Below are 144,179 nucleotides of genomic sequence, written 5' to 3'. Positions count from 1 at the left end.
AATGCTAATGGTCTCTGGGTGTCTACATTCTAGGGCACACACCCACACATACACATAACTAACAATGAAAAACCACTAAAAATGTATATTAAACAGAATTCAATAGAGTACATTAGGGTTTCTTGTCAATCCTGTTGACTTTTGCATTTGTGAAACAAGTTGGTGGCACGGAACATCTTACCAATGCTGGCTTTACCTTTCCTTTGCATTTTGCAGATGTCAAAGGCACATTCTGGAAGTTTGGAGCTAGTTTGTCTCCTGATTCTCAGGACTGGGTCTATGTCATAACCAAAGAGCAACAACTTTGTCTGTCCTAATGGGTAGGGAAGGACACTTCAGTGTCACAATCATATAATCATGATGCTGTTGCTGGGATATATAGCTCAGTGGTAGGGTACTGCCTGGCATGCTCATGGCCCTGGGATTGACCCCCCTACCCAGACATTTAAGCAAAAGCAAACCAGTGATAATGAAATCTTTCCCCACCGTGGGAAACCTTTAATGGGTTTTCCTCATTCAGTCTTTATAGCAACCCTGTAGGGTTGTTATTTTCACTTATAAATGAATTAAAACAAGCTGTTAGTTGAGTAATTCAATACTTTACATAAGGGTAATTGTGACTAAATGCTGGCACCATGGACTTGAACCCAGGGAGTCTAATTCTTAAACATAGATTCTTGTTTTCATCTTACTTCATGTGCGTGAGTATTTTGCCTGCACGCGTGTCTGTGGACTGTGTGTGTGTGCCTGGTGCCTGCAATGGTCAGACAGGAACACTGGATCCCCTGGAGCTAGAGTTACAGGTGGTTGTGAGCTGCCATATGATTTCTGGGAATTGAACTGTGTCCTAGATCCTCTGGAGGAGCAGCCAGTGCATCCCTGCCCCCCACTAACCATCTCTCCAGCTCTCTTTGTGGTTGTTTGGTTTGGAGTGACAAACACTTGCTGTGTAGCTCAGGCCAGTCTGCATTTGCGATTTTCTTCAGGCTGCCCGGGCAGGGATGACAGGTGCACACTGCTCGAGGCTTCAGACTGCAGCTGTAGCGTGGAGGGGGTGCGGGGAGGGCGCCAACTCCCGCGAAGAGCTAACTTGCTCCTCCCCAACCAATGCATTTTCCCTCCATCCACTTTATCTTTTACTGTGACCTTAAAGTCAGAGTCTTAATCCAAGGACACACACCTCGTGGCGTTTTGCTGAAAATTAAGCTTCATGGAGACTATGTTGCACATGTACAGAAATCCACATGCTTATTTGCATGCAGATTTATACCTATTTAATCCTTAATCTGGTTTCCCCCAAATAGTCACAAAACCCTGAACAACTATAAAGTAAGACTTAAATTATTTGGCCAATTAAAGTTTCCAAATGCAGACACATAGATTGTCTTAACACGGTCTTTTCACGAATATTTATTTAAAGATAAAACATGTGTGCATGTGTGTGTGTGTGTGGGGGGTCGCACGGGTGCCAGGGCGTGAGCCTTCCGTGTTGGGCACGTGGAGGTCAGAGGTCCTGAGCGGTTCGTCCTGCTCTTCCACGTAGTGGGTCACAGGATTGGACAAGTCGTCCGAGGTGGAAGCAAGCACTTTACCTGCTGACCCATCTCTCTGGCCCTTAAACGTTCCTTTCTTTGTTTAAATTGTATTGTACATATATGGATGTCCTGCCTGAAACACGTGTCTATACCCTGTGTGAGTTCTCGGAGCGGTGAGAAGATGGCATCGGATCCCTTGGGACGCCCACTGCCGTGTGGGCGGTGGGAGTCAAACCCGGGTCCTCTAGAAGAGCAGTCGACGTTGTTAACCAAGTCGGTCCTAGCCCTATGAACATTCCCCTAAGTGCCGTGAAATCATCACAGTGTACCTAACGCAACACCGGTTCTCCGCTTTTCCATTTCTTTCTCTCCACCTATGCTAGACTATCTTCCTTTTCGGTGCCTAGCCTGAGTGACTTTATCTCACGGAGACTCAGGCACGTCCAGCTCATGTCCTCATTCCATCTATCTAAGAGCAGTCTCCATCACTGATACCTTCTCAGTCTGGACGGAATTTAGTCCGCCCCTCATTTCCATCTTATTACTAGAAATTATCTATGGATCTGTAAGTGTGAGCCCAAATGTCATCTTTTTAGCACCTTTTAGAAGGGAACAGAACGAAGTCCTTTATCTAGACCTATTCATTAGTCATTCCAAACATCCCCAGCTCAGAAGCTCCAATAAACACAGATAAGATCTCTAATGCACTGATGTATTCGGGCAGGGGTAAAGATGCTAAAAGAGACAGAGGGTAAAATTTCTCCGCTGTGGCAGTGTTGCTGCAGAGGGTAAGGTAACGCCTTGTGCTGGGTAAGGTTGTCCTGTGCACCCCAGAACCCCTAACAGCGATTCCTGCCCCATACCATGAGATGCCATCGGTAACTCACTCTTGCCTCGATCGTCACATCTAAAATATCTCCAGGTATTGCCAAACTGGAAGGACAAAATTTCCTTGGTTGACAATCATTGACAATCATGCAGTGGCAAAAAAGCCCATGCCAGGAGTGGAGAGTCAGACTGAAGGAGAAACTCCTGTGGTGCGAGCGAGCGAGCTGGCTCCTCTTTCCTTGGCAGCCACCCGAGTTGATGATTGACAGGTGGGCTGGAGGAGCCTGCTTAACACACAAGAGCTAGGAGGTTGCTAGAAAAGCCAGAGACAGCAAGGACAGAAAAGCCTGAGTGCCTCTGAGGTGTCCAGACGTGCTGTTTTCTAGCTTAAGAGGATGGGTGAGTGATTCTAGGAACTTTTGTTAAGTAGAGGGTGGTGGCACACTCCCGTAATGCCAGCACGCAGGATATTGCCCATAGTTTGAGGCCAGCCTGGGCCATGAAATGTGTACCACAGCAGCAGAGAATGACAGTGGCTTGTGTGTGTGTGTGTGTGTGTGTGTGTGTGTGTGTGTGTGTGTGTGTGTGTATATGTGTGTGTGTGTGTGTGTGTATCGCAAATGCTCAAATATTTGAAGGCTTGGTTCCCAGTTAGTGGAACCATTTGTGGGGGTTATGAAACCCTTGGGAGGTGGACCCTTGCTGGAGGAAGTGTGTTGGTGGAGGTGCAGTTGGAGAGTCTGCAGCCTGACCATTCTCAGCTCGCTTTGTGCATTGTGTTTGTGGTTGCAAACATCATCTCTCAGCTTCCAGCCCTGACTTCCAGGTGCTGTATCTCTGACATGATGGGCTCCCCATCTGGAACTGTAAGGATGGACGGACAATGAACCCTTTCCAGGTTGCTTTTGTCATGGTGTTTTATCACAGCAAGGAAATAACTGAGATCTTATTTCACAACAAACAAGTGTATATGCCAGATTTTACAGATTTTTGTTTTGTTTTGCTGATATCCCAGGATGGTCTTATACCCACTGCGTAACCCGAGGATGTCCTTGAATATAAGATCCCCTCATATCTGTCTTCTGAGTGTTGGGGTACAGGCATGCCTCACCACACCTGCTTTCCGTGGTGCTAGGGATCAAACCCAGGGCTCTGTAAATGCTAGGAAAGGGCTCTGCCAGCTGAGCTGCTCCCAGCCCTTTAAATATTTATGTTAAATTCTCATGTGAAGGCATGTGAAGACAACTGTGTTTTAGGTGTCAGTGATTTGTGTAAACATTCTGCTATGTTAAGGTTCCTAACTAGAAAACACAGTGTATAGTTGAGTCCTATTCTGACTTCATCCCAAAAGACAATGCCATGAGTGACACCCCTTGGAATTTGGTATATTGTCTGTTAATCTTTCCTTAAATTCTTCTTACAGTCTTTCTTTGCATTTCCAAGGTTATTTAAATGACAGGGAGATGACTAGAAGGGGGTGGTGTTTCTTATTTTCTCTGGCATGAAGATGCTCAGGCCTTATTGTATGGTTACAATGTTTCAAGATGCCTTATCCTTATAGGTAACTTTGTGTACATCCTTAACTGTCTTCTAAGTTGCTTTCAATGTCACTTTCAAGTTCATATCTCTGGAGGAAACATTTTTGCCATTTGAGACACCTATAAAAAGAACATTTAGACAATTTCATTTTCTGAGATAGGCCATGGTATTTTAACTTCCAGCACTAAAGGAAAATAATTGACAATATTTTTGCAGTGAGAACACTCCATATTTGTTTCACTGTATGAGAAATATAATTCAGTTTCCCAAGAAGGACCACTTGGCACTTGGTTTGCTTTGGTTTTGCTGTTTAGATACAGCCCTGGGAAATGCATTCTGTATAACAAGGATCTAAACTCTCCCATGACCCTCACTTCTTATAGGGTTTGATTATTTTTTATCTTCTCTTCTCGGCCTGTCTCTACTTAGTCTGTCCCTGCTTCCCATCTTCCAATTTTTCTTCCTTCTCTTTCTGCTCCTCTTCGGTCCCTAATCTTCATTTTCGTAGCCTGATTTTTCTCCTTCCCCTTGGCTGCTGAGTTCTTTTTCTTTCCCCTCTGTTTATCACCTTCTGGTGATTTTCCCCCCAATTGTTTAAGCCCCCAGTAATTTACTAAATTTCTTCCTTGTGTAGGGAATTGCTGCAATTAAAAAAAAAAATCCTACCCACTACAACATTTTTACTCTTTTCATCATTTCTCTTTATGGACCTGTATGGAAAGAGTTAATCCCATGCACAATTAAGTGCTCTCTGGCTAGAATGCTGATAGCTCTCCCCATATAGTAACAGAGCTGTGCTGAGGAGGTCTAATCCTTGGGATGATTGGGGGAGAGGATCTAAGAAGATTAGGTTTTAGTTTTGCATATGGTGAAATTGAAACTTTCTTAGCTGTAGTTCTGAGGTGTGAACTATTCATAGCATTGAATTAGCATTGCCACAGTTGAAGTGCAGAACAGTCTTACAGTCCAGAATGACTTTCCATGATTCCTTCTTGTCACCATTCCCTGCATAATCGCACTGCCTGGCGCCACGGAGCCAAGTGATGCCTGTGTGAGTGAGTCTGCCTTTCCCACCACGGGATGTAGTGGAATTGTACAGCAGCAGCCTGTTGCGGGCATGGCTCTTTCTATTCACTGTCATGCACTTTGAGATTTGTTCTTGTATCGATGGCTGTTTTCTTCTTTAAATTGTTGACTCATGTCCCTTTTTATAAAAGCTCCACCCTTTGTCATTTGACGATGAAAGGAGAGCTGGGTAATTTCCACATTTGGCGATTATGTATTAGGCTGCTGCCAATGTCTGTGTACAGGCTTCCTTGTGTGAGTGGCATTTTTATTTCTTTTGCATAAATAACCAACAACTGCTGAGTCATCTGTAGGAAAGGCCACTCCCCCTTCCCCGGTGGCTGTCTTCCTACCGGTGATGGATAGGCGCTCTCTCTGTTCTCTGTGCTCATGACAATTTGGTTTTATCAACCGCGTTTAACTTAGTCGTTAAGATTTTGCTAATTACTTAATTAAGAAGCTACCCTGATAGGCATTTCGTGATGGCTCGCCGCTGTTTGTGAATAACCTCCGAATAAATCACGGTGAGATCCAGCCATCCCTGTGGTACTTCTCTTTGTGTATCTATAGTTCGTGAAAATGTGAATCAAAATCTCTTCCCACTTTTTTAATATTTTGTTTTGATTTTTAGTCTCTTGGCTTTTAGACGTAGAGCGTCACTTAGTTGAGGCTGGTCTTGAATCCTGCCCCTGCTCCTGCCTCAGAAGTGCTGGGGTTATAGGTGCTCACCATCACTCCCTTGTCCTTGGTGACTTGGGGTTTTGAAGGGACTGGAGGGACCTAAGAAACCAAACAGCAGGTAAAACTCGCTCTGTGACCAGGCTGGCCTCAAACTCACAGAGATCCTCCTGCCTCTGCTTCCTGAGTGCTGGGATTAAAGGCGCGCGCCACCCACACCCGGCAGCCATTAAAACTCAGTCAGACACTGTGGTTCTGAGTTAGTTTTCTCACACCAGACAAAACTAAAGATGTGGACACTCGTGGGCACATTACTTATTTTTGGTTTATTCTCTGTGTGTGAGTGCTTCGTTTGCATGTATGGTTGGTGCCCATGGGATCCCCTGAAACTGGAGTTATGGGTGATTATAAGCCACCATGTGAACGCTGAGAACTTAACCAGGGTCTTCTGCAAAAACACTAAGTGTTCTTAAACGCCAAGCCATCTCTCTAGCCTGAGAGGCAAACTTTACCTAGAGAAATCCAGGAAAAGTGAAAGAAAACACCCAACAGTGGGGGTGGGAGGTTCTCAAGAGAAAAAGAATCCATCCAATTCCTTTGATCATTGCTACAGGACTCAGCAGAAAGCGGGCACACAGGTCATTTTATTAGTCAGCCAGTTAAAGACCTCCACACCCTGTAGGCTTCCCTGGCCCTGCATTTGCAGATGCACACCCAATTCTGGGTGCATTGGATAGTTTTGTGTCAACTTGACTCCAGCCAGGGCTGGGCATCTGTGAAGAGGGAACCTTGATGGAGAAAATGTGTGCATCAGATTGGGCTCTAAGCAAGTCTGTGGGGCACCACCATGATTAGTGATTGATGGATGTGGGAGGGCCCAGCTCACCATGAGCCAACCCCGGGCAGGTGGGTCTAGAGTGTGTAGGAAGCAGGCCAGGCCAGCCATGGAGAGCAAGCTATTAAGTTGTGTTCCTGCACAGCTTCTGATCCTGTTCCTGCTTTTAGGGTACTGGCATGGGTTTTCTCTCCTGACTTCCCTCAAGGGGATGGAAACCAAGATATGTAAGCAACAAATACATGTTCATGTAACATGCATGACTCAATTAAAAAATCCAGAGACTTATATTGGGGTTCAAGCTGAATATCATAAAAGCAAAGCGGCCGGCCACTAGCTCTATCTTCCAGCTCAGGCTGAAAGGGCAGATCCAGGCAGGAGCTCATTGCCAAGTCTCAGACTGCTGCCTCTCCTCAGTGTGGCTGGAGAATGAATGCCTCTCTGAGACCTATCTCCTGTCTTACATACGTCCCTAAAGTTGGGATTAAAGGTGTGAGCTGTAATTACTTTTTAGACTGATTCACTCTCGTGGATCCTTGGGTGGCCTTTAACTCAGAGAGATCCATCTCCCTCTTAATCCTGAGTCCCAGGATTAAAGGTGTGTACCACCACCTCCTAGCTTCTGGCTGCTAGGATTAGGCGTGTGCCTGGCTTCTATGGCTTATGGCTGACTTTGCTTTCTGAACCCTCAGGCAAGCTTTAATAAATCATAAATAATATATCGCCGCCCCTTGGAGTAGGAAGGACAGTGGTAAAGACTTCAGCCTCAGGCTTTAGTGTCTAGAAATAAAGCCTCCAAAGTCACCTGTGTGTTAGGCCACTCTGTTTGGGGCTACCACCTTCTGTGAGGCCTTCAGAGTCAGTCACGGTGTCGGGTACCATATGTGTCATTTACTTGTCTTGTTGATGTAACAGAACACCAGACAGAGACACAGACAGACAGAAGGGGGTGTTTCCTTTGGCTCACAGTTCCAGAGTACAGTCCCTCATGATGGGAGGGCAGGGTGGCAGAAGCTTGAGGTGTTGGGTCACACCCCTTCCACAGCCAGGTAGGAGCGGTGATGCTAATGTCCAGCTTTCTTCTTCATTCCAGGGTGTATCAGCAACTGCTTTCTTGGTCTATCGGGTTTCTCCCATGACCGCCACAATGGGGGCCTTCGCAGATTGATTTGGGCCACACTAAATGAGTTAGTCTATGTCAATCACTCACTAATTTTCCCCTTATGACAGACAGCATGGCTGTGAAATAATCTGTTGGGAATTAGCTCACATACACTGTATTTCTGGTTTTAATTATAATTTTTATTATCTTTAAAAACATTTTATTATCTATATTGGAGGCTTATAACATGATATCACGGGATACACGTAGACAGTAAATGAGTCATATAACGAAGCAAAGTAACACACCATCCTGTGTAGCTGCTTTCTTTGGTGGCTTGAGCTGCTAAAATCAAGTTATTTCATAATAATCGCTAATACAATACAATTCTATTAATTATAGTCCTCATGCTGTAGACTTAGTCATCCTTTGGCCTAAAAAAACATCTCCCTATGTTTCTTTCTTACTCATCTCTTGTCCCAGATCACCGTAGTTTTCTCCTCTGGTTATTTTGTCTAAAGATTCCTCACCTAAAGGCTGGGGAGATGCCCCAGAGGGTAAAATGCTTGCTGTGCAACCATGATGATCCCAGTCCAGATCCTTACGGTGCACAGAATGGTGGTTATGATGGCACATATGTCTAATCCCAGAGTTCCCATGGCAAGATGGGAGGTGCAGACAGGGGGATCCTGGAAGTGCAAAGGTCTACTAGCCAGTGGCAGACAGGAGTCTGGCCCAGATGAGGTGGAAAGGGAGGGCTCACATCTCAGGTGGTTGGACCTGAAAGGCCAGGTTATGGTCTGATATTTACCCTGCAGCAGCTAATACAGCCCTTTGATTTTGGTATCTAATAAAACCCTGTCACTCCAGGCTGTACCCCAGTGGGCATGTGGCCTGTCATCTTCTACCCACTTAACAAGTGAGTGAATTAGCACCAGCTAACACACACACACACACACACACACACACACACACACACACACACACACGCACGCTACCCCCAACCCAATCCACCAGCAGCTGGTGAAAGGCTCCTACATGGAGATCATTTCCCCATCGCAGATCCTAGTGGTGCACAGCCTGGCAAGGGGCTGGCTGTCGTGTTCCTTTTACTTTTCCGTGTTAGACATGTGCTTTGATCGCTTAAAGGAGCGAGCCCCTCTCATGTTTGGCGGCACAAATGACAGTGAAGGTCATTATCTTGAAACAAGCCAGGCTTGGTGTGCAATGGCAGTGCAGGGAAGACGGAGACATACGGGTCTCTTGGGATCACTGGCCAGCCTTCCTAGCCTGTGTCAAGTTCTAGGCCTGCGACAGCCGTTGTACCCCTAAAACACGATGAATGGTGGTGCCTGAGGAATGACCACGGTGGCACCTCTACACACATGTATGAACACATACACATAAACCTGTGTGTACAACAAAACAAAGCAAACAACTAAAGGTCCGGAGGCGCTGGTAAAGTGGTGGCCATGCTTGATTGCAGGTTTTCATTCAGTCATGTACACTCATGATAAAATGGTTCATCTTCATTGTCAAGTTGATGGCATCAAGGAATGCCCAGGGCATCAGTGAAGTGCTTTTTGTGTTTTCTATGATGACATTTCCAGACTATTAGATCACAAGGGCTCTAACCTAATTAGTGGTCTATTTTTTTTCTCTCTCTCTCACGAATTCACATTATTGAGAGGAAGTGAAAGCCAGGAAGTGGGATGTGCTTAGAGGAAGTAGGTCTCTGGGAGCAGCCACCATGATGTTCCACTCTGACTGTCCGGAGAACAGTAGAGCCAGCCCTGGGAGACAAAGCTCTGTGATTCCGAGCAGGCATCAGTCATTCTTCTTCTTCTGAGTCGCTTGAACTGGGTGTTTTGTTACCTTGTAACCATCACAGAGTGATGAACTAAGTATCGTTTTAGGGATAAGCCGAACAGCTCTGTGTTTAGATGAATAGATTAACACATGTAACTAATAAGTAACAGATGGGATTTGAGCTAGGCTAACCTGACACTGGGACTAGGGCTCAGTGTAGGAAAAACTTTTTATAGAGTTTAAAATGCCTGTTAGCCCCTGAGCAAGTCCTGCCACTGTGCCTTATACACTCAGACTAGACTCCAACAGACTCCTAAAGCCCTTGCTGAAAGCAAAGTAAATAAAGTGCCTGGATGGAAGGTAAGGCATTTAATTTAAAACACTAAGATGCAGGAGTTTACTCTTTACCTTAAATGGTGCTGAGTTAGAAATGGCCCAAGTCACTTTGAGGCTGGACACTTTATAGAACCAAGAAACAGTTATTTGTTGAGTTGGCAGGGTATTAGGCTTGGGCTAGCAGTTGGGCAAACATGAAGAACGAAAACTATCTTCCTTGTTCTCCCCCAGGCATGTAAACACAGCTTGGGAAGTTCAAATGCAGACCAAACAGTCTTACTACCCAGGGGCTGAGGAAGAGTTCTGAATGGAAGATGCTTACAACAGAAAAATCTACCTGAGAGCCTAATCACTTACCAGAGTAAGAAAATTCTAGAAGTATCCAGGTAGGTTAAAGGAAATGGGAACAGGAATCACAAATACTTATTGAGCACATACACTATAGAGCGTGCTTTATTTTTATTTCATTTTATTGTTGTCGTTATTCTCATTGTTATTGTATGTGTGTATATGGTGAACATGCCAGTGTGAGCCTGCCATGGCATGAATGGGTGGGTCAGAGGGTACATTTCAACCATCTCCTGTCTATGATGGGTTCTAGGGCCGGAACTCCAGTCTTGGGGGCTTGGGCAGCAAGTGCTTTTACCCACTGAGCCATCCTGTTGGTCTGGGCAGCTGGTGCTTTAGGTAGCCTGGCCACTTGACTATAAATGAGCCAGTAGATTTGTGTGGAGGGAGCAAAAACACTCTCAAGTCTGTGCTCACTACACTATCGAGGTTAAATAAGGATCAGGATAAACAAATAGGACTAATAGATGTTTATTCAGGGAGAAATAACTTACAGCCTAGACAGATGAACACCAGGAAATTCTGCCCGATCCTCTCCTGACCGAGTCACACCAGCAAGAGAGCTTTTTCTGGCTCTCCCTCCGACTTCCTTCCACAGGTCACCCCGCCCATGGTTCCACCCCCCAATGGGCGTGGTCAGTGCCACAGAAGGACTATCTCACTACACTACACACTGACAGACATGGCACACTGAAGACTTGGAGAAGTAAAGGAAATGCCATTGAAACCATTGTTAATGCCACTCAGACCCAGGGAGAAAAATCAGATAGAATGGACGGCAGGTAGGAGGAAGGTAGGAGCTGACGGCCAGCCACGCCACGTGTGCCCATCACAACGCAGCAGTAAATGGCATACATCCCGGTGGGTCCTCATGACACCTCTGTGACCTTTTGCTTGTTGGCATTTCATTTGCTCTCCAGCTACACGGAGAGCCAGAGGAAGAGGAGTTGGGATCATTTGTGCTTTGTTTAAATTATAGGGAGGAAGGCAGTAGACGATGTGTCTACAGCCCTCCAAAGGTGGGGAACGCCACCAACATGTTTTCCTTCCTGGAATAGAGTAGGTTTGAGGTGGGAGGCATCTTCATTTTATTTTAAGATGTGTTTTCTTTTTAAGTTATATGTCTGTAACTGTGTGGAGGTATGTGCCTGTATGTAGGTACTCCAGAGGATGCCAAATCTCTCGGAACCGGATTTATAGCTGTGGGCTGCCTTCAGGGAGTGCTGGGAACTGAACGCTTGTCCCTCACAAGAGCAGAAAAGCTTCTCATTTAGGAGCCTCTCTCCAGCAGCAAGGGTAATCTTTATTTTAACTACTCCATGTTCCACTCTGGGAGCTGCCTGCCCATGGGGGGCGCTGAGTGGTCCTCCCAAGAAACGTGTAGCGATGTTTGGTAGAATGACAATCATCGTGTTTGGTAAACAACTGTCGCATCATCTCAAGGTTCACTTTCTGTGCTAGGAAAAGACTGCAGGGCACACACCAGTCAGTATGGACCATCCAGAATGTTGCTCAGCTGGACAAACGGAACTGTGGTCTGAGATTTTGGTTTGGGGATGACTAAGCTGGCCGGTTTTGGAGGCGGCACACTTTCGTCTTTGTCCTTGTACAGGATGCTTAAACAAATAGAATAGGCCGCCGCTAGGAGGTACCCGAGCTTTTTTGTCTTCTGCCTGGGCAAGCAGAAATGGCTTACAGTGAGTCCCTCCACTAGGCGGGTCCTGGCGGGTGGCACTTTTCCAAGGTCGCGGTTGTGATAAGCTTGCCATTGCAGCCTTTTAAGAATAAACAGATTTTTAATCTACAGAGGCAGAGGAGGCGTTATCTCCCCCCAAGGTCTGCTGACTGGGACATCAACCACATGTATATGTGGATGCAGCTCTGCTCTCTGCAGGGTGGAAGCGAGGTGGAGGAACTCCAGTATGCACACACCTCCCCTCGTGCCCGCCAGCATCTGTGTGTGTGTGTGTGTGTGTGTGTGTGTGTGCGCGTGCGTGAGCTATGATTTCATGCACGCGCACGCACGCACGCGCGTACACATGAAATCATAGCTCACAGACGGGCTGATCTGGTTAAGGGAGCCCAGGAAGGAATAAATCTTTTCCAGCCTCCTCGCTGCTCGTTTATAACCAATCAGTTGCAGAAAGGCGAGGGTGACAGCAGCCCGGGCGTGCGGGGTGCGGGTCCCCAGTCTGTGCTTACTAGGAGACAGATACATGTGTCTGTGCATGCATGCACCGGAGGGGCCGTTGTTCTTATTGTCTGCCTCTCCGCAGAGAACAAGGGCAGCAGCGAGGGGCCTGCGCCCTGGGCTAGTGTTGCGGCCCCCAGCGGGTCGCGGGAGGCTATTTCGCGGGTGGGGGAAGGCGGGGGAGACCTTGATTTCCACCAATCCCGGGGCGCGTGTCTGCGGAGTCCAGGGCGCAGCGGAAGGCTGCGGCGCGCCGCTGAATGAACTGATGAGAGCGAGTTCTCTGCTTGCCCAGGAGGGGAGTGGAGCGAGGGTCCCGGCGGGCACGGCCAAGGCACGGGGGGAGGGGGGAGGGCGGGCTAGCGGTCCCGGGTTCGGTGGAAATTTCCAAGGACTTGGCGCGGCGCGGAGAGCACGTCTGGGGGGTGCCCGGCACAGCGGCGGCGCAGGAGGCGGGGAAAGGGCGGTGCAGGGCGCAGGAGCATCTTTCTCTCTGGAAGGGACACAGCGGGTCAGATGTCCCAGAGCCAGCCGCACCTCTTCCAGGACCCCAACCTAGGGCGCCTGTGATGCTGCAGTAAGGGCGGCAGCAGCTGGCCCGCAGCTCTCACCCAGACCCGTCCTGCGTCTGCCTCTTCAGGGAAAGCGACAATGCCTCGTGACTTGCCTGGAGGCCACTTCCTTTAGCAAGAAATCCGTGGGAAAAGTTGCATTGGCGAAGATCCTTGTAGCTGACCTCTGGGGCCGTGGTGGGGTTCCCCAGTCTTCCCCAAGTGCCGGTGCGTGCAAGGAAGCCAAAGGTGTGTGTGCATGGGGGGCCGGCCGCGGGGGCACCCTCCCCTGCCACTTAGCCTGGCATTGGACTGAGCCTCCCACCGCCGACCCTGGGACTCCGAGGCTGTGATGAGCCCCTGCGGGCGGGCCCGGCGACACACGTCCAGAGGGGCCATGGCCATGCTGGCATGGAAGTTCCCGCGTACCCGGCTACCCGTGGGAGCCAGTGCCCTCTGTGTGGTGGTCCTCTGTTGGCTCTACATCTTCCCTGTCTACCGGCTACCCGACGAGAAGGAGATCGTACAAGGGGTGCTGGCACAGCGCACGGCTTGGAGGAGAAACGAGACCGCTGCGAGGCTCTTCAGGTACCCACTGCTGGACACTGCTCCCTCCAGGATCCCTCCCTGCTAGTGTGCAGAGGGCAGGGTCGCCCGCGAGGCTTCCCTGTCCTGCTCCCTCTGTGTTATGCCCAACCTAGACACTTAAGTCCAGGGCCTCTGTCCCATCCCTTACCTCAGGCACCTCTCCTTAAGCAAAGGCGTGTTAAACCCCCCCCCCCCCGCGCCCCCAGCTCGCGGCGGTATATTCAATTGACCCATCTCTGGAGGGAAAGGAGACCCAGGACAACTTAATTCCTGCTACTTTCAGAGAATTCATTTCTTGGACTCTGTAGATGTTTGGGGCTAAGAAGTAGTAAGCAGAAGTAGGTTAAGAGGAATTTGGGGGCAAATGGTAACATAAATCAAACACGCAGGGATGACAGGCAAACCTCAGGTCAGGAAATTCTGAAAACCAACCATGTCTTTGCATGTGTGCCCCTGGCGACCCCCACCCATCCACCCCTCGCGGCTTTGTGCAGTGTGCCCATAGCGAGTGGGGAGCGTGGAGACCACCTACTAAGCGCCGGGGAACCGCGCGATTTTTGTATTTGAAATTTCAACAACTTTTTTGATGACGTATTTTCTCTTCTGACCAATTCTTTGGTAGAACAAGTTACTCGCCCAAGGTCATTCACTATCTAAGAAGTGCAGGCTCACTTCAGTGCTCCCACGCGCCTGGCTTCTTTTTTCTTTCAGGAATGTTTCTGAGAGAAGCATGTGAGGGAAGAGCTTGAAATCAGAAAACAAACAAAACCCAAGGCCAGGTTTGAAGTAAGGAGCTGGTGGCTTCCTCTCTTGGGGGAGGTGTTAATTTAAGATCAGAAGACAGAGTTGCAGCAGGGATTGGGTAGCTACACTGGAGCGCAGATTAAAAAAAAAAATCTTTGCATGTTACCTGCGTGTTGGGGGAACTTGTAGGGGGAATCGACTGACCAACCCAACCCACTCACAGTAACTGCCCTCCTCAGCCTCTGGCACTAAGATGTTGCTTTGATGGCCTATTCTGATAGTGGTCTGAGGGAGGAGTTGACAGACACTGGTAGTATTTAAAGTAAAGTCTTTAAAAATAAATAATTTCCCTCCATAGGCCCCCTTTTGGAAAGGCCAGAGGTTAAATGGTTCTTCCAGAATCTGGAGGCAGCTGGCATTCCCTTTCAGAGGTAGAGGGAATACCTGTCTTTTTCTCACCCCATCCTGTTTCTTCACTTTGTCATCACTAGTTTCATTTTAAAAATAATTCTGCTTCCCTTGAAAGTACACAAAGATGCGTTTACTTTCACCATTTCAATGTTGACCTATGGACTCTGAGGCAGGTGGGATGTGTACTACCCAGTGGCTCCTTACAGACCCCAGGCGCTTTTCTGTCCCAGGGATGCACAGAAAGAAGTTAAGAACTTTCCACTGGCTTGCGATGAAAGAGCCTGATAAGTATGTATGTATGTATGTATGTATGTATGCATGCATGCATGCATGTATATTGGGCCTTGACACACACACTCACACACACATACACACAAAGATTTCTTGAGAGGACTCAGCCAAGTCCAAAAGGTTTCCTGGTATGATAAACACAGGTGCATGGTTCCTGAGACCCAGTTGCCCATTCCTGACTGTAATCTGGGGTGATTTTCATCCTTTAACTTGATTTCTGTGGGCCGAGAATGAAGTTCACATACCATCAAATGTGCCTAAGCGCCTGCCCCTCAAAGTCAGCACCTGCAAAACTATGCAAAAAGCATTCACTTCTTTGAAAACAGCTTAAAACTTCTTGAGTCCAAAGTTTGCACGCTGCCTGTGTCCCAGCCAGACATAGAGCATAATCTCTTCAGCCAATTACTTAACTCTTGGGATCTTGGCTTTCTTTTTATAAAATGCAGACAGTAACATCTCACTCCCAGGCATGTGCTATGGTTTAAAGTGAATAGAGGATGATACTCAGCATCTTGTACATTATGTATCCACAGTCTGTGGTCATCATACACTCTAACTTCCTGAGTATGTTACCACTTTAGGGAGGACACCTGGCTCATCTGGTTCTGAATATGTCACCTGTCCTATTTATAGACACATTTGTCCATGTTTCCCTCCTTGCTCTAATTGGTTAAATTAATAAGCAGAGGGTTTAGAAAGACTTGATAAAGTTTATTTTTTGTTAAGATAAAACACTTTTTTTTGCATTGTACACTTAGAAATAGCTAATTTTTGAAACATCTGAACTATTAGTTGATGGGTAGGAGTATGTGTTTGTGACAGACAGGTGAGCCAGAGGCCTTTCTGGCATTAAAGAGTCGGCACTTTGTTATTCTAGTCTCAAATATCTTCCTAGACACACAGACGTGTGCATATAGACAGTGCACATTTCTGTGAGGAGATAGACACAAGCTTGTTAATGACCCTGAGATAGGATCGTGTGTATGTGTGTGTGTGTGTGCGTTCCTACAGAGAGATGTACATATAAGCATGCATTTGCAGTTACTCAGCTAATACTCAGTACACGACTGCTCGCTACCTGACATGGTCAGGCACATGGGACCCCAGTGCATAGGGTAGAAGAGCTGACCTCTCACTAGGGACATGAGACAAAGCAATAAGTAACCATTTGAAGAATCACATAGGTGAAGGAAGACCTCCTGGTGTTTCCAACCCTGCATCTCAGAAGCTCTGTTCATGATGGAACCCCCCCCCCCCCACACACACCAGTTTTTCTGATTCACTTTTCCTGTGCCAGAACCTGTGGGTCAACTTCTGTAATGTGAATGTTGTCAAACAGCCTAGGAGACAGCAGCTTAGCAGCCCAGAGCTGCGGAGATTGTGAATTAAGCAGGAGACATCCCAGGCTCTCACATGGTGGTGGATTAGCCAGCCTCATTCTGGAAGCTCATACTCCTCCTGGGGAGTGCTAAACTAGAGGAGTGTTTATGTCTCTGAGAGCTCCTTACCCAACCCATTTGCTCTTCAGAAATGAGCCCCCATCCAGGACTCCTGCGTAAGTCGACAACACTGTAGCCAAACTAACCAAGTACTGCCAGCTCTGTGAGGGCTTTATACGTATCATCTTTCAAAAGGATTCACTTATCCTCGATGTGTGAGTATGACCGTTTTGTCCGCATGCACGTGTTACTGCTTGCATGTCCACAGAGGACAGAAGAAGGCATTAGGTCTTTGGCACTGGAGTTGTAGATGGTTGGGAGACGGGCACTGGGAACTGAACTAGGGTCCTTGGTAAGAGTAGCAAGAGCTCTTAACTGCTTAGCCATCTTTTCAGCCCCTTCCCTGCTCTGTCAACTTCGATTCCCTTGAGAAACTTGTAAAAGCGGATAAAGATGAATAGCTCTGGGTTCCCAAGACAGAAAATCTTTCTGGACTCCTATGGGAGGGACAAGCCTAAATGGATGTAGGTATGACCAACTAGATGTTGAGGCACCGCAGAAAGGTACTGTGCCTGAGAGGAACGGGGAATGGTCCAAATGTGGCTGTGGCCCTTCTGACTTGTGACTGATTGGTGAGGCAAACAACCCTTGAAGTTTCCTTCTCTGACTTGCGGAAATAAGATGTGTGAAATTCTACAAGGGCTGTAGTGAAGTGAGAGCGTACACACCACACTGGCCACACCTCTGTCTGCGTGATTCTGGGGCATGGCAACAGAAACATAAGCCGGGCACTGGGGACATTCACAAAACTTGCTACCTGTACGTCAAATGGGAGGAGGGAAATCAGGTTCCAGAAAGGGGATGGGGTTTGTTATAAGCCCCGAAGGAGGGTAACATGGGGGTGGTGGCTGCAAGGCTGTTTTTTAGCAGAGATGGAAGTATGCGATTGCTGTGTGGAAGGTTCTCACTCGGGCCAGTGGAGACTCAGGGGCAGGTTGGCTTGGAGGCCAATGGAAGCCTGATTTCAATCTCCGAATGCATTTACGGCCGTTCCTTTTGCGACAGGGACTAACGGGGTTGCTACCAGCAGGGAGTTTAGGGGATAGAAGATGCATTAGTACATGAAAACGTTTGTGTGCATGCACACATATTCGGAACACATTTTGTAGGTGCACTTGCACGTGTGTGTGGGTGTACTTGCACATGTGTGTACATGCATGTAGATGCCAGAAGTCAACCTCAGATGCTCAGATGTCATTCTTGAAACACCATCTAACTTGTTTTGTTGTTGTTGTTGTTGTTTGTTTGAGGCAGGGTCTCTCCCTGAACATGGAGCTCACCAAGTAGGCTAGGTTGGGTGGCCATTGAGCAAGAGGAATCCCCCTCTCTGCACCTCTCCAGCCATGGAGGCTCAAAACTTTAGACATTGCCACACTGTCCCCGTGAGAAGGACGCAGCTGTCAGTGCATGGAACGCACATTGAATGTCTGTCGTGTTGAGGGATTGTGGGATCAACTTTGAAAAAGTAGCTTGGGAACAAGTTGGCATAATAAGAGAATAAGCTAGAAGCTGTGTATCAGTACATACTGGTCTCAACACTAGGGAGACCCTGACACGGATAAAGTCACACAGGGGAGACTGTCTCAAAAGGAAGCAGACAAACAAAAATCCAAAGCAAAATAAAATGTTACTGTTATGCTATGGCTTAAAATATGGAAGGGCTTAGCAATAACTATCATAGAGGAAAAAAGCGACCATTAAGATTTATTGGATATGCAGTTTACTTAGTCTCATTCTTAGTACTTGCTCCCAAAGCAACTCTATAGAGTAGGTTTTTTTCAAAAGTGCTTAGTTTTACAGATGTGGGAAACTGTGGGAGTCAGAGAGGTCCAGGGACCAAAGGTGGAGTTGGATTTCCAGTGTGGAGCTGTTTACTTTAAGCCTCTTACTCACTGTCGGATGGTGGGCAGTGGAGGCATGGCATATACCTTTTATAATCAGATCTTGATCTTCATCTAGTCTGATTTGTATAATGCAGTAACATTGGACTCAGTATTGTCCTGGAAATACAGCAGGCTGTGTTAATTTTGTGCATCCTTTCCCAGGGTCCCATCGTCCTGCCCGCCCTTCACCAGCCTACTTCCCGCTCTCTCCCCTCTAGGGTGCGTGTGACAGTGATCGTAAACTGCTACTGACAGTAGCTCCAGATAACCTGATAGCACCCTGGCTGTGGCTGCTCTCGAGCAACACGGTCTTCATTGCACGCCTGCCTGTAAAAATGTTCCTTGTAGGAGTGCTGAGATAGTTTAGGTAATGCGTTGGAAATGCCCACAACTCGATCCAGCATGTGACTGGTGCTCAGGCCATGGGCGCTCTTCAGCTTGGCTTTCTTTAGATTTTCTCCCTCCTGGGCTATGCTAAAACATCTTCACTGTTTTCTCCTTCATCCTCTTCCTCTTCTCTGTTGTTTTATCTTCTATGTGGGTGCGGGTACGGGTGTGTCAGCGTAGCCCACTTTCCACAGCTGAGTCTCCTGTTCTGGGACATTGCATGCGCTATACCCTGGCCCACAAGCCACCTGGGATTCTTCTGGCCCCACTCCCCATCTCACAACAGGGGTACTGGGATTGAAGATGCATGGTACTACATCCATACCTTGCAACTGCCAATTCAAACTCAGACCCTTACCCTGGTATGGCAAGAGCCATTTCCCCATCCTTCTCTGTCTCCTTTATACCATGCACATATGATTGATGCTACTGGGAAGTCAGGAAGATCAAAGAGTTCAAGGCTTGCCTGGGCTCTGAAGTATTTTTCAACTACATCAAGACACTGTCTCAAAATTAAACTAGTAAAAGAGGAAGTGGCGTGCAGCCGAGTGTTTGTCTAGAGTGTGTGTTGGCCCCGAGTTCAATTTCTCACAAAAGAGAGAGAGAGTTCCTTCAGGAAATTAGGTGCGTTAACCAAATAATTATGTATGTCAGTTTAGGGAATGGCCTGTTGGAAGTCTACGGGTTATTTTGGGACAGTGCTGACTTCCTGTCTCCCTATAGTAGCCCAGGTTGGCCTCGAGTCCATTGTGTAGTGGAAACTAGCCTTGCAGTTCCGATCCTCCTGTTTCCAGTGCTGGGATTTCAAATAATGGCTTTAGTCCTGTGGGGGTCTTGACCATTGGTGTCCACTAACCTTGAGGAGATTAGGTGCTGGCTGAATAACTGCTAACCAATAGCCATGTCTTGGGGAATAGTCTATGCCGATAGTTGTCCCTTCAGTGAAGGGACATGTGGCAATGAAATGTGAGCCTGTGTTGCACTTTGCCTCCCATACTGGGTGCTGAGGAAGCTGAACGCTGGCTCATGGCCTGCAGAGGAAGGCAGCTGGCCTAGTACAAGTTGTTGGCGGTTTGTGCATCAGCCACATCTGTCTGTGCTGTGTGGAGGGATGTAAGGAATCAAAATGGGGTCCCAGCCTATGAAATCCCAAGTCTAGGAACATTGGCTAAAGCAATGAGAAGTTGAATCCTGAGCCTAGCTCAATGCTGTAATCCCAGCACTCTGGAGGATTAATGAGTTAGAGGGAAGCCTGGGCTACACAGGAAGATCCTATTTAAACCTCTTCAACAACAACAACGACTTAAGTTAAAACAAAACAAACAAGCAAACAAACAAACAAAAAGAATTAACTGATGTAATACCCCAAGGGATGCAGCTCATCAGCTTTGGGTATGATCATCTTGATGCAGTTGATTGATCTCTCTGTCTGAGGAACCATTTTCTTACTGTGTCACTGAGAGAGCAGCAGTGTTGAGCGCAGAGGAAGCTGGGCTGGATGCATAGGTGCCTGGCTGTAGACTTCCATGTGGCTGTACTCGGAGCAGACTGACTTGAATGAAGCACTCATTTCAGTGACTTGATTGATATGAGAAATGTATACATGATTTCATGATCCCCATTGCATTTCATAGTGCTATTATCTGTCCGATTTTTGGAAATAAAATATACATTAAATGCAAAGCAATTTAAAAAGGAGAGAGAGAGAGAGAGAGAGAGAGAGAGAGAGAGATATCCTAATGCTGTTAATGGTACTCTGTGTAAACAAATTGGTTTTGTTTGTGCATGGCTCTATTTCTCAGCTGTGTATATTTTGTAGACTCAGCTTTCTTCATATATTCCTTTATTCACTCAAATCGTATTTATTGGCATTTTATCATGCAATTAATTGTTATTTTCAAAGTAGTGACAGTGCAACTTTATGATTTTTATTTTGGAAAAATAACATTTATTGTGAGTTTTTTTTTTGTTATTGTTCTTTTCAAGAAGTTACCATATTAGAACTGCATTAGCTTTCATAAAAGCCAATTGATGCTGCTGGAAAAGTTGTAGATTGGCCCTTTAAAAATTTTCTGTGTATTTGGTGAGTGAACACACCTACACACATAAAAAGTGCCTTGAAAGAATTACACTTTGTGGCCGAGGATATGGCTCGGTTGCTAAGTGCTTGCCTCGCATGCCTGAATCCTGGGTTGAAACTCTAGCACTGCATAAACTGTGCCTGTTGATACATAGCCATCATCCCGGGACTTTTGTGATGGAGGCAGGGGACTCAGGACTTCAAGATCATCAGAGCTGGCCTGGGATGCATGAAACCCTGCCAGGAGTGGGGACTTCTGCTTTTGAAATGTTATAGGGAACACTGTTTTTATTTGTAAAATAAGTGGCATCTAGCAAGCTTTGCTGGCTGTGTCCTTTCAATCACCCTGTGTTTGTGTGTCCACTACAGATGCTTCTCAGGAAAAGCATCTTCAATTGGCATCCTTTTTGTTTGTTCGCTCCTTCGTGAGGCAGTCTCGCCCTATGGCCCTCAAGCTCAGCATTGTCCTCTTGCCTCAGCCTCCAGAATGCTGGGGTTACAGGTATGAGCCACCAGAGCTGGCTAACAGTTAACATCTTGGCAGTTTCGCTCCTGCAATCATCTTCCAAACTGTCTCATACAGTTGCTCATAGAATGTAATTGACTTTGGCCAAGGGCCCTTGGGTTTTTCCATCTTTGAAAAGAGCAGAGGGTGGTTGCATAAGTTGCAGGACACACAATGACTATCAGAGTGTTGAAATTCCCCTCAGATGGATTTTCAAGAGGTCAGGGTAGCTAAGAAAGCTTCCACACACATAATCTGTGCCTGGCACTGGTCCCTCCCCGTGGAGGGCCTTTATTTGGGACAGTGGTACACATGGCCGTCTCTCTCCATTGCTGTACATAAGGTAGTTAACACTGGCTCCATCAATGGGAAAGTAACGGTGGTGTCTTATCAAAGCACTGCCATCATGTTTTTTTTTTTCTAGGTCTTAAGTGAATAAATTAGATGGTAATATAAAAAGAAAGGCCACCTTACTTCAAGCCTCAGTTGAGATGTCAAGGCAAGAGAAAAGTAGCTCAGATAAAGTGGAAACATTGTAATTGGGACTATAGTATTGGGAGTGAACTTTTCTGAAATTAGAAGCGTTGACAATGACTCTGCAAGAAGGTGATGTTGGGTTACAAAGGGACAAAAAGGGACCTTCAGTTGGGTGAGCATTTGATGGTTGTATCATGTAGAGGGAGAGGCCATTGGCATCCTCTGTATCCTCTTTTGTTCTGTGTGAAATGACTGGCCACAGTGTCCCCTCTGGTATTTTGGGGCCAGTATTCAAAGCTGCTTATGTTTACCTGTCTCACATACCATGCCCCAGTCTCACCAAGTGTGGGCATGCTTGATGTCTAATACATATTTGTCGAGTGGATAGATAGCAATGGGTTTGTGTTGGAAGCCAGTAGACAGCTGTGTGGTACCTGAAGGCAGGGTTCCACTGACGATGGATCAGATTCCAGCTCTCCCAGCGTAGCTTCATACTTCACTTGGTGAACAAGTATTCACTCGGGTCTCCCTGTCCCACACACTGTTTGCTTGTTGCAAAGCCCCAAGGAACATGGAGCAGATGAGCACACAGCATGTTAGCAGAGGTCAGCAGTGCCCTCCAGTTCCACAGCTATGTTGTTTGTTTAGGGGACAGATTTCTTACTTGATCCAGGCTAGCCTGGGACTCATCCGCTTCTTCTCTCTTGTGAGTGCTGGGATTATAAGTATGGGCCATTCCAGCTGACTTTCTTCTGCTTTTTTTTTTTTTGTGAGTATTTTTTGGGTATTATGTGGCCCAGGATGGTCTCAAATGAATGCACTATGTTGCCAAGAATGACTTTGAACTCCCGATCACCTGCCTCGACCTCCTGAGTGCTGAAACGTCCACATTCGGTGTACGTCATCTTTGGGGTAGAACCCAGGGTCCCGTGCATGTTAGGCAATCACTCTACACCCCTAGCCTTCAGCTCTTTTCAAAGGGAGAGAAAATAAACACACATTGCGTGTCACACTCAGAACTCCACTGTGTGTGTCTGTATTTGGTACAGTGCAGAGAGGGCCCAAACCTTCTAGTTCATTCCATTCTAGGCCAGTCTAGCAAGACTGGAGGTGGGGGTGGGGGTCTCCCAACATCTACTGATTCTCTCTGTCCTGAGCAATGTGTGAAAGCTTGAAAGGAAAAGTACTTTAAAATAGGAGCAGATACCAACCCACAGAGGAAGCCAAGCTCAACCACCACAGAACACAGCCCGGGGTGCAGGCTGGCTTGGGTGGGAACACTTACAGCTTAAGCCATTGCTGCACTGGCCCAGACACCTGGGGTAAAGAAGGGAGAGCTGGGCATAAGACCCTCAGAGCCGGACGCATGAAACTCAGTTTAGAGTGAGAACAAAGGCATCACTGTCCTACTCTACTTTTGAGTTTGAGGTAGGGTTTCATGTAGTCCAGGCTGGCCCGGAACTCCCATCTCATTACGTGTAGCCCTACCGACTAGCTAAGGGTGACCTTGAATTCCCATCGGAGGCGTTTGCCACCATGTTTGGCCGGCTGGTGCTTTCTTAATAACAGCTCCACAGTGTTGTGTGACAAAACTTTTCCTGGAGAGACACAGCACACGGCTACCCACTGCAAACAGGGAGCCCGCAACAGACCAAAGTAAGGCTACCACCGAAGTCCTACTCGGTGAATAATGAGATTCACTGGGGTCACTTACAGGAGCAGAAGTGACTCAAGGACAGCTGCATCACCACAGCACCCCACATGGATGGCAGCTCGCAATAGCTGGGAAGCCGGAGCACATGTCACAGCCTACGGATAGCTCAGCAGGTTGGAAAAGTCCTTTCCAAGAGTTTCTGGGCTAAACCCTGTTAGGCCGCTCAGGTGGTTTTTGCTTCTTTGAGGAAGCTGCTGCTCAGCTCTCACAGTCTTCTATGCAGTTCGGCTTTTCTCTGTTGCAAAGGACGTCCAGCTTTTATTGCTTCATCTGGCGGGTGGGAGTGAATCTTGTCAGTTTTAGGAACTTCCTGAAGCTATTTTGAGCTGCTTACCTTTGCCTTTAAAGAGTTCTCTACAGGATGGAATGTTTCAAGCCTACAGGAAACTCTTACACACCCCTGTGCCATCTCCAGCCCCCCCATTGTCCCCTAACTTAGCTGTTTTGATGGGTCTGTGGCTGTCTTGGTCCCTATTGATTTGAACACTGGGTGGAGATGAGTTCCTCCTTTACCTGTTCACAACCTGCCTTCTTAGGTGGACTGGTGACCACGCTACCCATAAGGGGCTACCCCTTCCTTTCCAGATCCCGTGTGTCATCTTGGCTTGTCACTGCCCTACCCATAGTGGGCTGCAGCATCTCTTTAGTTTATCCTTTGGCTCTCATCACAGCCCAGTGCTTCCCTCTGGGGGGAAGGAATGCCTGTCGCTCCTGGCTGTAGACTCCCCCCTCTGCCCCTGGAGAAATAGTAGCCATGGCATTAGAAGACCACACTCATGGCTGCCACTTCCTTCTCTGTCTTTCCCCGTGCAAATACACTGGGTTCTGAGAGGCTTGCTTCTCTGCCTTCACCTGCCTAGTAAGCCTGAGGAGAGGAGCGATAGCCTCTGAATCTGACGGTGCTCTGAACTCGAAGAGCCAGGGTTGTTCTGGGGGCCTTGGTTTCGGATCTCAGAGAAGAGGGAACAACCTCATACTTCAGCCCTTATTGTGTAATTACCCACACCTAGTCATTCTGATACAGGGCCTCATACATGAGCGGCAAACCCTGTACCACATAGGCACGCCCTAAGCAAACGGGCTGGTGCTCAGTGTCTTCCTCTGTCTCCTTCCTCTCTCCCTCCCTCTCCCCTCCCCCTTTCTCCCCTTCACTTCGTCTCCTCTCCTCTTATCTCTTCTTTCTGTGACCGTGGCGGGTCGTCTTGCCTAGGGGGTAATTTTCACTGCCAGCCCTTTCTTGCTTCTCTCCTGGCTCAGAATGCTCAGGAGTAGACCATGTCTACTTTCTGGCCAGCTCCCCAATCTGTTTTCTGGGGTCCTCTCTCTCCATCCAGGAAGGGAAGAATCTCCGCTCCTCAGTGAGTCCTCTCTCTCCAAACTTTTGCTCCACATTGTCTGTGCTGAGCTGTTTGAGTCGGCAGGGCTGGCTTGCTGGTTAGTCCCTGCAAAGGTTCTCCTGGGGGGGTGGGGGCTAGAAATACAGCAGAACTCACTCAACACCTGCATCTCCAGCACGAAACCCCACTGAAAATCTTGTGACAAAATGCCAGACCCAATAAAGAAGCTGTGAAATTGCTCCTTGTGTGTCAGGTTCTAGGATCCTTTCACTTGTACACAATCCAGAAACCTTTAAAATGGAGATGCAATATGGGAAATTAAGTTTGAATGTAATTAACATTTACCAAGTCCCAGTTATACATAAGCATCATGCTACATGCTGTCTGTGCAATGTGTCGCTTTATCTAACCCTAGATCTTAAGCTTTTGTTTTTGCAGACAATGGTCCTTCTAGTGGTAGAGTTGTTTACTTTGTGGTTACTGTGTGTCAGTTCTGTGCTAGGCGTCATTATATGTAGTGCTACATTTAGCAATCACTAGAACTGAGTGGGGGACACATTGTTGACCTTGTTCTACAGAGAAGTGGTCTATTTGCACAAGATGGTTCCTGGTGGTACTGACTCCCATTGAAGGAATGCCCAGTGTTCCTCCCTTTGGAAGGTTCTGTGGCCCTGTAGGATGACACTATCCTGATAGCCCTGTAGGAGGGCGTCATCCAGGTGGCACTGTTGGATGACATCATCCTGGTGGTCCCATAGGATGGTTCTTCTATTGGTGGAAAGACTGAAGCCCATAGCCCGTAGGAACTTAGCACAGGTTGTACGGTTTGTTCTGGCCTTCCGTGAGGGCCCAGGAACTTCCTTTTCACTGGAGATCAGTGTTTTAGTCTTCACACTGAGGATTTCAGTCCAACTCTAATAGTCCTTCTATTGCAGTCCTGTTATTTTTATGGTTTTCCTTGTGGAAGATTGTCTCACTCTTGTAGTCTAGGCTGGCCTATTGCTCACTATGAAGCCCAGGTTGGCTCAGAACTCTGTGGCTGTCCTTTCAACCCCAGCCTTGCCAAGTACTGGGATTGTAGGTATAAGCCCACACCAGCTTCTGTACATTTCCCGCAGAGGACCGTTAACACAACCCATCCCCTTTTGCTTGATGTTACCTCCCTCAAGGGTTCTACCCACAAATCAAAGCCACAGGCCTCCATCAAGACAGGAAGGGGCTGTCTCCCTCCTTCTGCCTCTGGTTGCAGCTTAGTGAAGAGTTATTTTGCTCTCCTAATCTCTCTGTTCTGGCCTCCTTCCCTCCCACGGCATCTGTGAGACATGCGCCATGGAGATATATCATTAACTGTGTTGTGGCCACAGGGCTGGAGCCTGCACTCCTATCAGAATCAGGACTGGGGCAGCTGAGCACAGACAGGTTCTGTGCCGGCTGGAAATGGCGCTTCTCCTCATGTGCTCGGCTTAGGAAATCCCCAAGGACCTTTCTTCGGGCTTTAGACCCTGTCTCTGAAATGTATGTGTGATAATGTTTTGTTACTCAGAAAGATAGCTTAGAGATGTCACGCACATGTGTAAAATAGAATCCTGTATTCTTATTATAAAACTACAGCTTATGGAAGGGAGCTAGGCAGTATAGAAGCTGTCTGGATCTTACTCATATAGACCAGTTGCATTAGATTTCCCTATGTGTCCCTCTGGGCTGTTCCTCTGTAGCACGAAATATCATCCAAGCTGGGATACTTGAGGTGAAGCCTACAATTTTGCATGAGTGAGGGCTATTTTAAGTAAACAGGGGTGTATCATCCTTTTCCTGCAGATGAATTTATATGCCTTATTATCCACATCTAGGTCTATCTGTCAATCTACTTTGTTATTATCTATACTAACTATATATACTATATATATGTATATATATGTACATATATGTTATAAATAGTATATATAGTATATATATTATATATATATACTATAGTATCTATACTCTGATTATTTGTTCATTATCTGTCTAGCATCTATTTATATATTTGTTATCTATCATCTATCAATTTTCTATATGTATCTAGCATCTATTATCTATCACTATTTAACTATTATCTATTCATTCCATCTAGCATCCATTTATCTATTTCCCATAATTTATCTAGTTATCTATCGTCTACCCATCATTTGTCATCTGTCTATAATCACCTGTGTATCAATCATTTATCATCTATAAATCATCTTTTATGATTTATCAGATATCATATATTTCGTCTGTCTATCATATATCTTCTGTCATGTGGCTGTCATCTATCCTGTATATACTGATGCTCAGCCCTCCAGGATGGCTCCCGGTCCCCTGAGTCCCCCACCCTGGTACTCATGTCCCGTGTTGTCCTCTCCCATTTTGAGTGTGGGCTGCATTCAGTGACTCACTTCTAAAATAGAACAGAACACTGCAGAAACGACGGCGCATCACAGTGAGACTGGGTTGAGAGCAGCCATGGCTTCATTTGGATGGCCTCTTTTTTTTTTCTTTCTGCTGGATGATTGCCCTGCTTTGGGGACATCCAGGCAGTCTGGGGAGAAGCCTGCGCAGTAGGAGGCTGAGGTCTGGTCAATGGCCAGGAAAGGACTGGGGCCAGCAGCAACCCTGGGCAGGAGCAGAGAAGGGCGCCCTTGTTGTGGAGACTCAGGTCCAGCCGACAGCTTGCCTGCAGCTTCATGAGAGATGGGATCTAGAGCCGTTCAGCTGAGGTACCCTGACCCGAGAGCAGAGAACACGGAGCACTGCAATTGGGGCTAATTGTCACGTGCATCAAACAACAGTTGCTAAATAGTTGCTACTGTTTTATTGGACTATTAAATTTATTAGATTACCAAACTGGATTATTAAATTATTAAACATCAAAGCATGTAGTCCGTCATTTTGACCACGTCCTTTCCTATGTCTTCCCTGAACACTCACCAGCATCTCATGCAGCCTGCATATTACAGAGCATACCCACGGCAGATGTTTCTATTTTTGTGTTTGTTAATTGTTCAACAGGAGACTGCTGTCATCAATTTTCAGATTTTATGACTATTTAAAAATGGTTTACCTTAATTATTTTTAAACTGCGTATCGTGCACATGGGTGCGGGCGCTTCTGGAGCCAGAGGCATCAGATGGCCTGGACATGGAGTACAGGCAGTTGTGACCTGCCTGACATGGGTTCTGAGGATTAAATTCACATCCTCTGGAAGAGCATTGCATGCTTTTAACTGCTGATTCATCTCTCCAACCCCCACTTACAGTGTTTAAACCTTTACGTTGTCCTGATGCCTGCAGCCAAAGATGTTTCATCTGGTACTTTTATGATTTAACCTTTGTGATACGTATGTGTTCTTTTTTAAAATATTGTGAGCTGTTGACCTGACCCCACTGTTCAGTCTGGCGACATCACTAAAACGAATCCAAACCAAAAGTGCAGCCCTCGCAGGGCTGTGAAATGTCGTCGTCTACCTGTATGTACCCAGCAACCATCTCTATGTGGGTCTGATTTGGATACCCTACTTTTCTTCCTCACGTTTCTTCCTATTTGCATTCAGAAGTCAGACTTGTTCAGTAATTATAGCTATGCAGTGAAGAGTTGGGATTTTTGACGCTGTTGTTTGGGATAGATCTGCCAGGCCTGGAACTCACCATATTGGCCAAGTTGACTTGGGAATCGTGGGAATCTGCTGCCTCTGCCCCCTGACTGCTGGGGTCAAAGGCATACATCACCATACCCAGCTATTTGAATGTCTGATAGGGAACTGGTTACCATTTCTCTGTCAGAATTTTCTTTGATTGTCACAATTTTCTCTTAGGTGCAATTGAGATAGTTTTTCAACTTCACTGCAACTCCTTATTGGACTCGCATTAATTTATGCATTCTTACTACAAAACCAAGACTTCCTGCCTGAGCATAAGATATATTTAATTATTATTCAATGCCTATTTTATTTCACTAAATGGAGTATTCAGGCTTGTTTCTCGCAGATCTCCATGCTTTTCGTTGAGATAATTTTTAAGACATTTCTTGCACTGTAGTGTCTAAGAGGTTATTGTTTATATACAAGAAAGGTACTAATTATTATGCACACCTTGCTCTCTCACTATAATGTTCAAAGTACATTTTTCCTGGCTAGTCTCTTTCAGTTTGCTACTGTATCTGTATGTAGTTTATAGAGTGTGATATTTTCCTTCCTCCTTCCTCGAATTGATTTCTTATGCTTCCCTGCTCTTAAGTAAGCTGAATGTAGTGTTTTCTGCTGGGCGTCACATTTAACTCTCACCGTACATGGGCTTCTAACTCTGTGACCTTAGGTAACGGCTGTCCTAAGGAAGGAAGCAGAGGTGATGTGGGCTGAGCGAGGACTCCAGTTCAGGAGTCTCTGCTCCCAGCTCACTCTCCAAGCATTGCCCCATGTAACCTGAACAGGAAGGACTTGGGGGCCAGCAAGATGGCTCAGTGGGGGAAGCGCTCGCTCTGCAAACTTGACCACCTCACTTCAAATCCCCAAAACCCATGGTGGAAAGAGAATTGACTTCCAAATGTTGTCCTCTGTCCTCCACATATTTGCCATTGATTGGCGCACATGCACCCCACCCACTCCCACCCACAATCAAGGGAGAAAACTTGGAAGTGCCTTTGGCTGCTGGCTTGTTTCTAGGCTCTTTCTTCTCCATCTTTCTCTGCATATTGTTTCTGGACACAGTAAAGTCTAGTCACCAAGACGCATCCCAGAATGCATGCTGTTTCACCAGCTCTGGAAATCTGCCACTGATTTCATAACCACCCAGATTGCCATTGTGGTGACCAGAATTACAACGTGGTCGAATTGGCTCTGAGAACTGCAGATCTAGGCACAGTGCTGTGCCACTGTGGGGAGGTGTGTCGTGTGTGTGTGTGTGTGTGTGTGTGTGTGTGTGTGTGTGTGTGTGTGTGTGTGTACGTGCCCATATTAGTCTCTGTGTGTGCGAAAGTGTCTGGGACCTGAGTCTGTCTTCCCTACTGATCTTTCTGGGCTGTTCTGAAGCCCCCTCTGTCCTCCCTGCTCTAGGGTCCCCCGTTGCTCTTTTCTCCTGTGTTTCTCCACCGCAAGGCTGCCAGCTTGACAGGAAACACTCCCTGGGAGATGCTGAAATTAAATGGATCCGGCTTCTGGAAAGGTCATTATTTTAGGAGAGAGAAGGAAAGCAGGTCTTTGTGGAGGAATGGAGAGCAAGAGACAAGCCAGGCGCTCTGCTCAGCAGACAGGAAACTCTTCTCTGCTTAAGACTTGGTAGTGAGGCTGGCAAGAGGGGCCTGGGTGAAGGTGCTTGCTATGCAAACATGAAGAATGTTGTTCCACCCCCAGAACCCACGAGATGAACAACTGTAACTGCAGTGCTGGGAAGGTAGAGACAGAGCACCTTACAAAGCCCAGAGCACCATGGCTGTCCAGGCATGCTGCCTCTGTGAGATCTGTGTTCAACTGAGACCCCGTCTCAGTCAACGAAGTAGAAGGCGATGTAGAAGACTCCAACTTTAACTTCAGGCCTTGACATGCAAGCGCACACGCTGGTGAACATGCACACCATCCACACCCACACGCACATGCACACCCTCACCCACACCCTCACCCACATGAGATAAACAAAACAAAACCCTCTTCCTACACCTTGATTTTCAGACTCTACTCTGCCAGCAGAACTGCTTGGTGTCTTATGTAGGAGAAAGATGGGCGGCTCTGAGCCTGTGTGGTGAATGGAGCAGAGGTCTGTGTTGGTGGTTGGGATGAGGGTGGGTAAGGACAATTACAAGTCTTTACTCTCAAGTGATGGCGTCCACAGTTCACCCTTCCGTTCATCCAGTTCATCCAGCCATCACTGTGGGGGTCAAGTCATGCTGGGCCTGCTCCTGAGAGACAGGAGGGATCTGAATTGGCAAAGAACTAATAATAGTATAGGAGACATGATTTTTAGTTGAGTGCTAGTGCTGAATGGTTAGTTTAGACAGAAATTAATTGTAGGAAAATAAAAGGAGATCTTGAACAGTTAGAATTGGGACTCAATAGGGAGCTGTTGCCTATTCTGGGGAACAGACATTCATGGCATCAGTATCACATATCTCTGTGGGGTATGTGTGTTTGTCTGGTTTTTTGTTTATCAGTCTGTGTGTGTGTCTTTGTGTCTGTGTGCATGTGCATGTGTGTGGGATGCATATGTGTTTGTGTCTGTCTCTATACATCCATGATATGTGTATGTGTATATGTGTGTATGCATCTGTGTATGTGTGTCTGTGTCCACGCTTATGTGTGTGCATGACCGTGTGCCATGTGCGTGCATGTGCAGGTGTGTGTGTGGTAAGTCGGCAGGGAGGGCGTGGAGGCAGAGAAAAGTTGATTCTTAGAAGAAACTCAAAGTTCACCAGCATCAGGGCGATGCACATCAGTTAAAAGATTTTCATTTTTCCTTTGCAAAATGGAAGTAACACATGCTCGTGAGGACGTGGAGAAAGGGAACGGTGAAAATATAAAATGGTACAGTTAGTATGGAGGGCCTCAAAAAGCTAAACATAGATCTGATATTCATCTTCATGCCTGCATCTGGCTGTATGTCCATCATGTGTGGCAATTGCTTATCTAAGAAATATCCATAGTCATTCCCCTATTGCCTGTGTTAGCTGAGATGCCCATCAGCAGACAAGGAGATGACAAGATCAGGGAACACCCATAAAATGGAATATTATTCAGCGTAAAACAATGATGTCATGCATACCATTTGTAGCAAGGTGGATGGAACTGGAGGGTATTATATTAGTGAAGGAACCAGACACAGAAAACACACACAGCTTACCCCACATATGAAAGAGTCCAGCTGAATGTGTCACAGTACCCCAGAATCTTGGAAGGCTGGAGAGAATGGGGTTGGATAATGGTTTAGAAACCATAGATGTATGTTGCAGGTCACCCTGCACTGACACCCTTGGGGGAGGGGTGAGAACACGCAGCACCAAAGACTCAGGCACTGGCGTCAGTGAGTAGCAGAGCGTGCTGCAGACTGCTTTATACAGGAAGTTAGATCCGCCTTTGTACCCCCCTCCCATTGGCTCAGGCGGCTGACTCCGCTGCATGTCCTTTCCTTATTGGCATCTCTGGCCAGGTGTCTTTGTCAGTAGTCTTTGGGAAGAGGCAGGCTTGGCTCAGGGAGGAAGTGCCTGCTGCGCATGCTCGTGATGGGGTGGAGGGCAGAGAGGGCCCATAGTGCAATTGCAGCTTGGGAGTCTGGCTGTAGTTTCTCCTACAGACATACAACCAGTTCTAGTGTTCTATCACATAAAGGGGTGACAGGGACTGTTACGAGTACTTTCCCGCCAGCCTGGTCCCAGAGTCTCGTCAGTCCTAAAATAACACACAGAGATTCTCTATTAATTATGAATCTATTGGCCTGTCACTAGAGTTTCTTATTGTCTAGCTCTATCTTAAATATTAACTCACTTCTATCAATCTAAGTGTTCCCACGTGGTCTTATCTTACCTGAGAGGGGGTCCAGACCTCTTTTATCATGTCCTACATCTTGACATCTCTCTACCACATCTCCCAGAATTCTCTTTGTCTCCTAGTCCCGCCTATCTTGCTTTCCTATTGGCCAACAGGGTTTTATTCATTAACCAATAAGAAAAACATATTTACAGAATGACATCTCCCATCATCTCATCTTTTCTGTCAAAATAAAAACAAGGGCTTTAACTTTAACATAGTAAAATATATAACAAAACAGTTATCAAATAAGAACTATAGTTAACAATATTTAGTCCATTAACATTATCAGGAATTAAAGAAAATATTCTATCATCTATCCTATCTTTGTGAGTCTAAAGTCCTATATGTAACTTGTCTTTAATCCTAGCTAACAAAAATTATAACCATAACTATCTGTCTTCAACTCCTTCAAAGACCACAGAAGGATAGTATATAAACTCTAGAAATTACAGAGACATCTCGCTACCTGGTCAGTTACCCAAAGTTCTTCTGTAATCTTCCATCTTCAGCCCATAGGCCATAATGTATCTGGCAGACTCCTCAGCAAAGCAGGAAACTTTAAACTGTCCACCTATATTGGCAGTTTGTCAGTCACTTTTCTCTGTGTCCTGCAGACTGTCTGGCAGACTCTTCCATGAAGCAGGAATTCTGTAGCAATGTCCACCTTGAATCAGCAGTCACTTTTCTATGGGTCCTGCATGTCCAGTTTATACAGCATAAAGTCAAACAGTCCAGACAAGAACAGTATCTTGCCCAAATGGCTAGTCTTGCCATATTGGGAGTAAACTCCATAATGAGTTTCTTTGATGTCCATCTTCCTTTCTGAAGCAGCTGGTGTTGCCGGGAGCAGTTGTGCCTCACTGTTAAGAAAACCCTAAACCATTTTAAATGCCATATTTTTTTAGGTCTTTGAAAGGTTTGAAGAATGCCTATCCAATTGAAATATATCTTTACATATCTAGAAAGCCTAACTATAAGCTTTGACACTCATAGATAACTATCTACAATCTGTGTTAATTATACATTAATTTTTAAATGAGGTATACAAACACAATAACTAAACAAGAGGAGAAACATATCACAAAATTGACCCTAGATTTGTATCAATAAATGAAAATCCATTCCAAAGCAAAGTAATAATTTCTATACCATAATCTCATTTTTACCTTTAAGAATATTAACCATTTATAACCAACCCCATTGATTGAAAAAAAACACTTATAGGCAATTTGGGAATTTGGGCATTGTTCTTTCCAAACTGCTTCCTGCTGTTAGGGGGTGTTGTCATGGGGATCCTAAAAAGATGCAGAAATCCTGGCTGTAGTCTGCAAGGCTGGCTTGTCCCAACTGTTTTGAATGTTGGATCACCTGGGGCACTGTTTCAGGGGATCTTGCTTGATCAAATCATGTAAGTCTGGGAGAAATCCACAACTATTTTCTGTGGAAACAAAAAACAAAAACAAACAAACAAACAAAAAACAAAAACAAAAAAAAAAAAAAAAAAAGAAAGAAAGAAAAGAAAAAAGAAATTGTTTTCCCCAGTAACTTGTCCTTGGACTTAAATTTTGAAGTCAAAGCATTTTAAAATGTATAAATTGGATTAATTCAGCAGCGTTGATAATCAAGTATATTTTATCAGTTGTTCCTTCCTTAGCCATTGAGCAATTCAAAGACAACAGTATCCAGACTCTCTGTGTATTTCTTATCTTTAGGTGGCTTTTTTATTACTTTATTCCTTTTACTTCTATTTTTTCATTTTTTGATAGAGGGTTTCTCTGTGTAACTTTGGCTGCCCTGGAATTCACTGTGTACACCAGGTTTGCTTTGAAACCACAGAGATTTGCTTGCCTCTGCCTCAGGAGTTCTGGGATTAAAGGCATGTGCCACCACACCCAGCTACTCTCTATTTTTTTTTTTTTTAACCACTTTATTCTGTTTCTTTTTCTCTCCCATGCCTATGTATATTTTTAAACACACTGAATACCTTCAGAGGTTTTTCTTTATCTGAATCTGTCTTTACTATAAATCTTTATCTTTTTCTGGCCACAAGTCTTTTATCTGCTAAACAACTTGCTAACTTAAAGCTACAGTTGTTTTGGTGAGCTGTTCATGCACACCATTCACTTGTTAACAGTGCCTCTTACAAGAGCCCTGCAATTTTTTTTTTCCTTCTGCTTATTCTGAGTCAAGAAACCTACCTTAAAGGAGCCATGTGAGTTTCTGCTTGCCTCTAGCAAAACAGAGCCCAACCAGAAAAATGCTGCTACCAAGAAGCCTTGTTTGTCTCTGTTCTTTTGTTTCTAAAATCCCTTTTTAAGCTTTTGTCAAGTTTTAAGTGGAAGGTCTTAGCACCCACTTTGAAGGCGCCATTTTGTTATGAGCACTTTCCCACCAGCCTGGTCCCAGAGTCTCGTCAGTCCCAAAGTAACACACAGAGACTCTACGTTAATTATGAAACTGTTGGCTGGTTACTAGCGTTTCTTATTGGCTAGCTCTGTCTTAAATATTAACTCATTTCTATCAATATAAGTGTTTCCACGTGGTCTTATCTTACCGCAGAGAGGGTCCAGACCTCTTCTCTCACGTCCTACAAGGGTCAGGTAATATTTCCTGGGGAACTACACAAGAAAATGTCAAGGTCCCATACAAAAGAAATGGTAAGGTGGCGGCAATGTTAATTGTGCTGGCTTGGCCAACACAAATAGAGGCTGGGGACATGGCTCAGGTTAACAGCACATAGCATCCTTGCAGAGGACTGGAGTTCTGTTTTCAACACCGGTCTCAGCAGACAGCTGACAACTGCTTCTAACTCTAGTTGTAGGCAACCGGATGCCTGCTTCTGGCCTCCACAGGCAATGCAGTCACATACACGCACCAACACACACATGACTTAAATAACAGTCTTTAAATGGTTTAAATTTAAACAAATCTTTACAAAGGACTATTACTCTGTACCCCATGAACATGCATAATTGCATGTTAATGAAGAGGCTGTTTTGATTGTTGATTAGGGCACTTCCAGGTGCTGTGGACTCTATGCCTGTACCGAATCATCCTGCTGGGCTCTATAATGTGTACAGTTGACAAAGTAATTCATTAAGATAAAGAGACAGTCTTTCTATGATCCAAGTCTAGAATGCAGATAGGATAGCATAGGATGGGCAGAGCTAGGAGACTCGGCGAAAACCCCCAGGATGAGGAAATGACTTTGTAAAGTGAACAGAAGAGAAGGAGTTGGGCCAGGCTTTGCTCAGTTGGTAGAGTGGCTGCTGCTCGCTCCCCAGTCCTGACTTTGACCTCCAACACTGCACAGGCTGCATGCGGTGACCCTACCTGGAACTCCTACTGGGGAGGCACAGGCAGGAGGAGCAGACATTCAGGGCTGTCCTCAGCAACTCGGGTCTTTTGACAACAGCCCAGAGTATGTGTGTTGATGGGGGAGGGGGAGACAAAGTTGCATTAAATAAAACTGGAGCCTCAAGTGCTGCTGTCTGAAACAGAGAGGCCAGGTCTATACTGACGCTGTCCAGACGTACTCGGTCTATTTGGGTCTGGGACTGTATTTTCCTTTGCCCACTGAGCCCGATGTCACGACTCCCTTTCCCTTTGAGACTTCTTTCCAGTTGTGAGGTGGGATTCTTAATGTCTCAGGGCAGCCATTTTATTAGCAATGCATTGACTGTTTTCACACACTCTGCTCAGTAGGAGCTGCAGTGAGCACGGTTAGCTATTGCCATGAGCCCATGAACTGAGGAGTTTAAACCGGCTTCCTTTCCTACTTTTGGTCAGTGTGAATTGGACATGCGAAGTAGCTATATCTGAATATTCCTCGATGACTGAGAGTCTCTAGGGATTCCAGCATCAGTGAGCTTGCAGGAGGAGGATCGTGCATGGCTACTCTGGCTCATGCAGGTTCTTGGCTGGGTTCTCAGTTCTCACTGCTTCAGCTGCCTTGGGTTTGGTGGGATTGAGCTAGCGGAGCTATGGGGGAGAAGGCAGCCTCTGGGATATCCTATTCATTCCTTACATGTCTCCTCAGATAAACCAGCTCGATTCTCCGTGTCCGTGCATGTCGATGTGTGCAGTTGCACCTGGCTGTGTATTTGCATGAATGTGGAAGCCAGGGATAGAGGTTGGCCTTGGGTGCTCTTCATCAGAGCTGCCTACCTTGGTTTGAGACGTGGTTGCTCACCGAACCAGAGGCTTGCTGGGCACTGAGCTCTGGGACCCACCTGTCATCACCTCCCATCCCTGGGATAGCAAGTTCGCCTCCACACTAGGCCTTTACCTGGGTGCTGCTGGGCAGGGGGTGGAGGGTAGTCCTGGGGCCCTCTGCTCACAAGCCAGGCGGTTTGTAGTCAGCATATGTCTGTAAGGGCTCTAAAGTACTGACTCCACATGCACGCCTTATCTCACAGCATGCTCAGACGCTGCTGTTCGCACAAACGCACACGGGGCAGATAGACGTGCAAAAGAGAAGTCTGAGTATTTGCGTTCTGCGCGTATATCGATGTTAGGGCCTTTTCTTGGGTCTTACTCTTTGGCAGAGGAGAAATTAGTGACACAGATGCACACACAGGGAGATGGTTGTGGCAAACGGGTTTTACCGAAAGTGAATGCACACGCACTTTCCAGAAGCACGGAGAGACAGGGAGGTGGGGGTTAGCGTCTCATCATTTTGTCTCTCTTGTCTACTCTAGTCAGTGTCACGCTTAGTCTGCTAGTAGTAGGCTTAAACCATGTCTCCCCTCCCCCATGCTTTGTCCAAACTCAAAGTTACTCGTTTGGGGGATTTGGTCAAGGCCTTGTGTTTGATTTCACAGCTGTCTGCCAGTTACAATATCCTGTAACGAGTATGGTTTTTCCACCCGCCGCCCGGTCTGGTTCCGCCGCCATGCCAGCCCCAAGTAATGCACAGAGACTCTATATTTGTTATTATACTGTTGGCCAGTTACTACTTTCTTATCGGCTAGCTCTGTCTTAATTATTAACCCATTTCTGTGTATTTCCACATGGTCTTACCAAGAGCGGAGGAATAGAGGTTCTGTTCTCTCCAGGCTCTCCATCCTGACTCCTCCTCTCCTCTTCCTATTTCCCCCTTGTCTCCTAGTCCCTCCTATCTTCCTTTCCTATTGGCCAACAGTGCTTTATTATTAACCAGTATGAGAAACATATACAGAATGACATCTCCCATCAATATCCTGTTGTTTTAAGGCTAAGACGCCCTGCTACTTCAAGGGTGATGTGTTATTGTGAAAGGAGGAGCCAGAATCTCGTGTGAGCTGATCAGACCATGCAGACAGACAGATGGACGGACAGACAGACAGACAGACAGACAGACAGACAGAAGCTGTGATGGAAGCAGCTGCCCTGGAGGCCTGTGCAGTGTGCTATGGCGATGAGATGCTGGATGGAGAGTGAGTGTGCTCCTGCTCATGGTTTCAGAGTGGAGGGGCGAGGGCATCATGGGAGCAGAGAGGTGAAGCAGCACCAGCAATTCCAGGCTGAGGCTTGGGGGGCATAGAGTCAGGGTTCACTAGACTCACTACAGGCTAAGTGAGGTTTGTTCGGGGAGAAGTCACTTCCATGAGAAACCGATGGCTCGAAAGTTCCCATTCCGAGGATCCACACCCGGGCTGCTCTCAGTGACTCAACTGCAACCAAGAGAGAGCAAGCTGCGGTCTGGTCCCCAGACCTAAACCCACGCAGTCACATCTGCACCTGTGACCATGCCCAAATGGCGGGATCAGTATTACAGGTGATGGTGGGTGGACATCTCACTACAATTCCTCTTTTAGTCTAAAGAAGAATATTTAGGCTTGATACAAAACTATATGCAAAGATGGCAAATATCAAGTGTGCTCTAGGAGAAGGAAGCGTAAGAACATCCACACTTAAGACCTATCGCCATTGAGGTAACAAGAGCAAATGGCACCCATGCCTAAATTCATCAGTAGTGCTTCAGCTAAGCAGAGCCCTAGGGTCCCTTTGGCTGTTGAAGAGGACAGGTCTTGAGTGTTTTGCCCAGGTTTACTGAATGAGGGTGGCATTTGTAGACAAATGGTTATCCGGGCCCTTTGGCACAGGCTAGAATCATCTTCTCAATTTCTGTGTCCTTGAAAACCGTCCCATTTTCTGCCCTCCATGGTTTCTGTGAAGAAATACATCATCTCTCAACGTCTATTCTGTGTGGTTCCCACCCAAGTGTATTTATTCGGAGTGTTCTGTGCCCTGAGCTGTCCATGCTCCTGTTTCATCCATGTCTCTTGTGTTGAAAAAAAAAAAAAAAAAAAGACCCAGTTAGTAATAAATACTATTGGCTATTTTTGAGAAGTGTAACAGATTCTATGCAAAGAGAGCTACCTATGTGTGGCTTAGTAGAGTGGTAAGTAGGTATTACTTTACTTCTACCTTCTTGTTGAGAAAACAGAGGCTTAGAAAAGTTACAGCAGACACGCAGGTCTTCTGTGCAGTGAGAGTTTGAGCCATAATTAAAATCCAGGGGAGCTGCTGACCTTGGCCAGTGACTATGGCAGTAGATCATGAATAATTTTCCTTCAAATTTATCTCAGATTCAAGTTATTTTCTTTCAAAAATTATAGTCTGAAGCAACATTAACGTGTACATTCTCATTCCTCCATACCAAAGGGTTAGATAGCTCTCAAGGAATAAAGTGTTTGCTGAGTTAACAAAACATTCTGATGAAAACTTGCAGGAGACTTTAGCCTTGAGAAGCAGGGTTGCAGTTAGGGTGCTTGCCTGGAATGCTCAAGGCCTTGGGTCCAACCCTTGCACTGGAAAACAAGCAATAATGACACAACCAGGGAGGTTGCCTATATAGTTTTGTAAAGTTTTAAGTTTGTTTATAGTACTACTTCAGGGCTTTGTGGAAATTTTAAATTTCAAATTTTTTTTTTATAAATCCCTTTTCCCTTCTGTAATGACCATGCTTGGTTGACACTTCCAATGCAAATATAATTTGCCTCTTGGTTACGCCAGCAATGGCTAATTCATATTTACCAACAAAGGCAATGGCAATTGGAAAACCCTAACCCTTCCCTCACAGCATTGACACTGCTCTGATGAAAACATCCCTGTGACAACTGTGGAGAGTCAGATCTGTGCATGCGCTCCCACACAAAGGAGGCATTGTTTCTCTGCCAAGTGTGGTATGGCAGCCAGGCTTCCCCGAAGACTGAACAAGAGGCCTGGGTAAATGCAGACGTGATAATTCTAGTATTTGGTAGCTAAATATTCATGATTCTTTAAAAAAAATAATAGATGATCCTTAGAAAAGGGTGTTGTTACAAATTTAATGGCAGTCTGTAGAAAGATACCATCCGCTTTGTAATGTCTCTCTGTTTTATCTCCTCGGATCCTATTGCTAGAATCCTGTGGTCTCACAGTAGTCTGTCCAAAGTTGACCCAGGAAATAGAGTCAGGATGGAACATCTGTTGTATGTATTTATTCAAAGGAGATGGTGATGTTTTAGGATTAACTCTCTACCTTTGAAATAAGACTGGACTTTATAGAGGTCATGTACTTGAGCTTTCTTTGTGTGTGTGCATGTATGAGCACATATCTGCAGTTGTATACATGCATGTTTATGCATGTGTGTGTATGTGTGTGTGCATATGTGCATGTAGGTGTGTGTGTGTGTGTGTGTGTGTGTGTGTGTGTGTAGGTAGGTAGGTAGGTAGAGGACACCTCAAGTGTTGCTCCTTAGGTATCCTTCACTTTGGTTTTTGAGAGTTTACCAAGTTGGCAAGACTACTGACCAGTGAGCCCTGGGATCCTTCTATCTGTACTGGGGTTACCCGTGAGTGCTACCTGCTTACACGTGTTCTACCTCAAGTCCTTCTGCTTTTAGCACAAGCACTTTGCCATCTGAGCTGTCCCTACAGTCCCGACTGTGGTTTAAACACTACATAAGTCAATAACATCAGAAAAAATGCTCTATGTTCTCTAACTTCTGACCCCTTTGAAGGTTACCCTTCTCCTCATAAAACCAGAAGTTCGTCAATAGTCACTCATAAAACCCCTCATACCCCACCTACTTGCCAAATTTAAACGTGTGTACTTACCATCTTACTGTGCCTACCAACCACACCAAGTACCAATGCCTCAACTACTGCCTTGTGCTAGAACTTTCTGAAATTTAGGGATTTAGAAAAATGTATAAGTTGTTGTACTGCTGATTTAGTAGAGACGCTCCATGTTATGGCCCCAAGGCAGGAAGAAAGGCCGAGGAGTGTAGCTCAGTGGTGGGACATTTGCTGAGCACATGTGAGACCCGGGATAAAGGTGGGGGGTGGATGATCTCAGAATCAAAAGCTTACAGTATAACTAAGACATTCTTGCCTGCCCCTTCCTCCTTTTGCCAGACATTGCTGACGAGTACTTGAAAGCTGACATGGCTCGTGGTGTTGGGATATTTTGTGTCTCTGCCCGTCCTTCCCCCTGGAGATGCGCTCTTGTTTCCAGGTCCCGGACAGCCCTCTTCCTCTGTCTGCTGTGTCTAACCCTTGCCCTTGGCCACCCCTCCACTCCTTTGTTATTCACCACCCCCCATTCACCTCTTGGTTATCTGCTTTTGGTGGCAGGCAGGTGACACACCCTCCCCACACCCTGAATATGTGGGTGGGGATGCCTCGTCTTCCTCGCCTTTCTGGATTAGCTCCAATTCACTCACCATCACCCCCAATGGTTAGACCATGGCCTCTGTTACAAAGTGCACAATAAACACCAAGAAAGAGGGAAGGAGGGTGTGGCTCTCTCAGTCCCCTTTGGGCCCCTTGTCTGTGTCTTGTGCGTCCTCCCTGACCCACAGTCTCAAGCCTGTAGGATTACAAACTCACATTGGATTGAATTCATTTATGGGTTTGACCTCATCAGCTCTTTTATTTTTCTGGGCTGAGGAAAACTAATTGTGTTCTGTATTATCAGAGTGTCTGGAACAGTCCACAGCTGCCGTCTGAAGCGTTTCCAGGGCATGGCTGCTGCTTCCCTCAGCTCTTCTGTAGGCTTGTGTTTTCCTTCTGTCTGTCCGCCATGGGTTTCTGTGTTGATGAGCACATTTTATGGGAAGAAGAGTGTGAGTCAGGCTGTAGAGACAGTCTGGAGGAGAGTCAGCAATGCCCAAGTCCACAGAGGCTCCTGGTGCCATTTGGTTGTGACAGCTCCTTTAAAAAACACACACTTAAAAAAAAAAGAAAGAAAGAAAGAAAGAAACCCTCCTGGTATCCATATATGTATGGGGTAGCATGCTCCTGTATTTACACATGTGCATATGAGGGTCAGAGACTCTTGGGTGTCATTCCCTGTGCCCGACATCACCTTTTTTTTTTTTTTTTTTTTTTTTGCGCTTGACAAATAAGATAGGTCACTGTGAGCTTGCCTTGATATTCGGCAGCCTGACCCCAGTGCCTACTTTGTCAAGATGGAAGATGAAAAATGTGTACTTGGAAGGAAGAGCATGAACGGACTGAAAGCTGCTGATAAGACTGGTGCTGAGGAAATGTTTGTAAGCGCTAAGAGATTAGTACTATTCAAGAAAAAAAACCTTCGCATGCTGCACTGGGACAATAGGAAGGGTACCCTGAGAAATGACCTCATCCACCAAACGCCCCAGCTTGTCAAAATATAAATTCATTCGGCAGGAGAGAGCTAGAGCTAAGAGGACCATCAAGGGGGGACTTGCCTCATACTGACCCTGTACTGTTGGAGATCGGAAGTGTGTAGCTTGTTTGATTTTACAGGGCTCCCTGTTAGGAGATAATCTTGAATTCCAGAAGAGGTTTGGGGGTGTTTGAACAATGTTAGAACTATTGAAGCCTAACAGGGTCTTTTGGAATAGGAGGAACATATTTTATATTAGCAAAACACCATGCACCTGTGGGCCCAGCAGCTGTTTAATGTGAAATGCCTCCCGTAGGCCCATGCCTTTGAACACTTGGCCCCTCGTGTGGCATTGTTTAGGAGGTGGGGCCTCCAGAGGCAATGGGTCACTGAAGGAAGGCCTTGAGATTTTAAAGTCCTATGCCGCTTCCTATGTACTCTTTGATTCCTAACTGAGGGTACAGTGTGACCACTTGCCCATCTTCCCTGAAATGATGGACTAGATCCTCTCAAGCCATAAGCCAAAGTAAAACTTCCTACCCACAAGTTGTTTCTTCTCAGGTTTTTGGTCATAGCGACCACATCAGTAGAGAAATTGGGACATAAGAAATTTAGAGTGTCACAGAGCCAGTCTGGCTGGCGTCTTCAGCCACGTGGTTTTAGATAGTCTCCCCAAAGAGGAGATTCCTGCATTCAGCCATCTAGTCCTCAAAGAAGAAAGGTTCTGATGGAGATGTCCTGGGTCACGTGGCAGTTGCGTGAAATTACGAGCCTCTGGGGCACGGTTATAAGGAATGTGGGTGTGATATGAGTGGAGTAAGGGACTGTGGGAACCAAAGTTTGGGCCTGGGCATGTAACTATATTCAGGTGATGAGAGAATGGAGTGTTACTTGATCAGGAAAGGGATTAAAGGCAATTAGATGGGGGGGGCGGACTGTAAGAACAGGATTGGTCAATGTGTCAAGTGTAAGAGAGTTAAGGATGAAGAAGACTCGAGAAAAGAGAGGGATGTATGGTTTGGTTGGACCACTGTTTTGCTTTGGTCTAGTTTTTCCATTCACTCTGGAATTAGAGCCTTCAGGTTCTGCCATTATTTATCAGACGCCTGCAACTTGCGTTTTCGGTTTTGCAGGGCTCACAATCAGGCGAGCGAATGCCTGATTCTCGGCAGAGACGCCAAACTTAAACTTCCCCATGGTGTTACTCTGTTAAGACCTCAGAGGCCTTCAGAATGAAATGCACTTTACATTGTGAGATGACTTTGGAGACTTGAGGCAAAGGGTTGGATGTTATGACTTAAAGTATGCCAAGTGTCAAGTTGACAAGGGCTGGGGTTGGGTGGTTAAATTCTTTGTCAGGCTTCATGGATTAGGACTCAGCCAGGAGTCACAGGTCTGTGAGAGTGTTCCAGGTAGATCTGACAGTAAGGAAGGATGCCTCAGTGTGGGAGGCATCATTTCACGAACTGGGGTCCCCGACTGAATGAAAAAGGTGGACAGTGTCTTTCTGGGGAACTGTCAGCCATCGCCCTCTGCTTCCTGACTGCAGTATAGCAAAGCCAGCAGCCCTCACACCCTGACCACCACATCTTCCCCTCTGGAGTGGGCTGTACTCTCAAACAGTGAGGGGAAACAAGCCTTTCCTATTTTATCTTGCTTTTTGTCCAGCCCTTTGTCATAGCAATGAACAAAGTAACTGTCTGAGAACAGGATCCTGGAGAGAATGCCTATTAAAGTATTTATCATCTTGCAATATTTTTAACTTTTAATTCCTTTCTCATAGATTTTTTTCTCTAACAATTCTCAATTAACTCTTCATTTTAACTAGCAGGTGAAAATTAAACACATGCAAAGTGATACAGTCCTGTAAATTCCTGACTCTAGGAGGGTATGGAAGTGTGGGCTGGCTGTGTGGCTCAGTAGTAGAGGACTTGCCTGCGTGGGACTCAGGTTTGATCCCCAAAGGAGATGTAAAAACTTACAACATGAAAATTAGAGACCCTACACTCTCTGATGTACAATTTCCATCTTTTTAAGGTAACAAGTGTCAAATTTATCTTGGTAGCCTTTCAGTAATTTTTTTTCCACATATGTGTTTCAAAACCAGAAAACACTAGAAATTTCCAGGTTAAGGAAGTTAAAAGCAAGATGTTAAAAGTTGAAAGCATGATACCATCTGGCTTCTGGTTTTCGGATCTCTCATAAGAGGCTAATACAACGAGAAGAGAATATAAATAGGCATAAAGTGATTGGTGGGGGAGATAGTAGAAGCAGAGACAATATCAGTGCAAGATATAAACGGAGTTTTAGGAGACAGAGAGCAGGCAGCCCAGGAATGTTAGACTAGGACAGTGCAGAAGTCCAAATTTTGAGCGCCTGTAGTATGGCAGCAAGCAAGAAGGCAAGAAGGAAGTGAATTCACATTACAGAATTCTTGAAAGACTCAGGACTGAGGAAGTGTGAATGCTGGTGGCATTAAAAATAGGAAAAATGGCTGGCTGGGGGCCAGGTTTCCCCTTCCCCACAGGCCTAGAAAGTAGCCTGTCCTGGCTACTGAAAGACGGAAGAGGAGGCTGGGAATCTTCACGGGGCTATCAGCGGAAAACAGGAAAGAGTGGAGTGGGGACTGTTGGTTAAGCAGGGAGACCTATCTTGTCTCCTGGAATGTCAGAGCATTATCAAGGGACAAGACTGAGCCTCAAGGCTCCCTGTGCCTGAACCATCCTCTCATGAGGACCAGCATGGTAACCAGCAGCCCAGTCTAAAGAGCTCTGGCCTGGATTTGGTGTCTCATTCCGGAAGGTGGATGGAGACTTGCGAGCAAATATCTCTAGAAAACCTCCAACATGAAAGACAGGGCAAAGCACAGAAAAAATAAAACACAGGAAACAAACAATGCAGGAAGCTGAAGCATACACAGCAAAAGGTTTACTTATCATCTCTCCAAAGAAAACATCCTGTACCCCCAGAGGATGGTAGCTATGAAAATAAAACTTCTCAACAGGAAGAAGGGCCTTTTGTCACTAAAGAAAGGTACTATACTGGATACAGAGGAGAGAGCATCTCAAATGATTAAACGGAAGAATGGTATCAGATTTTTCAGTAGGAACCTTAGAATTCAGGAAATAATGGCTAATGCCTCCAAGAGCTTAAGAAAATTACTTCTAGATATTCTGGAATTTTGTTCACGGCCAAACTGGGAAGCAGAAGTTCCAAATGTACTTTGCTGGTGTCTTTCTCCAGGAGGAAATTTTATGTTACCCTCAAGTAATATGTGTGGTAGTTACTCTCGTTGTCGGGCTGGTAATATCTAGACTCATCCAGAAAGGGGCCTCAGGAGTGTCTACGGAGGATTATCTTAACACGGTTAAATAAAGTTGGAAGATCCAGCCACTGCGGGTGGCCTCATTCTCTGGGCTGTCAAAAACATGGAGCAAGTTACCTGAACCCCAGCATTCTTGCATATAGAAACATGGAGCCAGCTGCCCTAGGCTTCCTCACCGTGGTAGGCTGCACCCTGAGACTGGGAGCTAGCATAAGCCTTTTCTCCCTTAAGTTGTGTTTGTCAGAGTATTTTACTCACAGAGCCTTTATCTATCACCAATAGAACATGCTGTCTTTACATTCTACGGTAGTAAACCAACAACATACTCTTCGTGTGATGTCTACACATGATACCGTTGCCTTTTTGCGCAGAGACACAGGAGTGGGGATTCTGAAGGGAAACCTGTAGTGTTACCTTATACCCAGTTAAACTCTGCACACATTCACTTGACTGAAAGCAAAAATGAAAAGGACAAATAAAAGAAGGCATAATAGCTCCACGAAACAGGAGATGTCCCAATAGAATGCAATCTTGGTTTCCCAAATCTACTTTAAAAATTTTATTCTATGGAACTCATGGTTATACTCCTATATCTAACTATGGATATATCAGTTATGGTATGGCTTATGACACTGATAAATGTTAACAGAATAAATTCTGATTTCAAGACGGTCTTTACCAGGACAGGAAAGCTGACTCAGGTGTTAAGGGCAATTGATGCTCTTGCAGAGGACCCAGGTTTGGTTCCCAGAATCTCCATGGTGTCTAATGATCCTGTAACTCTAGTTTCATGGAATCTGACTACTCCTTCTGGCCTCTGCAAGTACTGTATACATGTGGTATACATACATACATGCAAGCAACACACACACACACACACACAAAGCTTTTGTTTTTCAAAGTATATCATTATAATGTTAGAAAGGTTAGTTAATAAAAGCGCAATTTGACACAATTTGATGAAGGGTTTCCCACGGCACGGCTGCTTAATCCTAAGATTCCTTTACTTCCACAGAGGTCATAGTTGCACAAATTGTTTCAACCCCATAGTGGCCAGGAGGATCTAAGCCTTGTACAGTTCTAGCAAACCATCTCCGAACACTAAGTGACAGTTATAAAAGTGGACTTCTGAAGGGCTAGGGAGATGGTTCAATCAGAACAGACCCTGCCATGCGAGCATGGGGACAGCGTGTGATTCCCATGGGGAAATGGACATAATCCAAGTGCTGAGGGGCAGAGACAAGCAGGTCTATGGGGTTTCCTGGGGCGTAGTTTAATCAGTGAGCCCCAAGATAGAACCCGGGGAAGAACACACAGGTTGACCCCTGCCCCATACATGCACATATGTACTCATTCATGTGCATGTATGTGTATAGCCTCACACAAATGAACACACACACACACATGACTTTCAATATGCCTTTTGAAAGCATATTCTGCATATTCTGCTCTTTTACTTGTAACTTTCTGGGTGACTTCCAAAGAGGACCATAGATCAAGTGAACATGTTTTCTTGTTACTTCCCCAAATTGAGAGGGACTTCTTAGCACAGGCTAAATGCAGGTTCACGGTGGCCTTGAGTACAAGGGATACATTTTCATTAGTGGTGCTTGAACCGTCTGCTCCTCTGAATCTTTAGATAATGTGGGACCTTGAGGATGTAGGTCCCTGTTGCATGGCTTGTCTTGCATGCCCAAGACTCCAGGTTCCATGCCCAGCATGCCAGAAAATAAGTAAATATGTAAGTAAGTAAGTAAGTAAATCAATGAATGTCATTTTTAGTGATGCACTTCCATTGGGTTCATAGACTCTGACGTCTGTGTTTGTATTTAGATGTTGGTGTGAACTCACGCATTCCTCTGTTAGAGTCTTACTGGTGTCTCAGTATAGGCATATCAGAATGGCTTTATCTGGTCTCTAGTTCTCAGGGTCTGATCATCTCATTGACAAAATTTTAAAATTCTCTTTTTACCTATCATTTTCCCTTTGCCAATTGTCTTTTTTTTTTTTTTAATTCACTTCTCGTCAAATGATTCATCCTATCCACACTTGAGATCTCGTCTTCTATTTTCTCAACGCTTTCGGTTTAAAATAATCATCTCTCCTTCCTTTTGTCTGTGTTTCGAAGCCCACGCTTCTCCTAGTTACTGCTGTCAACTCAGACGCCTCTGCACTTTCCTATCGTGGGGGGGGGGGTCAGTGATATTCACAAACAATTCCAAACTAAGTATAGATATAGTGAGTGTGGTGATGAGGTCGAGCTGGTGGGTGGCTGAGATGAAAAGACTGTTTTCACAGTGTGATGGGCGTGCGCTGGGCTGACCCCCTTGCTGTGAAGGTAGCTTTAATCATAACTATGAATTTATTGGGTAGATGTTTTAAATAGCTATGTTTGTATGATACAGATACCTGCCCTTGCTTGTGACTCCACTAGATATTTGGAGAGTATAAAGACTTTACCTCCCAGGAGAAAATCCAGCTAACACATTTCTTCTCTCCTAAATACACGTTCCTTTAATTGCATATTTAATAGAAACTGGGCGACAGTCAATTAAATGTTGTTGACAAGCCGAGATGCTGTTATTCTGTGCAGACTAAAGAGAGACCCATATGTTTTAGTCAAGCAGGTGGCGCCGTTAATATTCCGTAAGGAACACTGAGAATCCCTGACTTGTGTTTACACAGAATTCTTGACTGTGAAAATGGGTCACAGCGCAAAGCCAAAATTTTTTTCTCAGGAAACAATTTTGAATCTTCCTCACAGAGCGCCAGAAGTGTGTGTGTGCGCCATGAATCGTGAACATGACAATGCTTGGAAATTTCTTGGGACAAATGCTACAGTCAGCTCCAGCACGTTAGAGGCTTCATTGGTCTGTAATCAGTGATATTATCCAGGGACACAAACCACACTGGTCTTGACTTCTTCCTGCTTGGTGCGTCAGCCTCCTGGCGTAGAAAAATCACAACAATTTCCATGCTGCTCTTCATTCTTTTCTATTTATGTTTTGCCGGCATCCTTCATCAGTTTCTGTGCACATTTTACAGGGGTTGTTTCTCATGAGCTTCTACCTAGGTGTCAGAAAAGCAGGGATATTTGTACAGTACTCTTCCATAGCCATGGATTCTGTTTGCACCTACAGGCTTAACCAACTGTGAAATCAATGAAACACACACATCTTTATTTCCCTAATACCCTTCCAATGTACCAGGCACATTACTCAAGGTCTCTTCACACGTTTTTTGGCTCTGCCTGGAACGCATTAAGTAAAATTGGATGAGTTTATTCTGCTAACCCAATTTATGCCAGTTTAAATCCTGGGCTGGGTTTATTTTGCCTCCCCTGTTCACACGGATATATGTTCATTTGCTTCCTTCTGCTCTCCAAGCAAAGGTCACTCACCTAGTGAGGGCAAACTGACGTGTTCCAGTAGAAGACCACACCCTCCCAAACCTTGTGGTGAGAGCAATTGTTTTTCTCTTTTTGTTTGGCTTCTTCCCTAAGAACTGAAAAGACATTGCTGTGTTGATAATCAGTGGGCTGGTCTCCTCTTATCCCCAGACCTTCAGCCCTGAGCATATAGAAGATGTAAAGTGAGCCCTTGCTGGTTGAATAAGTTTGTGTGCTCTGCAAAACAGCTCGTTCGCTTATAGCTGCTAAAAAAGCAAGTGGGCGATTCTCAAACGAATCTGGGATGTTTGCTGGACAACTTGCAAAACAGGAAAAGTAGACCGTCTTGGGAATACTCAGGCTCGAAGCACTCCTCACATTAGCTCTGCCCATTGTTGGGAAATACAAATTACATGCAAAAACTAATCCTGTATTGTGGCCTCACCTCGACAGGGAGGAAGCAAGAAGCAAGTGAAGGGGGGGGGTGTGAGGCCATGTGCCCGCCGTCTTCAGTCGAGGATGAGAGCTGTTTACTCTTTGCGTGTAGTTCTGGCGAATTCTCTGAAGATCAATCCCTAGAAGGCCTCCTGTTATGTCTGTAGAAGAGACTTACTATAGGCAATAATGTAACACTGCATTTATCTACACACAGCATGAGAGCTTTTCACAGGCTACTGAGGGAAATTCAGATTTCTACCTATCTTGAATATGTTTATATATATATGTGTGTGTATTTGAATTGATTTTACTTTTTAGATTTACTTGTTTTTATTGTATGTGTGTGAGTGTTTTGCCTGCACGCACCTCCTTTGAGCAGTGCAGGCCAGAAGAGGGTCCGTGACCTTGACTGATGAGCGTTGACAATGCATGTTACGTCTCTTAGGTGAGGTGGTGGGACATGGCTCAGCAGGTAAAGGCCCTTGTAGCCAAGCTTCACACCTTGTTCAGGACAACTCGCACGGTGGAAGGGGAGAAGCAAAGCCCACCCTAATACTAACACTTAAAAAATATTTCGGTGGGAGATGGAAGCCATGGTGGGCAGAGAACTGCGGGCTCTGCTGGGACGTACCTCCTTCCTGTGAGGTCAGCAGTTCACACTCAGAGCCTGATGCCACCGTCTTCCTGCTGCGTAGACCAGTGAGCACAGGGAAGGGGCCAGAACTGCATTTTTGGGCACAGCTCTGGCCAGCTCTGTCTGTGTCTGGTAATGTAGGCAGATTTCTTTGGGCTGCCAGCTCACAATAAACAACACAGAGACTTATTATTCGTTGTGAAAGCTTACCCTCTAACTCGGGCTTGTCCCATTAGCTCTTATAACTTAAGTTAACCCATTTCTATTCATCCTGTTTCCTCTCTGTGTCCTAGGGTGTCTCTCCTCTCTCTGCCTGGAAGTCCCGCCTACCATCTTCCTGCCCGGGTAATGGCCCCTCACCTCTTTATTAAACCAATCAGAAGGCGCCTGGGCAAAGACACAGCTTCACAGTGTACAAAATGATTATTCCACAACAGAGTAGGTTATGTGTCTGTGTTGGTACTAATTTCTTTTAGTCTCTATGACTTATCGTGCACAACGTAAAGGAGGATTTAATTTGGTTCATATTTTCAGTGAGGTCAACCTGCAATTGCTTGGCACCATGTACACTGAGCGGATGTTCTGGTGGTGGTGGGATAATTCTTTACCCCACAGTGGACATGAAGCAGAGAGCAAAACAGGAAGGGGCTAGAGACACCACATCCCCAAGGACACCACTCCCATCCACTAACTTATCTCTTCCAACTAGGTGCTACCTTCTAAAGTTTCCAGAACTTTCTGCTGTACCACCATCGACTGGGGAACCAAGTTTTAAAATATGAGCCAATGAGGGAAATTTCACATTCAGATTGTTACAAGGCCCTTAGTCAACAGTGGCGCCATCTTTGTAAGTTAGTTTTGGGTCTTATGGTTTTCTTTATTGTATGGGGTGCTCTGGACCAAGCCAAGCCTCTGGATACATGCTAAGCTCTGCCAGTGAGCTGCACCCCAGCTCTGGCTCCCGTTTTTAAACTTGCTTTGAAATTAAGACAAAGATTTTATTCAATCAAGGGAAAAAATACAACTTCACGATGGCCCCAGCACAGCCTTCTGTAACTGTTGTGAATTTTGCCATTTGGAGAAGACTAAGAAACTTCTCTGCTTTTACTTCTCTGCCCACATAAGGCAGAGTCCTCTCACAGAGCATCAGCATCTTAGCTTCTGCATGCAACGGGGTGAACCCTCTTCATCACGTAAATAGGAATATGTTGGAGCTGGCGAGATGGCTTGGTGGTTGAGAGCACTTGCTGCTCTTGCAAAGGACCTGAGTTCAGTTCCCACCATGTTAGTTAGGTGGCTCACATGCACCTGTAACTCTGGACTGAGCAGATCTAACACCCTGCTCTGGCCTTCATGGTTACTGTCACACATGTGTACATACCTACATACCCACATATGCACATACACATGACTAAAATTAAAAATAATCTTTAAAAAATGGTTTAAATATGTGGTGTGGGATGTTGTTATGTATGCTGCGATGAATGCTTCACATTGGTATAAATTTTAGTTTATTGATACAAATTTAAAGCATTCATCTCTATCATATGTGTTTGAGCACAGAAAATAATTACGGACTAGCGATGCGTGCGGCTGGCAGGGTGGAGGGAGGGCATCTTAAGGGGGATGGGGTGAACGCTCGCTGAGATCTTATGTCATGTTCTGAGCGTTCTCTACCTAGGGTCTCAAACTCAGAGTCACCCTCTGCTGTTGGGACTTTGGGTGCCTTCACCTCTGTGACATTACCCAAGGAGTCAACATAAAATAGTTAAAAAGGAATTTCAGGAACTTAACTCAATAAAGTCTACTGACTCAGCCATCTGGAAGAAATGCCTTTGACATGCACTTTGGCAAAGAGCTAAATATTACAATCAGCAATTGACCCAAGATAGAAGTCACCAGTCAAGAAGGAACTTTAGGAAGAAGGGGTTGTGTGTTTGAAACTTTATCAAATGTTTTAAAAGTCAAATTGGAAGTTTTGACATTTATGGTGGAGGGAGAATGGCCTATCAGCCAGTGGCTTGCTCCTATGACTATGTGTGAGCCTGTGCTCCTGAGGGAAGCCCTCTCTCTCTGCACAACAGCTCAGTGGACAGTGAAAGGAACTTGCCCACGGATTTGGCGTTCCACACATCTCAAGGTCTCAAAACCCGGTGTCTTCTGCTGTTGACAGAGTCAGTAATATATTAATTGCCGGTCTATTGTAATTACTTTTGTCTGCTCTGGAGTTTAGTTTCTGTAGGTGAAAATGGTAAGGAATGAACTTCTTAAATTTGTGTTTTGATGGGTGAGAACAAAATTTGCATAGAGATCCCCCAACACATAACTCTCTCCCTCCCTCCCTCTCTCCCTTCCCCCCTCTCTATTTAGCTGTCTCTACCTCTAACTTGTTTTCTCTTCATGCACTCAATATTTAACTCCCTTTTCAATGTTTCAATGGCTGAGCCTGCTTTCCAGTGACAGGGCATCCAGGTATGAATAAAAGAAGCCTCTCTTTTCCTGGAGTTTTGTACTTTGGGTCCTGGGAACTGCTGTGCCTGCGATGTGGAATGTACCCTGTAGGCTCATATGTTTGAACACTTGGTCTTTCAACTGGTTGCACACCTGGGAGGTGGCGGACACCTCAGGAGGTGATTTTCCAGGGGAAGTAGCTCACTGGGATGGACATTGAGAGTCTATGGCCCCACCCCACTTCCTGACTGCCATTTGCCCACGGTGGAAGTAACAGAAGATGCATCACTGACTCTTTTGCCATGCCCCTCTGCCCCTCCGCCCCCCATGGACTGTGTCCCTTAAACTGTAAGCCCAAACAAAGCCTTCCTCGCTTTAGTTGACTCCCATGAGGTATTTGATTCCAGCAATGAGAAAAGTTACAGATACAGGAAAATAGACAGCAGTTGTGACTATGTATGAAGCCAACAGCCCCAGGCAGGTCTAAATACTATGGAATAAAGTAGAAAATAAAGGGAGTAATAATAAAAAGGATCTGAGGGATTTTCTATCACACCTACATCAAAAATAGTTTTTTACAGGTAGTATTCTTTTTTTTTAATGAAACTTTTAGGGACAAATTTGATAACTAACCCCTAACTTGACATGATGGAATATGAAATATGAAGAGTCCCCACCTGGAGCATTTTCCTCATATGATCAACTATCTTTCAAATTAAAATAACTGAAAATAGATGTTATTTTCTAACAGTTTTACAGAGTTATTTTATTTATATGGGTGGTTTCACTGCATGTATGCCCGGTGCCCACAGAGGCCAAAGGAGGGCATTGGATCCCCTGAGACCGGAGTTACAGATGTCACGTGGGCACTGAGAGTTGAACCCAGGTCCTCTGGAAGAGCAACAAGTGCTCTTAACCATGGAGACGTCTCTCCATTGCCTAGAAATAGTTCTTGGTGATTATTTTGTTTAAATATCTTGAATACCAACACATCACCAATATACCATGTCAATTCTTTGTGCTACCATATGTTTCTATTTTTAAAATATGGTTGTTAATAAATAGACGATGTACTTTTCCTCATGTTATCTTCCAAACACGAGTTTTCATAAATTTCATTTTACCATCAAGTTATACACTTCCACTACAGTCCCTTTTCCTGTTTCTTGTGTGCAGTACTGGTAGCCTTCATCACTCTCTTGTGATTGCAGCATTTTCTTCTTGCAGTATTAGCTGTGCACTGTGCCTCTTCTGGCTGATAGGAGCTTGGAAGCATGTATGTGTATGAGGTACATACGAAGATTTTCATTCTATTTCCTCCCGACTACTTGTTAGAAGTTTAAGTTCCCAAGGGTACGCAGGCATGATGCTCTCTACATAGGCTGCCACACAGATGCACTGCTCTGATCTGGAATGTTCTTCTGTATATATGTTTGTCTTATTGGTTGATGAATAAAACACTGCTGACCAATAGGAAGGCAAGATAGGTGGGACTAGGAGACAAGGAGGATTCTGGGAGATGTAGTAGAGAGGAGTCAAGATGTAGGGACTTGAGAGAAGAAGGTCCAGACCCTCTCTCTGGTAAGATAAGACAACCCGGAAACACTTAGATTAATAGAATGGGTTAATATTTAAGACAGAGCTAGCCAATAAGAAACGCTAGTTCAGGCCAACAGCTTTATATCGAATACAGCGTCTCTGTGTGTTATTTGGGGCTGACGCGGCTGTGGGACCAGGCTGGGGGTGGGGGAGGGCAGCTCATAACACTGTCAGATATGATAGTGATGGTGTGTTATTGGGCACATGTGCATGTTTAGGAATGCCAGGAATGGCATAGATAGACATGTGTCTTTACTTGGTTAATCGGCTTTTTAAAAGGTGAGTCTAAAGCTGAGTGTTTTTGTCAAACATTGAGGAGGAGATAGAATTCTCAGTCACTGCTACTGTTTTAGCTCCACTGTTCTTGAAAGACTGCAGAAGTACTAGTCATGGCAGTGGTGGTTTGTTAGCCCTCTTCAGGCCTGGGGGCCAGGGTATGCAGTCTGCATCTAAAGGGCTCTCAGGAAGGACTGTGGGATGCTGGGCACTCATAAATCAGTGGTTTTTTTTTTTTTTTTTTTTTACCCTTATTTGTTCACTGATTTTTTTTCAAAACCTCAGACTCTTCTTTCCTCCCATCCCCAGCCACCAGTGCACAGACACAAACTGATAAAAATCTGCTTGTTGATCATCCTTCTTAAACTACCCATGGGCGGCTTTTTTTTTTTTTTTAAACCTGAGCAACTTTCATATCAGTATATAAAGGAAGTATACAAATTAAACATTTACCAATAACAACTAATAAGTATAATTACTAATAACATAAAGAAACTGATCTCAAAGCAAATCTTTGGCATATGTATGATTTACCCCTCGTTAGAGCAGAAAGCAAATTTACATGCTGTTGAGACAAATGTGCTTATTTGCCCAGTGCAGCAGTGTGTACCACCATACCTGGGTTTTCTAAAGTTTTTGTGGCTTGTGGCCAGGCCCTTGTGTTAGTAAGCAGGTGGATGAGACATCCTCCTGTTGCTTAAAAAAAAAATGTGATTTTTACTGTCTCCCTAAAAAGAAAAGCAGGTATCATTCATCATCAGTAGGAAGCAAGAGGAAAGGGAAGGGAAACAAATTTGTCAAAAATTCCAGAAGCCGATTAGTCTGCATCTCCCCTCCAAAGTTTCTGAAGGTTGGATAGAGATGGAAAACATGATTCAACTCAGCATGTCTTAGAGACCACAGTCTGGGTACCGTTATCTTGTATTCTGGCAGATATCATCCAATCACGTCTTGCCTCATGAACCTATGGCAGCATTCCTGCCTAAGATGTCTTGGCTGCTCCTTTACCCTGCCTGTTGTGCCTAGGCCAGAGCCCAGGGCAGGAATCACTCGAATACAACTCAATGCTCTGTTCTTTCTAAGCAAACATCCACTGAGCCTCAGGCTACATCTCCTGCAGACACAAGTAGGAACTATTGATTGGCCTTCTCCATTTTAAAAACCGTGTGTGTGTGTGTGTGTGTGTGTGTGTGTGTGTGTGTGTGTGTGTGTGTCTGTGAGGTTTATGAGATATATACAGCAGATAAAATGTGCACTGTAGGGAAGCAGATTTTTAAGTTTGTCATCTGATAATTACTTTCCCCGAGATACTTCACTTTTGTTATTTCTAGCCGTCTGGACCGCTTAGTTACTAACCTTGAGCATCCCATACCTCATTTTGTTGATTGTCTCCTCCCTGTTCTCTGACCCTTGAGCTACACATCCCCACTATTCTCCACCCTTCCTTTCCTTCCCTCTCTCACGATACTCACTGCTTCATCTTTATGCTTTTTTTTTTTTTGAGTCTGCATACAAATGACATCATATACTATTTGTGCCTCTTCACTTAACCTAATATCCTCCAGGTCCATGTAAGCCACAAAACTGCAAGGTGCCCTTGTTAAGGCAGAATCACATTCCATGCCTTTGTTTGTCATCTCTTTGTTGATGGCATCTAGATCATTGCCACACATTAGCCGTTGTGGGCCATGCTGTGATGAACATGGACTGTCTTTATGAGGTGGGAATCTGGTCTCTTTTGGGGGCAGGGTTCGCTTTTGCTTTCTTTATGAATCTCCATTCTCTCTCCCACAACCAATGTTCATATCGGCAGGGGTCCCTTTTCTCCACACCGTCTGTGATGTTTCTTGTCATTGGAGACGGCCACCCTTACAGGTGTAGATGATGCTATGACTCTTGGTGCTTTATCATGCATTTCCCTGTTGAGGGAGGACGGTAAGTACCGTGTGACTGGTGCCTGTTGGTTTGAATTTTGAAAAAAAAAATTACGTGTGTGAAAGAGACATTGAGAACCAAAGAGTGAGACAGAGAGAGAGAGAGAGAGAGAGAGAGAGAGAGAGAGAGAGAACCACAGTGAGTCTGTGGGTCAGGATGGAGCACAACTTTGCTGGTTTTCTTCTTCAACCTTGTTTTCGAGGCAAGGTTCCTCTTGTTTCTGTGGCTGCCGAGCATACATCAGGGCAGCTGGCTCAGGAGCTTCTGTTTGATTCTGTCTCCACATTCCATTTCACAGTGGGAGGGTCAAGATTACCAATGTTTGCTGTCATATGCAGACATATGTCAAAAACCGAAACGAAGAAAACCAAACCAAACCTGGGTCCCAGGTGTCAAACTTGCGTCACGAAGCTTGTAGAGCAAGCAATTTACTCCGGAGCCCTCCCGGCCTCCTTTCCCAATCCGGAATCTTTTTAGGACAAGTGTCTGTTTGGGTCTTGTCTATCAGATTGTTGGTTTTCTTAAAATTGAGCTGGGAGAACTCCTTACAAAACTTGCACATTAACTTGCCAGACTCACGCTGTCTCTCCTGTCTCTGTAGGTTGCTTTTCCATTTTCTTGTTTGCCCCTCTGTTGTGCAGAGCTCTTGAAGCTTGACATGGTTCCATTAGTTTATTTTTATGTGTGTAGCCTTACGCGTGCGTGTCCTCTTCTTAAGTTCTCTGAAGGCGGGTCTGGCTTTATTATTTTTTTAATCTACTTTTACATCTAAAAGTTCTAGCGTCATGTTACTTAAGAATTAAGAGCCTTATTACTCCTTCTATTTTGACTGTTACCGCTGATACCCTGAATACTGCTGCTTTGGTTTTTATTTTTATGCAGCCCAGGCTGGCCTTAAAATTTCTGTTCTCCTGCCTCAGTCACCTGCATACAGGAGTCACAAATTATACCTGCTTCTGCGGCTGCTTTAGTTGTGGCTGTTGTGGTCCCTGTAGCTGGTGAGCTAGTTTAGGTGCCCCAGGCATGAAATTATGTGCTTGGACATTTTCTCCTTAGCAGCTCCACGGATCATGGCAGGAGGACACAGAAGAACTGTGGAGAGAGAGAGAAATGCTGGAAAGGTGTGCAGAAGGCTCCACCCTGCAGAGAGCAACAGGGCCGTTGTGAATTTTGCTAGAAATGTAGGATTTTTGGAAGTATTTGTCCACAAGGTACACCTGTTTTCTGTCTAATTCTGCTTTCTCCCAGTAAAGGGACAATTGCCCTGAGCCCAGTGATGATGATTAACACATGCTGTTAATCCCCCAAAAGTCATTTATCAGGCTGACAAACATGTGTAACTGTTGGCTGTGACACTGCTTTCATTGTGTACATTCAGAAAAATGTGACTGTCCAGATCTTTTTTTCTGTGTGTGTGTGTGTGTGTGTGTGTGTGTTTCTTCTTATTAGTCAGAGAGGAAACAAATGTGAGTGCGATTTGTAAGCTGACGGGTACCAGCCAGAAGAAAGTGCTGTCATTTGACTCGACAAAGCTTTTCTTTTGTGTCTCTCATGGCACCTTAGACTGAGTCATGATTAGTGGAGTTTACAGATGAGTGCTTCAGCCCAGATGGCAGGACCCGATGAGATGCAAAAGCTGGTTGTGCAACCTGAGACAAACTGTGGGAAGAGGTATCTTAAGGCTGCCCAGCTCCGTGGTATGGTGGGGACTGGATGGACATACTGTTCTAAAGGCATGTGCTGCATGGCAGGCATTGGGCCCCTTTGTGCAAACGATTCCTTGGATAGAGAATAGGGTAGAGTGTCAGTTTGGTTCTGAGCACTGGGCAGAGAGGAAACAGCCCGTACTTAGACTCATGTCTGAGTGCAAAAGAAAGTGAGCCGTCACCAGACCTGTAGCAGGAAACCCAAACATTAATGCATCCTCCCCAACATTTAGATTCATGCCTGTGGAACTTCTCCCTATTTTCTTCATTTTGAAATTTTTTTAAATTTATTTTTCACATTCCAATCCCAGTTCCCCCTCCCTCCTCTCCTCCTGCCTCCCCCCATCCCTCTCCATCTACTCCTTGGAGAGGGTAAGCCGTCCCCTGGAAAGTCTACTAAGCCTGTTCTGTCATCTCGCTAATGTCTCTCGGTTTTTAGAGACTGTCTAAAACCATGTAGCTCCTGTGGATCAAATAGTGCCTAGGGCGCTCCCTTGACAAAGTGCAGGGACAACTCATGACAGAACACAACCACCCTCTGTTCACGCTACCGTCTGTAGAGAAGCACTAATAAGAACTAAAGGGTGAGCTGAGTGTGGTGGTGAACACCCCTAACCCCAACACTCGGTAGTTGGGAGGGTGATGAGTTTGAGGCCGGCCTGGTTTACATAATAAGACCCTGTTTCGATGATGATGATGGCAATATCAATAGTGATGGTGATGAAGGTGGATGAGAAAGGAAAGGGAGGAACAGTCTATGATAAATAAAGTATTGGTGTAGCAGGAAAGTATGATGCTGAAATCATGGCTGGGATGAAGGCGTTTGTCCTTAGCCTTCTCCTTTGTCCTCTTCTCACTGAATCCAGTGTGAATGTGAAGCCAGCCAAGATCCAAGAGCAGGAGGAACGCCTAGCATAGTATAATGAGCTCAGCAGCTCGCGGGCTGATAGGTTGCCAGACCTCCAGTCCCATGGCCTCCCTGGCCATGGGCATCAAGTCATCAGCAAGGCTGGGCAATGTGACAGTAATGACAATACCTGATGGCTTAGTTCACATTCTACTAGGGAAGCACAATGTCACACAGAGGGGAATTTATAAAGGAGATTCTCTTCTGGAAGAAAAAAGAATGCCAGTCCCTTAGGCTGGAAGTCCAGTGCCAAGGGCAGCCTCTAGTGTGGGTCTTCGTGCTGTACCACAGCATGGTAGAGGGGATAATGAGAGCGACCCTCTAGGGCAGAGAGCAAACTCAGTGGTCTGAACCACCCCCTTGACAGTGGCCTTGATCATTCCAAGCGGAGACCCTATGACCTAAGCTTATCCTTGAGGTCTGCTACCAGTCTTCAGACTTGGGCTCTTGTGCTCAAGGAATGGCTAGGAATGCTATCCTAATGAAGCTCAATCTTGAGGGTAAGGGAGGTAGCGCAGAAAATGAGGTCTTGTCATGTGACAAACCTTTCCTGGGAAGACACAACTCGTCCCAGCTAGGAAGCCCATGATAGACCAATGTACAGATACCACCAAAGTCCAACTTACTGAGTCATGAGCTTTATTGGGGTTACTTCAAGAAGTGAAGGTCACTTACAGGAGCAGAAATGACTCAAAGACAGCTGCAGTGGTCACCAAAGCCCACCCCAGCCTGGGTGACAAATCACAAAAGCTGGGAACCTGAAACACACTTCCGGGATGGAGGCTCAGTTGTTCCAAAGCTCTTCCGGGCAGCTAGGGTGGTTTCTGCTCCTTCGGGCAGTTGGGTTTGTCTCAGAGTGACTCTCAGAAACTTTGTTGCTTCCTCTTGGAGTCAGGGGCCCAGTGAATCTACTCCGTTTCGGGGACTTCCTGGAGTATTCCGGGTTGTTCACCTCCCTGTTTGAGGAGCTTCCCTGCAGGATGGAATGCCCTCCTAGTAGGGAAAGGTTAAAGTTCGGATATATTGACTTTGATCTGCAGCTGGAACAGGTGTATAGGTGCTCATCTGTGTGACCTATCCATGTGTTCATCTCCAACACCAGGTTGGAGTCAGGCAACAGAAGCCGGGGAGTAAACAAAGATATCCTACGATGCGTGACTTGCAAAACCATACTTGCTGACCACGGACAACACAGTAGAGGAACTCTGTTCTCAGGGTCACACTTCTCTCTGCCAATCTGGTTACACTGGCGGTTACATGTTGACATAAATTTTGGAGACAACGTTTAGACAGGCACTGGGGTTTTGGTCTGCGTTACCTGAACGTTTCGGCATGCTCTTACAAGTAGTTGTCTGACCCCCAGTCATGGAGTTAGCAAGTGACCCAGCCTGGGTATGGGGTCACATTGCATTGATTTTTCTCGCTGCTGTGTCGAAATGTCTGACGGGAGCACCGTAAAGGAGGGAGGGCTTATCTTGGCTCGTGGGTTCTAGTGAGAGGGCATGTGATGGGAATGTGAGGCATCTCTTAGGCACTCCCTTTTAATACTGCTGGGGAGGGGCTCTCCAGAATATTCCAAGTGTCTTTTCCTAGACACGTGACCCTTTGTTAACCCCCCACCCCCCACCCCACCCTTTCCCTTCCTCTCTTCAACGTGGAAGAAACTGCCATACAGCAAGGATTGATGATGGAGCTGAACAGTTTACCTCATGGCCGCCAAGAAGTGGAAAGACCTAGTTCATTCTACTCAGACTCCTTGATTATGGAGTAGGATCACCCAGATTTTAGTTAATGTCCTCTGGCAACTCATGGTTCCACCCAGAAGTGTGCTCCAGTCACATCGTAAGTGCTGCCCTGTGCAGCCATGCTGACTGACAGGCAAGGGTACCAACGTGTCTGCAGTCTGTCCTCCTAAATGCTGGCTCTTCTACTTGCTAACAGTTCCGGGGTTGAGCAACTGACCCCTAATACAGTCACGTTACTAGTACCCGAGGAGCCAACAAGGGAGTCATTTACAAGGCAGTGCATGGGGGCCAGGCAGCCCCGTGAGAGGCCAGTATTAAACACAGAGGAGGAAAGGTGAGGTCAAGGCAAAGGTCATAGTGTTTGACCCAGTCAGTCCCTACTAGTTCTAGATCAGTTGAGACCTGATGGCCGGAAGGCAGGGTGCCTCACCATCTTCTGAGACCACACCATTCATCTCATGCCTGCTTCTATTCAGAGGGCCTGCTAAAGAGCTCCCTGTAACCCCGCCCTCAGTTTGGGGGCGTGCACCCTCGTTGGGCTACTCTGTTCCACACCCTTAGCACCATTTCACGGTGGGTATCCTTGATTACCTGATAGCTGCAAACAAGCCACAGCTGTGTTTCTGCTGCAGCCTAATGCCACCTTCACTCTTCAGAGCCAGCTCCTCAAGTCCTTACAGGATCTGGATAGCTGGACCAATCAGTGCATCTCCAGGGATTATGCACATTTTCACCTTTAGACGTTTCAGCCACATCTGGGAGCTGGCATGTTTTTCTGAAATGTTTTTTTAAGTAAAATGTTACAGTCATGCAGTTCAGTGACTGAAGTGTGAGTTAATCATGGTGTGGCCACCGTGGAGACGCTTCAGAGTGACTTGGCACTGGGGTAATGTGGCACGCTCCTGTGGGGATGGCAAATGGATGAGCTGGCTGTTCGCTGACCTGCCATTCTTTTCTCCTTCTCCCCTAGGAAACAAATGGAAGACTGTTGCGATCCTACCCATCTCTTTGCTATGACTAAGATGAATTCCCCCATGGGGAAAAGCCTGTGGTATGACGGGGAGCTTTTATACTCACTCACCATCGACAATTCCACACACTCCCTCTTCCCCCAGGTGAGTGGCGTCCACTTGTAGTCTAACTCCCTTATATTCCTCACAACGGGAAGGGATTACATGAGTCTGCTGACCCCCCTGGGCCTTCCCTCCTCGTCTTCTCTTTTCTCATTTTCATCTTGCAAAGTTTTCTCTCATGTCTTTCCATGTTTCTTTGCTTTGATGCAGAAGTAAGGCATTAGAAGGAAGGCTTCACAGAGCTACAGTGTTCCTTCCATTTAGATTTCAATCATTTGAAACTGAGGCAAACTGGCCAGGGGATGGTGGGATCCTAGTGTTCTGAGGTCGGCTGTGGAAGGATCTTGAGGATCTGAAATAAGAATGTTTTCTTAGGACTGATGCTGCCACTGGAGAGTGGGGACCGGATGTCTTCTCAGAACTCTTCAGGGCCAGCCTGTGGCCAGATTCTTGCCATGGAGTGGAGGAGTGGTGGGCACTGAGAGAATTTGTGGTCTAAAACAATCTTTGTTTTCCTGCTTGGTTTCCTGAACATTGCATTGAAATGATTTTTACTAGGTAATTTGAAATTTTTTGTTTGTTTGTTTAAATTTTAGGGAACTCCTGGTGGTGGTGGTGGGGTCTTTGGCGAAACAGCCATTAGGGAGAAGTTAAGAAATGAATTTTGTTCTTCCCAAGTCTTCTGGATGACCTTAGTTTGGCCAGATGATTGCTTGCAAAGAGGGTTCATGTTCAGCGTTGGACAGTAGGACTCTCCCTCTATGTAGATCTGTGACGAGTGAATAGCAAGATCATTCTTAAGGGGAAGGGTCCTATCAGTCTGTCACATCAAATCTGGAGTGGCAGCCTGGACAAAGCAAGCCTGTACTGCTGGGTACAGGGTTCTAAGTCAGCTTACCACAGAGATGTCTGCATATCCGTGCTTGTGGCTACATCATCCATAGTAACCAGGAAATAGAGCCAGCCTAGATCTCCACTAGATAGAGAGGATGTGGCACACACACAAAGGAAAAAAATGCAGTTCTAAGGAAAAATGAAATCATGACATTTGTAAGAAAATGAACACAACTGGAGATCATGTTGAGTGAAATAAAACAAATTCAGAAAGTGGATATTATATGTTTTCTCCCATGCAGAATTGAGACATGCATATGTGTGTACATGTGTGCATGTACATGTGTTTGTATTTGTGTGTACATGTGCACGTATATGTGTAGGTATATGTGCATGTGTACGTGCGTGTATGTGTGTACATATATGTGTGTGTACATGTGTACCTGAGTACGTATGTGTAGGACATGGAAATAGAAGAGAGGGAGGAAGGATTAAAGGAAGAGGATGATGGGACTTATGTGACATGAACGCGGAGGGAAGACATATTTGAGAGGCGAAGAGAGACAAAGAGAGGGAAGGAGGGGAGATGGGGCAGGTTGGTACAAATAAGAACAAAGTAGAATGACCTACTTGTATGAAAATGTCACAAAGAGACCTATATCTTTGTTATGCTAACCAAAAGTTAATAAGTCAACAACAAAAACCCCTGTATTTATTAGATCTCCCTTAGGTGTGCTAGTATAACTGCATAGTCTTGGAAGGTTTGGTGTTTAAATTAGGAAAAACCAACAGCTATTAAATGGGGGCTGGAGAGATGGGGGACACTTGTTACTCTTGGAGACGACCTAGGTTTACACTCCCATGGCAGCACACAACATCTGTAACCCCAGTCCCAATGGACCTGACTTCTTCTGCCCTCCTGGGGCACCAGGCATGCATGTAGCACACAAACATGCGTGCTGACAAACCCTGATATACATAAAATACAGTAAACCGGAGCTGGGAAAATATGGGCCGGGTAGAAGACTCCTTGGTAAAAATCATTTGCACTGTGAGTATGAGGACATGAATTCAAATGGCCAGTGTCTGTGTAAAAGCTGAGCATGTCTGCTGTGCCTGTCGTCCTGCATGATGGGCATGGGAGTGGGGACAGGTGGATCCTGGGAGCCCATTGGCCAGCCAGCCTCGACGAATCGGTGAGCTTTTGCTCCTATGAGAGGCCCCCCCTCAAGGCAAGCAGGCAGAAAATGATGAGACACCTGAGGTCCTCTGTCCTCCATGTGTGCTCATGGGAGTGCACACCCACACACTCATGTGCATGCATCACATACATGTACACGTACTATACACACATGCACACATGCATGTGCACACACACACATGCATACACACATGCTAGTAAATTAGGCTTTAATTCTGTGCCAATCCACACATGTTCTTGCATTGCGTTGTTGGCTCGGAGGCTTCCTAATATCAGATGAAAAGTATTGATTTGAATTTTGTCTATCCTCTCTCTTACCTTGGGTAAGTCACCTGATTCTTGTGAGATTCAGCTCTCTTCCCTGTATGATGGAGAGAGGAGTATGGGTCCTGCCTATTCACAGAATGGCAGTGTAGACCAATTTATCTCATGCATGTTGGTGTGCACTGTAACCTCTGATTGTCAGCACTGATAACTCCCTGACTTGTTGAGACTAGACTTGGCAGTCAGCAGGCTGTGTGAGGAAATCACCCTGGCCACCTTAGATGAAAAGGTAACTTGTCAGGGGAACAGGTGCTTCTACCACTAGAAGAAGGGTGAAACATCAGCCAAGGTACTACTTGTGGAGTTGAGTTCCAGAACTAGATATAAGTGTTCTAGGATCAGAACATTCTAGAACAATTGCCATTCATGGGGCTGCAGTCACCTCCAGAAGAGACAGTTGTCAGAAGATGGAGTTCAGGACTTCCCTTTCTTCAGGTCTCATTCAGGTCCATGCAATGAATGCAAAGATTAATTTCAGTCCAAAACATCTGCTGCCTAAATGTGGAGGACAGACAGTGAGCGTTTCAATCCCAAGATTCAGCAAGATGGTAACGAGGGAGTGGTATCCAGTGTGAGCTGGCGCATGCGATCCTTGTGGAACTAGTGGTAGCCAGGCATGGTGGCACACCTCTGTGGCCCCAGCACACAGGAGGCTAAGGCAGGACGAGCCCACCTTGGATCACATCACTGCCCATTTGTGGAGGGGACTGTGTAAGGTGCAGGGTGAGTTCAAGGCCAGCCTATGTTACACAACAAGACCTGTTCTTAGGACAAAGGAAACAACAAACAGCACATACCGATGATGTAGATGAAGGTGAGGAAGGAAACCATTGTCTTTAACAGTTAAGTGCAACCCAAAAGTGGCTTTTTGGAGGGGAGGGTTTCCAGTATATCCAGTGACATTTACCGCTATAGTAAGACATAGGTTTGAGGGAAAGAGATGATTAAAGAGCCTGCCACCATATCTGACAGGCACAGGAGCAGAAGGGAAGGAAGCATTTCCTTTCTAAAGTGTGTGCAGATGAATTCTGTGCCAGTCACTGTCCCACAATAATAAAGGAAGAAGGTGGTTTTCTGTGGGAACCAGGGGGCTTTACATCACCGTGTGTGCATAATTATGTAAAACGCCCAGTGAATAGACTTTTAAGGTTGCATGTGTATTTCCTGTGAGGTTCTGAAATGGCTAACACTCTGGAGAAACAGTAGCTTCCTGTGGGTGCAAACTAAGTTGCCAGCTAGTTGATGTCCTCCTTTTATGTGGTTCGTGGGGAGCAGAACATGTAACATGTATGCACAAAGCGGGTGAGTGGGCTCTGCTTGGTTTTGCCAGTGGGAGAAAATCATGGCTTCCCGCCAGTGCACTGGCCAGCCATTTACACGACTGTGATGGGACCAGTTCCGATTCAGAGGCTCCGTACAGGGCGGGGCCGAGCTGTTGCTCTCATGGCAGTGGAGTTACAGCAGGAAGTGGCCAGGACAAGCCCTAGCCCCCGCCCCACCCAGAGACAAGTCCCTAGGGAGCTACTCCTTCCAGGTAAGCGCCTGCCTTCCCTCAGTACAGAGCCTTCCGATAATCTACTCAAAATCCGAATCTGTCTCTGGGTTAAAGCATTCTTTAGACCACAGCCCCCATGATCTCACCTTCTCTGGAAACATCAGCACAGGGGTGCATCGCTAACCCCCACTGCCTCTCTGTCCCATCAACTCGATTATCAAGATGCAGCGGCCGACTGAGTTCCAGTAAAGTAATTCCCCAGCATTCCCAGGTCACCCATTCTACTGCCGCATCCCCTAAACACTCCACACGGTAGCCAGAATTTCTACCGTTGCTATTCCTCTGCCTGTGTTTACTCATCATTTTATTGTTGCCGCCAATGTACACTTGAAGGAAAGGTGCTGTGTTTGTTGGGGAATTTTAACAGGCCCTCTTTAGGGTTGTGTCTGCAGACAAGGGCTCTGGAGGGTGCTGTAGCATGAGGATGTTACATACACCAAAGCTCTGTTACCATAGTCTATCAGTTTTACAGGGACGTTTCAGTTTCCTATAGCTTCAATATCAATGGTATGAAATTCTGACACATAATGCTATTTTCTCAAAGTTCTCTCCTGCTTCTAGGACTTTGGTGGGAGCCTCTGAGGGGTAAGCTTCCTTCTTTGTAGTAGAGTGATGCTTCTCACATCAAACTGATACCCATATCCATCTACTCATTTGCCAGGGTGTCTCCTCTAGGTCCAACTCAGGCTAAACTTTAGGGGAACAAGAGCTCATAAAGTTATGTCCAGATGTCTCTGTGAATATATTTTCGTGAAATAACTATTGAACATGACTAGGCATGAAGGCTGATTTCATTGACTTACTTATTTCCCTGGAACTTTTAATAACAGGTTCTTGGATTACACTTCAGAACTCTAGGATGGGAGCTAGGCTAAGAGATTTCTGCCATCTGTGAAATGCTTGGCTCGTTACACTTGCCAGTTTGGATTAAGAGACACCTGAGTTAGGAAAGCACACTTCTGGGCATACCTGTGGCTTTGGCCACTGTACACCTTCAGGCTTTTAGCATTCTTTTTGCTGAACCAAACTAGCCGATGGCCAAGGAGATACCTACACTGGATTCCAGGACCCCAGCAGGAAGAAAGAGACCAAAGAGGAGTCCTGGCACACTAATGTTCTTGTGTCACTGGTCAGGACTAAGTCACATGCACCTGTCTAGCCAGGGAGGCTTGGTAGTTCAGGATTTGAGCTCCAGGACGACACGCTGCGTTTGCCAACCCATACTCCATGCCTTAGCCCAGCCTGTCCTTTAAATATCTCTGTACAGAGTTGGTGTTCTTTCCATTTTATGGATGGAACTAAGAGTGAGAGGTGTTAAATTCCAATTCTGGTTTCTGGAACTGGTAGGTAACAAGCTGGAATATGAACCCTAGCCAGTAAGATTTCAGAGGTTTTATAGGGACTGGGAGGACGGCTAATTTGGTACAGTGTTTGCCATAAAAGCATATAGACTTAGTTCAATGATCAGAACTGTGTAAAGTTGGGCATGGCAGAATCCCAGCACCAGGGAGGAAATACAAGGAGCTTTGGAGTGTGCTGGCATAGCCAGTCAGGCCAAACAGGCTACAGGTTCAGAGCCAGAGCTTTCAAAGAAAAAAGTAGAGAGGTTGAAAAAGACTTAGGATGTCTTCGTCTGACCTCTACATGTGCACACACATATGAAACTGTGCACATGCATGCACACAAAAACCTTATAGCATTGTTGATGGGAGATGTCATTCTGTAAATATGTTTCTCATACTGGTTAATGAATAAAGCACTGTTGGCCAAGCAAGATAGGCGGGACTAGGAGACAAGGAGGAAAGAGGAAGTAGGAAGGAGGAGTCAAGATGGAGAGTCTGGAGAGAGCAGGACAGCAGCCGGCTCTCTGGTAAGATTAGAGCACGTGGAAAAATATAGATTAACACAAATGGGTTAATACTTAAGACAGAGCTAGCCAATAAGAGACTAGTACCTGGCCAACAGCATTATATCAAATACAGAGTCTCAGTGTGTTAATTGGGGCTGGCACGGTGGCGGGGACAAGACCAGCGGCGGGTGTTGTATTATTTCTTTTGGAGATAGCATCTCCAGTAGGTGAGTTAATCCCTGTTGGTCACCCTGAAACTGTTAAAGAGTTCAACTTTCCTTACCTTGGAACAACTGGGGGATTTTCTTTTGCCACCATTCAGAGAAAAGCAAGAGTGTAATTGGAGACTACGGGGTCCTACATAAGGCAGTCTCTCTCTCTTTCTCTCTTTCTCTCTCTCTCTCTCTCTCTCTCAGTCTCTCTTTCTCTCTGGCATTGTGTGCCCCAGTAACCCACATTGAAGAGAAACCAGAGCAATTACATTGTTTTGATAGTTACAAAAGAGAAATCCAGGTTCCCAGAGGGAATCAAGCATTTTCTGCATATTGCTTCCTTGTAGAAATCTAAACCATTCCTCTATTATCACTGAGTAACTTGGTCAAGTCACCCTGCCAGTTTTGGTTGAATGCCAATATTGCAGAACATTATGGGTAACACAGCATAAAGATCCAAGTCCATCCTTGACCTTTATCTGACATCATTTGTGACTATGTATAATTGATATTAGCTACATCCAACCCTATTTTATGATTTATAAGAAGGAATGAATGACCTCTAGCCTTTAAATTAAATTTTAGTAGTATTTTCAGAAACAAAGTTAAAACCCAGCTATGGATATGAAAGTGCTTTGCAATGATTTCTCTAAAGAAGCCTGTGCTATTACTATGGGATATTTTATGTTTGTTTGTAGACAGGGTCTCATGTGTTCTAGGCTGGCTTCTAGTTTACTCTGTAACCAAAGATGTCCCTGAATTCTGGATCCTCCTGCCTCTGCCTCCTGAATGCTGGGATTACATGCATAGACTGCTATATCCAGTTTATCCAGTGTTGGGGATTAAACCTAGGGCATCATGCATGCTAGGCAGATAACTCCACTAACTGAACCACATCTCCAGCCTGTGTATGTTCTTATCTGTCAAAGCTTTTGTGGGCTTAAGCCTTTCCTGGGAATTTTGGTAATCCCAGGGATGGGATGGGGGAAAAGCTCTCTACTAGTCAAGTGGAGATCAATTTCCTAACTCACTGAATGAATTGAATTTGTTGAGTGTGGGGCCCAGGGGTTGTAGAATATTGATAAAAAGGTTTCTGATAAAGTATTTATGAAAAGATAAAAGTATTCTGTATAAATAGAGATTTCTTTCCTGCCTGCCAGTTTGCAAATAAACACTCAGAGGCTTGGTATTAATTATAATTGTTTAGCCAGTGGCTTAGACAAAATACTGTCTAGCTCTCACAATTAAATTAACCCATTTTTACTAACCTGTGTGTCAGTACGTGGAAATGGCTTACCTGTAATATTCTGGCATCTTACTCCTTTGGTGACTACATGGCATATCCCTGATTCTACCTTCTTTCTCTCTGTATCTCTGTTTGAATTTTCCTCCTAGCTATATTTTGCCCTGCCGTATGCCAAAATAGCTTTATTCATCAATCAACAAAAGCAACACACATTTACAGCATAGAGAAGGACATCCCTATCATCTCCCTTTTCTGTCTAGTTAAAAAGGAAGGTTTTAACTTTAACATAGTAAAATTACATAAAACAGTTATCAAGCAAGAATCGCAGTCACAACATTTAGTCCATTTTTATTTGGCAAAATTAAAGAAAATATTCTATCATCTATACTATGTTTATGAGTCTAAAATTTGTATCTAATTTATCTATCTTTTATCATAACTAAGGAAAACTATAACTATTTAGTCTTTAGCTGTTGGGAAATTTAAGCACTTGTCTCTTCAACTTTCTTCCTCCCCACCCAGCTGTAGAACCTGGCTGAGCAAACCAGTTCTCAGAACTTCCCTGTGCACAGTGCCCGTACCTTAACCCCGGGTGTGGGTGGTGCATGATTTCCTCCTATGCTTAGCCCATCCCCTGGCTTGGGTATATAAGCCCATTCCTCTCTGTAATAAATGGCAGCAGCTTCTTCTTCACTTCTCGTGGTGGTCTGTTAAGTGTTTCAATCCCGACACCCTCCGCCAAGCTCAGTATCCTCGTTGTGTGGGCGCAGCTAGAAAACAATTATCTTTATGAGTCTAAAGTTTGTATCTAATTTGTCTACCTTTTATTGTAACTAAGGAAAACCATAACTATTTAGTCTCCAGCCCCATCAAGGACCCCAGAAGGATATAATATTACCTAAGTGAACTGGAAGTGTATTATAAGAAACTTCCAGAACTCTAGAGATAAAGAGACATCTGGTTGCCTGGACAGTCCCATTACATTCTTCTGTAATGCTGGGGCTTCCATCTTCAGTCTGAAGTGCTATAGTGTCTGGCAGACTTCTAAGTGAAGCAGGAAATTTGAAACTGTCGAACTTATATTGGCAGTTTGTCAGGCATTTTCCTCTGTGTCATGCAGAATGTCTGGCAGACTCTTCCATGAAAAAGAAAACTTTGAAGGACTGTCCATCTTGTTTTGGCAAGTTTAGCAGCCACTCTCCTATGGGTCTGGTTTATATAGCATACAGTTAAGCCTCCAGGCAAGTGCCCCTATGGCTAGCCTGGCCACACTGAAAGCAAACTCCATAAGGAGCTTCTCCGATGCCCATCTTCCTCTTCAAGTAGTTGCTGCTGCCAGGAGCAGATGTGTCTCACTGTTGAGAAAAGTCCGAGTTCTTAAAACATTTTAAATGCCATATTCTGTAGGTCTTTGAAATGTTTGCAGATTACCTATCCATCTGAAATATATCTGTATATCTAGAAAAAGTAACGACTATAAATTTGAATATTATGATGATGATGAATTTGTATTTCTTAGCTATACATTACATTTTAACTGAGCTGTATAAGCATAATACCTTAAATAGGTACAGAAGTAGTCATATAGTTTAACAAAATTGACCTTAGGGCTGGAGAGATGGCTCAGAGGTTAAGAGCACTGACTACTCTTCTAGAGGCCCTGAGTTCAATTCCCAGCAACCACATGGTACCTCACAACCATCAGTCATGAGATCTAGTGCCCTCTTCTGGCAGAACACTGTATATGCAATAAAAATAAGTAAATAAATAAAAAAAAAAAAACAAAATTGACCTTAAATTTGTAGCAATAAACCAAAATCCATACCCCCTTTTCTTTCCTTTAGAAAGAGATTGACTGTGACCAATAACCATTTATAACCCACCCCCTTTAAATGAAAACAAATATTTATAAATAATATTTTGGGAATTTTGGCATAGTTTTGTATGATATTTGCTGTTGGTATTCTTATGGGGATCCTGAGAAAATTTAGAATTGTGGTTAAATCTTGGCTGTATTAAACTGTGAGGCTATATCATCTCAGCCAGTTGCTTTGAAACTGTTCTGGATGTTGAATCACCTGGGCCATCACTCTTTCTGGAGACCTCTCAGGTGGTCTTACTTGATCAAACTGAATAGGCCTGGAAGGAATCCACAACTTCTTATCTTCTGTGGAAACAAAAGCAGAACCTCTTTTCCAAAGCGACATGTCCTTAGACTCAAATTTTGAAGTCAAGATACCTTTAAAATATGTATGTTGGTTTAACTCAGCAACCTCCACAATCTAGGAATCAAACTTGGGACCTCGGTACCATTCTCAGATTATTTCCCTAAGGGAGAAGTACAGCCCACAGTTTGGCTCAGTTGCCCCAGATATCAAGTGAGATAATGCCATGTTCTTGTCACGGGCTCTGAACTCCTGACAGAATTGAAGTTGTTTGTAGAGGCCGAGAATGTGGTCCCATAAAGCTGTAGAGTTTCTCAGACAAGAACACGAGGTCTTACTCTTCATTGTGTCTAGCTCCGTGGAACCTGACCACACAGAGGAATCATTAAGGCATCTTCTTGCCCGCTTGTTAGATAATGGGTTTGTGGAGGGGAAGAAGCTTTTTGAGGACAAGATAACATTTGGTAAAATGAAAGTGAATTGTTAATTAAATGTAAGATTTTTGATTTCTCATGAATCTAAACTCAGGGTTTTCAGGTGACTTTTGAATTTTTATAAAGATTGGAAAAAGTATTGAGATCAAGGTGACTGTAATTAAATCGGATAATGTTTTTCTTGGGGTTGCTAACCAATCTTTCCATAATGGCGCTAATTAACCATCCAGAAGAACAGAACCTTTCGTGGCTTAATCATCTCTTAAAACGCCCTGCCTTGTAATGATACTATGCAATAATTAAATTTCAACCTGGGTTTTAGAATGGATGTTTAGTCCAAGCAGAACTGAAGGAATTTTTTTTTTCTTAAGCAAACAAACAAAGAAACAAAATCCTGTTGTTAATTTAGATTAGCCTCCTATCTCTCATAACAAGGAATCTTTGCTCAGAATTCTCCCAAGATATCTTATGGATCTTCTTGAATCAGATTTGGCTTCTTCTCTGCTTTATTTTCCAAGTTTCTGCCCTGCTCAGGTTATGTTTCTTCAAGTACAAGCTAAGATTCTGCCTGCATGTACTTTGCTGATAGCTCTAACGATTGTCCTGATTGTTTTAGGACAAAGACAGACACCTTAACTCCTACCAAATCCTTTTGACCTTGTATCATCTGGGCCTCCAGAATGCATTTGCAAGGACCCCTGTCTTTATACTTAATCTTACTGGCCTTCATAAAAACATGTGTGTTCTCTTATATGACAGAGACTCCAAATACATAGTCCCCTTTTCCAGAAGCCCCTGGCCTTTTCTTCGTTAATTTCGGGGCTGCCTTACTGCATGAGGGCCTGTTCTCCACTTCTCTGGAAAGCTCTTAGAAAAGCTATTCATTTGGGGGTGCTAGGGACCTGCAGTATCCCGAACATAGCATCGTGCCTAGAATAATAGAAAGAGGTAATAATTCTTTTTTTTTCATGTTTTAAAATTTTATTTAAGATATGATAATTTCAGTTTTGAAATGACATAGTAGCACCAAAATATGGAGAATGCTAAATAAATAAGAGTAAAAATAATTCTATAATAGCAATAATAGGAAGTAAAATTAAGGATACATCATCAGCCAGCAAAATATTTTAAATGATTTTGTGAAACATATATATATATATATGTATAGTGTGATATAGTCAACCAATACATTTTTATGACTTTGATAGAAAAATGGCAGGTAGACATGAAAAGACAATTAGCAGACAATCTCTAAAAGGAGAAAACACATGACCTAATGTTTTCTTATTGGCAAGTTTTTATTAGTTTCCCATCTTTCTCTGTTATGAAGTGAACATCTTTTTAAATATAGTTTTCTCCTCTTTCATCTTATTTACTTATGATACATCATCGGCATGAGATTTTTGGTCAAAAATATGTATGAGGTTTTATCTTTCACACTACATATCAGGGCTACAGATGAAGCACATGAATCATAATCTATTTTCTGATAATATCACTACTTGTCATTCTTCATTATTTAAAATATAAAAAATAAGGTTAAGATGGCTCATCTGGTAAAGGTCTTGCTGACAAGCCTGAGGATCTGAATTTGATCCCTAGGACCCAAATGGTGCAAGAGAGAACTGACTCCTATAAATTGTCCTCTAAGATTCATTTACACACTGTGTGGTTGCTTGCACACAACCCCCCCCCACACACAGGCACACACTCACACCTACACACATGCATGCAAGCACACACACACACACTTTCACACGCACAGATTTTTTTTAAATAAATACACAAAAACAATAGTATTTGGTTGATATTCCATTCACAATTGCTGATGTGAGACGTAATAATTCTTAGCATAATGAATGAATAAATAAATGAATTTAGTTCCCTGATTTTTCTTCCCTCACACAAACATTAACATCCATCTGACAATTTTCTTTTTTTCGATTTAGAACATGTGTAAACGTGCTCAGTATTTAATTAATATCCCTTGGGTGTTCAGTTCTCCATGTTTGGTATGTTAGTTATCTGTTCATCCTTGCCCCCAGCCCCCACCACTCGACATGACCTGTAGACATGCCAAGGTCCCTCTGGAACCAGACACTGCTTGGGTTTTACCACATGTGCTTGCTCACTAGTCGCTTCCCAGTACTGCTCTGGTCTGTGCTATTGTGTAGAGACTTGGGGTTCGCTATCAGAGCGGAGGGGGCAGCTCTACACAGGAAGAAGTATGTTTTGGGAGTCCAAGCCTGAAGCCTTTAGGAAGAGAATGTGGGTATTGTCAGTTGGGTTACAATGAGCCCGCTTCGCTGCCGTGTGCATTTTCCTGTTGCTATGCTCGGATACCTACAGCAGGCAACTTAAGGAGGAAGGCTGTGCCATGGATTACTGTTTGAGGATACAACTCGTCATGACCAGGAAGGCATGGCAGGCTTGGGCCCATAGTGACAGGAGTATCAGGCGGTTTGCTCACCTGCTTTTAGACCAGCGAGATAGACCAAGAGCAACGGCAAGTAAGGCTGCCCCAATCAGTGACCCATTTCTTCAAGTCTCCTCTCCACTCTCTACCGCCCCCCCCCCAAAGAGAGCTCCCAGGAGAACAAATGCCAAAACACACACACGAGCTTGTGGGAGGAAGTTTCCATCCAAGTCTTGATTTAACCCTGTGGCTTCATAACCCTCCTGTGTGGTCATATATCATTGCGAGGTCTCAGGCGCCGTGAAACATCCCATCTCGGCGCAGGACACAGTGAGGGAGAAATTGCTGTTTTGCCGGAAGATTTATAACTCCGGTTGAAGTTGTCAGTATGGCTTGTCTTTGTCTGCCTTCCAACCTGACCGGCATAGCAGAGAGAGTGAAGGACAGAGCGCTCAGTGCGCTGAGAACCCGGGTCCGTAAGCACCTCTGTTTCCCGGTTGGAGGTTTCAGCCCTGGTACTAAGTCTCACTGTTCCATCTTAATTCAGTCTTCCTACCATCAAATGTTTCTGGACAAACTTCACCACAAAATACGTGAGTGGGATTCATGTTTTTAAATTAACATACAGCCTGCTTGCTTTCAAGTCGCCTTGGCTCTGTTTGCTGTGGGAGAAAGCGTCTTTTCGTTTGGAAGCACTCCGGAGCCAATGTGTTTAGGAACTAGGCCAGTTGATACAGAACTCCCTTTGCCAGAGACAGTCATCAGTTATCAATTCCTGGGAACTTGAACCACTGAAGAGGTTTCAGCTGAGGCTGGGTGTGTGAGGGGCTAGAACAATAGCCCCTTAACCTGAAATCTTAATGATTTCTCTGAGAGAAGAGAAAGCCAGAAGTGTAAGTAACCCCCCTCCCCCAAAGTTACCTTTCCAGCTTGTGATCACATGTTGAAGAAATGGCCTTAAAAGAGGCACTAGAAGGCTCTGCAGTTTTCAAAAGCCAGCCAGGAATAGGTCAAAAACTTAAGTCAGTTCCAGCCATTAACTTCAGAAGGCATCTGGGAGCTTTATGGCTGACCTTTTGTTTGAAGAACAAATAGAAGCAAGGAAGGATTGGAAAAACAAAGCCTGTGGCTTATGGAAATAAAGGATGAGAGGGCAAGATTTATAAGACACTGGGTGCATGAAGCGAGGGCTGGGAAACCTTGGGGGGCAAAGGCTGACTGTTGCACACCCATGAAAGTGGAAAGCCATTGCTGGAGGTCACTGCCATGTATTTGGAAAGAACATACTTAACGCAAATAGAAAATTTGTATTTTGCGTTATGCTACATCACAGGACTCTTGAGAAATACAAAGTTCCTTTGCACTTTGCCAGAAGATTGACAGAAAACTCGTGAACAATAGGAGGGTCTAGAGGGCTTGAAGGCAAGTGTAAAAGGATGGTCCAGGGAGAGATGGCAAAAAAGCAGGGTGTTCTCAGGGCAGTGTGAGTCACTGGCGTCCTCTTGGTTAACACCTTACTAGCAAATATGCTTCTGCGTAATTATTATGAATATGCCTCTGCATAGGTACATGCATGTGTGTGCACACCATTTGTATTCAGGTATTTTCAGAGGGCAGAAGAGGCCGTCAGATCCCCTGGAGCTGGATTTGTAAGTGGTTATGGGTTGTGGGGTGCTGGGAGCCAAACTGGGGTCCTCTAGAAGACAAGCAAGCTCTGTTAACTCCTGGGCTGTTTTGTCAGATCTTTATTTAATAGTTTTAGTAGTAGAGGTAGTTTCTCAAACTTATTTCATAGATGAGGGGAGTGGAGGAGTGGAGGCTAAGACAGGGAGGCTACCTCAGTTTCCTACGGAGTGGGCCACTTCTCTGCTGTCATGCTTAATGTGCATGGCCAAGGGATTGTGCATCTAGAGGGAGGCTGTAGAATATTTGTCTATACCCATGAAACGTCTAGGGTTTGTTCTTAATATCATCCATCTGTCTGCAAAGTTTGCTCCGATGAAGTCATGCTAGAAAAGCTCCGAGAAACAAAGTGGCCAGCCCCAAACTTGACAGTGCTTTTTGTGGGCCTGACATCATATTTAGTGTACTCAAAGAGAGGATTCTGCCTCAAAAATCATGTCCACGCATTCTTTTTCTGTTCCTTTAGGCCACCATCAACAAAATAGCCAAGGCTTCACTTTCCTCAAGTTCCAGCTGGCAAGAAAAGGGAAACTTAGGCAGATATAAGAAATTCAAACATGGAGAACACACCTGTAACATGAAAAACAAAAGAGACAGAGACAGATATTGGGGTTCAGCCTGAAGATCAGGGAAGCAAAGCAGCCAAGCCACCAGAGAGCCCTCACCTCTAACAGGGCTGTGGCGTTCCTGTTCTCAGCGTGGCTGGAGAATGAGTACCTGACGCTGACCACTGAAGGCCCTGCTCCTGTCTTTCACTCCCCTCTAGTGCTGGGATTAAGGGCGTGTGATCCCAGGTGCCGAGATCATCTTTGTGTGAGCTGTTTTTTTTTTTTTTCTTTTCTTTAGGATTGGGTCAATCTTGTGTAGATCTGTAGATCTGGGGGTCCTTGGACTCACGGAGATCCGCTCACCTCTTAATCCTGAGTCCTAGGATTAAAGTTGTGTGCCACCACCTCCTAGCTTCTAGCTGCTGGGATTAAATGTGTGTGGGTGTGTGCCTGGTTTCTATGGCTAACTGGCTTGGGCTGATTTGCTATTTTGATCTCCAGTGGCTTTAATAAATCATAAATAATATATCACTACATACCCTCTTATTCCATACAGAGAGCTTGCCCTCCCTGAGGGAAAAGTCAGACATTTCTGCAAGATATACTGTGTAAGGAAGAGAAAAATGCAAGTGATTAGGGGGAAAAAAAGCCATAGAAAAATGGACACTCTAATTGTTGTTCTTTTGCTATAATTATTGCCTATAAAACACAAACACGAGACTCAGCGCCCATGTGGAGTTTATTGAGCGAGGGGAGAGAAAGGGGGGGTAGCTGGTGGCCAACTGAAAGCAGAGGGGAGAGAGAGAGAACAGAGAGAAAGAGCAAGAGAGGGTAAGAAAGCGGGGGGGGGGGGCAGAGAGAGAGGGGGGCGCACTTGGCGAGCGCGAGCTTGCTTTAAAAGGGGGGCTTGCGCATGCGTAACCGAGTCCTCTGGCAGCCAGGTAAAGCTGATGTAGGGATGACATGGCCATGAGCGTCCCACCCATCGTTGGGGGCGGGGCTCAGCAGGCTGCTGATTCCTAACACTAATGGCGTTTAATGGTTATGGCTTTCCTTTTAATGGTTATGACTCTCCACCCAGCACATGTATGAATACAGCAAATTGAATGTGTGTTTACAACCTGTACTGAGACTAACCCATCCCTCTCCCCAACCTCCAACCTTTCTTTCTTTTTGGGTTTGTTGAGACAGGGTCTCAAACTGTATCCAAGGCTAGCCCGACACTCATTACGCAGAACCCACGATGGCCCCATCCTTCAGTGATCCTCCTAAATTAGCCTCCCAAGTTCTATCATGATTCATGTTCCACTATGAAAGGTCTTAAGTGAACTGTGTTAGCACGAGAGCAGAGCATAATGGCACATATGTATAACGATACCACGATGAAACCCATCACTTTGTAGGTCATCCTGAAAAACCAGGGAAGAGAAAAAGAAGAGATTACCATGCCTGTTTAGGAGAATACATCATCTGAAACATTTTACAATCAATGTTTTTAATTAAATTAGAAATGGTAAATAAATTTATTTAAATAAATGGATTCGGTTCCTAAAACTGTAACAATTTAGGTAAAATATTTAGGAAACAAATGAAAATCAAGTATATTAGAAAAAATTACACTTCAGATTGAGTAAGCTGACTATATTTTTATAATTGTGCATGTGTGTGTCTGAGTCTTTGTGTGTGTGTATGTGAGCATGTGTATACATGTGTGTGGGGAATATTTGTAGAGTGTGTATGTTTGGTGTGTGTCCACACGAGTATGAGTGCAGAAACAGGAAGTGGATGTCAGGCATGTCTTTCTCACACTCTGCCTTATTCCCTCGACACAAAAGTCTCCCTTGAACTTGAAGTTCTGGCAAGGCCCTTGTCTTGGCTTCCCATTTGTTGGGGCTATCAGCACATATGGCCATGCCCAACTGGTCTTTTTTTAAATTTTATTTATATAACCAAGTCCATTTAAATGAAAACAAAACATTTATAGACAATATTTGGGAATTTGGGCGTTATTCTTTCCAAACTACTTCCTGCTGGTAGGGGGCGCTGTCATGGGGGATTTGAAGAAGATTCAGAAATCCTGGCTGTAGTCTGTCAGGCTGCTTTGTCCAGCTGTTTTGAATGTAGGATCACCTGGTACTCTGTTTCAGGCGGTCTGGCTTCATCAAACCACAGTAGTCTGGAAGGAATCCACATCTTTTCATTTTCTGTGGAAACAAAAATAGAAATCCTTTTCCCCAGTAACTTGTCCTTGAACTTAAATTTTGGAGTTAAAGCATTTTTTTAATTTAATTTGTTATTTTACATGTTGATCCCAGTTCCCTCTCCCTCCCTCCCCTTTACCCTCTCTGCCCTCTCACATGCACTCTAACCACCCTCCCCTCCCATCCCATCCCCAACCCCAATTCCATATGTAGGGGAATGCCTTCCAGCCCAACTGGTCTTTTATGTTGTTTTGTTTATTTTCACTGCTGCTGGAGATTACATGTGAAGTTCCTGGCTAGGATTTCCTTCTACATCAGTGGTTCTCAACCTGTGGGTCGAGTATCAGATACCCTGCAATTCAGATATTTGCGTTATGATTCATAACAGTAGCAGAATTACTGTTATGAAACAGCAACAAAAATAATTTTGTGGTTGGGGGGGGGGCAACCACAGCTTAAAGGGTTGCAGTGCCAGGAAGGTTGAGAACCACCGCTCTAGATGCGGATTCCAGGCTGTGGGCCCTAAGTCGGGATTTGAGTCAGCCCCGTTGAAATCCAAATCTTTGGCTTTGGCTGTTTATGGGGCCTTGCCTCCCTGCTTCTGATTAGTGCACTGTAAAATGACTATAGTGTAATATAGCATCTCCCATTATAGTGTAGGGAGATCTGGGGCAGCTCATTGAATTTTTCATGTAGAAATAGATGAATGCCTTACCAATACCACCCAAGAAAGCCTGACGAGGGAGTTGACACAGCAGCGATCTGCCCTGAGCATAGCTTAGTATTATAAACCAAAGGCCTTGGGCATCTCACCCTGCACCCGACTTTATGTCAGGGCGCCTTTGAGGGAAATGATCGGACCAGTGTTCAAGGTCATGGAGCTGCGGGGGAAACATGGTGTGGACTGGGTTAATGACAGTGTCTTTTAAAGGGGCCTCTTCTGTAGAATTACCCAAACTTTACTGTCCATATCAAAGAGAGAACAGACTGGACTGATACCCCCCCCCCCAAATCGCTGCCATAATTGGCAGCAATTCCAATTCAAAGGTTTGTTTGTTGTCAGTGGGAGCTGTGGCCCTCCTGCCTCAAGCACCAAAGGGCTAGGATGACAGGTGTGGGCACCATCACCATTCAAAGGTGGGCAAAAGGAGCCTCAGAATACATTCAGTGCTAAGGAGCTGGTGCTATGGCGGTGACTTACCGCTGCGGCTGACTAACGTGATGACATAATGATAAGGAAAGAGACCACCATACACTGTCAAAGCCATCAAGGCAGATGGCGGTGGCGGGGACGCCGGGGAGTCATGAGTGAATGGACGCCGGGGAGTCATGAGTGAATACTAACATTTTTCTCAACAGAAGCCAGAGGAACTTTTCAAAACCCCTTAGGAATTTTTTTTTTTTTTTGGTTCCGTCAAATCCTGTCTTTTTCTAACCGTCCCTCAAGGAGCCTCTTGCTTACTATATTTGAGCTCCAGGAAGAAAAGGGGATTTTCTCAGTCAGTCACAGGCAAAAAGTCCCCTAAAACACACGCTCCTGTACTTTTCTTAGTAATTAGGGGTTGCCCCGCCCATGACCACCACTCTTAGGGTAGCTGAGTCTGCTGTAGTCTTGCCTGAGTTCTAGAAAACCACATACGCACCACACCTGTCCTCCAGATGAACTTGATCCGGCTGCTGCTGTTTTGAAAAAGCATGTGAAGCATATGCCAGTATTTTGTGTATGTCTGTACATGCTCATGTTAGTGTGAATGTACATGTATGCAGAGGTCAGAGGTCAGTCTCCGGGTCAATTCTTTTCATGCTATACACCATGGTGGGTGCATTGAGAGACTGTGAGTGAATCCATGAATCTTCACGTGGAGGCTAGATCAGAACACGCAGTGTCTTCCTCTGTTGCTTTCTGCCTCATTGCCCCGAGACACACTCTCTTCCTGAATCCAAAGCTTGTCATTTTTTCTGTCTAAGCTAGCCTGGCCAGTAGGCTTTCAAGATCCAGCTGTCTGTAGCTCCCATGCTAGAGATGCAGATGCGTACAGCCACACTCGGCTTTCATGTGAGTGCTAGGGATTTGAACTTGGGTCCTCCTGTGAAGGGAGTGTTTTCTGGGTGTCTGGGCTTACATTTTGAGAGAGTAGCTATCACGGTGGGCGAATCCACTGCGGCAGGAGTGCGAGGCAGCTAGTCACAGGAATAGCCGGGAAGCAGAGCGAGATGAAGCCCTCCAGTCTTCTCAGTGGTCCTTTTATTCAGCTGGAGGCCAGAGGTCATAGATACGTGCAGTCCCCGAAACCCAAGCACGCACGCACCCACGCACGCACGCACAGGAGGAGAGAAGACACCGTGCCAGGAAGACAGGAACACGCAGAGGCAGAGACAGGCATGATTCCACTGTTACGGGTAAGATACCACAGATGACCACGCAGTCATAGCTTACAGCCATATTGAAAGTCTCTATTCCAACCAGCTGGGACTACATCACACTGTTTGGGGACCCAGGTGTAGTCCCAAGTGTCCAGAACATGGGGTGTTTTTTTTTGTTTTTTGTTTTTTTTGAGGCAGAGACCATGCCCAGGCATCTTGCTTGGCAGCTGCAGCTACTGTTTGAAGCAAGCTGTTTGACAGAGGTTAAGATAAGCGGTTAGCTGGAGAGGGTTCTACACAAACAGGTAACTTAACAGAAACTAAGGTAAGTTAGTTAGTGCATCCCGGCCTTTGGCTCCTATAACAGAGTCGAGTAATTTTCTATGGGATTCTCCATCAAAGAGATCAAATTCCAGTTAACCCAGAAATGTCCTCAGCAAGAATACCTCTGGGGGAACCTCTGGACTACCCAGCCCCACCACACCATGGAGATCTAAATCCAGTCCAGTTAGTTGACAGAGATGTGTGTGAGGGGTTGAGAGCATCTGGTTGATTTTATACAGGAATATTATGGAATACTTCCGTTCCTAAACTCTACCCTGAGATCCTTTTGGCAGGGTGAAGTGAGACAGTATTTATTAGTCACTTTTCTGTGGCTGTGATAAGACACGTGTGACAAAGGTTCATTTCAGCTGACATCTCCCAGGTCACACCCCATCACTGAGGGAATTCAAGACAGGGACTCAAACAGGAGCTGGGAGGCAGGAACTGAAGCCCGGACAGTGGAAGGCAGTTCCTCACTGGCTTGCACCTCATGTCTTCTTTAGCCTGGTTTCTAATAACACCCAGGACTAGAAGCCCAAGCCTTCCTGTATCATCCATCAGTCAGGAAAATACCCAACAGGCTCACCACCTGTACAGCCTTATCTTATGGAAGCATTTCCTCAATTCAGGCTCCCTCTCAGGTGATTCCAAGTGTCATCTTGTGTCCAGTTGACATAAAACTAGCCAGCCCAGGTCCCCAAAAAATACGCACCATAAGTGTGAGTGCTGAAGAGTCCAATTTATGGTGACCACGTTATGAAAAGGGGAGAGAAAATGGCCACAAGGCAGAGTGGAGTAAGATGTCATTATAGGCGGGAGGTTACCTAAGCGATTGGAGACTCATCAGGACGTCTCCTCATGATAATTGGGGAAGCCTTGCTAGGAATGAAGGCTGGCCAGGAGTCAGCTTCGTTTCCCTTGGTGCTTTCCAGAGCACCGGGGTGGGGGTGGGGTGGGGGGGGAGATGCAGCCAGCATTATCCATAAGAACATCTGATGCTTCATTTCCCGGTTGTTTACTAGATCACATAGTCATACATGAGACAATCAATTTTGCTTTCTTTTCCCAATGCAAATATTTAATTAGCAGGCAACTGATCTTGGGCTGTTAGTTCAGGTAATCAGTGAACCGGATTAACAGTTTAGCAATCCACTATTTTACCGGCTAATATACAGTATTTATGGCTGGAGACAACATGGAAGTCTTAAGTCATGTGACCTTTTAATGGAGCACACACCAAGCCAGAGGTCAGGTTTTTTTTACCTGGCCCTTTGCACAGTGCCTGGTGGCTGGTTCCTTGACAATAAATACTTGTCAAAGGTCCTGAATTTTACTTGATGTTTGTAGTTCTGATCTGGGGGAAATGAGAGGAAGGAGTATTATTGTGTTCCTTTTGGTGGCAAGGTCACTTCCAGAAATAAGTGAGAGAACAGGAAATCAGTGACAGGCATCTTACCTGGTGTCCTCATGGTGACATTTTGGTGACAGTTTTGTTGTGTGCTGGGGTGGGGGGGGTTGGTTTTCTTGAGCTGCCTTGTTTGGAAACAACAGAGACTTCCAGTTTGAGACAAAATAACAGACAGTAAACCCTAAGCTAAAGTGCTAAAGAAGAGATCTTATCCAATTCCATGTAGATTTTCAAGCCAGTTCACACAGCTCTCACACAAAACTCTCATGACTCGTCGAGCATCAATGAATTCTAACTTGCATCTAATCTGCTTGCATTGTCAAGTGCTCCTTGGGCATGCAAACACAACCTATCTGGCAAGGTACCTGCAGATCTGAAGGGGAAAACAATCGCGTGGGACGTTCAAGGTAGCGAGACACATCCAGGTTGTGTCTGAAGTTGCACAGTGCTTGAAAAGAGTGGAGGGGATACTGGGCATCTGCCTGGGTAAAGAACAAGCAGAAGGTTCACGGTGGTCGTGGGTTCTGGGTGAAGATCTGTGTCTGGGGTAACGTGGTGGGGCTTTTAGTTTGAGAATGAGAGACTCGCAGCAGGAAAAATTAGGATATGAATGACTGCCATGGGGATGAACCAGAGGCCGCCTATATAATCAGTCCCTCCCGTCCTCTCCCTTCCCTTCTGCTCTTTGTGCCTGTGCACATGCGTGTGTGTGTGTACGCGTACACATGCTCTTAAGTACATTGAGGGGAAGAATTCAGGAACCTCTGTAACAGTGGACGATGGGATGAGTTAAAGAGAGAGATACAAGCAGGCACCAACTTGGGATTCCTAGTCTGTGATGCCAAGGCCCTGTTGGTTCACACAAGATTTTAGCTTTGTATCAGATATGATGTCTCGGTCCTCAGAGGTTGTTTGTAGCCAGTGTTACAAATGAGAAGCCCACGGGACCGTGGTTCAACATTGAAGCTGGGAGTCGGCTGAAGCTGGATGGGGTTCAGGGGCCGTACTCGCTAACATAGTGGTTTTCAACCTTCCTAATGCTGCAACCCTTTAGTACAGGTGCTCATGTTGTGATGACCCCTCCCCCCAACCGTAAAATTTTTTTTTTGTTGCCACCTCATAATTGTGATTTTGGTACTCTTATAGATCGTAATGTAAGTATTTCTGCAGACAGGAGTTTGCTAAAGGGACCATGAGCCACAGGTTGAGAACCGGTATGCTAACAGGGTAGTGTTCTCTTTATGCAATTTAATGAGTGTCCAGAGGAGGGTGGGATGATGGGTGAGTCAGGCCCTCCTGCTTTGAGTTCTGCTGTGGAGAAAATTGCCTGCTGCTGCCTTTGAAATGCTATGTGTTCTTTGTATTTCCTTATACCTCGGGAAAATAACAGCTCCTAATTTTGGTGATTTTTGAAATGAAGCCACACGAGGCACGGTGTAAGGTACAGTCTCTGTTATTGCTTTGTCATTCAGAGACAGAAATGACATCAGCAATAAATAATTAACTGGCATTGCCTAAGAGATGTCCAGTAAGTCTTCTGAATGTCACATGGAGTCATACCATATGTGGTGTGTCCTCAGCCAAGAGATTATACACGCAAGTATGCCAAATTTCAAAGCGTTACTTTTTATAGTGGCCCGAGAAACAAATTTTTAATAGGCAAAAGTACCCAGTTTATAATGGACATACAAGCAAGTGGTCCTGAGTTCAATCCCCAGCACCCGTATAAGAAATCTGGGTGTGCCATTTGCTTGCAGTTCTAGCACTGAGGATGTAGAGACAGGAGGATCCCTTAGAACTCCCTGGCCAGCCAACCTAGCCAGATCTGCAAGCTCCAGGTTCAGTGAGAGACCCTGCTCCTAAAAGATTAGAGGAAGAGTGAGTGAGAAAGACCTCCAACATTGACATTGAGCTCTCCTCCCACAATACACACATATGCACACACACACACACACACACACACACACACACACACACATACATGCACATGTACACACACATACAGAGAGGTACACCCAGTACAAAAGTACATCATTCAATTTTCAATTCTGCATGCTCTGTAGAAAACACAATACTGACATCCCTTTTCCAAATCACAATGATGTTAGTAGGGAGGGGACACCAACCTCAGAATTAACATTGTGGGGACATTGTGCTTACACAGCTACAGAACTGTTAAAGATGCTAGAATACAGAATTGTTCAGATAATCTACAGCCAGTATGTACACACCCCTAGAGAAAGTTTGGGATAATCTTTTAAAAGAGAATTTAGCAACTAAGAAATATTTTAGCAAATAAGAAATATTTTCCTTCAAATAAATGAACCACTTACTAGATATTTTTCATCACATAAATGCTTACACATGCAATGGAAGAGTGCAGCTAACATTCTAATTTGGACCCCCAAGGACTTTGTCACAGGACAGAAAGAGCACATGCATGCCCGTTTACCTCCTGGAAGTTACTGGGGCTTCTTTGACTCTACTGTCTCTTGCTTGGTGCCAGGGGGTACCATGCTTGCTTTTAGGAGTTTATTTCTGGGAAACTGTTCATCTTCAGTTGAAGAAATGAAGCAATTGAGCCAGAGACAGTTATATGCATCTGAGGAATATTGGTGGAGGGTTGGGGCTTAATTGGTGTGTTGCTTCCAATATAATTAGGTCCTTGAACAGGGCAATGCAATTAAATATGTTGAGGAGGGCATAATTAGATGGGTGGATGATAGTGTAATTACATTCACAAGAGGGGGGCTATAATTAGACGTGAAGCAGGGGGAGGATGTGTTTAGATGCTTAGGTTGAAGGTATAATTAATGTATGTGCAGGAAATTAAATTATGTGTGAGTGAAGTATAATTAAGTGTGGGCATCCATCTCCAATGATAGATGAGGGGACAGAGAAATTATTGGGCTGGGTGTGGTGAGGTATGCGTTGATGTCCTTATGGTTAAAAACTTGAAATTTTCATCAAGAAAAGCAGGCATATGTTTTGACATGGCGACTAATAGCAGTTGGCATGGTGGTGGCAACCTTTTGGATCATTTGAAAAGGTTAGCAAAGCAAAACTACTTATCTGAGATAATTTCAGCTCTATACTTAGTACCTGTAGTCATTCTTTCTAACAGTTTCACTTGATGGCTAGGATTTTTTTCCCCCATAAGTTTAACTTATAACTATGTAAGGAAGTCTTGTCCTCTGTTACCACAAAAGAGAGAAGAGGCTGGAGGGAACTAGTAGGGTGAACAAACAAATAATGATAATAAAACCTCATTACCTCCAAACAGCAAAACCAAGAACACTTCCCTCCAGTTTTATCCCCCTTTGTATTGTCAAGTGTGGAAATTAGCATCAACTTTTAACTAAGAGAGTGCCGCCCGAAGTTACACACGTAATGAAACCAGCAAGTCTTAACCATTGACGCTCGGTTATTCTGAACTTTGGAAACAGCCTCTGTTCCTACATAGTCATGACATCTACCCTACAAAAGAGCAACAAAGCAAAGGGTATGAACCATAGTGAAGTCACACTGGACGAAGTCCTTTGGACACTCCATCTGCTGGTGGCGGCACTGTTCAGGGGTGCAGTCCTGCTGGAGGAGGTACATCATCCTGAGGCCAGCTCTGTGTGCCCATGGCCTCTCTCTAGCTTCTGTTTTCTGTCTCAGCTTCACACTTGTGTTTGGAGATTCCTGCTCCTGGCCCCATGCCTCCCCATTGTAAGGGACTCTTGTCTCTCTGGAACCATAACCCCAAGAGAAATCTTTCTTCCATGAGGAGCTTCTAGTGGTTGGTGTTGATCCCAGCAAAGCATTTGGGATGCTCAGCTGCTGATCTGTGGCATACATTGCTGGTCATTCTGTTTGCTGTTAGATTTGACAGAGAATGCCAAACCGAAAAAACAGAAACAAAACAAAACAAACAAACATCACATTTCAAATCTCATGGATTTTTATGAGTATGTGTAGTAGTGTAGTAGACACACCTTCAAAGGCACTTTGTTCAAAATCTATGTGAATCCTCTACACTGAAATTATCTCACCCAAAGATATATACATATAGCAGTGTTAAAACAACATGCTGAGTGCCTTTCTCCTTGTTGTCAGAAAATACCCTGAAGAAAAAAATCTTAAGAGAAAAGTAGTTTATTTTGGCCTGCCTTTCCATGAGGACACAATCGATCATTGCAGGGAAATATGGCAGACACAGGGAAGGCATTGGTAGAAGCAGGCAGCTGGCTGGTCACATTGAATATATATTCAGGAAACTAAAAGTAAAAGGAAACAGAACTAAGCTATAAAGACTCAAGGCCCGCCCCCCGTGACACACTTCCTCCAATGAGGCTCCACCACTTAAAGGCTCAACATGCTTCCCAAACTGCACCAAAGTGCGGATTGGCAGCTTCCAACTGGTGCAGGAAGGACAGAAACATCAGGCTACCTAGACAGTCACCCTAAGTCTCACAGCAACATTGGTGCAACCAGTTTTGGCTAAGGCCAAGAGTATCTGACAGACCACAACAACAGCAGGGAGGTAGAAAGGCTGTCTTACCCTGACTTGGCAAGGTTCAGCAGTCTTCTGTGTTTGTTTCCTGCAAGCACAGTACGACAGCTTGTCCAAGTCGGTGGTCGATGTGGGGGCAGTTCTTTGCCCAAGAGGCCATAAGATGAGGAGAGGATGGACTCCAGCAGGAGCAACAACAGTGTCCAACATATTTTCGGGAAAGTGCACGGTGCTGTCAGGAGCAACAGTGTCTCATGTCAACAGAGTACTAATATTAAAACATTTAAATGCCATTTTCTATAGGTCTATGAAGAGTTTGAAGATTAAGCATCTATGTCTGACTAATCTCATAGGTATAAGAAACATGGGTGAAGATAATCTGTAATACTCAGGAACCTAGCTATAAAACTGGTTGAAATTTCCCTGAGTAAAGCAGGGACATATTACTTTAGCAATATAACTATGTATGCATATATACATGTAAGTCTCTAAAACAGAGGTAGAGTAGAAATATCTTGACCAGAGGTAGAACTGTATAGTGAGCTAAGCCTATGGGGGTGTATTTTCATACAAATCACCACACCGATGCCCCATGAGGGAATTTAACCTTATTTATAGTAACATTGATTTTATATAAATAAATATATTGTAATGTACAAATATCATATATGTATATAGAACTTCACAGTTTCCTGGTGATGTTCAATGAGCTCATCTTCCTTTAATTCCAATTGGAGTGACATCATTACACTTGCTTCTGATGGAGCACTGACAAGTCGAGGTGCCTGGGATTGAGATTATAAATCAGTTGACTTTATTATTGTATTTCATCTATCTAAATATGTCCTAATCAATCCTTTCATTTAAAGTAATAATCTTTATTGATACAAGGAGTGTGGCACCTTGCTACCGTATTTGTCTATGCAAGGAGATGCATCAGAAAACACAGCATGGAAGGTCTTCATAAAGGCACTCCCTCAAAATCCCATTCTGGACAGCCTGAGCCATTGCCAAGTACCCCGAACCTAAACTAGAATAATGTCCCATTGTTATTAGGTAGATAACACCCACATGTTTTCTCAATTAGGTTTTTCTCCTTGAAAGCTTTAGTGTAGTGTTGTTTGCTGGTATATTAGTGTTGCCAGCATAGTGTTCTCAGTCACTTGAGAGCATTTAGTGGAATGAAGTGACATGGATTTCTTCTGTGAGGCCAGCAGTTAATAAGGGGCAAGCAAATGTCAGAATAAAGTCAGGTCACTGGCTCTTCCCCAAGTCCTCAAGTTTTGCTCGGGGACTTTGGAGGTGGTGCTAAGCATGTAGATATATATTACTCATCTTTTCTGCTAATAAAATGGCTCTTTATTGTAAGGTAGAGGTAGATGCTTAACCAAGCCATTTCTTTGTCTTGTTCATGAAAGCCCTTGAAATCTAGAATTGCCAAGGCTTAGAGAAGTCCATGAACTCTGGTGGGAAGAGACAAGGAATGGAAACAAGGATTGCTTTTCTGGAAGTGCTGAGTATGTTCTGTCCATCTGCTAGTGCTCCCACAGGGTCCTGTATAGTATGGCCTCCCTGTGGAGGGAAGGAACAGAATACAGAAGCATGTGACATCTGCCCCCCCCCCCCGCCCGTCCCATAGCCTGGTGATTTGTAGTTAGAGGACAGCCTGTGTCCTTCAGGTCTGGGTAGCTGCTTCCGGAGTCTGGATGTCCAGGGTTCCAGATTCTTGCCTGAAAACCTGGAGGAGCCAGTCCTCTGTGTTCACGGCTCCCCTTTAACAGCTAAGGGACTTGGCTTGAATATATAAATCCTGCTATTTAGTGGAGAATGCCTGGGACTCCCGTGGCTTAGTCACTGCAGCATAACTATGTGAGATTCCTATAGTGTACATTCACCTATTGACTGCACATTTTCTTTTGGTATATGATTTTCCAATATATATATATATATATATATATATATATATATATATATATGTATGGATATATATTCATATCAGTAGACTCATCTTTCATCCTACCTCTCCTGGTCAAGGACACCTGTGGCCTGTATGCTGCCCAGCCCAGTGACAGTTTCCAGCTGTTATTACCCTTCGTCTGTTAGGAGCACTTGGTGCATTATTCCTCCGTCTTAATTACCCTTCTCTGTTTTCTTCAGTGGAGTGTGAGCGTGACTGGAGTTTCTTGTCCCACCAGGTCCCGCTGTCCTTCTCAGCCCCAAATAAACACGAGGACACTATATTAGCTATAAAACTGCCGGCTGATGATTAGTGCTCAGTGGCTAGCTCTCTCTTAATTATTAACCCATAACTACTAATCTATGTATTTCTACATTGCCTTATCTTACCGGAGAATGCCTGCCACATTCTATCCTGCCAGTCTCCACATGGCCTCTCTTTCACAGTCTTCCTCTGCCTACCTTTCCCAGAATTCTCCTTGTCTCCTCATTCCCCCCTCTCTTCCTGCTTCATTAGCCATTCATCAACCAATGAGAGAAATACATATACAGAATGACATACCCTACCATGTATGCCCAGGGAACACCAGTTTTTTTCTTTGTCATCACCATTCATGTGTCTCAACATTTGTGGAATACACAAACAAGCCAACGTGACTCCATCTCACTGATTGCTGGCATTGCTGTTTTTCAAGTGTTGGTTTCAAGTCTCCATTTGAAGAATGCCTAAGAAAAATGCGCATTCTTCTGAATGGAGTTACTCTCCCTTGCCTGCCTGTCCTCACATACCTCCCTCTGGAGCAGTTTATTGGGCTGATCTCTGCTGTGGAAATGCAAACAATTCTTTCCTCCCTGTGGGAAAATGCTTAGACATTACCCTGCAGACACCACATATTTTTTCACCGATATTTACATAGCTCTGGCTGTTCATATTACTACTAAGAATCAAGAGAATAAAATCTTCTCGTGTTGGACTAAATGCCCCCTTCGGCTACCAATGAAAGCCGAGACTCTCAGGAGTTTTTTTTTTTTTTCCCCTAGCTGAGTTATTACTTCCTGCCTAGGCAGTAGCCTTCTACTGTATTACTGTATATTCCTGAATGAATTCTGTTTTATCTTTGGTGTAGTCTGTATTATTTGCATGTGATCCACGCAAATGGTATGACCTATCAATCTGGTTGCTTTCTAGACCAGTTAGTCTTGTGTGTATTCAAGGTCTTTCCCCCAAGAACTCCCAATCAGTTCTTAATTCCAGTGTTCTGTTCCAGCAGCTTCAAGGAGCCTGGGTACCTGGCAGTTCTTGCTGACCCAGCCAGAAGAGGCCAAATGATTCATTTCACTTTCAGGGACTATTACTGGGTTTCCATACTCCTTGGCACTATAAATAGCACTCCAGGGAGCACTCGGGCACACAGAACATTTTCTTTGCAGACTAGCTCGATATTTGCAGAAGAAAGTCACATGCTGTCTGGTTTAATACAAGTCACCTGTCCCTGAGTGGCTCCCAAGTTCTAAACAGAGACCATCCAGCATGCTCACAAGCAGCCTGCGTTCTTCCAGCAAATACTGTTGCCCTTGCTTGTACTGTGTTCTCTACCTGGTAGAAGCCTGAGTATTCTTCTTTCTATGTGGGGTGTGTGTGTGCGTGTGCGTGTGCGTGTGTGTGTGTGTGTGTGTGCGTGCGTGTGTGTGTGTGTGTGTGTGTGCGTGCGTGCCCATCTCTGGGGCCAAAGGTCAGCACTGGGTATCTTGATCAATTGCTTTACATCTTATTTGGGGGAAGGGTCTTGCACTAAACCTGGCGCACATGATTCTTCTCTGCTGGCTGGCCAGCGAGGGCCAGAATCTCCTTGTCTTCAACACGGCCCTCCCCCTCCCAAGCTGGGATTCCAAGCACAGGCAGTCACACTCAGCTGTTTCATACAAGTTGTATGGCTCACGTTCAGGGTCTCCCTGTCACCAGGGAAGCACTTTTCTGACTAGGCCATCTCCATCATTCTTCAAGTGACAAAGCTTTGTCTGAGTGCTGGGGCACTGTACTGTCCCCTCCTCCGCAGCTTCTTCTTCTGCAACGCCATCAACTTTATGGCGCAGTTTAGCCGTGGGTGAGAGCTCCCACTTCCTTTGTGCCTGTCTCCCTTCACACACTGTGACTCTGTGTCCTCCTAGCTGTCTCCAGCAGTTACCACCATAAGCAACACCCAGACACTGTTAGGGAATGAACCGCTGGTGGTGTCATTGCAGTCACACTGGAGAACCAGACTCACTGGACTTGACTTCCTGCCTAATAAATACCTTTTGAAACAATCTTGCGTTTAGCTTGGACTTTTCTGTCCCCCCTAGCAAATACCCTGTGCAATATGCCCAGTCTATTTGAGAAAGAAAACAAACAATAATGTCGTTACATTTAAATATATTCCAGGAACTTTTTGTTGTTTTGCTTAACCCCACCTCCACCCCTCACCCCGTGCCCCTTTTTAACCCCAGAGAGACAGGCCCGCTTGGTCCTCAGCTGCTCAGTGACATCCTCCTCCTTCCCAGGATTCTTTTTGCCCTGTCTGCCTTCACATTCCTCGGGTCTGCTGCTGTCAAAAATGATGTCGGAGCCCTTGTATGTTCTTTGCAGTGAAAACCCGCCTTGTTTTCTGTTGCTAGGAAACCCCCTTCCAGCTGCCACTGAAGAAATGTGCGGTGGTGGGAAACGGTGGGATTCTGAAGATGAGTGGCTGTGGCCGTCAGATAGATGAAGCAAATTTTGTCATGCGGTAAGAGAGCGCCCACAGAGTGGCCTGTGACACCTCTCCTCCTTCCCGTCCTTCTGTAAGCCCAGCACCTTTCAAACCTAGTGGCTTGCAATTAATCCCCTGGCACCTGTCTTTAGCTTCTCTTCAAGCCTGCATGCAAGTGAGACTAGGAATGCACGGAGGGGAGTGAGGGGCCTTCCCCGAAGCTGAGCAGGCTCCACGGTAGTGGAGGTGGCCTCTGCTGCTAATGAGGGCAGCCGGGAGAAGGGTAAGGGCTCAGATCTTCCCTGGGATTATACACTTGGGTGAGTAAAACCTTGGAAAGTGCTGTCTCCTCGGGGCTGACTGCATATGAATAAACATTTTAGTCCTTGCACCCTTTCTCCCTAGTTTCCCACAGAAGTATTAGAAAGGAACAAGGGGGAATCTAAAGGTGGGCTTTGTCCCTATGGAACGGGCAGGAAAGATGGGGACCAAACTTCATATCCCAGGGAACCTCAGTCAAGGGACTACGCAGGCAGCGTGGGGATGTGGGGACGCAGACGTGAGTTTTGGTAAAGGACAAGAGGTCGCTTCAGGGCAGTGATAAGAACTGCTAAGCCTGACCGAGGGAAGGCACCTTTAAAGTGCAGCCTGCCAGCCTGTGCTGGCGGAGTGTGAGCAAGCACCGCCCAGGAGACCGGTGTACAGTAAAGACAGCAACTGGCTGCACCTGTGCACACGGAGGTTGCTTGGCCGAGAAGGAAGAAAGATAGAGTGTTAAAGAGAGCAGCTCTAGATAGAAATCATGTGAGGTGACGCATGTCAAAGCCAGGTCAGGATAAGGAGTGGGCTCTGCGCTGAGAGGTATGATAGAGAAAGACACAGGGCCAAGTGATGGGGGGGATTCGGTGGGGGCGGGAGGGGGAGAGCAGTGAGGGAAATGTTGACCAATTAACGAGCTCAGGGCTAAGCATGGCCCCGGAATATGAATGCAGCTTATCTGTGACATAGTGTGTGGGGGGGGAGGGGAGGAAAACATGTCTCGTTAAGGAAACAAAAGACTTTGAGAGGTTGGAAGACTCTTTCAGGTGAACCCCAAAATTTCTAGGACATAGGAGTGACTGTGAACCAGGAACCCAAGGATTCTGTGATCAGAAGTGTGGTGACACATTGTTTATGACTTAATAAAGTCACTGGAGGTCAAAATGCAAAGCCAGCCACAGCCATAGAGCCAGGCAACCGTGACACACACCTTTAATCCCAGCAGCCACACCAGTTAGCTATAAAAAGCTGGGCAGTGGTGGCATACACCTTTAATCCCAGGACTCAGGAGACAGAGGCAGATGGGTCTCTGTGAGTTCAAGGCCACCCAGGGTTACATTAGAGTGAATCAGTCTAAAAGAGAAACAGCTCACACAAAGGAGATGTCAGCATTTTGGATCCCATGCTCTAGAGGGGTATATAAGATGGGAGCCGGGCATTGGGTATTCAGTCTGAGATTTATTCTCCAGCCACACTGAGGACAGGACAGCCCTTTCAGCCTGAGGTAGAGGGAAGAGCTGGTGGCTGGATGCTTTGCTTTTCCGATCTTCAGCTTGAAGCTTGGACCCCAGTATCTGTGTCTGGGTTTTTTTTTTTTTTTTTCATATTACAGATAAAGACTTACAGGTAAAGATTCCTAGCATCTACCTAAAAAACCAGGTGTATTCTTACTTCCAGAGATAGGGAGGCGGAGGCTGGAGGATGCCTTGGGCTTGTAGAGCAGCCAGCCTGGCTGAGTTGATGAGCTTCAGGTGAAAGATCTGAAGAGAGAGACCCTGGTTCAAAATATAGGAGGGAGAGTGGCCGAGGAAGACGCCGTTAAAGACCGCTAGCGTCCACACACACACACACACACACACACACACACACACGCACGCACGCACGCACACTCACACGCACGCACACACACACACACACACACACACACACACACACACACACACACACACGCCATGGGTGCATTGCAGGATGGGGGGGGCTAAGAGTTCTAATCCATCTTGGAGCTCTGAGCTGTCCCTGAGTGTTTCAAGTGCAGCCGTTGTCCTAGAGAATGCCACAGAGCCTCTCAGAGCAGAGTTGCTTTGCCATCAAGACATGTTGTTGAACTTGTAGCAGTGGGGGTGTGGGGTGTAGGTGTGGGGACAGGGTGTCCTTTGCGTTCTACCTGTCCTTCAAGAGTGCTCTAAGGTAACACAACCCGCTGTGGGGCTGTGTTTTCTTCCCCTCCGCTGCTTGTTTTATTATTCTATGCTTGCAGCGTATGCAGGTAACGGGGACAAGGACTGGGGCACCATTGATTTAAGACACCGAGTGCAGCCCTGGATGCAGGAGATGCCCGGTGCTGAATCCTTTCCTTGTCGCACCGTGGCCTGAGGAGCAAGGGTTAATAAGCTAAAGCGGAGCGGGTCTCACGGTGCATCCTTCTCTACAGCTCCAACGGGGGCTGCTTGGGTGTCACGAGACATGGGAGGAGGTGTAGGAGAAATAAGTACGCCATAGGATTGGGTAAATCTCACAGGAAGCAGAGGCAGACGAGGGGGTCAGGGAACCCCGATGCTGGCAGGCCCCCACTCCAATCCCTGGGTTATTACATGAGGCTGAGAAGCTAATAAAGAGCACGGGATTGGAAGGATGTGCCAACTGCACAGCTGAACAAGTTGGTGCTCTGCTTTGTATCATTGCACCTTTGCGGAGGAAGGAGATGGAGGCATCCCTCAGTCAACCCTCATCTTATGTACGCGTCTATGAATACCGTGTCGTTGTTGTGTTGACAGCCCTTTTGAACCTTCAACTCTCTGAAGCACAGCCAAGGGGCTTTCTCTAAACACGGGATGAAGAGATGTCAGGAGAGGTGTTACGGTGAGAGTCTGGTGCAGCAGCTCCCCCGGACCATATGTAACTAAGGAGTCCCATGGTTCTACCCACCACTGATGGTCTCAGCTCTCATCCTGTCCTGCAAGCTGGTCCACCCTGCCGAGCCTTCCCTTAAATGGGCTAACCTGTTCATCCTGGAGGGCGCATACTTGCCCTTGTGGATAACTGTCCTCATCCGGAGTGGGAGGCCTGTCCTATGAGGTTTTATTTGCCTGGGATTTAAGGTGACTCAAGAGAAGGGCTAAGGACACTAACACGTCTGCTTTAGCATCCAAAGTGCCGGCACAAAACTAAGGCAGAGATGCTGGTCTCTCCTCCTGCGCTCAGTTATCCTGTAGCCCAAGCAGGGGAGTCCAGCTTTTTAGCAAAAGCAGATTCTATTGCTCTTGGTGTGTATGTGTGTGTGTGTGGGGGGGGTATGTGTGCACATATGCACGTGTGCTAGCATGAACAGGGCCACCATTAGGAAGACGTGTAGAAGAGCCGACCTAAGCACGGGATTATCTCGTGGTGTCCCATTTATCCCAAATAGACTCAGCTAGGTTAGCCTTTTACACAGTCTGCTGTTGATACTATACAAGTTCAGAACTATTGAGTGCCCGGCGGGGGGGGGGGGTTAGAAAGCGTGCGGCATGGGTAAATGAAGTGGGGGAAAGGTCTCCACATAGCCTTGCCTATACAGTATACCTAGATTACAGTTGAGACTTCCAGGCCTGTCCTCCAACTATTCCATAATGTTCTTTACATAGACCTTTTAAAAATATATCCTTCAAAATGTTAAGAAAAAATAAAACAACCAATTTCCCACTTTTTTCAAAGTGCGCATTTACTCTTTAACCCAAAGCAGCACTTTGAAAATAATCTTGGGGGGGGGGTGGGGAGCTGGATGTGTGACTCAGTGGGTAGAGTACTTGCTTAAAACTGAATGTGAGAGGGCACTTGGGTCCCAGCACTTGGGAGGTGGATCAGAAGAACTTGAGGCATCCCTGGGCTACAGGAGACCCTGTCTCAGAACACCAGCGACAAATTCTTGAATTCAGTTTCTCTACAGCAAGAGTAAGGCAGAAGTAATAATGATCACACAGTGAAGACAGACTGTGTGGCTCCCAGTCACTGGATGGAAACAGCTTTGGAGCCTTTTGGATTGTATGAAGTGTAATGTTCTGCTTGCTTACACACACACACACACACACACACAGAGGCACATACGCACGCACACACACCCATAGCTACGTTTTTCCTTTGTTGAATCTTCTATCCAGCATGCCCATCCCTCACTCATCTCCCTTTTCCGTTCTTGGATCTCTTTCAGGATTACAAACATCACCATTATGGAGACAATTTAAACAACTAATATTTCTCTCAATTGTGCCAACAAGCAATAATGTGAAATTTGGGACACTTTATACAAGTATGCCTTATTAGAAACAATTTGACTGTATTAAATGGGCCTTTTATGCAAATCTATGTAATTATCAATTTAGGAATTGAGGAGCTAAATGCTCAGTGCACTTTTCCTAAGAAAAGAGATACAGGGAAACGGTACTGTTTGTGCTGGAAGAGGATGTTTACAGAGCAGAAGGCAGGACATCTCATCAATACGCACTGTCATCAGCTTCAGAAAGCCATGTCTAAAAATCTGTCTTGCTATCAGCACCCTCTGTTACAGGAAAACAAACAAACAAACAAACAAACAAACACCAGCCTTCAAATTTTATTGTTGTTTTGGTTTTGGGATTTTTGTTTGTGTGTTTGTTTACTTATTGATAAAACTTTTCTTGAGGTTTTACTATGTGCTAGGTGATATAAATGGATGCAGGCATATGAGTCACAGAAGAAAACAAAATAGTTGTACGTGCACACTAATTTTTTATTGACAAGGCAGGTTACTGGGACTCCCTAGCAAAGTTTAGAATTCTACAGTCGATTCTCAAATGTTAGCAAGGGCAGTCCAGACCAAAGCGTCCTTAAGGCAGCCACCCAAATTTTAGCCTGTGTATTATTTGGCAAGCCACCTTGCCTTTGTAAAGGTCAGTTAAATAGTGCAATCACACTGTTCCATGGGGCCTGGGTTGATGACTTGAGTACACTCTTCTGCAAGACTCCCCAGAAAGCCACGTGGGGTATGGTGTTGTCAAGGGCTTGTAGATGCCTCAAGAGTGGGTTTTGTGACCATCTATCTCCTCCCTAGCTTTCCACAGTGCCTACCGTTTGCTTTCAGTAAACATTCAACAAGTCACCAGCTAGCTGGCTGACTGACCTGTGTGTGGCTACAGAAAATCCATTTTTTTTTTTTTTATTACCCACAAGCAGATGAAAGGGAGATTTTTAATCAACATGGAGATGTTTCCATCTGGATGGCCTGGTGTGGCCAGAGTCACAGGGCTCAGAAGAAAGAGAAGCTGGGGTGGGGATCAAGTCAGCTGATACATGAGTGGGCAGTTTCTTCTCCCAGGGCACATGGGTAGGGGAAATTCAGCAGATCACAGAGACCACAATATTAGTAAAAACATCATTATGTATAAATAAATCATGCAAGCTAGACATGCCCTGATGTGGTAGGAATCTAATCTGACGTGGTTGGAGAGGAGAGATTCAACTTACAATGCATAATCAGATTTCTGTGGTCTTTCTGACAGGATCGTTTTGAACTTTGGCTGTGTGCAACATTAAAACTGAGACTTTTAAGCAGAGTTCTCTTGGTCCTTACTATGGCGCAGGGGTCTGGAGGCACTATGGCCAGGGAAATGTGTGAACATGATGCCCACAGGCAGAAAGCCACAGGTTTGGATGTGAAACAGCTGCTCCCCACTGTATACATACATTCATAAGGCATCATGACCAAAGGAAACAGGGCAGGGATGGAGTTTGGGTTATCAGTGGGGTGATTGCTTTCTCTCACGGAGAATCCATCACTTCTTAGTCTGGGAAGATGGCTCACTAGCTCACTAGCCACACACACTTGAGGTGATGTGTTCCACCCCCTCAGAAAAAGCATAAACTAGGCATGGTGGCATGTGCTATAACGCCAGTGTCATGGAAACAGAGACAGGAGGACCCTGGAGCTCACTGGCCCGCTGGTGCAGGCAAGCCAGTAGCTCCGGGTTCAGTGAGAGACCTTGTGTCACAAAATAAGGTGGACAGTGATTAAGGGGGACACTTAATGTTGACTTCTGGCTGCCACATACATACACATGAAGGTGCACTTGTGTAGCACGTGTGTGTGTGTGTGTGCGCACATGAGAGCATGCTGCACGCACATGGGTGCACACATGCATGTGCACATGCACACGGGTGCACACACACGCATGCACACACACACACACACACACACACACACACACCAAATAAATAAAGGAAGGAAGGAAGGAGAGAAAAGCACAAGCCCCCCAGAACTTTGGCAATGCTAATGGTTAATTAGTCATCTAATGCCATGAAAAATGTAAGGCACTGAAAACAGTTATTTGTGAATTGAGCCGGAATTAACATTCCTATTTGTGTGCCGATGCCCGACTTGATTTAAAAGTACATGCGCCATCCTGAAACGTTCCTCCTTGCATTTCTAGATGCAATCTCCCTCCTCTATCAAGTGAGTACACCAGGGATGTGGGCTCCAAAACTCAGTTGGTGACAGCGAATCCCAGCATAATTCGCCAGAGGTAAGACTTCATGTTTTCTCTTTGTGGGGACTGAAGAGGAAGGTTTGTGAAGTCATCAGCATCTTACAGGCCATGAGCATAATTCATCCTGGAAAACAAAGAGAGGAGCCATCTGGACCGGCAGGAAGGATGCAGGAGGGAATCGTAAATAAGCCAGGCGGTATTATGGGAGTCCTCAGTATTTCATGCTTCCTCTGGGCTCTGGCTTCTCTCTGTTAGAGACGGTGTAAATGACAGGGGGATCGATTGTTCCTCTTGCACAGCTCAGCATCCTGCCCACTCATCACTACTCATATCCAGCATGCTGGCTCTGGTCCGACTTTCCAGTCAGCCACTGCGAGCTGGCTTATTAAACCAAAAGCAAAGAAATGACCAGTTTGCCACATGCACACATCAAGGCAGCAATGTTTTAGAATGTACAAGAGTGTGCGGTTATATTAGATTGACTACACCGCATCAGGCTTTGGAGGGCAGATGGAAAAATCCCCAGTAGCATCAATTCCAGAATACTTGGCAGCCACTATGGGAGCATTTGTGTGTTGGGGGGTGGGGGAGGCAGTCTCCAGTTGACAAAGCCTACCGGTGAGCTAAGACTGTTTGGAAAGGAAAAGTGCAGGACACACCTGAGTCTGTCCCACTGGATTTTGAACTCGTTTGTGCAAGCACCCTTCAAAGTAATTTTTAAAAATACTATAATGCTCATCACTACCGCCAGGTTAGCTAGTATTCTTGGCAGGAGTTAAATTGTAGATTCTTGGTTCCTTATTTGTTTGTTACTTGTATGCTTTATGAGAACATTGTCATCGTCAAATCTCAGAGTGCTTTTTTGGTGTGAGATGTGAAAACCTAGGTTCTTGGTCAGATCGCTTCTGTCACAAAGACTGCTTTTTACATTCAAGCAAGTGTTAGTGCATCACTGGATACATCCTCTCCCTGACAGCTAATTACTCAACATGACATAAGGTATGGGGACCTGCCAGGAGTCTGTCCCTGAATAAGATAAAGCACAACATATTTTGGTTTCTTCTAGAGAAAACCAGCCTCAATCCAGGAGAAGATTCCTCTGTTATGAATGTGTGTGTCCTTCTGTGGCCAGGAGGTTTTTTGCAGGCTTCATTCATCAACAGATATTTTCTCTCTGTTCCTTCATGTGTATGTGAGCATATGTCTCCACACACATGTAAAGGCCAGAGCTCACATTGTATGTATTTCACAAGTACTTTTCCATCTAATTTTCTGAAAACAAAATATTTTTCTGAGATGCAAATTTTCTTATAACTAAATTTTAGAGTTCACTGATTAGCTTTGTTGGCTGGCTGACCTGCAAAGCCACGGGATCCTCACACCTCTAAGTTCTGGGTCCTCACTACTGCACGTGGCTTTTATGTAGTGCTGAGGATCCGAACTCAGGTCCTTACACTTGGGAGGAAGCACTACAAATGAGCCATTTCCCCAACTTCCTAGGGAACATTTTATGTATGCACTTTTCAAAAAAAAAAAAAAATACTATGACTTTTAAGGAGAGTAACTTGGGCTTAAAAAGATCAAAGCAGCATCTCTCTCTAAAGTTTATGACTTGTGTCTTAGATGGTGTTCCAGAAACTTCTGTCCCTTCTGCCGACTTCACTTTATCTTCCCTCCAAACTTAGAGCAATGTTTCACAGTTAGCCATGCATGGTGGTATCTGCAGTGTAGCAAGATCTTAGAAAGCAAGGCTGAAAACTAGAATTGAGCATAGTAGAGATGAGAAAGAAATGTCCCCAGGAGGCTATGAATGCACACTGCTTACATGAGAGGCAATGTTCTATAGTGGCAGATAGCATGGGTGTCAGGAGTTGGGTGTATAGCTCAGTGGTAGAGTGCCTGCCTGCCACATACAGTGCCCTGGGTTCGATCCCCAGCACCACCAATAGACCTGATTCTGAGTTTAATGCTTCTACATCTACTAGTTCTATAACCAGAGTTATTTAACCTCCTTTCTGTTAGTTGGGAATAAAGTTATTCATCTCAGGGCTACTGAGAAATTGAGATAATGTAACAGAGTTAAGGAAACCATGCTTACTGATGTCCCTAGTTGTTCCTTCAGAGGACCTCCTGTTGTAATACATAATGACCTTAAGTTAAACATGCTTTCAAATGCATTATCAAACACATGAGAAGCTGGGTGGTAGTGGTGCCCACTTTTAATCCCAGTACTCAGGAGGCAGGGGGAGGTAGATTTCAGTGAGTTTGAGACCAGCCTGGTCTGCAGAGCAAGTTCCAGGACAGGCTCCAAAGCTACACAGAGAAACGCTGTCTCAGAAAAAAAAAGAAAAAAGAAAAAAACCACATGAGAGAGTTTAAGGGCATGTATTTGCTTCCCTAGCGTCTCCAAACCCAAATGGAGAACAGAAAGTAGGATCCTAAAACCTGTAAAGGTCACACACAGATGCTTAAAACAAGAGCCAGGAACATTCCCTCCCTGTGTTGAACCTGAGAAAGGGTTTCCAGGGGCTGAAGGTCAGGAGCATCTGTCAGTGTCCAGCAGAAGCCAGCATAAATCCATCCAGGGGAATACTATCAGAGTCCTCTTTGTCATGTTCAAGCAAATGTGGTCTCATAGCAAGCACTTCAGTGCACTCTAGTCATTGATAAAGGTCATCTTCAGAGACAAAAGCCAAACAAAATAATCACCTGTATCAATGCCTGAGAACTTATTAAAATCGTCGGGTATGCGAAGTTACAAAATATGAAATCATCATAGCGTAATGTCATGAGTCAATAGAGAATTAAAAAAAAAAAACACAACAAAGTTGGAAATGAATAGCTATTTTATAAATGCACAGAATTCATTGCTGAAGTGACCTGACATCAGACTAGATACAACTGAAGAGAGACTTGGTAAGCTTGAAATAAAAGTGAGGATTTTCCTGACATTAAACCTTAACGTAGAGCTGTGTGATTACAGAATAGACGTAAATATTTAGACATTTCAATAATTAGTAAACATAATCCCATGCGAGTACTGGAAAGTGGTTGCAGAGGTTACACCTAGGGATTTATAGTTGGTATTCACAGACACAGCCATGACTGCGGTGAATGGTGAACTTGCATTTGAATTAATTCATTCTCTTGTGAAGGAAGCAACTTAAGGCAGGACGGGTTTGTTTGGTTCATGGTTCGAGAAGGCACAGTCAGTTACGGTAAGAAAGCATGGTGGTAAGACACGCAGCACAGCACCATGGCAGCAGATGTAGATTATGGAGCCGAGGCAGCTGGTGGCTTTGCCTGGGTAAACCAGGAAGCAGAGAGCTAGGCTGCCCCAAACGGCCCACTTCCTCAGTGACAGCTCCTAAGAAGGTGCCGAAACTTCCTCAGACACGTCTTAGTCAGGATTTCTATTGCCCTGAAGCAACACCATGAGCACTGCAGCTCTGATAAAGGAAAACATTTCACTGGGGTGGCTGACATTTTCGGAGGTTTCGTCTGTTACCACCGTGGTGCAACATGGTGTCATGCAGGCAGACACGGTGCTGGAGACGCAGAGTCCTACATGTCTGCTCATTTTGTCACTCATCTTTACATCAGCACATTCTGATATTTTGACGGCAAAGCGTTCTTTGAAGTATGGAAAACTGAGTTTTCTTCCCAGGAGGCTCTGTCACCGTCTACATCAAGCCGCTTCCCACTTGTGCCCACCCCACAGCAGGTGACCTCCTCCGCTTTCCCTAAAGGTGGACTCACGGAGCTTGTGAGCCACGTTCTTGGCTCGCTCCCTGTCTTGGAATGATATCTGCTCTTACCCCCCCTCCCTCTCCCCCCCCCGCCGCAACTCTAGGAACTAATGGTGGCGCTTCTCATGTGCGTTCATACTCCATTTTAAAGGGGCTGTGCCTCATCTTTTACTCAAGTAGTCCCTTCTCGCTCACCTCCTCCAGGCTAGTGATACCCATCCCTTTCACTGAGAAGCTAGAAACCAGAAGGAACCGTCTGTATCCACAGCTTTCACATCAGACATGCCACCCGTGTGAGCCACCACGTTCTCAGAGCCTGGTGTATAGTCTCTTCTATCTGAAGGGTTCCCATCTAGTTTCATAATTTCCAACACTATGTTATTTCCCTCCTCGGCTTTTATTGTCAACTCCAGGGTTGAATATCCCGTTTGGATGCCTAACAGGCATATTAAACTCAAACCACTAGCATTTCCAGCCACTTTACTCCCATTTACATATCCTGTAATCTTTTCTCTGTTTCTGAATTCAAAACCTTTAAAGTCTTTAAACACAGGAAGCTTTTTCACCTCCTCCGCGGTCACGTGCTCACTACTTTTGTTCATGTCTCTGATCATGTCTCTGAAATAGTTTCTTTCATTTTAGGCTTCTGTCCCTCCTGCTTAGCCCACCTCTTGGGTTTCTGCCTCTCCCTTGCGGTCTCTTTCTCTATAGTCTGATGTGTGATACTATCACCTGCAGATTACATTTCCTTGCAGACCAGTTTTATGATATCTCCTACTTTGGGGTGTGTATTAGTCAGATTTTCTAGAGGAATAAATCCAGAAGAACACATTTGTATTAAAAGAGGAATCATTACATTGGCTTCCACAGTATGGGAAGTCCACCCCTGGTACCTTCGCACTGGTGAGGCTAAAAACCAGGTTAGGTGACTCTGCTGTCCCAGTCTGGTGCTGATTAACTGGAGGATCCCTGGAGAGCCACTGGTCCTCAGCCCACCTGCATTGGATCCTAGGAAGTTCTTATGTGCCATAAGGTTGTCACTCACACGATCCTTTCACACCGATTAACCTAATCAAGGAAGTCTCTCCCTTATAGACTGGCCAGAGTCTTGTCTCATAATTGATTCCTGTGGTGGTTTGAATAAAAGAGAAATCTTCCCCATAGGTTCAGGTATTTGATCACTTGGTCCTGAGTTAGTGGTACCGGCTGGAAAAGTTGTGGAACCTATAGGAGGAGGTGGACCCTGGAGGTAAAAGGATGAGTCACGGGGGCAGGCTTTGAGGGTTGGTAGCTTTGCTATATTTACAGTGAACACTTTCTGCTTCCCTGTGTGTGGTTGAGATGTGATCTCTCTGCTTCAATACCCAACCGCCTGTTGCAGGCCTTCATTGCCATCGTGGACTCTCCCCGTGGAACCGTAAGCCAAAATACACTCTTCCTTAAGTTGCTTTTGGCCGTGGTGTTTTGTCACAACAATAGAGAGGTAACTGATACAATTGCAACCAAGATTAGCCATCACAGGGGCACTGGAGTGGACTTCAGGTGTGGGAGAGGGCAAACAGAGCAAGTATACTTACTCCATAGTACACTTGCAAGTATACTTCCTGTTGCTGTCTACTGGCTTCCCATTTCTTGTTCTCCTTCAAGCATCCCACGGGTAAGCCGCTCCTTCCCAAGGCAGTAGCAAAATCCAACTGGCGATTTCCCCAAATGTGTTAGAACTGACCAGCACCACATCAGTGGTTCTTATTTCTATCTTTTAATACTTTGGCATGTTAAGATCCACAGCACATTAGACCCTTTGCAGTAGCACAAAGTAGAAGAATTAGCCTGTCCTTGGCCATCTCAGACTTACACACCATTTCTGCATGCATGTGCATGCATGTCCACACACGTTTAGAAGTGTTTGTGATGTACATGGCAGGTAGCGGTCCACAGTTCACATCAGTTGTTTTCCTTGATATACCTTTATGTATTTTACTTTATTATTGAGGCTGTGTCCCACTGAACCTGGAGCTTGCCAATTCCATCTAGTCTAGCTAGTGATTCCCCCTGGGAACCCCATCTCTGCTTCTGAGTGTTGGCTTTGCTGGTTGGGCTGGCACACCAGGTGGCTTTATGTGGGTCCTAGAGATAGAGACTCAGGACCTCATGCTTCTATGGTGAACACTCTACTGAGTTATCTCCCTGAGCCCCTGCTTCGTCTTTCAGACACGTTCTCAAATGGGCTATTTGTAATTTATTTATATATATATATATATTTTTTTGTTCTGGAGTTTTGTTTCTGCCTTCCCTGGTGCCCAGGGAAGGAACTCTGTGATGATTGCTGTTATGGTGAAGATGTCAATGAGCACTGAATAGAATTTGCTTATAATGTTAAGTCAGGGTTTCCTGTGGGGGTGGTGTGGGTGGTGGGGGAGAGGGATTTTGGGAAAGCATCACCACACCTATCATAACTCGATTAGATATTAAAATATTCTTCTTAGGTGACTTTCAGAAATTTAAATTTATCTACTCACATTGTAGAATCGCTTTCTCAAAAGCATAGTTTTGTATGTTGGGAACAAGAGATATTTTTTTAGGCTGGGGTATTCCTGTGCACTTGCTTAGGTGCGGGTTATAGATTGAGTTCAGGGCTATATCTTTGTTTTGCCACTGGCCAAACAAATATCCCAGACCTGGGATATGTATATTTGTGATTCTTCGAAGATGTTTTTCTGTCTCTTGGAAGTATATCTTAATTTGGAGACTCAGTGTCCCAAGACATGTTTGTAAATTTAGTTGGGTATGGTGGTATACACCCATACCTATGAACTTCTATGCAACCTTGACAGATTGAGTTTAAGCCTGGGCTACACAGTGAAACCCTGTCCTCCTGAGCCCCCAAAGGAGCAAAGATACAAACCCTACTCTCCTCCTGAGCCCACAAACAAACAAACAAACAAACAAACAAACCCTGTCCTCCTCCTGGACCCCCACAAAACAAACCATGGTCTCTTCCTGAGCCCCCAAACAAACAACAACAACAAAAACTCTCAAACAAAACATAATGTTGTTGCAAAGAGAAAAAAGCCTGGGAACACCCCCCCCCCCACGCTGTATAGATATCCTGCTGTTTCCAGTGGGCTCCTTGACTCCTGGAGCCCTCCCTTGGCAAGGCCTGTGTTTTGCATGTCCCTCTCCTCAACGTGATAACAAGCCCTCGGATAAAACGGTTTTTATGGACGAGTTCTCATCACTGACGAGGGATCATGTTTTATTCCTCTCTAATTTTTTTTTTTTTTTTGTATTTTAAGCAGAGCTACCCGTTGAAAAGTTAATGTTTTCATAAAATGGAATAAACCTTTCGTGGAAGAGGTGCCAACACTTTGACTCTCTCTTGGGCCTGGAAACAGAGGGCCAAGGGCAAAGACAGAATTTTAGGCAGAAATTAGAAAGCAATCTTCAGTGGTCTCTGCCTCATGCCATGTTGGCAGCGAGCTCTTCCCAGGAAAAGATTAATGATGGCTTTTGGGAACTAATGGGAAACAGACCTGACTGTCCTGTGACACAAAGACCATAGGGCAGAGGTCTGCGGCCTGCCTCAGACTGGAGCCTTGAGAGCTTGATGTCCACCCCCCTCCCCACACACACACCACAACACTTCCCTTTCTCCCTTGGGTCACCGCATCTCATGCCATAAACTCTGTGCAGCAAAGAGGCTTGTGTCTCGGATGTGTGTTGGATAATGACTTGTGCCCGGTATCATTGAAAACTCCCAGGTACAGGCTTCCTAACATGGCTTCTTATTAGATGGCACCATTTTCCACAGCCTTTGTGCTGTGGAAGAGTTCCTGGTTGTTGCTAGTCGAAGAGGTTATTATTATCGAGTGAGTGTTTGATGCTAGTGAGCCAGTGATTTGGAAGGTGGAAACCAGTATGTGTTCATACCCAGGACTCCATTTCTGCTACTTTTGTGTTCTTGAGATCAGTTCTTACCAGAAGACCCTCGTACTTGTTTCTCTGCCTGGGTTGCGTTGTTGACGTTCCCTCTGATCTGTTCCCTTCACGCTGATGTTCACCAGGGTTGCTTTTGAGATCTCCCCGCCCCCTCTTCTCTCCCTTCCTTGCTATAGCTCTGCTTATCCTCTGTCAGTTTTGACTATCAGCTTGATTGGATCATGAAGTACTTGGCACTGGTGAGGGATTCTTTTGAGGGTCTGAGTTATATGCCTGAGTGTGCACTAGGACAGAAGATCGGCTGCGAATGTGGGCCGCATCATCTCATGGGCTGGAGTCCCAAACTGAATAAAAAGGGAAGAGAGAGAAAACCAGCTGTGGCTCTGCCCAGATGTGAGCAAGCAGTTCCAGCTTAGGGGTGGGGGGAGAGGGCATTCCCATGAACTGTATGTCTTCAAATCCCAGGATAAATAAAATAAATCCTCCTTCTCCAACTTTCTTCCTGTTTCGGATTTAGTCGTAGAGAGGTCACCTTCCCTTGGAGAACTCACCCAGGGCCTTCAGCTTTGGCCTTAACCGCCACTAGTGTAGATCTATCCCAGACCTCAGGTACATTCTCTACTTCAGACAGCTGTATGTCTACATCCATTTAGAAGTCCTACTCCACATTCAGTGTCCCACAATGCATCAGCCATCATTCCCATCAACCCTCTTTTGCTCTGTGATGCCTTCAGTCTTCAAAACAATAAAATAAAATTTATTCGTGGAGAATTTCACACAAGAATACAATGTATTCTGAGCATATCCATCTACCACACCCCATCCGACTCCTTGAAGACCTGCTCTACACTAGCGCTACTTATCGCTGCTTATTTGTACATGGTATAGGACTGACCACTGGAGCATGGGTCACACCCTTAAAGAAAACTGACTCTCTATTCCCCAGTGACCAACAACTGCCAATACCTCCTCTCCTAGGGGTGTGGCCACGAGAGCCCAATCCCCATTCATGCTGGAATTTTGACAACTTGACTTCCTACAGCCCTCATGCTGTGGGTCCTTGTGTTCAACGGTCCTGCCGTGCAACCTTCCTCACAGGTTCGTTGAGGAAGAAGGAGCAGACAGGAGAGAAGAGCCAGAGAGTAAGGAGTGTTTTAACCCTTCTTGCGCTAACATCTGGTGTGCATGGTAACAACACTCTTGTCCTGCCACGGTCCATGTATGCTCAACTACAGAGCCCCATCAGCGTGACCTGCAGACTGTCAACAAACTGTACTGGCCCATCACTTCCACACTCTTTGGTCTGGCTCTGACAGTCCCTGGCCATGAACTCCAATAATAGTATCCTAATATCTTCCTTAAGTCCCTTTCAAAAGATGTTCTCTTACAGTATAGTTTTGTATTAAGATCCCAAACCAATATTTTTCACTAGCCCATCATATCTTGTGCACAGAATTGCAGCCCACAATCCCGTTCCGTTTTCTCCCGTTGGTCTCACACTCCAGCATCACTTACCTGTCTGATGGACCTGCTCACGCACCTCTGAGCATGCACTCACTCTTCGCATCGCATGCTCATTTCCGTATGTCACTGATGAGGGTGAGCCTTCCAAAGTGTTAGGTCCTTTTCCACATTCTTTTATTCTCAGTGTCCCATTGAGAGTTTGTCACAGAGTGAGACTCCATTAAGTACCAGGATGGTTATGTGCAGTTCTGGGGAGATGCTCTGTTGCAATATTTTAACTAACTAAGTAGATTTAAAACCTCACAAGACAACTGAAAGCAGAGACAAAAGTATCACCATGCCCTGCTCGAGCATGGGGAATTTCCACCAACTGCAAGGAGTAAGGGATAGGGTTGGAAGTCACAATCCTAAACCGAGCCAGTGTAACCAGAATAGCACAGAAATCTGGGAGAAGATGGAAAGTGATGGTGACTCACCCCCATTCTCCCAGGGCAGAGAAACACAGAGAATCCCAAAGGCAAGTCTGTAGCTTTCCTAGCTAGCTGGTCCCTGGATGGTCACACCTTTGCTATATCTCTTCTTTCTGTGTCCACTTTCCAATCTTGCTTCACAACCCACAGCCCTGCAGTGGACCAAGGGTGCAGGAGAGAGACATGGCTCTAAAGGCCAGGATGCTCGAAATCTCCAGGAGGGCAGTCCAGGGTGTTGGCAGGGGGGATGACAGCCCTTGCACTTGGGGAAATAGAGGTTCAACTTTTCTGTCATTGAACGAAGAACTCAATTCCATACATGAATCCCGAGTCATCAGACAACCTGCCCAATGACCCTTTCATAGTTTAGCAGAACTTGTAGATGAATGTTTGCTAGGCACGAGGTGGGCTCAGGACTTGACACCACAATGTTCTCTGTGAGTCTAGACCCAAGAAACAAAATGTACAAATACCTAAATGATTGGCGCCTATACACCTATAGCCCCAAGAATAGTTTGAACACCAATCTGAAGCCGAATGTGATTTGGAGATGAGTTTTTTCCCCTTTGTTTTGTTTTTTTCTGCTACTTAAAAAAAAAATTGGAAAATAATCAGCATCCCCTACAGTCCTGTAACTCAAGGAAAAGTGACTTAAATAAACACAGGAAAAGACATGGATAAAAATGGTTTTCCAGAGGGACTAGGAGAAAAATCCAAAGCATGGAAGGAGGGTGTCAGGATCCCACCTGAAGTTGATATTGATAGTTGATGGGTTCTAGCAAAGGAAGAGTTGGTTTCCTGTAGGAGTATGGTCTCTGGTAAGTCAACCATGTTTCAGTAGTGATCCCATTCCTATGCCTATATGGATAGTACAAATTGGATTCAGAGAATTATCAAAACAGAACAAAACAAAAAATGAAAATGTAGGAAGCTGAAATCAGGGGAGACAAGTGAAGGTTGTGTCCTGGAGAAGTTAGGGGAACAGGTAGGGAGTGGTGAATATGACCGAAATACAGTGTATGCATGTATGACAATCTCAAAGAATTAGTAAAAATGGTATTTTCTCACTTTAGGGAGAACAAGATGGGTTGGGAAAACATACTCATAACAGGTCCTGGTGGCACATACCTTTAATCCCAGCACCCAAGAGGTAAAGGCAGACAGATCTCTGAGGCCAGCCTGGTCTACAGAGTGAGTTCCAGTTCCAGGACAGCCAGGGCTACACAGAGAAACCCTGTCTTTAAATAAACAACCAAACCAATAAAAAGGTGTGGGGGGGGGACTGAGCAAAGTAAGTCAAGGCCACAGTGAGCTATAGAGAGCAAGTACAGTTAGTTCAAAAGGCAAAGTCCTTCATATTCAACTTTAAGAATGTAGAAGGAGAAAAACAAACAATACACCGAGATGAAATGAATATTGTTCAAAATCACATAAAGGAAAAGGTAAGATTTATCCTCCAGGCTTAGGTTTTCCAGAGGAGAATCAGGAACAGGTCTGGGGAGATGACTCTGAGGGCAGTGTTTACAGTGCCAGCATGAGACTCAAGGTTCAGATCCCAGCACTCATGTGAGCTTGAGAACTGGGAATCAGACCCCAAATTCTCATGAAAACTGGTGTGGTATATGCTTATAACCCCAGAGCTGGAGCAAGTGGAGATGGGTAGATCCCTGGAGCTTTCTGGTCAACCAGTCTGGTCAAATTCATGAGCTTTTGTGAGGGACCCTATCTCCAAAGTCAAGAACAAGACCCAAGAAAGTAGAGAGTGATAGCGAAAGATGGAAGACAGCTGATCTCAAACTCTGACCTCCACAGGAGTACACACATACGCAGATGCATACTGCACATGCGCGCGCACACACACACACACACACACACACACACACACACCCCACAGGAAGAGGAGGAAGTAATATCAACAAGAAAGAATTAAAATCAAGCAATCATCAGGGATAACCTTTTTTTTTTAATAAAAGAATTTTAAGCCCCCCAAACCCTTGCAGAGTCAAACCAGGACCCAGCATACAGAAATATTTATCATATTCTAGGCTAAAGTTGTCAGAAAGGACTCACACTTTGATGTGTTGTGACAAAATTGTAGCCATCAGAGATAGGAGGAAAAGTCTTCAGTCAGAAAAGTATGATTTTGCTTATGAAGGAACGAGATGGCGGTGGCTTCTCTCTCTCTCTCTCTCTCTCTCTCTCTCTCTTTCTGTGTGTGTGTGTGTGTGTGTCACAGGATTTCTGGAAAGATGTCACAGTGGCACAGGTTTGATGGGCACTGTCTTCATCTGGCCTAGCTGACATGCTTATGTAATACAAGTACTCCAAGAGTACATTTCTGAGGCCCTTCGTGAATTATTTGATTATAAATGGGTACTGTGCACATGTCTGTTATAGATGCATGCTAGAGCTGAGAGCCAAATACTCTGAAATGAGGAGTTTAGTGTGAATAACTGGGACTCAGATCTAGAAGAAGCAGTGTGAAGACTTGGGAGATGGTGATGCGGTGCCTTCTGATGTTGGTCATGGGGTCTGAAGGAGCCTTGATCTGTTGTGTTTGAGGTTGGCCTATCCTGCTCTTCCCCTTTCTAGCTACTAATGGGATGCAGGTATAGTTTGTTGAACTGTTTAATCTGTCATCAAGCAGCATCAACTAAAGGGGCTGAGGTTTGGGGGAAGGGAACGTGAGGAGCAGGAGGAGGAGAAACGAGGCAGATACCTGATTGGTTACAGCAATGTGGTCTATTCTGCCCTCAAAGTCTCTGGCTAGATAACAATAACTAGGTTAGGTGGCAGATCCCACCTGGGTGAGCTTGCTCCTTTTTCTTGAATATAGACATTTGTAAGTTATGGTTATACAAACAAACACATGCAAAGAAATAAAGAGAGGAAGACCAAATTGAAGGAAGGAAGGGAGGGAGGAAGGAAAGACTCAGGGATGTTTTCTTTGTAAGTACTTAGTAAAGGACCAATGGCAGAGGGCATTGCACGGCCTCCTCTCTCAGCTGGAGTGTAAGTTGTTGCCTCTGGTCTCTCCTCTAGCCAGGAGAGCACAGAGCGGCAAGAGGCTCTCTTGGGATCTGGGTGCAACATAGTCTTGAGTGTGTTTGTCACCCCACTTATCGTGACTTGAAAGTTGTCCTCTGACCTCCGCAAATGTGTTGTGGTACATATGCACACATGCACCTACACAGATAAGTGATACATATAATTAAACATTTTTCAAAGATGAATCATCACAATGGCTGGAACAAGTTACGAAAATGGTGTCTTTAAATAACAGAAGTGCACGCTTGCTTTCACAGTAATGGAGACCAAGGCTCCAGCAGCGTCCTGTGTTCCTCGAACTGTTTGGAGCCTTTCCCCACCTCAGCCAGTTCTGTGGTCTCCTTCCTGTGCTCGCTTCTCCAGCCCCTTCTTATGCGGGCATCGGGCTAGGGCCCACTCTAACCATGACCCCATTTTGACATAATTATGACAACCTCTAATGAGCCAGTTTCCAAGCTTGCATCCTGAGCTTCAGAATGTGTGTTAACTTTGGGGGAAGGGGGACAGGGATTCAATCCAGGTCAAGGCTAAACACATCAGAAACAAGGAGCAAACTACAAAAATAAAGAGTATTCATATGCATACTCCCTCACCCCAGGATCTTACTTTCGGTTTGTAGAAATGACAGGAAAAATGATTTATATCTGCCTCCAAAATTTTAAATTTGTTCTCATCATAAAATCATGAAAACATGGAAAAGCCACAACCATTTGGAAAAGTGCAGTTGCCTTAGCTCTAACAGATGTCTCTTCTCTATAGATATATAGTATTCAGACATTCATAAAAACTGGGGAAGCCTAGGGAGGTGACTGGATATAGAGGTGGAAAGATCTGGAAGAGGTAAATACAGATGGCTCCTAAGATTAGCAAATATTCAACTGCATTAACAATTAAATACTTTCACATCAAAACAGCATGCTCTCTATTTTTAACTACCAGAGTAGCAAAAATAAAGAGAAAAGCTGTGGATGCTTCCCCAGTCTCCTCGGCTGCTCAATAATGGGAGTGTAAATCATTGCAGTGTTTCATGGAGGAAAAAGAAAGAAAGAATTAACAAGTATTGAGAACTTTTAAAGCATCCCCACCCTTTGAGTAAAAACACCTCTAACAAAATCACTCATAAAGAAACAATCTAGAAAGGTGTAACGTTTAAAAGATCAGATGGCAAAGGGGCCACTGAACTGCGTATCTCTCCTTCAATGGTGTTCGGGTGTTGTGTAGGAACCTGGAGAAGTTAGCCTACAGGTAAAGGCTCTGTCTAAGGCCCTTCCGAGCCGTGTGTGTGTGTGTGTGTGTGTGTGTGTGTGTGTATGTGTGTGTGTGAGTGTGTGTGCGTGCGCGTGAGTGTGTGTGCGTGCGCGTGAGTGTGTGTGCGTGAGTGTGTGTGCGTGCGCGTGCATGCATGTGAGTGCGTGTGTATCCACATCAAGGCTCCCCAGCTCCTGATCTCTCCCCATTTAGCTTAGTTCATTATTCAAGGAGCTTGGGTTCATGTCCCACTGACTGACCCCATATCCTATTGGCTGAATCTGGATCCCATTGACTGACCTGGCATCCTATGTACTGATCCCTCTTCCCACCGACGGCACCTGTATCCCATTAATCAAGTCTGGGACTCATTGACTGAGCCCTCATCATGTTGGCTAAATCGACATCTACTTGACTGGCAAGGAAGTGGAGAAGGAGCCTCTGCTGTATTGGGAACCCAGTTCTTTTATTTACTACACCTCCAATCTAAAGCATAACATCTATCCAGGGTCTTTAAGTGACTCAGAAATACTTCTGATGTAAAGGGTGTTCATTTGTTTGTTGTTTTTTTTTTCTAAAATAATACAAGTGTGGTGGCACATGACTTTAATTCCCAGCGATAGGGAGGCAGAGGCAGGCCAGCCAGAGCTTCATAGTGAGAACTTACCAAAATAGAGATGTATCTGTATATGATCTTATTGAAATAACACAGATACAGACAGCAGGCACTCTTGGAAATGTCCCGGTGATTTCAAACATGCCTTTGGCCATGGCTTATTTTCCTTTTCTGCATTATATTTTTAATCTTTTCTAAAAGAGCATGAATTAATTTCATGATCATCATTTTCCACCAAAACCAGAGAACAAATGTTAAATAAAAACAGGGATTATTGAAAAACAAGCACGAGAAGAGAATAAATATACACATGGCTTTGTTTTTCATTTTGGGAGCATGAAGAGATATTTTAAAAAGACTTAACACCCACCTCACTTAGGCTTTTCCGTGGCAGCACAAGCTGTGGCTCGTGACAGGGTAGATACAGGGGCATAGGTAGCTATTTTAGTTTGAATTCAGAGCCTGTGTTTGTCTTAGGTAATAGGTAAATATATGCACAGGCATGTATGTAAGTAAGTATGTATGTATGTATGTGTATATATATGTATATGTACATATATATATATATATATACATATATGGTGTAGTATTTGATTATATAGGGTGATATTTAAGGTCAGTAGGCAAATAAGTTAATTTACCTATTCTAGTAGTTCCTTTTTCCCGTTACTTTCCTTACTACTGTTGTCAAACACCTCCAAGGAAGCAACTTCACAGAAGAAAGGCTTGTGTGTACCCAAGGTTCGCGTGCACCATGCATGGTGGCAGAGAAGGCACAGTGGCAGGGACAGCTCTCGGCCATGGCCACAGGGATATGAAGCTGCTAAGTCACATGTGAGCAAATTGAGTCAGAGTTCAGACAGGCATTGGTATTGGGGGCGGATGGTAAGCCCTCATGACCCGACCCATGTGACCCACTTCCTCCAGCCAGGTTCCACTCCCCAGGGGTTTCCAAGCCTCCCCAGATCATGCCTGGGAACCGGACACAAAGGAGTCATTCCACTTTCAGACCGCATGAAGAAAAAAATCATTGGGAATAGTGATTGCTTGTGCTGAAAGCCCAGCGGACAGTGTGCATCTGACCTCGCCCCTAGGTGACCCGTAATAAAGTCACTTGCCGCTTTAAAATTCCTTCAGCAAATGGGTAACCTTTCCTGTCAACTGTGACAAGAAAATTCATGTTCTCAGGCGTCTTTTTTTTTTTTTCCTTTCATTCTTCCTTAAATGTTACAGATTTTCTTTTACACCAAGTTGGAGGTTTTCTAATGCAAATCAATTCCTGAAGGAAGGCTGTTAGAAGAGAGAGGACCCCATGATTCTCCCCTCTGAGGCCATCTCTGCCTCAGCATCGTCAGCACAAGTCCCTCCAACCCAGCTTGTGAGTCTGACTGACGCTTTGTCTATAAACATTTTCTTTCTTTAATATCTAAGCACATTTTAAAAGCATACTGTACCTTTTTAGAGTTTTTTTTTCTGTGTCTGGCCCTGACTTCCCTAAATGCCTGCAGCATTCTCTGACCAAATGAGACAAATCTTAAACTGCTCTGTGTACATGGGGCTGGTGCATGACATTGGAGAGTGACTCCAATCTGCAGGCGGGGAGTCGTGTCTGTATGCCACTGGGCACTGGCCCACCGAGAGACTGCAGGACTAGGAATCCACATCTGGCTCCTTGTCCAGAACTTTCTTAGCTTTTTCAGGCCCTATGTTTGGATACTTGAGTCTCCACATTGGGCACTATATGTAATACGTTTCTTTCTGTCCCACCAGTCAGCTCCCAAATAATAACTCCTAATTTTTTCTGGATTTTTTTGTTATTATTAATTTATTTTTTGCATTCCAATCCCAGGTCTCCCTCCTTCCTTTCCTCCCACCCCTCCACTCCCCCCTCCTCCCATCAGCTCCCATCAGGGTGAGACCCCCCATAAGAAGTCTACTAAGTCTGTCCCATCATCTCGTTGAGGCAGAACCAAGGCACCTCTCCACCCCCCACAACCCTGTGTCTAACCTGGGCAAGGTATCTTGTGGTGTGAAAGTGCCTCCTTCGGGAATGTGCCCAGCAGTGGTATTTCAGGGTCTTGAGGTAGGTTGATCCCTAATTTTCGAGAAATCACCTTACTGATTTCCATAGCAGCTGTACAAGTTTGTACTCCCAGCAGCAATGGAGGAGTGTTCCCCTTTCTCCACATCCTCTCCAGCATAGGCTGTCATTGGTGTTTTTGATCTTAGCCATTCTGATTGGTTTAAGATGGAATCTTAGGGTGGTTTTGATCTGCATTTCCCTAATGACTAAGGATGTTGAGCATTTCTGTCTTTCTGTCATTTAAGATTGTTTTGTTGAGAATTCTTTATTTAGATCTGTGCCCCATTTTTTTAAAATTGTATTATTTGGTAGGTTGATTTCTAATTTCCTGAGTTCTTTGTACATTTTGGAGTTCAGTCCTCTGTCAGATGTGGGGTTGGTGAAGATCTTTTCCCATTCTGTAGGCAGCCTTTTTTGTCTTGTTGACCATGTTCTTTGCTTTGCAGAAGCTTCTCAGTTTCAAGAGGTCCCATTTATTAATTGTTGCTCTCAGAGTCTGTGCTACTGGTGTTCTATTTAGGAAGTGGTCTCCTGTGCCTATGAATTCAAATGTATTTCCCACTTTCTCTTCTATGAGGTTCAGTGTGGATGGATTTATGTTGAGGTATTTGATCCATTGGACTTGAGTTTTGTGCATGATGATAGATATGCATCGATCTGCAGTCTTTTGCATATTGACATCCAGTTATATCAGCACCATTTGTTGAATGTGTTTTCTTTTTTTCCATTTTGTATTTTTAGCTTCTTTGGGAGACTTTTTATTAATTACAAAATCTTGGCCTATAACGTAGGCTTATTTTTAACTAACTCTTACAACTTAAATTATCCTATTTATATTAATGTATGTCCTATCCCATGGCGTTACCTGTCTACCTCTCTTCCCTCTTTTACCCTGTTTCCTCTCCCTGTCTCCTGGCTTTCTCCTGCATGTCTAGATTCCACTCCCTACCCCTTTCTCTCCCTGGAAACGTCCCCTATATCTCCTGCCTAGGCATTGGCCATTCAGCTTTTTATTATACCAATCACAGCAAATATGTGCCCACACAGTGTACAGATGTGGCATCATTACATGCTCTGGGACTTCAGGGTGCATAAAAAGGAGAGAGGGTGGTGAGCAGGAGGGTTCATCTGTCTCTGCTTCCAGGCTGCAGGTGAAATGACATGGTGGGTTACCTCAGACTCTCGTGGCCATGATGGACTTCACTTTAACTGTGAGCTGAAACGACCCCTACCTTCCTTAAGTCACTTTTCTCAGAGCAGTGAGACAAGTCACTAAAACAACTTTTCATTTGTTTGAATTTTTTCAAACTTAGCATTAATATACATATATTAGGTGTCTTGCCCTAACACATTGCAGTTTAGAGTTGAAGACATGCTATAGTGTGGCCCACAGTATCTCCTCTATTGAACTTACCTTTTCATATTTGTAAAGTGCATGGATAATACTGTTTTTTTTTCTACATTTTTACAGGAATAATGCAATGGCTATTTTTTTTAAAAATATTTGCCATAAAGTTTGTTACTCTACTTTCTAGCCTAAGCAGACAGATTGGGAGAAATTGCTGTTTGCCCTACATCTGATATAGGCGTGTGATCAGGGAAAAGCGTTCCCTCTACACGCTGATGTAATCTGCTCACACTTAGATCACCACAGGCAATGAAAATAGATGCTCTGTTTTCAACAACTGTAATATAATTAACTCTGAGACCCAGCTACTGAATCGACAGGATTGCAGTCTGCTGAGCTTTGCTTGGGGCTGTTGGCGGTATACGATTTGAAATAATTGAAGGTGAGATGAAACCAGTGTATAATTAGTCCTCGATATTGAATGCAGCCGGTGAGACATACCCTCTCTTGCCGCCTCCGCTTTGCTATTTTCTCTGTTCAGTGCACATTCGCTGTGGCAGGTAGGGAATAGACTAGTGGAAGGGACGGAGTGACTCTTGTTTCCTTTTCTCTTTGTACCCCAAGAGATATGTATGACAGGAGCCTCAGATGGTCCCGTTTCTTCCTTCCGGGTATTTAGGGTAGTCTTCCGGGTATTTAGGGCAGTCTTCCGGGTATTTAGGGCAGTCTTCCGGGTATTTAGGGCAGTCTTCCGGGTATTTAGGGTAGTCTTCTGGGTATTTAGGGTAGTCTTCCGGTTATTTAGGGTAGTCTTCTGGTTATTTAGGGTAGTCTTCTGGTTATTTAGGGTAGTCTTCTGGTTATTTAGGGTAGTCTTCTGGTTATTTAGGGTAGTCTTCTGGGTATTTAGGGTAGTCTTCTGGTTATTTAGGGTAGTCTTCTGGTTATTTAGGGTTGTCTTCTGGGTATTTACAGTAGTCTTCTGAGTATTTAGGGCAGCCTGAGCACAGGACACATTGATGAATGTATGTATGCTCAAACCATGAGCAAATATGTCTTTCTTTCATGAAGTTGCTTCTTATGAGGTTTTTCACCATAATAATGAGACAAGTAACTAGTAGATAAATTAATTTATTTCCCTTAAATAAGATTATAACTCTAACCCTAATGATATATATTCACATATACATGTTCATGTGTTTACCTATTGTCTAAGACAAACACAATCTTTGGATTAAACTAAAATATCTACTTATGCTCCCTGTACCTACCCTATCACGAGCCACAACTATTGTCTGCCATGGAAAAGCTGAAGTGGGCCAGTCTTTTAAAAATACCTCTTCACACCCAAAACAGTAAAAACAGTAGCCTGCAATAGCCATAAAAGCTGCACCGGGTGTCCACAGATAACCCTCCGTGGCCATATATCACTTCCTCTACCCTACATATGGCGTTTTGAGAGACAGGCCATCTCTGCATTTCCAGTAGGGAACGTACAAAACACTGGAAGTGTGAAAGAAGCAAGTAGTTCCCAAGGTTGAGCAAGGGTGGCTGTGGGTCTCTGGGGCAGCAGACATCCCAGCTGACGAGCAGCCAGTAGCCTGGCATCCAGAAGAGAGGCTTTAGCCCCTCCTCCTCAGATACCGCTCTGGGTCTGAGGACAAGAGCAGATAGCATCACCGTGTTAGAGACACTGATTGGGGGGGGGCAGTTGAAAGATCTGATAAGGTCCACAGAGAGAGAAGGAGGACCTCCTGGGAGGAAAGCCCGCTCAGCAGGAGTCACCCGTTCCTTTAGAGCCCTGGATCTCAACCTTCCGGATGCTGTGACCCTTAATGAATGTGTGGTGTTGACCTCCAACCACAAAGTTACTCATTGCTACTTCATAACTATAATTTTGCGACTGTTGTGAATCATAAGGTAAATACCTGTGTTTCCCAGTGGTCTTGGGTGACCCCTGTGAAAGGGTCACTCAACCGGAAGGGGTTGCGACCCACAGGTCACAAACCTCAGTTGTATATCTTTTTCTTCTCTCTTGCTAGCCATGAAAACAGAAACATCAATGAAGGCAATTAAGCGTGTGTGTGTGTGTGTGTGTGTGTGTGTGTGTGTGTGTGTGTGTGTGTGTGTGATGTCTTTGCATATACTTCTGTGTGTGTGTTTTCATTCTTGCTGTTAGTGGTATGCAAGATATGAATCAGTGAGTTAATGGAGGCTGACTCTGGATGGTCATCTTGTTTGATGGTTATTACTCTTTGTCCATTTATATATTTATAATACCTATATTATGTATGTCATGTACATCACTCTCTTCATCATCATTTAACGTGTATTTATTATACGTTTACTGTCAAATATACTCCATTCAACTTAATTTTATTGCCTAATTTTCTACAATTAAATAAGTTTGCTTTTGCAAACAGTGAGGAGCAATTGATGCTGTTAAGTAATAAGTGGGCTCCCTCACTCCCTGGAGGCTGTGAATGGCACCTGCCTTGCCTTGGCAGGTTTCACCCAGGGTTTGGAAGTGACTTCTGTTCTAGAGTAGATGCTTTTCTTCAAGCTTCTCAGAAGCCAGTCTGCAGCACAGCTGAGTCCCCACGCAAACATTTCATTCACAAGTCTACACGTACTGTGTTGGTATTATACACAAATCACATTCTGGTTCTGTTTTGATCTTCAGAAGGAGGAAAAAGCCTTTGGAGTGACAGGACACTTGAGTATTCTCCATCAAACCCAGTGGATTAGAAAGGTTTATATGAAAGTGACAGTCCAGGCTTGTGGTCCAATCTGCTTCCAAAGTAGTGGGTTCTGTGCACAGGAAAAGACATTGTCACTCCAGAGAGAAGGTTTCCTTCATAGCTACCCTCCTGTGTGGATAGTCTTGGCTGTACACGTGCCACAAACAGTGAGATTCTCCATCTACTCTTCCACACTTGGGGACACGCCCTTCAGTAGCCTGGAGGAATTATTAGTGATCAGTTCATGACGATTTTGTATTGGAAGTTCTCAGCAAGCGAGCTTCCCCACTAGGCTGCCTTTGACTGATTTAGAATACACAGGATTCGGCCTGCTAAGGCCATAGAGTTACAGGCAGAGTGGGTATAGCAAGGCTATCAATTCTCAAAGCCCGCTCACCCCTAGTGACGAGCTTCCCCCAGCAAGGTTCAATGACCTCCCCTGAACAGAGCCACCTTCTAGAGACAACAGGCTGCAATGTCTTGAGTCTGTGGGAACATTTCTCATCCAAGCCGCCACGCCCTCTTACATTTTCAGTCCAAGTTGGAGTCTATGTCAAAGAAAGGAAATTCAACTGATTGTGTAACGTTTCTGCTGAAAAATAATGAGAGGCTATAAACATATAATAAAGCCAAAACACCATGTAATTTAGATGTGTGATGTTTTGTTGGCAAAAACTTTCATTTACATAAAGCTTGGATAATGAAAGGCATCATTGTGTAAGCGAATGTGGTACCCAGAATAAATGAACACTGTATTAAAAATGCACAATGCAAGAAGAGTTCAATTAATTACTCGAGCATGCGTGGCACAGCCAAGTTCTTCGCTGCAAAACAGAAACGTTTAATTTTATAATGTACTGGAGAGGTTTCCTTCTCTTATCAAATTCCACTTGTGCTTAGCCTTTTCATCTTCGATGTTGGAGGGGTCCTTTGACATTCTTGCTCTGCTGTATATGAGTTTCGCCTTCGTCTTAAAGATTTATTTTTATTTTGTGTGTGTGATTATTTGCCTGTATGTAAACACCAGATACATGTATGCACTACATGTGTGTCTGGCATCTCCAGACGTCAGAAGAGGATGCTGGGTCCTATGGCACTAGAGTTATAGATGGCTGTGAGGCTCCGTGTGGGTGCTAGGAATTGAACCCAGGTCCTTTGCAAGGGCATAAAGTACTCTTAACTACTGAGCCATCTCTCCAGTCCAGAGATGTATTTTTAATTACTTATGTATTGGAGGGGGGCGGTAATTGCACATGAGTGCAACTCTGCATGCCGGCTACCATGCAGCATCAGATTCCCTGGAGGCGATGTTACTGGCCTTGTGAGATGGCAGTGAGCCTTCCGATATGGGTTCTGAGAACTGGACCCAGGTTCTCTTCAAAGGCGACAGCTGTTCTTAACTACCAAGCCATCACCCTGGCTCCAGAGTGGTTTCTTACAGGTTATATGTACTTTGCCACTGATCTCACCCCTATGCTGCTTCTGGCTATTCACTGACAGGTTATAAGATTAGTCATGTGTTTGAATTTTGACTGACAAAAAGGGATGAAATGTGAAATATGAAGTTACTGGCCCATGTTGGGTAATCCTTGTCTAAAAATATATGCCAGCCATGCCCCACTGAGTAAGTGTCGGGTGAGAGTACTCTGCTAATTTCCGACTTGGTCCCTCAGAGGTGATATTTCTGTAGGGGTCTCGCAGCTGCAGAGCCCCATGGCTTGGTCTTGACAGTCACATGCTTAGTGTCCTTTTTGGAGCACTGTATGTGAGAGCTTTCCTTGTCCTCGCTGGAGCCCTGCTAATTAGGTGCTTCATCGTCCCCCGTCTTAATTAGACGAGGCAGTGGTGTGTGAAGAGATGAAGTGATTGATATGATGTTATATTTTCCAGGTAGAAGGGGCACATGCCACACGGAACCCCCCCCCATGCATGTTGCATGTTAAACATATAGCTACACATGATGAACGTACACAGCTGTTTTATGCCAACAGGGTCATAATCCTTTTTACTTAAATGGTGCTGTTCTGGTTGGACAGAGACTCGGTGGCTCAGGGCTCTAGCTGCTCTGGTAGAGGACATCAGTTTGATTCCTGGGACTCACATAATGGCTCGCAACCATTTGTAACTCCATTCCTAGGAGTTTGATGCCCCGTGGGCACCTGGCGTGCATGTAGTGTACATACACACATGCAACTAAAATGCTAACACATGTAAAAGGAAATGAATACATCCTTTTCGGGAAAATGTTGGCATTCCCCAATTACAACACACCTCCTTTAATTGTATGCCTCAAGGAGAAGCAGGTGTCCGTTTTCAAGGGTTACGCTGCCTCCATTTGATGTGGACAAGCAGAAACCTAAGTATGACTTCTGCCCTGGGGACCACCGAAGACAGGAGCTCTCCCTGAACTTGAAACTAGTGTTTCAGCTGGACCAGCAGCCAGCACGCCCCAGTGTGCCTCCTGCCCCTCCCCCCAGCATCCCTGGGGTCACGGGTGGGCACGTGGGACTACACCTGGCTTGTTTGCAGGAGTGCTGGGAATTCAAACGTAGGTCCTCACCACGTGCGGCCAATGTTCTTACCTGCTGAGCCGTCTCTCCAGCCTCCTACACAGAAATTTGTTGACTATGTCTGTAATTTAATTGTGTCACTTTTTTTTTTTATCCCAGATTATCACTAATGTTATAAATAAACAAAAATCCAGGCTGGCTTGGCACTCAAAGAGATTCGCCTGCCTCTGCCTCCCCGGGCTGGGAGTAAAAGCGTGCCCCACTAGGCCCCACGCACAAGTTTTATTTTGCAAGCAATCAATTCTTTGCTTAATGGATTTTGCCTGTTGTGGTTTATTTTACAGTGCTTTTTATGCCCTAGGTCTCACAGCTGTCTCCCTTGTGTGTTCTCCTGATTCTATTGAGAAACCATCATCCCATCTGGAGTTTAATTATGTGAACTGTGTGAGGCCAACATTTTTCTTAGTCCTTATTGTTGATTAGCCAGTGGCCATGGTACAATATACAGGACAGCTGCTTTGAAATGTCACTCATCAGATATAGAGTTCTCACATGCGGAGAGGGGCTTCCTCAGCGTGTCCTCAAAATCCTCAAATGTAGAGAGATCACTACAGTCATACGCCCAGTTTTGGCGCTGGCAAGATGCCTTCCCAGCCCCTGCCCTGCCCCCACCCCCCACTCACTCAGTGTTGTCCTGAATACAAGCACTGATTTAGTTTTCTCTTTTCCGGTGAAATTTAGACTCATCTTCTCATGTTTTGTTTTAAAATGGCAGTGGCATTTCAGTCGAGACCGTGTTGAATTTACACGTGTGGTTTGAATAGGCGTGGGCCACCATAGACTCATGTGCTTGAATGTTTGGCCAGTAGCGAGTGGCACTATTAGGGAGTGTGGCATTGTTGGAGGGAATGTGTCATTGTGGAGTTGGGCTTTGAGGTCTCATTTATACTCAAGCCATGCCCAGGGTGACAGCTCATTCCCAGTGCCTGTGGATCAAGATGTGGGGCTCGGGTCCTTCTCCAGCGCCGTGTCTGCCTGCACGCTGCCTCTCTTCCCTTCATGATGACAATGGACTAAACCTATGAAACTGTAAGTCACCCCAATTAAATGTTCTCCTGTATAAGAGTTGCCATGACCATGGTGTCTCTTCACAGGAATAGAAACGCTACTTAAGACATGTATTTGGGGGAGGCTTTTGTGTTAACTGACTCTTTTAATGTCTCTGTAAAATACCACATACTTGTTAAGTTTGTCTCAGGTTGTTCGGGGGCTGTATTACAATAGTAAATTAAATATTTGCATTATGTTTTTAAAATGCCCCACCGCCTCTGTGTAGTGAGACGATCTCGCTCACATGTCTGTTGGCTCCAATAAGTATTTTCGGTTGGCTTCGCTGTGCACACTGCATGGATGGGGCCTGGCAGACTTCCTCCTACAGGAGGTGTAAGAAGAGCTGTCTTCCACAGTGTGGGTCTCTTTGTGTAGTTGGGTTCTCACTGTTTGTCAAGAGTGTGGCCTGTATATTGTTTCCTTACATTTATTTCTCTTTTGTAGCAAAATGTACAGGCACTTTCTTTTTTGTATCAATAAATGAAAATCCATGTTAATACAAAGTATTCATTTCTATACCATAATCCCCCTTTTACCTTTAAAAAAGAGCTTAGTTGTGTTCATTAACCATTTATAACCAACCCCATTTAAATGAAAACAAACATTTACAGACAATATTTGGGAATTTCGGTGTCATTCTTTCCTAACTGCTTCCTGATGGTAGGGGGCGCTGTCATGGGGCATCCTAAGAAGATGCAGAAATCTTGGCTGTAGTCTGTAAGGCTGACTTGTCGCAGCTGTTTTGAATGTTGGATCACCTGGGACACTGCTTCAGGGCGTCCATCAAACCATGTTAGTCTGGAAGGAATTCACAGCTTTTCATTTTCTGTGGAAACAAAAATAGAAATCCTTTTCCCCAGTAACCTGTCCAAAGCATTTTTTAAGATTACTCCAGCAGCATTTCTTTTAACAGTTGTTGCTGTTTCCTCAGCAGTCAAATAATTCAAAGATAACACAATAGCATACGGTATCCAGACTCTGTGTGCTTTCCATCTTCACGTGACTTCTTCATTACTCATTTTTTATCAATTATTTATTTTACTTTTATTTGTTCCTTTTTTTGAGACAGGTTTTGTGTGTGTGTGTGTGTGTGTGTGTGTGTGTGTGTGTGTGTGTGTGTGTAATTTTGGCTGTCCTTGAACCCTGGACATCAGGCTGGCCTTGAACTCACAGAGATCTGCTGGCCTCTGCCTCCTGAGTGCTGGGATTAAAGGCGTGTGCCCCCATACTCAGCTACTCTATTTCTCCTTCGTTTTTAAACAATTTATCCTATTTCTTTTTCTCTCACAAGCTTACGTATATTTTTAAACGCAGTGTACATGTTTAGAGGCTTTACTTTTCCCTATGAATCTGTCTTTACTGTAAATCTTTATCTTTTTTCTGGCCATGAGTCTTTTATCTGCTAAACAACAACATTGCTAAAATTAAAGGGGCAGCTATTTTAGCCACTGTCTTTCTAAGATAGCAGGAGTGGGGGTATGTTTCCCGCCAGCACTGAGAGCTGTGCTCACCGCCGTGATCTAAGCTGCCATGAAGCAGCATGCTGCTGGCTTGGAGATGACGTCACTGCCCCTATCAGCTCTCATACACACCATTCAGTTTTTAGCAGGGCCTCTTAAAAGAGCCATGTGGTTTCTGCCGCTCATGACGAGTCAGGAAATCTCTTTTAAAGGAGTTGCACAAGTCTCTGCTTGGCTCTAGCAAAACAGAGCCCACGGGAGGAAAATGCTGCTGCCAAGAAGCCTTGCTTGTCTCTGTTCTTTTGTTTCTAAAACCCCTTTTTAGCTTTTGTCAAGTTTTAAGTGGAAATTCTTTGTACCCATGTTGTAGGCGCCATTTTGTTATAAGCAGTTTTCCTGCCAGCCTGGCCTCATGGCCATGTCAGCCCCAAAATAACACACAGAAACACTGTATTAATTATTAATTACTAGTTACTAGTGTTTCTTACTGGCTAGCTCTGTCTCAAATATTAACCCATTTCTGTCAATCTAAGTATTTCCACGTGGTCTTATCTTACTGGAGAGAGGGGCTGGACATCTTACTCCCCTTGTGTCCTACATTTCGACTCCTATACAGGCACTTTTAGAAAGCTTCTGTTTTATATTTTAAAAATGTACACTTTTAAACTAAAAACTCACTATGTCAGCTTATAGATTTTTAAATAGTGGGTTTTATATGTGTGTACATGCACATACACGTACATGGAAGTACACATACATGCATAATAACAATATATACATACAAACATGCATGTATAATACACATATATACATGCATACAAACATGCATACACCCATATGTACATGCATGTATACATACTTACTTATCATCTTGTTAATAACAAAGTTTTCTTGGTCCTGTGATACATGCATGTGTACATACTTATGTATCATCTTGTTAATGACATAAACTTTTCTTGGTCCTGTGAATTTGATCAACACATTAGTTTATAAATTCTTGGGGATTTTAAAAATAAAATATTCAATTTTGTAAAAATAATGCATGTTAACAGTTTTAAAAAATCAAACAGAACAATAAAGCTGAAAAAGAAAAGCAGCTGTCTTTAGCCTCAGCCCACCGTAACCCCCTCAAGTCATGCTTCAGGAAATCGATTCCTTCCAAGGTCTGGCTGACCCTTTTCTTCTTTAATTTGAAAGCAGCATGCTTAATTACAGTTTTAAAATTTTGAGTGTGCCTATTGATTTCTTGTGGGGAAATAAAGACTGACCTCCGTGCTCCTGGCCACACAGCAGACCCGCTGACCGCCTCTCAGGTCAGCGCCTATGCTGGTAACTGCAGGCGCACAGTTCTCCGGGCCAACAGCCCATCATCCTGCTTTCCATCCTGCCCAACTTTTAACTTTCCCTGGGTCTTACAAGCCTTTGCGGCTCTTTGCCTGGAGTGTGCCTTTGTCAGAACCCACCTGCCACTGTATGTTTAGTTGCCAACAGTTCTTACCAAACATTCTCCTTTTATGGCAGGCACCCTAGTCTGTATATGACTGTGGTGTGTGACTTCTAATTGGTCATAATATTAAAAACCCAGAGTTCTCTGAAAGATCAGAGAAGCAGGGCGGCCAGCCGCTAGTTCTTACCTCTACTGTATCCTCAGACCAAAGGGGAGACCCTGCCCCACGAGTCCTCAGACTGAATGCAGTCTCTGTGGACCTCAGTCTGAATGCACTGGGCTCCTGTCTCCTCCCATCTTATAACTCCTCTACCCACCTAAGCACGTCATTCCTGTCTTCAGCTCCCTAGTGCTGGGATTAAAGGCGTGGCCACCACTGTATAGCCGCTGTGGTTAACTAGTGCGGATAGCTCCGCACTCTGATCTCCAGGCAAGCTCTATTTGTTACGGCACAAACAAAATGCCAGCACATATGTTCACAATTTATATTTTAAACAGACTAATAATAGATTTTAGAGCATTTGTTTCTGTTCCTCTAATGATCTTGGTTCCTTTTTTTTTTTTGAGTTCCACATTGTCCCTCAGTGGCCACCAGTCTTGGCTCTCTGTTCTATAGGACCTGCTAAAGGTGGCCTTTGTCCGGTTGCAAGTGTGGCACTATCTGTTTCTTTTGGCTGGCTCCCAGGAGTCATTTCACAAAGTGGCATGCAGACCTTTGTTCTTGTGGTGCTAAAGGGAAATGCCATCATTCCTTTGGGGTATGTAAGCCGGCTGTGCAGGTGTTGTGTGCTCAGGATGTTGCCAGCTTCCTTAGGCTGAGCAGGCACCTGCTTGGATCTCTTCACCCATGCACAGAGATGACAGACAGGGCAAGGCTGTAGGGCCTGACCCACTTCTGTGTCCCTAGCACCCACGGTCAGACCTTACTGATGGTTCTGGTGTCCCCTAACTGTGGGCACAGGACGCTGCCACCTTTTACACACTACTCTGCACGTCGCGTTTTTGCTCTGGTTTTCCTAAGGCTGGTTTTGTGTTTTCTGTGGGCAACTCATACTGAGGAAGTTCCCCAGAAGTCTGGCAACTTACTCCAGGGGGTTCCTGCAAAGTCTGGCAACTCCTGGGGGGGGGGTGGTATTTCTCAACACTCTGCTTTCTTTCTTGCTTTCAGTGTGGATATGAAAATTTCCAAACAATCCTTTCTCATTCCTGGAGATTTGCTGAAGGGAGGGAGAAAGGGAGCCTTTCTCTTTTTCGGTCTTGCTTGGTTTATAACCCTATAACCAGCAACCTGTTAACCAAGTACTTTAATATTGTTGCTAACTGAAACTTGATGTCCATTTTGTGCCAGCGCCTTACACTATAATTCCCTACAGTGTCCAGACACTTGTCAACTTTGTTGTAAATATTTTAAAGTAATTTCCTTTTCTTATTTTCATGGCAATAGCTTTTCACTCAGCAGTTTTGCTAGCATTTTCCTCTGTTGCATGTTCAATTCCACAGGGTTTTTCTTTTTTTTTTTTCCCCGCTTTTCTATCATTTTATCCTTATTTCTGATAGCTGTCTTGCTCGTCTGGAAATTACCCTGGAGTTTTCTTGTGAGGCATGACTTTATTCCTCAAACTTCTAAATAATTCAGTGTTTTTATTAAATAAAGATGTAATTTTCACTGTTTTAAAGTTTTGTCTTGCTTTTTGAGACAAGGTGTGACTATGTAGCCTAGGATGGCCTGGGATCCTCTGTGTATTCCCAACTGGCCTCAAGCTCAGCAACCCTCCTTCCTTGGCCCTGAGTACTCAGCTTGGAGGAATGAGCAAAACTTTATTGGTTTCATCTCCATTTAATTTTAATATGTGATACACAGCCCTTCTGAGATAGATTATAAACATACGAGGGGTCAGTTAGAGTAGTTCATATCTTCAGTGAGTATATATTCTTAACGGGTATATTGACTCTTACTGAGACATTCAGAAACTTCTACTGTTTTTAATTGAACCATTGTTGCTATTGTTGTATGTTTCTTTATTCATTTATTCAATTGTGCCACAGTCAATACCTCCTTCTACCATGTGGCTCCCAGAATTGAACTCTGGTTTTCAGGCTCAATATTTAGTGCCTATACCCACTGAGCAATCTTTTCCACTGTAGGTTGTATTTTCAAACAGTTTCCCTCCCATTCCTTAGCTCAGGCTGGCCTGGAACTTACTATGTAGCCTGGGTTAGTGTCCAAGTCATGGTATTCCTCCTCCTTCAGACCCCCCCCCCCGGGCTGGGATTATTCCAGGCTTGGGCCACCACAGAAGCCACAGCAGACCTTTAACTGTTTAGATTGGGTCACAGGACCAATGAGTGGACGAGTGGATCTAAGCGGAGCAAGGCATGCTGGCACAGAGGGGCTGGCGCCCCGCGAGGGCAGGGAGCCGCTGTAGCACGGCTCTTCTGTGATCCTAATATGATTTTATAACAAAAGAGCCAAATTCAAAACCGACACTGTTAAACTACCAATCGTTGGATATTAACATATCAGCTAGACAGCAACTAATGATGGAGTTGAATTGAGTTATTTTAAAAAAATACATTTTATATACCGTGTGTGTGTGTGTGTGTGTGTGTGTGTGTGTGTGTGTGTGTGTGTCTGTCTGTCTGTCTGTCTGTCTGTCTGTCTGTCTGTCGGTCTGTCATGTGTCACGGTGTGCGTGTGGAGGTCAGAGAACAGCTTGTGGGAGTTGGTTCTGTGCTTGCACCCTGTGAGTTCCGGGAATTGAACCAGGGTTTCCAGGCTTGGCAGTGGTACCTTCCCCTGTTGAACCATCTCACTGGCCCTGAACTGAGTTCTTAATTAATGTTTCTACTTGAAGAATGGGATAATTAAAAATCCCAAAACATAATATACGGATAGCATAAAGAAAACGAAGACTCTAGTAAGTTCAAGGTGGCGTGCATTTTCAAAGTTAAAACCCAGAGAGAAACGGCAGGTCCCCTCCTGAAGCTGTCAGCTTGGAGAAAGGAGTAAAACCAGATGCTCTGGTGTTACAGACATCTCCTGTGGTTCATTGTGATGGTGCAGTCCGCTACAGATACGGACAACTGGTTCCCCAGCCAGTGCATAGTGAATCAGAAAGATGGTGGAAGGAGACTAAATGTCCTGGGACCCTGACAGCAGAAGAGACTGTAACTCACAGGGTGGGCATTCATTGCAAGAAGAATTATTTTTTAATTAAATTCTAGCCTATTGCAGTAATCATTTCACATGTATCCCTGCACCAACACTGCATTGTACACTTGGAATAAACACATTTTTTGAACTGCCAAATACTGGTCGATAATGCTGGTGGGGGCAGTTCCTATGCCTAGAAGCCAGCGAGAGTGACTCTCTAGAGGTGGAGAAGGGGAAGGCAAAAGTCGGGAAATCCATCTCAGAGCATCTGGGAAGAGGCACAAAGCTGGTCCCAAGGTGCAAAGGAGGGGAGGACACAGAGATGCAGAGAGAGACGTTGATGGACAGGTGGAGGTCACAGAGATGCAGAGAGAAACATTGATGGACAGGTGGAGGTCACAGGGATGCAGAAAGAGACATTGATGGACAGGTGGAGGTCGCTCACAAAGGAGAGGAGGTCATAGGGATGCAGAAAGAGACATTGATGGACAGGTGGAGGTCACTCACAAAGGAGAGGAGGTCACAGGGATGCAGAAAGAGACATTGATGGACAGGTGGAGGTCACTCACAAAGGAGAGGAGGTCACAGGGATGCAGAGAGAGACATTGATGGACAGGTGGAGGTCACAGGAATGCAGAAAGAGACATTGATGGACAGGTGGAGGTCACAGGGATGCAGAAAGAGACATTGATGGACAGGTGGAGGTCGCTCACATGGGTGTTCTCTTGTATCAGCCTCCTTTCTAATTGCTGTGAAAACTTACCTGGCATGAGCAACTTCAGGGAGGGTTTGCCCATCATGGTGGAATCGGCGTGGCAACGAAGAGATGAATGCCGGGGTTGGGGTTGCTTTCCCACTTTTATTCAGCCAGTGGCCCAAGCCTAGGGACTGGTGTTGCCCACATTCAGGGTGAGTCTTCCCTGTTTACACAAACCTTTCTGAGAACACCTTCACAGATACACACAGTGTGTTTCCATGGTGAATAGAAACCCATTCAAACTGGCAATGGTGATTAACTGTTTCATCTTCTAAGCAAGTGTGTCTCACAGACTTAGAGAGTGATGGATGTTAAAGTTCACCAGTGGACCGGAACTCCATCCAGATGGTAGGGCACCAATGGACGCTATAGGTTAATCTAGCCAAAATGCAAGGTCCTCTATGTAGTGTCCTATGCCACTGGGAAGACAGGTTATTTTAGGAAGGGCGAAGGTGTGGGTGGGCAAGAGTAGACAGGATGTAATTGCTGAGCTGAGCCCATGTCCAGCCTGGGGATTCTTGCGAGAGAGGATGACAGCACTCTAGAAAGTGGTGGATTATGCTTCATTAGCTTCCTATAGGGCAGTGGCTCTCAGTCTTTAGGTGTTGCATATCAGATATCAGTTACATTATAATTCATAACAGTAGCAAAATTATTAGTTATGAAGTAGCAATGAAAATAATTTTAGGGGTGGAGGTCGCCACGACGTGAAGAACTGCATAAAAGGGTACAGCGTTAGGAAGGCTGAGACCCACTGGCCCTAAGGATAATGACCTGGAGACACTATGGTCACTTCCCCCTTGGCCAGTGCCCTGGGAAAATGGCTCCTGTGGTTTCTGGGTCAAAGACGAGCAGAGCCTGAGAGGTCATCCCTCTGGGACTGAGAAGTATCCCTTCTTCCCTGGCAGATGGAGAGCCGTCACTGCCACAGAGCTTTGGATTTGTGTGTTCACAGTGTATCTCACATACTTGCAAGCCTGATTTGCCTCTGCTAGCTGTGGCTCCATTCTGTTCATAGGTGATGCTGCCCTGCCTGCCTTCAGAGAACCTGAGACAGGATAACTGACCTGGTAAAGCCCTGCACCAGTACATCCACCTCCGCCCACTTCCCTCCGTACCCCTCCCTCTCCCCCTCCCCCCTTCCCCTGACTTTTCATGTTCACCTACGCTGCACCAGGAGTGTCTTATCTGGTCTCCCAGCTGCTAGCCTCCACAATCTTTGGCAGCTGGACACTGTGATACACACTGTAGGCAACCAATGGGGCATGAGGGGCCCCTCACCCCAGGGTGACAATGAGGCCAACATGTTAAAGAAATGGAGGGTATCTTACAACGTGACTTATCTTCAGCCTCTGTCTGAATCACTCCCATCTCCCACGCTCCGATAACAGCCAGCCTTCCTAATTTTCAGCACATTGTGCACTCCTGCATTTGACCCGGTAGTTTACTTTATGCTCCTCTCCTCTTGTTTCCCTAGCAAGATGTCTTGAAGGTTTATCCACTCTCTAACTCTCTCCAACCACACTCTCTCCCAAGTCATTACTGATTAATTTCTTCCTCCTGTAATTCTATGGTGCCTTGTAGACGTGGCATTTGGAACATTATGTTGTGTTTGTTACACTTCTGGTTCCTTAACTGGACTTGGATTTGTCGAGTTAAAACACGAGGCATTTTTATATGAGGGCTTGTGCCTGGTCTTTTTGTAACGTGTTATGCCGTGTTCAGCTGCTCTTTTCTGGAGGGAAACAGAAGAGGGGTGGTGGATCTTGGGTAAGGAGGACAGTGGGGGGGGGCTGGGAGGAGAGGAAGGAGCGGAATTATGGTCAGGACATGATGCAATGAGAGATGGCTTGGGGAGTGAAGCAATGTAAGTATGAGGACCTGAGTTCAAATTTCCAGAATGTGAAATGGGGAACAGTAGCAGGCATCCATAGTGAGATGAGGGACAGAGACAAGAGAATCCATAGAAGCTTTGGGGGCAGCTAGCTTGGCTTACACAGTGGCAAACAACAAAAACCATACACACGGTCTCAAATTCAAGGTGGTAGGTGAGGACTGACCCCGAGGTTGCCTCCTGACCCCTACAGTGTGCAGTATACATACGCATACATGTAAGATTAATAAAAGGTAAGTGAGGTCACAGACAAGCTACTAATTGTATTTCTTCCATGTGTACCACACAGGAGGTCTTGCATACATTTTAGTTGCATCCATTTGATTCCGGGGCTGTCTCCACAGGCAGCCCTGGATGAGCACAGGCAAGCAGAATTCTCCAGAAAGGGATGTAGGCAGCTCACTGCACGGAGCTCCAACAGTAACAGGCTCCTGTTTCCCTGTGTAGTCTTACAGGTAGAGCATTGACCAACTGGAGACTTCTAGGACATGGAATTGTGATGGGGAAAGTTGTTTTACAAGTGATTCCTTTTAATCTTCACATGAGGAAACCAGCTTAGTTTCTAACAGGCCACACATTAGCTTCTGCCATCAATACCAGCCCAGCCATGGGCCTTTACACATGTGACCTTTACACATTCACGAATGTTAAGTCATTTTCCATTCCAGGCAAGAACAAGATACACAGTTGATGTTGGTGTAGGAGAACTTCGCTAAGGGGAGAACTTCGTTAAGGGATGCTGATGAGTTCAACTTCACTAAGGAAGTGTTTGATGAGCCTGGGTATCTGGAGAGAGGTTCTAATGAAGTGTTTTGTGTGCCTGTGCTCTGTTTGATCATGTCAACTATCAGAGTACAGGGTGAGTGGGCTTTCATGTGTCTGTGTTTCTGAGGTTTAATTTGTTTCCTGTAGGTTTCAAAACCTCCTGTGGTCCAGAAAGCTGTTTGTGGACAACATGAAGATCTATAACCACAGCTATATCTACATGCCTGCTTTCTCCATGAAGACGGGGACAGAGCCGTCTCTCCGTGTATATTACACACTGAAAGACGTGGGTGCCGATCAAACAGTGCTTTTTGCTAACCCCAACTTTCTGCGGAGCATTGGAAAGTTCTGGAAGAGCAGGGGGATCCATGCCAAGCGCCTGTCAACAGGACTCTTTCTGGTGAGCGCGGCCTTGGGCCTTTGTGAGGAGGTGGCCATCTATGGCTTCTGGCCCTTCTCTGTGAATATGCACGAGGAGCCCATTAGCCACCACTACTACGACAATGTCTTGCCCTACTCAGGGTTCCATGCCATGCCTGAGGAATTTCTCCAACTCTGGTACCTTCATAAAACTGGTGCACTGAGGATGCAGCTCGATCCATGTGAGGAGCCGTCACCCCAGCCCACTTCCTAGGCATTAGAGAAGAAAGCACTGGGTAGGGTATTTTTGCTAGGTTTTCTATGTGACTTCCAAAAGGAACGGCCAAGGTGTGTCATGGATTGGCATGATGGGAAACAAACACAATCCCAAACAGAACTTTGCTTTTGATGATGATGGCTTGGAGAACAATAAGAAATTAAATGTTCTGGAGAACATTTTATAGCATGTTGTGGATTTGCAGCTGGGGCAGCAAGGAGGAGATGCTGGCAGATCACTCGTCTGTGGTTCAGTTCTAGAAGATGCGATTCAAGGACCAGATGAACTCTAATCGCTGAGGCTGAGGAGTTCATCATGGAAGCATGTGGGAGATGCTGGGTATTGCTGAGTGTCGATACACACTGGCATCATAGTCATTTTAAAAGTCTTATTGAGACTGCCGTTAGGACTGTAGATTTTTAAAATTTATTATTTATTTTTGCTCAGTTTAGGGCTGTGGGTGGGTGATGGGGTAGACTTGCAAAATTCTTCCTGCTGATTTTTGTGATTCGTTAAAAGAAGTCTATGTTGACAACAGTCCCCTACAATAGTATAGTTTTAAATAAGAATTGCTTCTTGCCTCTTTGGTTAGTCTACTTATCATGAATCTGTCTTGAATTTAGACTGTGTTGATTCATAGTCAAGATAACATGAGATACTTCCTCTCCTCAGATGTTGAGAGAGAAACTCAAATTTAGGTCGCCATTATATCTACCCATTGGCTCTCTTGCTACTATTTTTATAAAATCACCATGCACACAAGTATATTTTTTACTTGTAGAGTGGTAAACGTGTCTTCATTTAATGATAGGTGAAGTAGCTTCCAGAAAGTAAGAACTTAGTCTGTAAGGCAGATAGACCAGAAGACACGGCCCTTGTCTCTTTAACATGAATATTTCCCAGCAAGATAACTCACGTGTGTGTACATGTGAATATTTCCTTTCAAGATAATGTGTGTATGTACACATGAATATAGACACATACACTCTGGCACACTATACGAAGTATTCAAGGATTATTCTCGTGGAACTGTCAAAACTGACTGTACATGGCCTGGTGTCTGTAACCAGTGTTGGAGAGCTACCGAAATATAGTATGGAATCCATTCCATGTTGGCATAAGTTGAGCTGGCATAGCAATTGCCCTCAGCTTTCATGCCAGCCCGGGGGGCAAGGTTTACCCTCAAATACATAATCCAGAGTGAGAACTGCTCTCTTAGTCATTCTGCTCCCGGGCCTCCAAATCTCATGACTAGGCCTAGTGCTGAGCATAGTGACAAGTGATATGGCTTATGCAGGTGAGGAGGTAGGAACCGCTAGCTGACAGTTGGGGATGCTTGGGCGGCTTGGTACAGCAGCTTTGACGCAGCAGGACAACTCTAAGACCAAATGTGTTCACTGTAGGTAAGGAGATAAGCAGGGACATTTTGTATGGTCTTCGTGCTTTGAGGTGCATTAGGCTCCAAGGAGGTGTGCAGACTCATGTTTATTGTTTCAAGTGTTGTCATGGTGAAGTTGACCCACAAGCTCTACTTCACCTTGAAGGTAGAAACTTAGTATATTAACCATCTCTATGAAAACAGGCTTTAAAAAGAAGACTAACTTACAAGGTATCGATGTTATTGAAGAGTTGCACATTTGAGGGTAGGGAATTTCCAGATGTGATCAAATATCCAGGTTACTCTAGAAATCAGTTGTGCCGGTGTTTATAGAATGGAGATGATGGAGTTCACCACTGGGTAGGGCTGGCTTGGTGTTTCCATCTTGTGTGGCAGGCGGCTTGGTGTTTCCATCAGGAAGGCAGTGTGAGCTGTGTTAGTCATGTCTGTGCAACCCTGTTTTGAACAACTGGTGTCTAATAGTTACCCAAGAAAGAATACATTTTTTTTTAACCAATAGACTTCATTAAAAGTGTAACAGGCCTAAGAAAACAACACATATGAAGATGTGTTCAGGTGCATGCATTACTTGGTAAATCTAAGCCGGAAGCTCATAAAACCCACACATCCCAGTTCACTGGGGATGCTATCTGGGAATCTGCACCCCTGCTACATTTCCTGGAGCACACCCGTGTAATGGACTTGTGTGCTTAGTGTACAACTGTAAAGCTAGTCCAGGAGGCATCGCAACTGCAGAAGAGAAATGGTCAACACTGTTGGGTAGACCTGCAATGATTGCCCTTCCCTGTCAGGTGTCATGAGCCAGCACCCGAGGACATGTTTTTGTTGTTAGGACCAAGAATACTAGCTGCTTGTAGTAGGGAACAGCCATGGATGATGGTCCAGAAGCACCAGGTCAGCCATTTGCCACAGAGAATGACCCACAGAAATGTTATTAGTGTGAAAATTGAGAAACCCCAAGTTAGAAAAGTTTGACTGCTCATGCTCTCGACCCTTTAAGACATAGGTACAGTGTTCATGTCATGAACAGCATCGCTGCAACCATTCATTATTTTATAGAGACAATTCATAGGTGTGTCATATATGTAACTTTTTGTGTTTGGTTAGATGATGTAGCTAAGCAAGAGGTGCGTGTGTGTGTGTGTGTGTGTGTGTGTGTGTTTATCATTATTTTTAGTAAAATACATTTTTCTATGTAAAAACTCTCCAGAATCATCCTGTAGAACATTCTGGAGTAATTCTATTACCCTTAAGAGGTTGGGTTTGGGTTCCATTCAGTTTTACTTCCTGAAATTAAGGCCTTCAGTTCTGGGCTTGGTATATTATTTAATGTACTTGACCTCCAACTTTCAGAGAGAAGGGATTTGGGTTATGAAGGATACATTCAATAGACAGCATTAAATTAATTTCAGTGCATCTGGCAACAGACGACTCCCCTCTCTACCACCAATTAGAGCAATGCTTTAAGTGGGTGCATGTGTGCATGCCTGGCAGCATACATGTGAGAGAGGGAGAGAGATGGAGACACACACAGACAGACAGACGGACAGATGTTCAGGTAGTGAGTGCCCGTTGTGCTTCTTTGCTGGGAAGCCAGTCATCTATAGTTTAAACTTCTTTGTTTGAAAAATAATCAGCTTTGTGGAGTTTTCTTGCTGGAAAACCCTCGTAAGGAGGGTATAATGAGAACCTCGGTCACTAGTGTGCTGAGGGCTCTTCACATTACGTGCTCCAGTACCTCAGCTTGCGTTTGCTAACCTGGGGGCCCCATGGCAGAGTCTGGTCACCTTGACCCAGTTGCAGCTCTGCTTATAATCACGAGGAGAAGAATTCCATTCTCTGTGTACATGGATAAACCTTCGGTGTCCCTGAAGCTAGGGAGCTAGCAAATATCCCACAGTTCCCGTGTTGTGACTTTGAAACCATGGGCTTGTGAAGTTGAGAGTTCACCTTCAGTCTATAAACTAATCGTGAGGCCACAGGATTTAGTCTGAGCCTTATACAACTCCTGTTTTATAAGTGGGAGGGTCTTAAATTTATAGACAGCACACACACACACACACACACACACACAGTATCTGCCTTATTCTCAGCCTTAATGTACCACTTAACATTTTCACATACATCCCAGAGATGAACGATTGACACACGTGAATAAATGGAAAGGTTGTTCGTACTTCCTGACCTTTCTTGTTGCAACAAGGAAGGAACATACTTCTGATTCCTTGTTTGGGTTTTCTCTCTGTTGCTGATATTTGTAGTTTCTTCTTCCTTTAACACAGAGTAACAGTGAGTTATACTATTGTGAACACTTGAGGAACTTGTTAGGGCACACAAGAGGAATTACGTAGTATGGTGCTCACCCACCTAGGACTGCCACACTCACTTTTGTGTTAAAAGCCTTTCTGCTTTTACTCTTCAGTTGAAGGTGTTGGCATTCAATCAGTGACACTAAGTTGACCAAGAGTTTGATGGTGTAATAACCCAATACAGTGATCGTGTTTCGTCTTGCTTCTGTGTACTTAGACTTCCTCCAGCTGGCTGTCACTTTCAAATGTATGTTCCTTGCACTAACAGTAAGCATTTTGGCTTAGTCCAAAACAGAAAACTTGATTCATGGAATTGTGGATTTCTCTTTACAGTAATAGAAAGAAAAACTGCAGTAGAGAAAAAGTTGTGGCCAAAATGAAAACTAAGAGGAAATAGTGATTTTTTTTGTTCCCCCACTGTAAAGGGTCTACTGGGAAGAGTCACAGCCTCGGAGGGCAGCTCAGCAGACAGGAAGGGATAGACTGTTGTCTTAGAATGTGCTTCTAAGAATGGAATGGCTTCAAGATAACTGAAAGGAACTGTTGCCATGTCATCATTAGGGTTAGGATGAAAAGATGTTAGGTGGACCATGAGCACGGATTGCGAGGCTGTTTCTGGGAAGATGTGAAGGTGGTACCTATTTTGGCAGTGGATCCTGGCAGTCTTGGAGGCCCCAAGTTCCTGCCTCCTGCAGGCGATGCCCACCGGGGTGCTTGAGTTTAGTGAAGCAAACACCTACATGTACATCCCTCTGTCCCCTGCCTTTTGATTCATAATCTCATGGTATGTTGTAATTTATCCCTCCTGTCACGATGATGCAGTGTTGGCGGCAAATGTCACCCTGCTGTTGACCAGTGGATGTGGTCATCACACAGTGCACGTAGCAAGGGTCAGTGTTAGCTTCCTGTCACCACAGTGATTCCGAGAGGCAATGACAACTTAGATACATTATCCTTCATGTTTTAGTTCAATCTCTCCCTCCGTCCCTCTCTCCTTCCTAATGCTATTTATGCCCATGGGAAATTGGAAAGTAACTGATTTGTTAATGTTGGGGAGTGGCAGAGGGTGCCTTAACTTTTCCTGGCTCGGCTCCCCACTTACATGTTCCCATCGTGTGTTTGTTACTTTGCAGATGTTTCCATGTCTGTCCAGCTTGTACCTTTATCTTCAGCAAGGGCCCTTTTAAATGTAGCAAATGGGACTATTTTATAGAAATTCATGATAGTTTATAGGCCTTGGAGAAGTCTGATAATGGTGTGTAAATATCCTTGGCTCAGTTGTGGGACGTTTTTTCTAAGGTCTTTTAGGTGATAACTATAGGAAGATTCCTAGAGTTAAGAATGTTTTTCCAGAAAATTCCAGTATTCATGGGAGCAGGGAACGAACACATTGCTGTTTTCCTCTATCTTCGGCACTGACAGGCTCCTCTCTCCACAGTTAGGGTGACTGATGGCTACTGTGGTGTACCATAGAGACACCACATACGAGAAGGGGAGAGAAAATACACACCGCACACTACCCTAAAGCCTGCTTCCTTCACCTTTTAAAAAATTCTATACTACTACTAGACTTATAGTTACCATGCATAGTTTGATCTGCATAATATCGGGGGAATATTTTTACCTCTAGCCTCTATCATTGCTCATTCTGGACTATTCCACATGTATGCAAGCTGTTTTATGAGTGCATATTTTCAGAGGTTGGGTAAGAGCAAAAATAGGAAATCTTAAATGTTCTTTCTCATATATTGTCTACTGGTCCATAGATATAATAATTCTGGGGAGATTTTTCAGGTCAGACTACAAAATTGAAGTCACCTCTGAAGTGTTTACAGAGTGACTTTCTCTGATTAAAGTCAGATTTGATTGACAGGGAGTGTGGGTTAACCCAATGCTCTTCATTTCTTTTCTTTTTAAGAATTTCATATAAAATGTAGCAGGTAAGGAAAAAGGTTTCATTGGTACTTTTTATGGTGTGACTTGAAAAAAAAATGGTGCCTATCTGTTGGCTAAGATGAACAGCAGTGTGCCAGAGGAGGGTCACAGGGAAAAGGTATCTCTTTGGTGTGTTCATCATCATGAACCGTGGCTGGCAGCGAGAAGATTAACCGAGTCTCAGTTTCTCTACCTCCCTTTCTTGGAGAATATTTGGAAATGTTCCCTGTGAATAAAATGGGTTTCTTTTCACTGCAGTTTGCCAAGTCCTCTTATTTCTGTGAATTATGTTTGCTATTCCCTTCTCAATTCTCCGTGTACTGTGTGTGTTTGACTCTTCCTGTGTGGGTGAACGTTGTTGTGCTCCTTAGTGAGAATTCTGTTTTAGAAGTACAGAATTATAGGGCTGGTGGGAAGGCTCAGCGGGTAAGGGAGCCTGCTGCCAAGCCTGGTGACATGCGTTTGATCACACAGGTCTGCACAGTGAGAGACAGCTACTGTGCCGTGATGCATGTGCACCCACACAGGCGCACATACACACAAAATTAATAAGATCTATTACAGAAGTTAAAGGAAAAGTGCATACATACACAATTATAGTAGGTGAGACCGCTCAGTGGGTGAGGAGGCTTGTCCCCAAGTCTGATGGCTTTGATCCTCAGAACCCTCACAGTAGAAGGAAAGCTGGCTTTTGACCTCCACATATATGCTGTGTGGATAAATACAAAGGAAGCAAACAAAACATGATTGTAAAATAAATGAATTGACTTAATCATTGAAGTTTTCTTTTTTGCGTTTATTTTATGTGTATGGTGTTTTGCCTGCGTGCCTGTCTGGGTGTGCACCCAGGTGCAAGGCCTGAGGGGGGGGCGGCATCGCATTTCCTGGAACTGGAGTTACGTCCGGTTGTGAGCCACCACGTGGGTGCTGGGACTGAACTCTTGTGCTCTGCAAGAGCAGCCAGCACTCTTAAGCACTGAGCCATTTATCCAGACTGAAATAAAAAGCAAAACCACTGTCCAGAGGTGAAAGGCCTCATCTCGGGCAGAGGACAGAAAGAAGAAAGTTATGCATGAGTGATGCCTGTTTCCAGCCGTTTCAGTGTGTCCAGAGACATTTTCGCTCATTGCTAACACGAGGCAAGACACTGGAACTCCTCCTCAGTTCAAAGTGGGTGACTTTGAGAGGCCACATACACCTTCTTGTCAAAATCATTTAGGTAATTGCTTTGTATTCTCCGTCCCTTGGGCTCTGCGTCCCAGTTCTCAGACACTCCCTCAGAGGGAATGACATCAAGAAAGGTGCCCCTGTCCATCCTTTATGATACACTTCTCGGGGACCGATCGAGACACTTGGTACAGTCTTATTTACTGTCTGACTTCATTTCCACAGTAGCCTATTTAGTGGAGATGAGGCACGGTGTTTAGTATTTCATGGAGTGGGAATACCTGTGGTGTAAACTTGGGTTACCCTGACTGTGTGTGTGAGAAAAACATACTTAGCTTTGGTAACCAACTGTTATTAGGTCACACTATCTAAACATTAACCAGTCCAGCTCTTCTACTCTACAAGAGCCCAAAGGACTATGTATGTTTAAGAAACCACCCCCAAAAGGCCTCACCCTCCCTGGGGAGCAGAAAGGGGATGGGATAGGGATTGGGGAACAGGTGAGGAGGGGAGGATGAGGGAACTAGGATTTACATTAAAACATTTACATTAAAACAAGCTTGATTGATATATATATATATATATATATATATATATATATATATATATATATATATATTCCCCCAAGCTTGAAAGCAGGGTAGTTACAAGTCAGAGGCCATTGAGATGATAGGAGTCATTAAAGGAATGTGATCAAACTCATTTCTAGTTCAGAGTGTGCAGTCTCCGGGGCTTTTGAAAACATGCAAACTTTTTGCTGTTCTATTATGGGACAGACTGAATGTTATTGTTTGTTTGTGCCACAAAAGTCATGGTTTCTGGGCACAAACTGGGGGGAAGAACCAGCCTCAATATTGGGAACATGTTAAGATTTTATTTGTATTACGTTTTGTTTATGTGTAGTGTGTCTGCCACTCATGTGTGAGTGTTACCAGAGGCCAGATGCTCACTTCTCTGGAGCTGGAGTTACAGGTGGGAATTGAACTCGGGTCCTCTGGAAAAGCAGTGAATTCTCTTAACCACAGAGCCATCTCTCCAACCCTGTATCCTGGGAACATTCTTATGATAAACAATGTAATTCAAAGTTGAATTGAAAGACAATGAAGAGCTTATTGGTATTAAATTAGATGTCAGTCAAGACTATTCTGACATTTGTATGTATGGAGAATATTGCATGGGAAATAAGATTCTGGGGCACAATATTGGCTGATGGATGTTTATTTGGGGAGAAATCATTTACACCAGAAACAGATGACCACCCATAGGTTCCCATCCCAAAGATGCCTCCAGATGCTCTCTGTCTCAGGGAGTAATAGAGTAAGAGAGTGAGCTGGGGTCCAGGACCCCAGACCTAGTCCCCACAGGTCAAGCCTGCACCTGTGTCCATCCTCAATGGGAATGGTCAGGGCAGGGTGGGTATCTCGCTGCAGGAGAAGACAGACAGACAGTCAAGCCTGGCCAAGCTTATTCACTGAGGTGGGGTGGGGACTGTTGACATCAGCTTCTTAACCTGATCACTCTCTGGGGACCTTCTCTATTCCAGGGTTAACTCTCACCTGAGCTTTTTCTGGCTGGGCACTGGATAATCATAAGAAGCTGGTTACCCTTTGTCTCTGCCCCCCCCCATTCTAGGCATAACCTCTGCACCTGAGACCCAAACCACTTGTACAGAAGCCCACAGAGAGAGTAGTGAGATCATCACTGAACTCCCGGGCATTCTGGCCATGCTGTTTTGTCAGTAGCTTTTATAATGCTGAAGGCTGAGATGATGACGTCCATCTGTAGAGCAGTCTGGAGTTGTTCACGATGCTCTTCTCCATGGAGCGCAGTAGACATCTAACTGAAGTAGATGTTTATTCTGGGTCTTTTCTATCCTCATTGTTTTCTGCTAACACCAACATCTGTGAACTTATCAATGGTGTTTACCATGGTATTATTACATACTTTATACACTGTTGCTGGGAAGAGACACCATGGTCATGGCAACTCCTGCAAAGGAAAAACTAAACTGGGTGGCTTACAGTTCGGTGGCTCATTCAGTCCAATATCCCCATGGAGGGACATGACAGCATGCAGGCAGACATGGTGCTGGAAAGGTAGCCAAGAGTTCTCCATCTTGTGCAGGCAATAGAAAGTGAGATGCTGAGTGTGGTCTGAGCGTCCATGAGACCTCAAAGCCCGTCTCCACAGTGACACACTTCCTCCAACAAGGGCACACATACTCCATCAAAGCTACCTTCCCAATAGTGCCACTCCTTATGCGTTTATGGGGCCAATTACACCCAAACTACCACATTCCACTCCCCGGCCCCATAAGCGTATAATAATATCATAATGCAAAATGCATTTAGTCCAACTTCAAAAGTCCCCATAGTCTATCACAGTCTCAACAACGTTTTAAAGTCCAAAGTTCAGAGTCTCTTCTGAGATTCATACAGTCTCTTAACTGTAATCCCCTATAAAATCAAAATTAAAAAAAAGATCACATACTTCCAACACATAATGGTACAGGATATGCATAACCGTTCCAAAATGTAGGGAAGAAAGTTTAGGGAAGAAATACTGGACCAGAGCAAGACAGAAAACCAGCCGAGCAAACTCCGAACTTGTATCTGCATGTCTGATGTCAAAATGCTCTTCAGCTGTCTAACTCCTTTCAGCTTTGTTGACTGAAACACACTTCTTTCTCTTGGGTGGTTCCATCCCCTGTAAAACAGCTCTCCTCGGCAGCTATTCCAAGGCTCTGGTGTCTCCAACATCTGGGGGGTCTCCAAGGCATTTCAGGCTTCAATTTCACAGCTCCAGGAAATGGCCTCTGTAGGCCTCCATTCAAGGACACTTCTGAAACATGCCTGGCCTCAGCAGTTTCCTTAGTAGTGTGGGCAAATTCCATAGCCCCTTTCTTCTACCTTTAATTCCAGAACCAGGTGCCTGAAGTTGCCAGGTTCTGCTGCTTACCAGGGCTGGAACTCCCCCCTACCCCAACACACACTCAATTACATCTTCTTCAACAATCTATTTTTAATGGTTTCCTTCACTGCCTAACCTTGGCTGTCCTGAAACTGAATCTGTAGACCAGGCTGGCCTAAAATCCAGAGATCTGCCAGCCTCTGCACCCCAAGTGCTGGCATCAAAGGTGTGCACCACCACACCCAGCTCTAAGATTTCCTTTAGTTCCTTTTCACAGGTTGGAAACTTAGCTGGATGGGATGGTGCCCTGACGTCACCTCTCCATTTACTCCATTTCTTAATTTATCTGCTAGAGCACAGGTCTTAGCTCTAATCTGTTTCCTGGTGCTCCTTTTCTCCTCAAATTGTATGTTGTTGTATATTTCCTTTCCCAGCTTGCTCTTTTTCATTATAACTCTGTATAAGAGTGACCAGTAATAGCCACACGACAAAGTCTATACTGGGCTGTTTTGAGATTTCCTCTGGCAGTATAATTAATCCAAATCTCTTCACCTTAGTCTCAGACAGGGTCACAGGACAAGGACAAAAAAGCAGACACGTTCTTTGCCAAAATATCACAAGAAAGATCTCTAGGCAACATACTAAAATTCTTCTAAAATTACATTCAAAGCATGACACTATCTTTCAGACTAAGGAACACACATCAAATTGAAAGAAATATTTCAGAGAGCTCAACACAACGAGTGTTGCTTTTAACTCTGCCATCGAGAAGACACCGGAGTGATGTTTTCTACATACAGCTCAGGAAATTTGTTCTGAAGAACAAAGACAAATTCTTACCTATTACAACAGTTATGAAGAACTTTTGCTTTAAGATGGGTCTCATATAGTCCCAGGCTGTCTACAGATTCACTATGTAGCTAAGGGTGTCCTTGAACTTGTGACCCTCTGGCTTCCATGCCCAGATTACTGAGCACTGTCAATCAAACCCAGGGCATTGTATATGTCAGCAAGTACTCTACCGACCGAGTTACATGCCCAGTTCAGGTAGAATATCAAAAGTTTCCTTGAGAATGGGTGTGGGGGAACTATTGAGGTTTAATAAGTATCAGGAGAAGCAGGCCAAATAGATGTTTATTCAAGGAGAAATAGCTTACAACATAGACAGATGAACAGCAGGTTCCTGGTCCCAAGGATGCCTCTGGATGTTCTCCTGTCCCTGTGCTGCAAGCAAGACAGCTCCCGGAGCCCCTTCCTCAGACTTAGTTCCCCCAGGTAACATCCGCCCTGTCCCCACCCCCAATGGGTGTGGCCTGTGCCACAGGTGCGGACAGAGTGAATATCTCACTATAGGGAACAGCAACAAAAGCAAATTCTTCTTGAACTGATAGCTGTTCCCTAGCACAAAATTGGTGTGCGTGGATAGAGACGCACGTTAAGATGCAATGAGAAACGATGCCTTGAAAGGCTGAAGACCATCTGACAGGAAGCGGTGCATGTTTATGGACAAGACCAACTTTCTTGACTAGATGGCTTATATTCAAAATTGGTTTCAAAGGAGAGAAATAAGTGTGGCTCTACATGTGGTAGTTTTCTATGTTATTACTTTTTTATTAATTTTTAAAAATTTTATCATCCACTTATCAATATATGGACATCTAGTCTGGTTTCATTGCCCCGGTATTGTAACGAGAGTAGCGACAAATGCAGAAGGACTGTTTACCCTCTGCTGTAAGGTGCGGGTCCCTAGGGTGTGCGTTGGAGAGTGACATAACTGGGTCCTATGATGGCTCTGTTACCAACACTCTGGGGAACCTCCACACTGATTTCCACAGTGGCCACAACATTTTATACTCCACCAACAGTGGGTAAGTGTCTCTAGTTCCCTAACCCTCCCCAGAATTTGTAGTCATTTGATATTTGATACTAGCCATTCTAACTGGAGAAAGATGAAATCGCAAAGTGTTATAACTTGCAATCCCCTGCTTGCTAAGGGTGACTTTTTTTTAGAGTATTTATTAGGCATTTGTGTTTATTTCCTTTTTGGGTTTTTGTTTGTTTGTTTGTTTTTGTCCTATAGATCATTTCCATGAGGCTGTTTGCTCTCTTGATGTTTAATATGTAGTATTTTATATTTGCATCTGGAAGCTCCCGTGCAACCACATTTTAAAGTTTG

General features: G+C 44.9%; 1 protein-coding gene across 1 annotated transcript; it reads left to right on the top strand.

Annotated features, from left to right (window-relative positions):
- The first annotated feature begins 61,267 nt into the window (after positions 1-61,267).
- Positions 61,268-132,280, top strand: St8sia1 (ST8 alpha-N-acetyl-neuraminide alpha-2,8-sialyltransferase 1). Its single transcript, XM_051173373.1, has 4 exons — positions 61,268-61,402; positions 91,234-91,343; positions 97,787-97,879; positions 131,794-132,280. Exons 1-4 carry the CDS (start codon positions 61,301-61,303, stop codon positions 132,278-132,280), a joined length of 792 nt encoding a protein of 263 aa, XP_051029330.1. The 5' UTR covers positions 61,268-61,300.
- The last annotated feature ends 11,899 nt before the right edge of the window (positions 132,281-144,179 follow it).

Source organism: Phodopus roborovskii, unplaced genomic scaffold (assembly GCF_943737965.1).
Source record: "Phodopus roborovskii unplaced genomic scaffold, PHOROB, whole genome shotgun sequence".
Taxonomy (NCBI): domain Eukaryota; kingdom Metazoa; phylum Chordata; class Mammalia; order Rodentia; family Cricetidae; genus Phodopus; species Phodopus roborovskii.
Note: the sequence above shows the minus strand (reverse complement) of the source record. Positions and strands in the feature narration are given on the sequence as shown.

Excerpts from the sequence above, each read along its gene's own strand:
- St8sia1 (XM_051173373.1), top strand. The coding sequence starts at position 61,301 with ATGACTAAGATGAATTCCCCCATGGGGAAAAGCCTGTGGTATGACGGG. Across the intron at positions 61,403-91,233 it reads CACACTCCCTCTTCCCCCAG|GAAACCCCCTTCCAGCTGCC; the intron begins GTGAGTGGCGTC and ends TTCTGTTGCTAG. Across the intron at positions 91,344-97,786 it reads GAAGCAAATTTTGTCATGCG|ATGCAATCTCCCTCCTCTAT; the intron begins GTAAGAGAGCGC and ends TTGCATTTCTAG.